This window comes from Falco punctatus (genome assembly GCF_963210335.1).
Source record: "Falco punctatus genome assembly, chromosome: 8".
Classification (NCBI taxonomy): domain Eukaryota; kingdom Metazoa; phylum Chordata; class Aves; order Falconiformes; family Falconidae; genus Falco; species Falco punctatus.
The window spans coordinates 4,887,290-5,009,185 of record NC_137588.1 but is presented as its reverse complement, the minus strand read 5'-3'; the positions used below and the strand labels follow the sequence as shown (position 1 = coordinate 5,009,185).

At 39.7% G+C, this 121,896-nt stretch overlaps 1 protein-coding gene across 1 annotated transcript; it reads right to left on the bottom strand.

The window, feature by feature from the left end:
• Nucleotides 1-5,301: 5,301 nt before the first annotated feature.
• Nucleotides 5,302-118,359, bottom strand: COL5A2 (collagen type V alpha 2 chain). The gene is made up of 54 exons (XM_080398778.1): nucleotides 117,861-118,359; nucleotides 60,386-60,610; nucleotides 58,968-58,981; nucleotides 57,614-57,646; nucleotides 56,959-56,991; nucleotides 56,226-56,279; nucleotides 52,180-52,290; nucleotides 50,368-50,445; nucleotides 48,306-48,350; nucleotides 47,736-47,789; nucleotides 47,015-47,068; nucleotides 45,555-45,608; nucleotides 43,112-43,165; nucleotides 42,317-42,370; nucleotides 41,060-41,104; nucleotides 39,766-39,819; nucleotides 38,849-38,893; nucleotides 35,756-35,809; nucleotides 34,019-34,117; nucleotides 33,527-33,571; nucleotides 33,322-33,420; nucleotides 32,830-32,883; nucleotides 31,622-31,729; nucleotides 31,075-31,128; nucleotides 30,281-30,379; nucleotides 29,499-29,552; nucleotides 28,896-28,994; nucleotides 28,733-28,786; nucleotides 28,582-28,635; nucleotides 28,031-28,084; nucleotides 27,380-27,433; nucleotides 27,010-27,054; nucleotides 26,459-26,557; nucleotides 24,682-24,789; nucleotides 24,504-24,557; nucleotides 22,664-22,717; nucleotides 22,483-22,536; nucleotides 21,406-21,459; nucleotides 20,464-20,571; nucleotides 20,303-20,356; nucleotides 20,056-20,109; nucleotides 18,794-18,955; nucleotides 18,566-18,673; nucleotides 17,500-17,607; nucleotides 17,279-17,332; nucleotides 16,840-16,947; nucleotides 16,696-16,749; nucleotides 15,303-15,410; nucleotides 14,366-14,419; nucleotides 13,553-13,660; nucleotides 11,266-11,557; nucleotides 10,155-10,342; nucleotides 8,013-8,237; nucleotides 5,302-7,131 (listed from the first exon to the last, which is right to left on the bottom strand). The coding sequence occupies exons 1-54, from the start codon at nucleotides 117,958-117,960 to the stop codon at nucleotides 6,985-6,987; spliced, it is 4,488 nt and encodes a 1,495-aa protein (XP_080254904.1). The 5' UTR covers nucleotides 117,961-118,359; the 3' UTR covers nucleotides 5,302-6,984.
• Between the last annotated feature and the right edge of the window lie 3,537 nt (nucleotides 118,360-121,896).

Sequence of the window (121,896 nt, the reverse complement as noted above, 5' to 3'; positions counted from 1 at the left end):
ACTCGTTCCTCCATTCTGTTTGGTAGCATCCACAAAGCAGAAGTTAATATTTCTGTCAGGAAATAGCTAAACTGATACAACAGCAGAAAACGCTGTTGACTGACTTATTTTTGTATGTGTGTAGAATCACACAGCATGTCCTTTAGAGGGCAGAGGCTCTGAAATTACAATGATGGCTCCTACAATTGTCACAATCTTCTGTCCATGTTGTGTTTTTGTCACAGGGAAGATTGCTCCCTACCAAACATGTAAAAATATTTTACTGAAGCTTCTGATACAAACTCAATCAACAAAAGAACATTATTACGATTCCAGATTTTTCACTTAATTGACTATGGCCAACAAGCAGTTCTGTGATGCTTGGTCACATGTGAACTTGCATGGGTTTTTGTTGGGTTTTTTTCCTACACAAACATTCCTAAATAATGCTTCAGAATTCCCTGGAGGATGGATAGTAATACCTCAGTTGAGGAACAAATTTTGCAATATAAAATTTCATAGTGCACAATTCTGATACTGAGAACACAAGAGATCATAATGATTATGAAGTATTACTTAGAAAACAACAAGCCAGAGCTTTACAGAAAGGTGGCTTCTTACTCTATCAGCAAGGAAATAACAAATGTGCAAGAAATTGATGTGGAAGATGGAGGAAAAAATTCTCTTCTAGCATCCTGTTCAGAGTGTTGCCTGATACCTTAATAGTTTTCCAGACTTTCTCCCAGCAAATGGTAAAACATATAATGCTGATAGCACAACAGACAGATTGGCAATCAACCTCTCTGAGTCTTCTATGTTGTATAAATCTATAAAGCATTTTGGGTTTAATCTTTGTATCATTGTGCCCAGGTCCTCCTGAACATTGTCCAGTCCAATGGCTCTACTATGGCACCTTTGTGTCTTTTCACAAAGAAAGTGTCCTTTCTTTGGCTGGCGGAAAAATCAGGTTTCTCTTACTATTCCTAAAGATATCGTCCAATAACCACCTCACAGGTAGGAGCAGCAACTTCACAAGAAAGCTGGTCTTCTGTACCGAGTTTCCCTCTGTGACCATATATATGTATGCTCTCTTGGGGTGGACAGGGTTCGATGCAGGTGATTCTCAATTGTAATTCATCGTATTCTTCACAGAGGTTCTCGCAGTCTCCATCTGACACATTAACAACCATTCCCTCTGATGTTAACACGAGCTAAGTGTCTGCATAGCATGACAGCAGGTGAAATAGGCTAGCTAGAAACATACCACCTTTTAAGAAACTGAATCTAATTCTCTGGTACGCATCTAGCAATTTTGCTTAAAAAGGCTCCTTTATGGATATTCTGAACTTTGCAGATTATGCTTGAAATCACACACTTCAACAAGATGTTTAGCCTCCTAGCAAGTGTACTGCGATCCACTGGACACAGTAATGCAAAATCAAATTGATGTATTTTTTTTCTAGCTCAAACACACAGTTTGGCCAACTGGGTTCTATGGGTCCACAGCTGTCTCGGCATTTCTATTCCAGCTATTGAACTGCCGATTTTTGTTTTGTCTTTTGTCAATATTCTTTACAAAACCAACATTGTCTAATACACTTTTACCTTGTGCTCTCTATGGTATTTGCCTACTTACAGGGAATCTTTTTTCTTCTATTAACATTTCTATAATTATATTTAGTTCTGCTTTTTGTTTTCCTTTTTTTTTTTTTTTTTTTTTTTCCAATTGTTTTACTCTGTCTTCCTGGAATCATATTCTTTTCATAAATACCTTTTCTCCGAGACCAATGGCCTAGCAAATATTAAACCTTCAGTATAGCCTTCATTTCCCGAAAAAATGTTAAAAATCCACAGATAATGTGAGCATTTACCAGCCCAATACCTACTTTGCTCAACCTCAGGCAGCTACAAGACAGAAAAGAAACCTAGGGGCTCTTACCCTACCATAATAAGGAAAATAATGCTTTTTGTCCTTCACCCACTTTTAGACTCTTTAATTTCCTTCATAGAGGGAAAAGAAAAAATAAATCTTTCTCATTCTCCTCTATTTGCTTGCTATGTCTTATAGACTTTGTTTGAATTGTTTGTAGCTATGCCATGACACTTTCTTTCCCACACTTCTGTGTTGTTTGATGCATGCTTCTACTGTGTGTAGCACTCCTGGTACTCTACAGCATCCTTTTAGTATTTAAAAACTTTGAGCTGAGTATTTATAATGGATTCAAGGAGGCTAACAGATAGGCAAGGAAGGAGTTTGGGCAGGAGAAGCCATGAGATTTGAACTTATGCTCTCATGCAGCCCAAGAGAAAAGAATAACCACTGAGCTAGAGCAGATGACCAAAGCAGAAGAGAAAGGAAAAGGTCTGTATGGAAGGAGGATGGAGGACCTGAATCTGGCGCTGTTCCACCAGCCTTTTAAAAGAGCAAGCTTCCAGCCAAAATACAAACTGCTCTTCACAGTCACCCTAAAACGCAGGTGTATAAATCCAAAACTGATTTGAAAAAACCCTCTTGCTCAGGGAGGACTTAAGCCATCAGTTCCTTGCTTGCCTTACATTTTAAGCATCCAGAAGTGCTCGGTATAGAGAGCTCTGTGCGAGGAGGCTCTGATGCAGTGGGGAGGCTACGATCACATTTGATGTACGCAGTCAGAGCTGGGCTCCTCTAGGAAGTACAGAAGGAACAGTTGGGGTTTTTTTTCCTTTTTACAATACTGATACTATTAATTATACAGTACATAAATCAATATTAATACTGCCCAGTCAAACCATTGGGCATTTGAGCTGATGTATCCAATGTACTATAGCAGTGTAATGAGTTCTGTCCTCTGCATCTCTTTCTGCTCAAAATAAATTAAGAGAAAATGTTGAGCAATAATAAGAGAAAAAGCCTTGGAAAAGGCATTATTAAACTCTTCAATACAATCTATATTTAATATAAAGGTGAAATATCACTAAAACCAGAATAAAAGCAAAAATAAGATATGCTCAGCAACACTTGAATCTCAGCTCTTTGTTCATAGTGCTTGCAGATATGCACGATTTTTCATTTTTGTGAACTTTTATCATAACCCCCAAGGTCCACTGAGCATATCCAAAAGATCTTTCACTTTTTTTCCTCCATCAAGATTGTATTCTTACAAAGTTTTAACCTGAAAGAAATCTAAAAGTAAAACACACTGTAAAAGGTGGTCTGTGTTAGGAGATGCTGCCTGGGGAAAGAAATCCAAAATGGATTCTACTCTGCAGCTGCACAAAATTGTAAGCTGTGAAGGTGAAATATTAGTATATAAAACCCACTCACAGCCCTATAGGCCAAAGCTGGGTTTTTTTGTGGTTGTTTTTTTTTTTTTTTTCATATTGGCTGCCTTTTTTGTTCTCAGTGAATTAGAAAGGAAAACCTCCCGTTCCACCGACGCAGCCCCTTGCGCTAGATAAAGCTCTGCTTGGTCCCAAGTCTGTAATCAGCTGTGTAATTACATACAAAGTCGGGTATTTTATATCTAGAGTTCAGTGGCACAGTGAAAAAAGCACGACAGTGATGATACAAGCACCTTCAGAACAAACATTGCAAATCCAGATGAGTTAAAATCAAATTATAAAAGAATCTACATAAGAAAACAAATTTCAAGATAAACTACTGCATCAACTCCACCACTGATGTAAACATAAAGTGAGTGCCAAATTATGAGCAGTGAGTAACAGAATTTTACCTTCTAGATGAGATTTTAGCAAATGATTGCTGCACGACCGTTGCACTACTGTTTTTCAGAAACCAAGAGATGCATCAGCTACTGGCAGTCCTGGGACTCATTTCTCGCTGAGCACAGGTCAGTTATGGAAAACAATAGCAATGACCAATTCTTATAACTCAAATTTAATTTAAATGCAATCTCTGATATTACCGTAACCACTTTAAATTACTTTTCTACCATTTCTGAGGCCATCTGTAACCAAGACAGAACTGCCCTAAATGTCATAGCTGATACTTAATGATACTTTATACGTTAATCAGCCTTCTGCAAATTATCAGCTCATTCATTCTAGGTTCATAAAATTAAAGTTGTATTTACATGAGGCTATGCCACATGGCCTAGATAAGGGGTAAAACAGTTGAAAGCAGTGAAATTCCCCCCACCCATTTTTATTTAATTTTTTTTGGTCTGCTTAAAAAGATTCTACAATGCTTTGAGGAATGTTTAAACAGGGAAAGAGATGTAATAGAATGTATGCTATAAACTTAGTTAGTCAAGAGAGGAACAAAAGTCCGACCACTTGTATTACAACTACTCCTCAGTTATCTGCTCAGATTTCCTGGGAGCTCACACTTCAAGGGACACTTTGCTTCAGTGACTCTCCAGCAATGTTTTTTTACAGAACATTACCTTAGACTGCTTTCCAGGTAAAGCTCTTTTTTCAGTGCTCAAGGCACCCAGCTGAGGAAATACTGCATGCTTCATACGAAAATAGAGCAGGAAAGAGAGACTTGAAAAGGAAAAAAAAAAGCAGTAAAAAGAGACTTGAGAAGGAAAAAACCAAAACAAAAAAAAAAACCAACTAGCATATCCTTCATAATTAAATGTTCTTCTCCTTCAACATAAAACATTTATACTAATCATGGATTATAATACTCTGGTGATGAAAATTAGAGATTAAAAAGCACTTTCAAACATGTATCTATGCTCCAAATGTTATTTATTCTTTGCATCTGGATAACTGTCCTGTAGAGATATGATCACAGCCACTGGATATCCACCTTTGCATGAACATGTTGGACCAATCCATTACACCTCAGATTATCCAGTGAAATTAATGTTGTCTAGAACTTCTCAAGGATCCACTAAGTTAACTCCTGAGTGACATATTTATAGAAATTATTTAATGGTAGTAAAAAACATCACAGACTTCCTGCTTAGGTGCTAAAAGCAAGCAGATAACGTCAGCATGACCCTGTCAACTCCCCTGTTCCCAGGCTTCTACCTGCCCTGTATGGACAACCTGGAAAATGTCGAAGTTCTTGCTCTTTCAGATGGAGGAAAGGAACATAAATTCTTGCCTGCCTCACTACAATGCAGTTTTGTGGCTTGTCCAGAAACTGTTTCCTACCAGCAATAACATACTTTGACACTGGGAATTAGCTAAGTCACATTTTATTCAGTCTTGAATAAAAATTCTCTTTCCCTGGAGTCTCAAACACTAGTTAGGTAGCTTTAATAGGACTGCTGGTGAATAATTCATACAAATTGATGCCTATCTTGTAAAAAATAAACAAACAAAAACCAAAAAAAAACAAACCAAACAAAAAAACTGACACAGAGGGCGTTGTTCAAACTACCCTTATATTCCATTGTGTAAAATACTTCAGGAGAATGCATTGCAAATGAGTTATTCAAATAGCAACAAAACAAAAGTTAAATATTTCTATTTTTAATTTCCTGGAAATGAACTGATATGGGGGACACTGGAAGGAATTCTACAAAAAGGAAACCACTTATAGCGAGAAGCATGTATTTAATTAAATGCTTTGCAAGGATACATGAATAAAGCTATGAGCATGACTTTCTTTAGGGATGGCTCCAGCTGTTTATTTTTTATTTTTTTGTAAGGAACAAACAGAAAACGTGGAGAGCACAGATGCAATAATGAAACAAAAAAACTAAGTAAGTTTGTACCCACATACTTTACAAAATAAAGCATGTTAGTGGTACAAAACATTCTATATACTGTATGACCAACAAATAAATGCACTGTAACATTGTTCTGTCAAACACCGTAAGCCTAACAGCTAAGCACTGAAAATGACACTGACAGTAGGCATCTTTATTTCATCAGCCTTCTAGAGTCACTTAGCACCATCACTATTTTGTCGTTTTTGCCCTGCCTATCTCCTCGCTCAAAGTAACAACAGAAGCATAGCACCTTTTAATATCTAAAATAAAATCAGGAATATTAAATGCATCCCAACTTCCAGAGATGAGGTAGCTCATGCTAAGAAACGATGGAACTTTCTTGCCTTGACAACTCAAGGCCAGTAAGTCAAATTACTGGTGATGCATGTCTGGATGTCAGCTAAAACCAATGAATTTCTAAACGTTCTTTCTCTTTATTAGCAATTGGTCTGGTATACATGTCAATGACTTGCAACATACATAAATTGGCACCACATATAAGACATCTGTATAATTTGATATGTAATGGCTTCTTAGATGGGCAAGTACTGGAAAATCAACAAGTATTGGGTTTAAGATGAGTTTTGAAGATTAAGGATAATTTGATGGATTTACACAAATACATTGTGAGAAGTGAAGTCTGGCCTTAAAATTTAAGATATGGGACACCCCTACTGAAAACTCGTATTTACTCCAGTAGTGTTTTTACTTCATAAATTAATCATGCCTAAATAGTCTTCTGAGCAGACTGTTACATAGGAAAGTGCAGGAAAGGCAATGCCAAATTAAGGTGATCTTGTTTGAAGAGATTTTCTTCTACTAAAGACACAGATTTCTGTGAATGGTTATCATACTGGCTACCACAGGAAGACAAATTGGGGCAGAGGGAGTAATTATGACTGCAATATAGCCAACGGGTCACAAAAGAAGTGCTCTGCTTTTCCGTTATTCAGTATGCAACCAAGCAAAAGAAATACTCTTTAGAGTTTTACAAAGTCCCACATTAAAACTATCTTTTTTGAATACCTGTAAATTTCAAAATAATTTGAAACAAAAGCGAGGAAAAAGAATCATATTACTTTTAAAAGGTGGTCATCGATCCTCTTAAAATTGTACTGTTGTAATAAAAAGTTGGTTTCAATCATTTAAAACGGAAGGTTTGTAAGCAAAATAAATATTCAAAAGGAGGCCGGGCATTTAAAAGGAACCGTATATACAATGCTGATCTAATATCAGCCATTACTTCAAGAGTCTCAGGATTAACTTCAATCAGTCTAAGTTCATGTGTTTAATTGGCTGCTGTTGCTGGGTAGTGTGTTAATTTCCCCCCTTCCTCTTACACAAAGCAAACTGGCCCAATTTCAATTCCAAATTCCTGGTCAGTACTGCCAATGTCCACCGGTGCGATATCTATGATAGGTAAGCGTGCCACGTTCTGTGTTCTGTACTCAAAAACAGTCTTGCCCACGTTCCCATTACGTTTCTGGAGGAGGAAAGAAAAAGAAAAAGAAAAAAGAAAAGCTTAGGCCAGAGCTCATGTTGGAAACATCCTGAATTCCAGCTGGTGAGTCAGTTGTCTGACAGTTCAGAAGGATCTCACTGTATCTTCACTGAGCAACACCTTGTACTGCATCTTGGTTATCTTAAAATATATGTGTGTGTGTGTGTGTGTGTATATATATATATAAATCTTGCTTTTACAGTGACAAACAGACCCACCAGGTTGACACAGCAGGACTTCTCCTTGAGCTGGACTGATTTTTCTTTCTGTTATAAAATTCTTCTCTAGGTGTTAATATGCACCTGCACATATAATCTTGGGCTGTATTACTTTAAAGCACAGAGTATTTTATTTCAGATGCAAAACTAATTTTAGAAATACTTTGCCAATATCTCGGACTTGGCTGAGAATGCTATTGAACGTTAAAAAAAATTAACTACTTGCTGGGTTTTATGCCCACAAAGAGTTTTGGGGAGGAACATTTTCCTTTCCAATGAGTTTTCTCCAGTGGGTTGTTGCAATAATCTTACCCAAGTGGCAGACAAATGCTCCAGGTTATCTGACCAATTCGTGTGATTACACACAGAAGTAAACAAATACTGGGAAATGTAAAATGGCAAGACATATCTTAGTACACTCCCTAAGAACTAGTAATTTGTAAATATCCTCTAAATAGGGCAGACTCCTACTATGTGAAGCTAAAATTGTAACAAAACACCTATTCAGTTACTTTGATAGTTCATAATAAAATTCTGTAGCATTTTAATTATTTCATTCTATGATTTTTTTCTAGATTCAGGAAGAACTGAAAAAGGACAAAAGTCCTTTTTCCCCATAAGAAAGGACCAAACCCTAAAACTTACAGAACAGCTGTCATGAAGAACAGTGTATCTGAACCGGCTGTTTCCCTCTGCTTTGATCTCCAGGTCATTGGCCCCTTTCAGAATTACAGCTTTTTTCAGGTTCTTTGTCTGGTCATCCATGTACCCAATGCTGTTTTTACAAAGGTAAGTGATATTCTGGGAAGCTTCCTTTGATAGGAGGCGCAGGAATGTCATCTGAGTGACAGCTGTATCCCCATACACAAACTGTGAAGACAAAGAAATAGATCAGCATAGATTACATGATATTTTATTATGAGTTCACGGATTTTAGAAACATCTGTCGTTATTGTAACCCTTTCCGGACATGACTAGCAGGAGCCCTATAACATAAAATCTAAGAATGGTTTCTTTTGTTATTTGCTGCTAGTTGAGGACAGCCTTTAACAGGGATGGTTCATTGTGGAGAATTTTGACCATAAAGCTCTGCAGCTGAACAACTCAAAGGCAGCTGGGCTTCCATAGACATACCAAAGTTTGGATTTAGTTCTGCCTTGTTTCAAAAAGGGATTCAGTAGGAGCTAGACTTTACACATGAAATAGTGCGCTAGAGCAACCTCAGAGTAGGTAAGAAACACCAAGTACAGAAAACCCTTTTACAGTGGTTGCTATATTATTTTTATTATATATAGCAATATATTTGCAACTTTAGCAACTTGTTTTCTGTAGGCTTTGTATTGTATTTAGAAGCATCACAAACAGCCAAAGTTTGACTACATAAATATAACTATACATTTGCCTATGGGCCTTATCAGCTAACTAATTTGCACAGAAGTTTGACAAAAGCTTTATGAAGTGCCACTGTTTCTATAAAAAACAGAAGCAATTTTTTTACCAATAACAAAAGTTCTAAAATTCCTGAGACTGGGTTTTTTCCCTATCTGTGCAGGTTCCATTTTATTCATGTTTTACAAATCATTGCAACATAAAACATAACAATCAAGAATGACTAAAATGTGTAAATTTTACCGAAACTGGTGAAGATAAAAATCTTATGCATCGACACTGTCATTTGTTACAAAATGTGTTATCTCTGTTTTGCAATCTCAGACATATTTATTATTTAGAATCCGTAAGGAGTGCATATGACTATCACACAGGTCATGCTATCAGTTATCAAATCTGACACTGTTTTCAAAAATGAAGTATGCTTTTATAGTATTTCTCAATAAAATTTCTACCTTCAAAGAGCATCTGACTTACAAAACCCCTATGTGTAGCTCTGCAGGCAGCTAAACATCAACTGTGACATCTTGGGTCAGCACAAGATCGCCTGAATTTAATAATAAGTGAAAGCATCTCACAAAAGCAATCAATATCACATCTGTTCTCAACACCACATCTGTTCTCAATTGTTGAAGTTCTGAACTGCTCTCAGGAATCCAGCTGATAATAGCATTATTCTTCACACACCAAATATTTATTTTAAAGATATTTAATTACTCCCTATGAAATAACAATTGAATGTATTTTCTGTACTTCTGATTTGATGAACTAGGAATAAAAATGGCAAAAGCTGTTCAATTAATTATCACTTTGCATAGCATAAACTTCTTGTATTTTGGCAGGATCAATAAGCCTACTTCTAGAAGTTACTACAGAGGGAAAATCCAACAGAAGGCTGAGTGGAATTTTTGTCTGCATGGAGGCTGATAGAGCATCCTTACATATATGATAACAATCATACTTTCTTTTAAAAGTAATTTATAAAGTAATTTTGTATTCTTTAGCAGTAAAGAGTTTTCAGAAAGTAAGTAGAATTTGATTAAAACAGCAGTGATTTAAATCATATATTAGGGTAAAAGTACCCTTTTTCAGGGATAGTGAGTTGCCAAGATAGATTGCAAGAGAAGCTGATGTTTGTGGGATCAAGAGAAATAAATCTTTTCCAGCAGTGGTCTACTTATAGCCAATCCTGCCTTAGATGCCCTTGCATTGTTTCTCCCAGCAATTTCCTATATTTACTCTTTGGTAATAATAGCTAACCGAATATAAGGTAGTCAACCAATAGTTAATAATGTTGTGACTGTAACAGAATCTGCTCAGAATAGCAGATGAAGTTCTAAACCAGAAGGATTTTTCTAAACCAGGTGTCAATTCTTGACATTAAATATTTTTAGTTACCTGTGATCCCCTGTTCATCTCAAGGCCATACCAAATGGGCTTTAAGTCAGACAATCTGCTGGCCCACCACGTTTTACGTGGTATAGTAGATGGGTTTGCAGAAATACAGGTCTCTCCAGTTTCCATGTTGCAGTATACTTTTATAGCATCTTCAACACATCCTTGGTTAGGATCAATCCAATATTCACCTACAAAGAACATAAAATGTGAGGGACATGGTAGCAAAAGTATGTTGCCACAGTACAGAACACAAGGCAAAACAGGCACATGTTTCATGTATCAGTTTGATGTATTTTGATGTGTGCTTCAACTATACACTAAAATGTTGCTTCAAGATACAAGCTGAGCAGTATTTCAAATATTTCAAAACTAGGGCATTCAAACTTGAAAGCTGTTGAAGGTTAAGGTGGTTTAAATCCATTGCAGAGCTCCTGAACACTCCAAGTGCACAAAGAACACACAGTGGCTAGAAGACAATTTTGTCTACATATGAGAAACTGACAGCAGCCCCTCCTAATATTGATGCTGGAAGCAAAGTTTCAGGCAACGGGGCAAAAGCTGTAAGGCCTGCCACAAATTATCTCTGCCTTCCAAATGGTTCTGATTTATCCACTGATAATCCATACAAATTAGGGAAACTCCTAAATGGCATGTTAGCACATCACCACCTAGAAATTGCCAGTATGGAGCTGCAGCAAAGAATTCTGGATGGAAAGCACTCATAGGTCATCAGCCCATAAGTAACATTTTGAGCTAATAGCAATTAAGCAAATATTCACAATTGGCATACCAAACTATATCTTCATCATCTAAGTGGTACTCCATGGTGATAACACTTTGATAACATGGTGATAAGTAGTGTTCCACAGAAGTCTAAAATGTTTCAGATTTTAACATACATCTGAATAAATAAATATGGGATACATCAGAATATATACTTCATTGGCAAGAAGAAATATTTTTTTGTGAGAAGGTTTCAAGCTCCTAGTGTGAATGTCAATTTAGGCCATCAAAATCTGTATTACTCATTGTTTTTCCAGTGACCAAGTATATACTGGAAACGTGACAGCATCATATGGCACCATACAGGAGATGGTGTGTTTATACGCACCGCTCTTCTTGGATGGGTGGCACAGCTTCAGGTCATCACAAGTCCGTGCTGGGTGTTTTTTTGAACCATCTGGGCTGCGCATAGTCTCAATCTGGCTGCTCAGTGACTTCAGCGTGGCATGGACTCCTGGGTCTGTTTTATTATGATCATCTGGGGCTGCTTCATCTTCAGTAAACTCTGGTAGTGGATCTGCCATAGCATCATCGTAGTGTCCCATAATGTCACCAATGGCAGCAGTGAGATGGCCTGGAGGTCCTGGAGGGCCAGGAGGGCCAGGATCACCTGGTGGACCCTAAGTTTAAAAAGAAAAAGGCAATACAGGCATAGCAGAGTAAATACTATGCAAAATGGTAGCAAAACCAGCCACTAAAAAAAAGCAAAACTTCAGGGCCTGTCACCCTAGTGCACAGGGAACGTCCAGGTACAGATAAACAAGCCACATTTCCAGGAACAGGGGTAAGAGATTAAAACTGCATGCGACTGCTTCATGCACTCTCTGCCTCTCTTAATACCTTGCTCAACAACTTCTTACTCTTGATTTCAGACTTAACAGCTGGAAAAAGTCACCAAGGAAGGGCCTCCTCATCCCAGTTTTTTAAGCCATCTGTCCCTCCTTGTTAAGATCCCTGCCTAATAACTTTATTTCTTAAAATTCCCAACAGCTGTAAGTGATCTTTAGAGCAATCTAAAATTCCTGCTTCCCCCGAGTCACCTCTGGCACATTTTCAATCAGTAAAGCCTGGATGGGAATATTGGCACTAGAAACGTCTTTACATTTATCCAGCACAGTGCTGAGCTTTTTGGCCACGGGTATGTACAGAATCTCCATCATCCTCACTTGGCAAAGGAGATGTTTTCCTAAGTCAACTTTCCCAAATGATGGGTTGCGAGGTCCTTCTGTCAACCTGAGTTGTGACACCTGGCCAAGTAACTAAGTCTTGACGCAGACCATATCTGTTAATAAACCCATCTCCACCTGCAAGCTCTGCCAGCTCTTCTTTGGCAGCAGAAAATCTGTAACATACCTTCATTTGAAGCTGGATGCTCTGGTGCATCAGAACTGGCATTTCCTTTGATAGTAATTACTTCAGAATTTACAAGTAGTGCTCCAAATGCTTACTACACAGCACACACCCAAATTAACACACACTGCATCTGACAAATGAAACCTTAACTTTTATTTCTTGCTTTTTGGTTCCAATTTATAGTTGCATGCAAGCCACCATGGAAAGCTAAACTAAAAATACTGGTCTTTAATATTTCTTGTACTGTCTCATTACACAGATGAAGTATCTGGAAACACATCACAATCTCATGCTGTACCATAGACTTCTTATTCAAGTCTTGGTGCCTTGGCAGAAGTGGAAATACTTATAATTGGCAGAAATTCAAACGAAATGGGGTGAATATTAGCACACAATAAACACAGGAAACATGTCTTATGAGACAAAAAAACAGCAGAAACCACCTTCTCTGTCTTGCTCATTATTTTATTCTACCTTTTCTACTTTTCCCCAAAAATTAGCAATACCAGTCTTTTAATCCCTCACACTATCATCCAAATCCCCCTTTTCTCCAACTCCTCTAATATTCTAACTTATCTTCCTTGGGATAGCATAACTTACACTTTATGGCTTAGGGTATCATGAATTGGTAAACGTGCAATACGCCTGGGGCATCTAGCAAAGGTTTAGAACTTCTTCCAAAACGGTCAAACTGTTAGTTGTGAATCAGCCCACGGTTGATGTCTGTAAACCCCAGGTCAGGCTGAGGGTCAGCTGGGCTGAGAAAGTTTGGGCCGTTCATTTGGACGGATGGATTTCCTTACCACAAGCAAGGGCTGATGGAATATGCCGCTGGCAATCAGTCACACGGCTGCTCTGATTCAGTGGCACATTTGTGGCAACGCTGACTGTGAACTGCTGCTGGTTCCAGCTACACTGACAGACCTGTGCTTATACCTGAGGTTTTAGGACTCAACCCACCAAACAGCCATGCTGAACTGCAGATCCAGCAGGACCCGGTGAGCTAACTGCAGAAGTAGCCCCAGGTTAGCCTAGGGAGAGCAGAGATGGATGAGCCTGGGATTGTCACAGGACAGGGAGATGAAAAGGAGTAAGAAGTGAGCCCTTTCAATACACAGCTACCCTGGCTATTTGTTGGAGAAATTATTAAATCTTGGCATTTGCCTTGAGCTCACGGATGTTTGAGAAAGTGATGCAATGGACTGTAAAAAAGCCTCATTACTTGAAGGTAACCTTTTCCCTCCATATTCCTGTCATCTTACCTCGGGTCCAGCTTCTCCTACACTCCCTCTAACACCAGGAGGCCCAATTGGCCCAAGTGGACCGGGACTTCCATCTTTGCCAGAAGGACCAACTGGACCTGGAGGACCCTAGAAAATACAAGAGCAAGAAGGAATGTATTTTAGCATCTAATAACAAGGTTATAAAACCCAGCTCTCTACAAGCACTATATTTTCAGGAAGCAATATAATTATTTGTGTCTATTACCAAACCTTTAAAAAACAGCCTTTTTTCTTCTTCAAAAATAAGAAGGCAGTTTCAAAGTTGTTCTTTGGAAGTGAATCACCTCAGCTAATACACCTCGGATCAGCTGTGTATTTTTCCTAAAGATAACTGGGTTCAATTCCAGGTGCTACACAGACTGGAGTAGCTGCTGGATGCCCACGTATGTTCATACTCAGAGATATATACACTATCACTTGGGTAGATCCAAGGGGGTCATATTTCTCCTTTACTTGCGGGTGACTGACATAGATGGGGGTACTAAAGGCAGAGTAGCAATTAGCAGAGCTGCTACATATATGGGTTTGCATCGGCTGCAGCAATGTGTCTGTAAAAAGGGACTGTAGCCCTGTAGTTATTCTGAACTGATTGCTTTACCCAGTTATAAACTACGCTCATGTCAAAGCTTTACTATATTAAACAAGGTAATGTCTCTCAGCAAAAGGTAGCAGGGTAATTCCCACATGATACTGAAGGCAATAAAAGCCAGTGAAATAAAAGTGAAGCAGCTATAAAAATCTGATTGTGGAAACAAACAAGCAAGAAAAACAAGCCTGAAACATTATACTCACCCGAGGACCAAATGGGCCCGGAATGCCAGGACTGCCCTGTTCACCAATAGGACCCTAAACAGAAGAAATTATCACACCGTTATGACATTCAAAGCATATTCCTTTAAAGAAATAGTGTGTGATATACACAGTTCTCTATGAATAGGATAATATACATGAACAATGTGTAGTACGTAGTACCTTTCCTTCTTACAATTAATTTTCATTCTATTGTTCTCTCTTGTCACAGAACAAAAAACATAATCACAATTTAGATTATAAAGAGTTTACTGGTGCTTGTCTATAAATAAATTGTTTCTGCAGAATAGCCTTGCTTTCACGGCATTTGGAATCAGATTGGCTTACAAAGACTAAGTGACAGTGCTATTATGAAGGGGGTTTTGTTGACTCTCTTACTGCATGCTGAAACTCCAGCTCTTGCACAGGATCAGTGAACAAATGGAAAACATTTTTTCCATGGCATTTCCATTCAGTAGGCACTGAAATAATGAAGTTCTCGCAAATATTAGTGAGAGAGATGATTGCAGTCCTTATGGGATGTTGTATTTGATTCCTTGACTGTAAAGAGTTCAAACACTGGCAAAAAGCATTTCATGGTCTAACATGCTCATCTGAAACTATCAACTTTTGTTATCATCTCGTGCTGGCAGATCATAAACTGTCAGTGATTGGTCACTACAGGACTGGCACAAATGGAACAAGAGTAAGAGAACACATACCTCGCAAAGTCCAGGTTTACCTCACCACACAATAGTATTGTAAAATTACATTAAATATATTAGCAAGTGCAGACAGCCAGGCCACTCACAAACACCTTGTGGGAATAAAATAACTAATTTGCTTTTTTGTTTGTTTGTTTTGTTTTAAATAACTATGTACCTGCTACATTATTTAATTACCAAGGAAATTAAATTATAGTAAGAATAGAACAACTTACAGGAGGACCAGGAAGACCTTGAAGCCCAGTGAAACCCCTGTGTCCTTTCTGGCCCCTATCACCTCGATCTCCATTGTCACCTTTGTCACCACGAGGTCCTTGGGGACCCTGTAAATACCAGCAATTACATGTAAAATTCTGAACTGAGAAAAAAAGCTCAACCTCAAAACACCCTCATTTGCTTTTAGACACTGCATTCAGACCTCCTTCACTTCTAAAGCTAGAAAGAAAGTAATGCTGGGGCACCTCCAAGAATCTTTATTTTTTAGCAAACAAAAAGTAAATAACTACAGAAAATGTTGTGCATTTAGCTTCATAATACAGTCAAATAAACTAAACCTGTAATAATAATACTAAATGATTTATGTAACAAGCTTTTTAAGAGTGATAAATTTCTTTGCCTTACTGGGTACAGTAAATTATTTTCTTAGAGGAGATTATTTCTCACAGAGTCATAGTGATAAAATGTATTTTCAGTATAAAATCCTCTGTGCTGCATCTTAACTTCTTACAGCTCCTTCTACCTTCACTACAATTAAAATACAGATGAAGATAAGATTCACCAACTACAGACAACAATATTCAGGCTCCCCAGTACAAATAGCTTGATTCTATTATTGCCGCAATTCCATTCTTGGTATTTTTGATAGTTTCAAATTTTTCACACTAATTCAAAAATCCCTGGAAAATATGGCTTCTGCTTTCAAGTCTATATTTCTCAGCCCGAACTGCATGCTAAATTTCTCAGTGCCAGATTCCAAATAGTTTATCAATGGCATCATTATCACAAACTGCTCAATAAATTTTCCTGTTTCTCGTGACATCTGCTTAGGGACAGGACAACATTCTTTTGAATTTCCCAAGTTTGCAATTAATTTTTTTGTTCCAAGCTTGGATTGTATAAGAGTTATGTAACACCAAAAGATGGGTTTTGTTTGTTTTTCCATTTGGACTAAAGTCAGAATCTCATACGCTGAATTACAGCAGTTTCATGAGAACAGGTGATTTTGTTATATTTCTGCCATTTTTACCTAAAAATGTGCCTTTTTGTTCAGCATTCATTTAAATACCCCTTACTTGAATTGTCAATCACAGGCTCCAGGCATTTGCCAGCTTGGGTCCTACCATCATTTGGACAGCAACACACTCCAAATGAAGAGTCTTCCAAAGCATTTGTTATTTCACTGCAGTCTTTTTAAAGAAAGGGTAGAAACGCTAGTGTATCCAAACAGATCAGTACAGATTTGCAGCTCAGAAGACTACCTAAATCGATTTGCAGTCAGGACACTAAAAGCTGAAGCCCTGCTTAGCATTCTAATTTGGGTTCAGTTTCTCGTACATTGTCCTGTATAAAGCAATTCAGACAAAACCACAGTGACTGTGGAGAACTTACAGGCAAACCTCTTTTTCCCACACGACCTGGGGGACCCATCGGACCTCGAGAACCCTACAAAGATTGCACATAGAAGATATGTGAAACAATGCACAAAAGCATACACATTTTTTTGATATACAAAATATTAAAAGTCTCACTTACAGTTTCACCTCTTTGACCTGCATCTCCTGGAGGGCCAACAGGACCCAGAGTTCCTGGACCCCCTGGGGAACCTGGTAAGCCTGCAGGGCCAGGTTCACCACGATCACCCTGTGAAACGTAATGTCAACATTATTTATCTAAAGAAGACTTGACTAGACCAAAGGAACAGGACTCTAGCATTGCTGATCTATTTTCTAGGTATTTCAATCTACAAAGATATTCCTTCTGTAAGAACTCAGGTCCGAATTTGTGGAAGCAGGTGTTTTTAGCTTCTTAGCCATGTTTCCTCAGCTTTGAAAGGTACTACGTATTGAAAGCTGTGATACGCTTTCAGAACAAGTTCTCCATTCAAGTTAACTGAATGAAGAGAAAATCTACAGTAAGTCAGTAATAAAATGGAGATCTTTAGAAGTGACTTAAGAAAACAATATATCCTTACACGTTCTCCAACAGCTCCATCTCGTCCAGGAGTACCGTCATTACCAGCAGGTCCCTAGAATTACGCAACAAAAAAACAGGGCTATTGATTAGCTCTGTAGTCTTGCATTTCTGTAAGAAGAAGTAGAAAGTTTTCTCCATCTCTAACTTCAACTCAAGGAGAATAACGACTTTTTTTTTTTTTTTTTTTTAATCCTCATGTTACAAGGCTCTAATACTTACTTCTGGACCAGCTTCACCCACAGGACCAGTGGCACCTGACTGACCAATAGGTCCTGAGGGACCTTTATCACCAGGTGGCCCTGTGGGACCTTGTTTTCCTGGTGTGCCCTAAAAAAGATGAGAAATATATCAAAATTTTAATCACAAAACAAAGAAAGCACACAAAAAATGCTGCCTGCAAAGCACTACTCATTAATCAGGTCTGAAATACCATCCACATCTGTAACTTCAAGAAAATGGTAATTAAGGAAAACATTCTTATAGATTTTGAATATAAATTTAATATACTGTGCACTTTAAAGAGTTTAGTTGTGTTAGTCGCTTTTGAATAGGCTTTTATTGACTAGAAGCTGCACTTGAAGTTGCTCTGTCTAGTAGTGACGCTTTCAAGCGCCACTCCCTTGATATGGTCAATAAGTCTGATGTCATTAACTGCAATAGGTATGGTCTTTTGGACTCTGAAAAAATAGAATGCTGTTTGAAATAAGTAACTTTTTTTTCCTCTGTCTCAACATCAACAAATCTTGTTAGCCTGGAATAACTTCTGGATAACTTTAACTATAAATTGATTTTATGGATCTAGTGGTAATGGCAGATCGTCCATACCATCCCTTTTAATGACTTGATCTCCTGGATCGTTAGGCTTTCCAAGAAATACTTGGAAATCCTACATGAAAGCAAAGAGAGCACAAAGATTGTAGTTCACAATTTTTGAAATAGCAGTCACAGAATATTTACATTCAGGTGACCTTTGGGCACCTGAATGAAAAGCCTGGGGTTGTTTTTTTTCAAGGATCTGGTTTTAAGTCAAATAGGAAGTTTTCAGGCAGAAGTCTTGTTATTACCCAGCTACTCTTCATTCAGGTTCAGATCTTCCATTATGGCAGATACAAAATATACCTCATGCACTTGCATGAGATTTAGTTATTTACTGTTCTCTCTCTATTCACTCCTGCAATTGGAGTTTTCCAACTTTGCCCTTGTGCTATGGGGCACTACGCTCAGAATCCCACAAAGACAATGAGAATGCCCAAGTTGATGGCATAGTGACTTGGTTGTTACTTACTGCAGGACCTGGCAGCCCTGGCATGCCCCTTTCCCCTCGCTGTCCTGGCATACCAACAATACCTCTTTGACCAGTAGTTCCTGCTGGACCAGGGGGGCCATCTGGGCCCTAAAATCCACAAAGAATAAAGCAAGGTTACTATCATTTCAGTAGCAATAAGTATAAGCGTCAATGAGACCAAGCCTAGCGTTGGCCTAGGGAGAAAAAGTAACATCAACCAGCACGTACCGGTTGACCATCATCCCCTGCATCACCCTTGTCTCCAGGACCACCAGGAGGCCCAGCTGGCCCTCGATCTCCCATACGGCCATGAGAACCAGGATCACCACGAAGACCTGGAGGACCTTCTTTTCCTGGCTCACCAATAGGTCCAGCAGGCCCTGGAGCTCCCTAAAGCAAGTTAAAACACCTTGTTACATTGGACCCTTTTCTGATCCGGACAATTACATTCTTAAGGACTGTGTTTTGATTAACTATAAATATGCATATTGTAAGGAAGGCCCAAAGTGTGAATGAGCTAAGAGCATTTATGATCTCATTTATGATCAAATAAATGAGATGAAATAAATATCTCATCAACTCATGTCTAATCTCTGCCCTCTCTCCCCTACAATTTGCAGTTTCAAACTCCCTCCTTTAAAAAGACATTCTTTTTTTCCTTTTTTTTTTTACCTCAGGTGTACAACTACTTCTAGAAAACTCACTTTTTCCCCTTCTTTCCAATATCATCAAGCAGAAATCCATAGTCAAAATTTTCATTCACACAGTACAAAATTAGTGTTTTAATGGACCTTTGTTCATTTCTCAAATACCTTTAAAAGACTTCACATGTATATTATGTTTTCCATAAACTTCACCTTTTGATAAACTCACAACAATGGCAAGTTATTTTTCTCATCAAAACATTTAGAGGCATATGAAAGGAGTAACACAATTCTCAGTGTGGAGCTGAACCCCCACTTGCTGATCCACAGCTAATTTTTTTTTTCAGTGATTCTGAAAATGTTTAGATGAGGGTTTTTTTTGTTTTGTTTCTCTCTTTTATATATATATGATTTATTTTAATGGATTTTATGAGTAACTCCACCAATGACATAGCCTAGCAGAGGTCTCTTCCTCTTCCAAAAACTCTCCTAACTCCAGTCACCATTGAAGGGACAAAAAAATAAAAAGTACAGGAAGGTACAGGTTGCTGCTTTGTTCCTGTAAGCAATTAAGTCATCAGAGCAGCTGGAACAGCTCAAAGCCTACTTAACCCAGTGAAAAGTCTTGCACTAATTTGGACACACTAACACTGGATCAAGCTCAAGACTAATGAGTGTTATTTCATGAAGTCTGGTGTCACAGAAGTCACAGAAGTCAGGCCAACAAGTATTCTCTTCTATAGAATCAGGCCATAAACACTGCTTCACCTTTCCTGCTTTATTTAATCTCTAGGTTTTCAATTACCATATAAAACAGACCTATTCAAAATATGACAATTGACTTACAGTAGGTCCTGGAGGCCCAACTCTTCCAGCAGAACCTGGGAATCCAGTAGCACCCTAAAGAACATTTTAATGCCAATTTTATTGAAAGAAATACAGCACTGGTTACCTCAAATGTTTCTCAGCTGAATTAATGAGCAAATGTTATATTACCAACTGTGAAAAACAAGCTGAGATGAGGAATGATACACATGCTACATAAAATCTCGGATTATCTGCTGTCAGGTCACACAAATTAAAATCTACTTACAGGTGGACCCTGGGTTCCTCTACCACCTTTCAGACCAGGAACACCTGGAGGACCCTAAGAGGAAAGGAGAAAGAAAGAGTTGATAGTGAACACCCAAAACATTTTAAATAAGCAAGATCAGCCTGTGCCATTGTTTCTCGGACCATGTTATTTATACTTACTGGTGGACCAGGAGACCCAGCTAGACCCTGTGGTCCTGGAGATCCAGCATCTCCTTTCTGTCCAGGTTCTCCAGGTTCACCTTTCACACCTGGCTGACCATCAGGGCCCTATAAGAAATAATATTTAGAAAGACATCAGGCCAGAGAATACCAAATCTTTCCAACCTAACAAAGTAATTTTGTAGGGAATTCTTAAAAGGTAAAAAATAGCAGGAGAACAGATCAGCCCAGAAAACACTGCATTTGCATAACGGTTCAGTTCAAGAGAACTGTAACAGCTCAGCACAGTCTTTAGAAGACCACGGATGAGATTTTCTGAGCAGTCTGTGAAGCCAGTATTTCCATTTTAAATACTTTCTTATCTAGCTCACATTTTTCTTTTCTTTAGATTCTCTATTTTCCTCAGCAGCTATTACATACCTAAAAGTAAAAGGGACTGAATAAGCATTGCCTTTTCTAGTAGTGGGTTTTTTTCTCCCCCATCAGGGGAAGCAGGTGCCTGACACTGTGTGAAAGGTCCGAAACAGAATATTTAGGCTGTGGGAAAGTTTAGGGTATTCACTGGAAAACTCACAGACCTTCCATTTGGTCCATCAACTCATTCCAGTCTTCACTGCTCATGGCACAAATCTTTGCTACCTTCAGTAGATGACACTTTATTACTTGCCTCATTTTAATCTCAAAGGAGCAACATAGCATATTCATAAAAATGTGAAATCTAATGAACAATTATATAATTTTATCAACACAACCACTTTTCAACTGTCCAGGGTATTTACTGGCCTTTTTCTTTACTTGATATACTGATGGGAAAAAGAAACAGCTTTTTGCAACAAAAATGTGACTCACGTTCCAGAACACTGCAGTATTACTCATAATGAAGGAAACTAAGTATGTCAAAGCACAACTAAAAGAAACTCATTAGTGTTACAAAACACATACCGGAGGACCAGCAAAACCAACAGCACCAGTTGGGCCATTTTCTCCTCGAGAGCCCTGGTCAAAAAAATTAACTGTATTTAACATTTGTCTTTCCATATACGGTACAATTTACAGTTACACATGCAAGAAAGGATGTTAACTATTTACTGTCACGCGTGATTATACTTTTACTCTATTAACCTGAGTCAAAATATCTTTTAAGCATAAAAGAAAGTTAACCACGATGTTAAGATCTGCCATATGTTCAAGACTATATTTACAGTTTCAGAATTTAAGAGATGGAAGGCATGAGCAAGAGCTAAAACTCCAGTAGGAGAAATTCTGCTCACAACCACTTCCAGAGAAAGCACAATTACCTGAAGAGCGCACACTTTATGCAACCTACCATTCCAATCAGACTGGGGAAAAAAAAAACAGTAGTTCAAAGATGTATTCTTCTACAAGGTCAGAATGGGCTATGAGCTGCTTCAACTCAGCTTTTCACACAACATTTGTTTGGAAAAGAAGGAGATGAAGGCTGCCAAGCTCCAGCACTCCCTAGAGGGGTGGAAGCTGTTCCAGTTTATACTGGAAATAAGATTGTTCTGATTTATGCGAGAGACATAATCAATTCCAAGCAACATGAAGGATCTAGAAGGGCGGAGCCTCTAATTCCCTAATCAAAGTCAACCCTTAAAATCTCAAATAGACAGAAGATAACAGGAGTTAACAGAACTAGATGAACTAAGGTATACCTCTGCACTTTGTCCATCTAAATATTTGTATTACAGTAGTATCTGGTATGGGCATGCTTTTAAAAACATTTAAACAATTAAAAGTGGTGGCATACTTTCAGGAGAGAGGTAAATGAGCATAACTGTGTGGAGTTTGCCCTAAAACAAGTATAGGACAGAAGAATAGAATCTGCTAATAGTTTTGCCTGTGCACAGCATCAAGACAGAACTACAGATTTTGGCTACAAAGAAAGCAGAAGAAAAAGAGGGAAATAGATCAGCAAATTTGACAAATGTGTGGAGTCTGGATCACTGTTAGATATTGTTAACTTATGCCAGGCTAAAGCTCAACATGTTTACTCACGGGGTTTCCACGGGAGCCAGGAGGACCAACTAGACCTCGAGGACCTGGTTCACCCTTAAAGTGAAATTAAAGGTTATTATTTCCCAAGTAACTTATTTGACAAATAGCAAAAGTGCCAATAAAGTGCCAAAAAAATAATATTAAGAAACTTCAGTAAGGAATGGAATAAAAATCTGTTTACCTTTTCACCAGTGGGACCTGCTGGACCCATTGGGCCTATAGGACCAGGGAGACCCTTTTGAACAAATTAAGATGAAAGGAAGTTAGGGAAGTGATGCTTCAAAACAGTTAGTTTAAAACTTTTCATGAACTACAATTTCCATATGCTTTTTCATTCCTTTAATTCTTCTTCTTTATCTCTGAAAACTTGTTGAATCTTCATTATCTAAAATTGTCTTGCATTTCCTCTCCCAGTGACCAAAATCCCACATCTCAAAAGACCTTCTTTCTTCTCTTTCTTTACTAATTTAATCCTCTCCTCTATACAGTGTTTATGAATAAGGCCAATAATAAAAAAAAACAAAAAACAAACAAACCAAAAAACCAACCCAACCCAAACACCTGGCTTTATTTTGCTCTTTCAGGAAAAATTAAGTCATTTTTCCCCACTTGCACAGAAGTTCTTTCGTTTATGCTAGTATATATTTGTTTAAATTAATTTTAAAGTGTCCATTATTACTTTTAAAGGTTCATTTATATCTTGCAAACTCCTCAGAAGTGTGTTTTTTCTCGTCATGAGGCAGCTAGGCAAACAGGTTGCAAATTCTGCACCCAAACCCATCAACTCCACATCATCTCACAGCACTAACTATACTACTTGAATACTTTGATCTCCCAATTACAGCTCCCTTTCAATAGAAGTGGAGTACCATGAACTTGTACCGAGTTTGCTTTGAACAAAATCCCCTCTCCCACAAAATAACTGCACTGGAACTTAGTTCAGACTGCAGAGAAATACAAATAAAGGAGGCATTAACAAAGAATACTGCAACGCCGTCAATGCTCCAGTGGTAGGTAGCAGAGATATCCGCAGATACCTGGCTCAGAACAGGGATGTACACTTAGCTCACTGTTACTTTACCTGTTCATTAGTTACTGTAAGCTATAAATGTGCCTTTACAATGAGTAAGAACTGTTCTATATCTTTCAATATCTGACTTACATAACTAATTTCAGCTCACAGCTGACAATTTTAAGTTAGTGCTCCTGTATACTAGGGTTTCTACAAAAATCTTTTTTTCTTTGACTATAAATTTAGTCCAGACAAGACCCTCATCTTTTGAACATGCCTCAGATTTCCAAATGCCTAGCAGCTGGTACTCCAGTTTGTTTACAAAACCCAAGAATGTCAGATATATGCAATTCAGGTAAAAAGCAAGTCAAATAACCAGGAAAACCTGGTCAATGCATACACAGCAAACCCAGTGCATTTGGGATTACTGGACAGTTGGTCTATGCAGAAGAGTGTGTCCAACATGTTTTGAACATGGCTTGAGTAAACTCACCATTTTGTTTATGCACAGGAGATTCAAAGCTTTCCAGACATGTCAGCAACTTACTGCCCATAAGGGCCTTAGCACATTTACAGGAACTTTCACCCGTGAAACACAGGACAGACTGTGGGCAACTGAATCCAAATAATAAGGAGGCACCTGACTTGGTCCAAGAGTCAGAGCTGGAAGGTCTGATTTTTGGCTGTTGAACTCCACCAGTCCCTTTTTTTCATGTTTTTGCTATAGTGAGCTTAGCTGTATCCCAAATCAACCCACCACTTCTGGGAATCCTTTCCTTTGACGTCTTAACTCTTAACTGATGATACAAAACAAGTGATTGGAACACAGACATCTGTGCATAGCAGTCTTGAAAAACTTGAAAATTTGGAGGGTAGGGGTAATGAGAACGACTATCAACTCATGATATCGCCAAGTTGAGCTCTATGAGCTGAAAGCTGAGTACCCCTAGCACAATAAACAATGTGGCGTGTAAAGAGTAGGTCTAAAGAGAGCAATAGATTTACTTACTCTCGCCCCGTCATTGCCAGCTGTACCTTCAGCACCTTTCTCGCCTATGCCACCCTATAGAAAATACCCAGAGAGTCTCAGTTATGACACTGAACGCTGGGTAATTCATACCCTGGAATAATTGCAGTATGAAAAGATAGGTGATTCTACTCAGGACAACAGAAATAAACAGACTTACTCTATCACCCTTGGGTCCAGGGGTTCCAGCGATCCCTCTTTCTCCAGGCATACCCTGAAGACCCGGTGGGCCTGGATCACCAGGCGTCCCACTAGGGCCTGGGCTTCCCTGAAGCAAATAAAGAACAAGTTGCTGTCTATTCATCTGAGAAGCATCTTTGTCTCTAGGCTGAAGAACACACTGTGTCTGTGCTGAAATCTCTGGGGTACAGTTTTAAGTAATAATTTTCTCTTAAATTTGGACTTTATTCACATCCAAATACTTTTCTTTTCCCATTGTGTTACTCAGGAAGTTCAGTTGTAATACCATAGTCCTTCCAAATATGTCAGTATTTACTCGGTGCATACTGGGGATAAGAACAGGCAAAAAAAGAAGCTCGAGCATCTTTCTACCTTGACCTTGATGCCACATGGGCTTATTGCACAAAGTAGCGTCTGGCAGAAGTAGCCAGGGGCAGACATGCTTTATTTATGCTTTCCTCCTCACAGCTTATTTCTATTACAGGTCCTACATTACTAGAGGTACTACCTACTTGCAGTGACCTTCCTAAGCCTAATTAAATCAATTGCAGGTGAAAGAAAGGCATGCCATTTTCAGCATTCTCTTTTCCTACCAAGTGTCTCTGTGTAAACTGACATGGCCCTTGAAACATTGCTAGAAGGTTTTCTGCAATTCAGAAATGGCTTTGCCAAGTTCTACTGAGAAAAACAAAACATTTTAAGCTTCAGACCTATATAAATTAATACAAAATGTGATTTCCCAACATTTAAGTATAGAATCATAGAATCTTTTAGGTTGAAACAGATCTTTGAGATCATCACGTGCAGCCGCTAACCCAGCACTGCCAAGGCCACCACTGAACCGTGGCCCTAAGGGCTGTGTCTGTGTGTTTTTTAAACCCCTCTGGGGATGGTGACCCCTCCACCTCCCTGGGCAGCCTGTCCCAGGGCTTCACCGCCCTTTCGGTGGAGAAATGTTCCCTCACACCCAGCCTAAACCTCCCCTGGCGCTACCTGGGGCTGTTTCCTCTCGTCCTGTCACTTGTTCCCTGGGAGAAGGGACCGACTCCCCCTGCCCACAGCCCCTAGCCCGCCACTCCCCATCAGCCTTGTGCCCCAGCCCCTTCCCCAGCCCCCAGCCCAGCTCCGGACACGCTCCAGCCCCTCCGCGTCCCCCCTGCCGTGAGGGGCCCGAAGCTGCCCCGGGGCTCGAGGGGTGGCCGCCCCGGTGCCCAGCGCAGGGCACGGTCCCTGCCCCGGCCCTGCCGGCCACGCCGCTCCGGACACCGGCCAGGGCGCTGCTGGCCGCCTCGGCCACCCGGGCAGGCCGGGGGCTCTGCCCAGCCGGCCCCAGCCGCCCCCCCGGGCCCTTTCCCCCCGGCCCTGCCCAGCCGCTGTGCCCCGGCCTGCGGCGCTGCCTGCGGCTGGTGTGACCCGCGGGCAGGGCCCGGCGCTGAGCCCTGGGGACCCTCACACGGTGGCCTCGGGCCCTGGGCCCGGCCTGCCCCCTGCCCCCTGCCCAGCCCCCTGCCCCGGGCAGCCCCGCGCTCCCCCGCACGGTGCCACCCCCAGACTGGCTGCGGGGGCCAGTCTTGCAAGTTATTAATACTGTTATACTGGAATAAGTTGTATGTTCTCCTAGAATTCCTACATAAATAAGAAAACTTTAATGAAAAGATACCCCTTTTTTAACAAAAAACCTGTCTCCTTTACGTTCGTGCAAATGAGCAGAATTACACATTACATCACTGAGCAACACAAACCTCCATTCCACTTACCTTTGGACCATCAGGGCCATGACCTCCAGCCATTCCCTTTTCACCCTGGAGTCCTGATGCACCTGGTTCTCCTCTTTCCCCTGGATTGCCACGTTCTCCCTACGAAGTGGAAAATTATTACTTATCTAGAAGTCAGGGCGTAGTTCTGGCAGACAAAATCCTACATACACCATAAGCGCAGCACTGCTCTTTGAACAAAGAGCCCATGAACAAATTCTAGGAGAACTGATGACATAAAAAGCCCCAGCTATTCACCTTTATTGTTAAAATTAGGGGAAACAGCATATTGCTCAGCAAACTAAAGACTGTCATTTCATATCAGTAAACCAAATCATTTAGCAGCTAGTGTTCAGCACCCCTTCATGAGCTATGAAATCATTGCAAGTGGTAGGTTTTACAGAAACCATCTTAAAACTTATCCACATGTATAACCATTTTGTTGGTGGGAAAAACTCAAATATTCACTTCAGCTGCTAAATTCCATAATAGATATTAACTTTCAACCTCAGAGAACTGTTACGAATGTTTAAACTCTGAAAGAAAACACTTACCCTAGGGCCCAATGGACCAACAGCTCCAGGATCTCCAGGCACACCCTAAGCAGGACAGAACTCACCATGAGACTGAAACCATTATTCATACCCTTACAGTCATGAAATTAGAGAGAAAAATTTTCATTTCCAAAGTACTGTGAATGTCGATGGCTAGCTCTGAATATTAGCTGTCCATGACATGAGATAGTCCAATTCAGTCCAAGAAGATGGTCAGATTCTAGTAATCATTTCATCTGACAGCAGTTCTCAGACAGTCTGCAGACTACATTACTACATATTTTGAAACAGTATGAGAAATTAAATTTAAAAGAGAAGAAAAGGTAAAACTACTTTATGAAGTGAATTCTTGTTAAATTACACAAATTACCTGATCACCTGGCTTTCCTCCCTCACCTGGAGGACCTGGTGGCCCAGGCAAGCCCTGTAAAAAAAGTAAATACAATGGTCACTAACATGACAGAAAGTTATGGAAATACAAATTTAACTAAGACACTGAGAACACGAATGTAGTAGTATACTCATATTATACATATATATATACACAATATACAAACAAGGGTATATATGCCCTCAGAGATCCTTGAGTGAAGCAGTTACATGAATATTGCACCAAAGTGTTTCCCCCCTCCATGGCAGCCCCTTTTTAACATTTGTAGGACATACGCATATAAATCCTAAAAATAAAGTTCTCTATAAACAGAGACTGACTTAATTAATACCTCATTATCAAAACAATTCTTTTGCTCCATATTTGAAGCATCTTTGGAAAATCTCCAAATTAAAACTGAAAACCAACAAAGGTTTTCTCAAGGAATACCACACTGGTATTTAAGCCTTTGCCAGCTCAGTTCAGTGCACACCCAATGTGAAAGCTAAGCATCACTAATTATCCTGAATATCATTGCCATAATTCTGAAGTTGTGTTTTGTTATACATCACTTGACTGAATTTCTCCAATTTCAGTTGATAAAGACATTGTTGTTTATTTTTTTCCTTTTAAAAATACGAATGCACATACCTGAAACCCTGTAGGACCTGGGGGGCCTTGTTCTCCTCTTTCTCCTGCCAGACCCTACACAAAAGAAAGGAATAAGTATACAGTAGAGGAACACAGGAAGGCTCCACAATTTTTCTTCTCTCTGAATATGTGTATTTTCAATTATGAATTTGTTTATTATAAATTTTTACTTACCCCAGGTCAAGATACACCCTATCTAAAAGATGTACTAAGTCAAATCTTATTTCTTTAAGATCCTCCCCCCCAAAAAATCTGCGCTGACAGGAAAACACTTGGTTCCATTGAAACGAAGGAAGCTAGGAAAATGAACTATGAGAAAATTTTGCTCCTTGCACTATTTTTTGTAACAATCAGTAGAAGGAATTACGGTACTAATACATATCTTTTTCAATACAAAGGTTCTCATTTTTATAGGAAATTTTTTTCTTTACATTTCCTGGGATTTTTGGTTTACAATCAGCAACTGTCACGAAGATATACAAACATAGAAGCAGAGAGTAATGAATGATGGAGCAACTGGCAGGCAGGGAGAGTGGTAAAAGTTGACTTACTGGTGGGCCAACGGGACCAGAAGGACCAACTTCACCATCTTTACCAGGGGCTCCCTAAATTAAAATGACACAGGAAGAAGTCTTGTATAGCCAACATATGTAACAGAATAGCATCATTTTCTGTCATCACTGCAAAAACAGCAGCACTCACTCTTTGTCCTGGGACACCTGCATTGCCTGCTTCTCCAGGTTTCCCAGGATCACCCTAATTTGCAGAAATAAAAATTACTGGGTTTAGATACTCTTTTTGTTCATTAAAATATACACAAAATTTTAAAGTTAAAGAGATCTTGGGTACCAGGTGCCATACTCACACTGCTACCCTTTGGGCCAGGAAGGCCCATGCTGCCTGGCTGACCCCTGATTCCTATTGAACCTGCTGGACCTGGGCGTCCGTCTTCTCCAGGAGCACCCTACAGAGGAAAAGCATATTCCGCATTAAATTATAAATATAGCTACCATATGAACCTATTTACCTCTGGAAAATGTTTGTGTATATAAAAAAATATATAAAAATTAAACTGGTCTGGTGCTACAGTTATCAGTCAAAATGTCTTTAAAGCAGACATAGCTTTAGCCATACTGCTGGATTTAACCAAATACTATGCAATTATTATCACAGAGCCATTATGGACAAATACTTTATCATTTCCTTAAAGAGACAGTTAGAAAAGATATTTAGTTCAAAATGGCTTAAAAATACCGCAGCAGCTGCTAAACAATAGACACTGCTACACAGATGAAACTAAAGGAACAGTATCTGCACTAACTTTGAAGTCAGGAATGTAAAGTGAATAGTTACAAGATGAACCTTCAAAAATCAAGAAAACTCAACATAAAAAAAAACTCACTTCAATGAGTTGGGACCTTTGAATTACAGTGGCATTAACTGAAAGGACTAATTTTGTGTGGCTTACCAAGGGGCCAAGTTTTCCTTCAGGACCTTGAACACCTGGATTTCCTGTCAAACCCTAAAAGAGGGAACAAGATCAGCATTAAGGTTGTGCCTATAATTTTAGAACAATAGAGAAATGTAAATAAACCCAAAAGATACGTGCAGTTACTACCACAGTACAAACTTCTCTGTGTCAAAGGTCTTCATCCTCTTCTTCACTTTACAGCTTCATTCCCTTGTTGCCTTTGATCTACCCTTCTCTTATTCTCCCTCTTCTTGCTTTTATACCTTTTGTGCTTCTCACAAGCTCATCTTTATTTCTGTCAACATTATCCAGTGATCTGTATCACATTTTATACTTGTTGCTCCCTTTCTCTCATTTTGTGATATTACAAAATCTCCTCCAATATATTTCCTGAAAAAATATCTAGATGACATGCACCACTCAGCTATGTAAATTATCAATCACCAATCTAATGAAGATTGACCTTCAGTTAATTTGGCCCTCAATTCATGTTATCTGTGGCAACGATGTGCTTTACAAGCATAATTCCTTCAATTGCATTAGATGGTCTCAATCGGGGCTATCTGTCATTTTTTGAAGACAAATGGAACCTGTGCTTCCCAACATCAGCAGGAAAAGAGACAGCTGTTTTGGCCTTTACCCTTTGAGTAGCCACACTCAACAAACAAAAGAAACAAGTCGGTCCTTGCGTAACAGCTTCTTAATTCTGCAAAGTTCATTGTTGCCTTTTGAAAATGAAAAACACCATGGTTTATAGTATACTGCTATTAGTTCCTTACCCTAGCACCTGGGAGGCCAGGTTCACCGGGTCGCCCAGGATCTCCCTGACCTCCTTTAGGACCAGAAGAACCTGCTGGACCACGCTCTCCTTGGGCACCCTAGAAAGATACCAATGGGCTACTAGTTAACCGGTAGAACAGCAGCAGTAAAGATAAGGTTAAATAAAACATCCTTCTATTAAGGGCTTATTTTTACAGAGTTTCAAATCATTAATACTACTATTATTAATAATAATATTTTCCCAAAATTATTATTTAAAAGTTGTCTCTTCCATAAAGCGAATTTATATGGGAATTTTAGAACCCCCGTATTTTTACCAAGAAGTTAGGAATTTACAGAAACACTACACATACATATGTGAGTCATTTCCCTGGAAGTGTAGTAGCAGTTAGGAAAGTCTAAGACAGATAAGCCCATCTGTTCAAGGGACAAGCCTAGAATAACTATACTACACACAAAGAAAAGGTGATTTTTCAAATAGTTATCTACTATTTGAGCAACAGAACAGATTAATGTCTCATCCATTCACACTTCAGCGCAAGGTAGCATTAAGCAAGCAAAGCTGATCATCACAGGAACTAAAAGTGACTTTTCCCCAACCAATTTTAGTCTCAAAAAATTCAGCCCCCTTTTTGGCATTTGTCAATTCCTTTTGATCCTACTTCCAGTGATTCTGAGGATCTACCTATCTGCCCAGAAGTTGACATTTTTAACGGAACACTTTCTATGTATCTGTATGTATGGAAATTTAACAGATGATGCAGCAAAAGACAGACACCTTAATTTCATTTACCTTTGGTCCAGGCAAGCCATCCGAACCTGGAAAACCACGGTTACCAGGAGCACCCTAGGAAAAGTCATAGGTACGAGATTATTATCTTAATTTTTATGTAACTTATTGAAAATCAAGTCCTAATTTATGCTTTAGGGGTTCAGTTTATTTCCTTGCCACTTTCTTACTTCAATACTTCAAACTTGGGGGGGGGGGGGGGGGGGTTACCACTTGGAGTAGTAAAAATAGCAGTGTTTCATTCCTGCATGCTGAACAGTTCCTTCTATGGGAACAGCCTCACTGAAAGCGAGGTAACCATTTGTACATGTACAAAAAATCCACAATATGATCATCATATCTCCATGATTTCTCATGTGCACTGAATCCACAAATGGAAATATTCAATGTAAAAAATAATGCACAGTATTAACTACTATTATGAAAACAAAGTTTGACTACACCCTCAATGAAACGGTAAGAAATATAAAGAAAATTCATGGTTAGTTCAAGAGGTTTTTCAGCTTAGCAGTGCATCTGTCAAGGCATATTATTCCTTTGGATGGCTTACCCTCTCTCCAACTGGACCTGGTGGACCTACTGATCCTGGATCACCTCGAGGACCTCTTTTCCCTTCTTCACCTATAGGGCCAATGGGACCCTGGGGACCTTGTGGGCCCTAGTGAAAGTAAAATGTTTTTTTAAAATATTACAAACATCGTTAAGCTCACCATTTCTCAGGTATATTGAAACAGACTGTCTTCTAAACATCGTAAATATTTTTCCAAATAAAGAAGAAAAAAAAAGCTAGGTTTTGAATCAGTTAAAAAAATACAGCTTTTCAGCACCAGCTTTTCTCTTGTACAATATTTGTAGGCTAATATATCAGTAAGAATTGCACTATGAATAAACTGTAATTCTGCAGTCTGGGTGTACAGTGCTTCTTATAATCACCTTTGTGCTCAGACACAACAATTTCTGTTTATTATTATCAATTATCCAAGCTGCAAAGGATTCAAAATTCATTGAGATTCTATTAGAAATTCTCAAAGGAGAAGACAGTCAGTGAGGGGTAAGGAAACTTACTTCATCTGTATTTGTCAGTTATAACCTGACCATTTAACTACTGCCAAAGGAAAACTAAAGATTCGTTGACAAGTCAGACTGACTCCAGCTCTGCAGAATCACTTTTCTTCCAAAATTCACATGCTTACATCATGGAATAAGCCATGTTCTCAAATAATTGTTCACAAATATTAGCTGTGGGCTAAACAGCTATTCATACCATAGATGTATAAATATGTATAATATTTTAATGTATAAGTACAATATAATCAATATATACATAATTGCATAAGTATAAAATGTATTAAATGTAAGCTCAAACCAAAAAGGACTTTTGAATTATGATGAGCACACACACCTGTGTGCTCTTAAATGTCCAGAATCACATGAATCCATTTCATATGAGATGAGGAAATCAAAATACACTCATTCCATGTGCTACAGAAACCTCGCTAGATGAACTAATTGATTTTTCTGTCCTTGAGTCCTGCAAGGCCTATACTGGGTAGGTCATTTACAACATGAAAGGATGTCGTCCTTCGCCATTCCTTGTAAGTACTGTCCAGCCAGGTTCACTGTGGTTTGTCTTCCACAATAATTACTCCCATGATCTCTGAGCACCAGAAGTGTCTTGAAAACTGTAAGAATCTATTCAACGTACTCATACAAGCCTTTGTGAATCCTTTTCATCTTACAAAGCTTATGGACACTTACAGGTTCACCTTTGGGTCCTGCTTCTCCCTTGAAACCTGGGACACCAGGGTCTCCCTGAAGACAAACACAAGAATAACATCCATAAAGTTAAAACTCTGCGTAAATCATTTGGCTATTTTGTATTATGCTATGAAACAGAAAAATATTTCCTAATTTAGTAACTTCTTGTAGGCAATATAATAGGATGCTTATAATTGTTTGTTTTCCCCCTTAGTGTGCTGTTTATTATGATGTTATGAAGACAAAAACTTAAATGAGACCATTTCAGGATAAAATTGTTACTGATTGTCCGAAGTTTATATAGACATTCTTCTTTCTTAGACCTTTAAGAAAGCAAACCCAGGATTTTGGACACACAGAAGATTCACAAGATCCACATCTCAGCATACTCACTAGCAGGCTACTATTTAAAGGAACCCCACTGCCAGTCAGTTTTAGTTTCATAAAGTGACACATTTGCAAAACATTACAAAGAGAGAAAGACACGGTTACCGGCTGGCCTCGAATGCCAGGTGGGCCAGTACTGCCCTGTGGTCCTGGGGAACCGGGGGGACCTGATAGACCCAGGGGACCTTCAGTGCCTGGAGAACCCTACAATCAGAAAAAACAGCAAGCACAGTAAGGAAACATAAATTTATTTTGTTTCTTTATTCTTATTACTTACACAATTTCTTCAGCAGGTGATACGATTACTTACAGTAGGGCCCTTCGCACCTGGGGAACCATCCGTCCCTTCGGTACCCTAAAGATAATGTACCAATCATTAACATTAATGTTCATGAGGAGCGTATTGATAACAAAAGCAGAAGATTGTTATTTTATCCACTTTACAAGACCAGACAATAAAGGCTATTAAATAAACACAGCAGCATATGGCTTACATGTGCAAATAACAAAGCACACAAGTTAATGTGATTTTCAGTCTTTAAGATCTTGTATTTATACTTGGTTTAAAGTACTTCTAGGATTGAGATTGTATCAAGCTTTGTAACTTCCAGTTTCCCAAGCTGTTTTAATTAAATAACAAAAAATTATTTTCAACAAAATAAGCGCAAAACAAATGAATGAGACCTTTCCTTTCCTGGGAAAAAAGTACTTTGAGTAAAATATCCAGTGGAGCATTAAAATCCCCTATAAAGAGGCACCATGCACAAGCTGAGCAGGGAGGAACTCAAGTTAACATACTTACAGGAAGACCTTGTGATCCAGCTGGGCCCTGTGGACCTGTTTCACCTCTTTGTCCTTGAGGACCTTCAGGACCACGAGGACCTGTTGGACCTGCTTCACCCTAAGATTTCACATGAGAAAACAACTGGAGATTATTTTGCTCAAAAAAGCAATTCTACAAACTAAGGAGGAATACTGAGTTTATAAAACAATCCAGATTTTGAAATCGTTTATTTTCCTTAAAATATATTATTGCTTACTTAATTCTGCTTCTACTACTTCCATGTGAATGTAAACTTTAAAAGGACCAACAGATTTTTTTTCTCAATGTATACAAGGACAAGAAAACTTCCCACAGAGAAGCAGCACTATAGCCAGTGGCTCAAATCAGATCAAACATTTCAGATAGACACCTCTCTCTAAAATGCCTGTATGGATCTGTAATTTGAAAACTATTTTTCGTTTCATTAACAGCCAAGGCCTAAGACTGAGAAATGATAACACATCTGGGTGGGGTTTTTTTGCATGGTACAGATTAGCTTACTGTTGCAGCACTATATTGAATATAAAATCCCTGTACAATTGGACTGGATGCTCCAATGAAAAAATTCCTCCTAGCATCTCCTTTGAATTTTATCTTTATATAGGAAAACTGCCTTTTGGAACTGATGGCTGTGAATACAACATCTTCGTAACTGAAGTCCACATCTTCATTGCATAGTCTGCTTAGCTTTTCTGAGTTCAAAACATCTATTCCAATTTTACATCATCTGATGATCAAACTTGAAGGTAGCTCCTCCTTTTCAAAAGCTTTCATTGATTCAGCATGTGACAGCTTCTCCAAACATTTGTTTAGGTATTAAGTCATGCTTAGCCACACCAAAACATTTTATAACATGGACTAAAAGTTCTATCATTTAATTGTATTCATCATGTTAATACTCTTAGTAAGACTTGTTTCCAAAAGACTGCTTCGTGAATGTTGCCAGCTTCACAACACCAAACATCTGCTGAACTTGGCTACCTGACTAATTGAGAGTTTCTTCTTATATAATTTTTTCCTATCACGTTTTAGGAGTGTAAAGGAACAAAGAGGAACAACTGGGTGGAGGGCAAGTATAAGAATTAAAAGCAAGCTGTACAAGTTGTCTTGCCGGTCTTTGTGGATGTATTCTCAAGGCTGAGGTGAGGGAAAATGGAGCACTTCCTTAAAAAACGAGAGGAAAGTCCCACGGTGACAGCACTGTGCCAGTGTAAGGTTTCCATTTCAGCCCAATCACACAGAGCCACAAAACGTGACATCTTAGTTTACTCTATCGTGATGAGCTGTGGCACATCTCAGCTGGGGTTCAGGTGTCTTCCTTACCACTCTAGGTCATCTCAAATGTGTTCTCAGCCAAAACTAGACATTTCAGCACTAGGAGGTACTGCTTCCATACTATCTTATGCTAGTCTTTACAACTTGTAATAATGCATCTTGTTATTCCTTGACTATACGGGACAAGATTTCTGAGGCACAGCTTCTAATCACCCCTTAGCTCAAGCAAGAGAGAAAGCAAAGTCTCCTAACTGTGGTGAACTGCAACTGCTTCATTTGGTTTCTGATTTCTGTCTTCTCTCTCAAGGTCTTGACTAAGACTGATTTCAGTGCAGCTCTTAGGGACCTGTGAACGTCAGTCTGATCAATGTGTAGTCCAGTACACTTTTTTAATTCCGTGCTGTTAGATATAATAAAAAATATTTAATTTTTTTTTTTTACCTTTACACCGGGAGCACCTGGAAAACCTGGAGAACCTGTTATGCCAAGTGGGCCCTATAAAAGACAGACAGACAATGTTGTTTAGATCACACAGATTAATATCCAGGTAAATATGGTTCTGGGATTAAATGTATTTGTTATAAAACTTTTGTTCCAAAATAACAATAAATATATTTTTTCTAAGTGATATACATACGTTTTACGGAATTGTGGTGCAGTATTTTAACCAAGTCTTTACTGACTTCAGCAAAGTTACAGCTCTTGATTCATCTGTTAATGCACAAATTGCAATGTACACAGCTGATAATTAATGTAGCAATTGTTTTTCAATTTTAGTTTTTAACAACATATCCTCTTTTTATATCTACACTACTGTGGTATGGTAATGAAAAGATCAGATATTTGTTAAGTCATCACAATTCGCTCTACAGAATGTAGCAAAGGAGAGTTTCAATTATTTAAAATCTGAAATAGTAATCCAGAAAAAAAAAAGATAAATACAAGCCACATCGTCACTGAAACAACTGGGCTGCTAAACATGATTTTTGAGGCATGACAAGTGAAAATATAATTAAAGACCATGCAACTACATGCCCTACTTCCTACTCTTCTGTCCCATAGAGTTTCCCAGCCAAAATCATTTGCAAGCACGAAAACATGGGGTTTGTATCAAATTTTCAAAGCTGTATAGACAAAGATGTAGAGCAGAGACAGTTTACTGCTTGGATCCTTGTTCAGAGATCAGCAGGTATTTCTGGAAAATGTAGAGGAAAGGCTGGGTTATGCCAGGGGTACATCTCCAGCTCCCAAAATGGGTATAGCTCTTCCCAAACAGCCTTGTACCTTGAGGTGGGTGATGCTGTATCTAAGAAGGGCTGACAGCTTGAGCAGACCAAAGTATTGATGTGACTAAACTATTTCTGGTTCTAGAGCAAAATTCTTGGTGCACTGCACTTCAGAGGCACACCTTATGTGGCTGTGAGGATCTGAAATTCCAGCAGGGATGCAAACAGCTGGGACTACATTACATGGCAGACTGTCCAAACCCAGGGAAAGTGAAGTTTGAGGGTATACACTTGAATATACCTGTATGGGATGATGCAAGTCTTTTGTTTTGTTAAATAAGACTTTCAGTTAAGGCCTTTATGGGTAAATTTGTAAATTGTTTCCTTAACACCTCCTGTGCTGAATAAGACATCCAACAGATCTTTCTACTGCATTATAAACCCTCTGGATGGCGGCACACAGTGGTTATAAATATTCACTACAACGTGGCTCCCAGATGATTCCTCTTTATCCTTTCTGATTTTCTGTCTTTTCATAAAATATGATGCATACTGTAAAAAATGTTCTACGCAATAAAGCTTTGCTGACAAACTTAATAAGAACAATATGTCCCACTAAGCATTAATTACAGACAACGTTTCTGCCATGACCTTGCACTGGATTTCTACAGAACTGAGGTAACAGCCTACTAAGTATATTTTTTGAAAAACCTATGTTCCATTTTATTGGATCACAAATACGTGTCAGCCAAATCTCTTGTTGCAGGAAGAAATCCAGCATTACGGTGTGCCACTGCACTGACCCAAAGAATAATGCATTTCATCGACACTTCCCCCAATGAGAAACACATGCATTAAGTACCAGCATCTCCCTTGTGACACTACATGGGATTTTACCAAAAATGGTAGCCAACCATTATCTGGTCTAACTGAAGCTGAGCTCATATTTTATGCCAAAGAAAAATTTCAACCCTTATGTAGAATTTCATAGCTCGGCACCCACCTTTTTTTAACTTCTTAATTTGTTCTCAATACTGAAAAATCTTCTCATTGATTGAAAGCTTCTTCTGACAAGTTACCCTTCTTTCATGAGATACTAAATAATTCAGCTTTGCAGCTTTTAAACACACTCATTTTTGAGCTTTATTACAGTTAATTATTTCTTAATGAAGTTTTTAATGAAACAGTCTGTTTATTAAGATGACACAGGTAAATGAATTTCTCTTAGGATTTATATCAGTATTAAATAAAAAGTACGCACAAAAATGAAATTTTAATTGCAGGCAGGTGTGTTTGGGGGGTGGGGGGGTTGGGATTTGTTTTTTTCTTTTTAAGTCTATCGGCACAAAGTAGTAAAGGTTAAAGTTAGCTACATCAACAGGCAGAAACTGTCCACCACATCCTGGAATTCATTCTTTCAAAAAAGGCAAATAAAAAAGAATACAACATTTTTCAAGTGGAAGCTGGCCTTGCACAGATAGCACAAAATAATCACAAGCTTTCATTTGCAAAAGCAACACATAATCAGCTGTATATATGTGAATAATTCTGCTGGCTTCCTAATACTCACACGAATTCACGCAAATGCATTTTGCAAATGCACTGTGAGATTGGATTGTAGGATTGAAACCATCACCCTTTGATACACCAACATCCACATTTTAAAAACCACCACAATCACCTTCAGCCCTATTGCAATCATGTGAGGACTTCCATAGTCACGCATGCCAGGCATTCCCAGTTTGGCAGACACTGACACATAGGCTTCTGGTTCTTCAGTTCAACGTGTCCACAATTAAATTGTCCATATTTAGGTCCATAATTAAAAGGTTATCTTTTACACATTTTGTAATGGATCAATTGCAGGTAGCAGGTTCTGCTATCAGTGAGTGACATTTCTTACTGAGAATGGGTACAATCTCACTTGCCAACTTTGTATGTGAAGGCAGATATAATAAGCAATTGTAAACTGTTTTATATGACAGTGCATATCTTTAAGGCATTTATCTCCCTACAATATGGACCTCACTTCATAAAAGCAGCAAAGCATCACCCCTCCAGGGAAGATGCTACTGCCTCCTCCTCTGCAAATTAAAATCTTTAGATGAAGCCAACCACAGCGTATCATTTCTCAGAGGACAGCACTAAAGCTGAAATGAGTAGAAGTAGGATTCGCTTACAGATAATTCCAGGTGCACTTAACTGTTACCAGCAACTGCCAACAATATTTCGTGCTTCTTTTGGTAGTGTCAAAAGGCATGTAGGAAATACACGGTGAAAAAAATAGGTGATGAAGAAAGAATCTTACCATTGGCCCTGGCTTCCCAGGCATACCATGCTGGCCACGTCCACCCTAGACAGGAAAATAGCCAAGACAGAATATTTACAAAAAGTCTAATTAATTTTTTTTATTATTTATGTATTGTTTTATAGCATTTTTGATAACAGCCTTACATACTAAAGCAATCACAGACATGCTGGATTGCAGAGCCCTCCAAACACTGGCATGGAAAACTTCTGGAAGAAATTATGCTCCCCTTCAAGTTAATGGATTTTTTTCGGGTTTCAGGGAGGCCAGTATTTTGACAGTGTCATTGTAAGGAGCACATAATGTAAACGGAGCGCATAAAAGTCATGGGGAGAAATGCTAGAAAAAACAATACTTGACACTGGACGTAAAGCAACAGAAAGAAATGTCTACTCAAAAATGACCTCATGTCAAGACTAATCTCTCTTTTTGCTAAAAATCAAAATATTTTTTTAAGATGACAGCTTTATCACCTGGAATTAAATTATAAGACTTAAATTGAATGCGTAAACTTTAATTTTAAACCTTTTTCCAGAAAAAAATCAATACATATTATTTCTAGTTCAGTATATTTTGGTGAAAATACCCTCTCACAAGAAATTTTGCAGAAGCAAAGATTACATTTCTGTATCACAGAAAAAAGTGTTGTGAGGGTATTTGCTCTCGTGGGCAGCTCTGGTATGAGAAATTACCACACAGCTAGCATTTGCATTTTAAAACTGTTTTTCACTTTTGAAATTTATAGTAAAGGTCTCACACCACAAAACTTTGCTCAGTCCTAACTTTCTTAAGCTACAGCAGAACTCATCACGGAAGTGACTAGCGCGTCACATGAATAAATTAGTCAGGCTCAAGGATCTAAATTTAAGTAAAACAAGGGAAGAATTACAAGGAGAGAGAAGGAAGATCCTACTTACAGGGGCACCCTGTGGTCCAATTCGACCTCTTTCTCCTGGCATTCCTCTGGGTCCCTTAAGAAAGGACAAAAAGTGCACCATTCAGGAGCTCATCACAGCAGAATAACAGAAAGGGGAAAATATAGTTCACTTCATTTTTTTCCCCCGATAGTGAAGAGAGTATGTCACCTCCTCTTATTTTTATTTATTCCTTTGTCTTTGCTTCTTACTTTTTTTTTTTTTTTTAACATACTTGACTTTTCCTTTGCTTCAAATAAGTTTTGCACTGCGTCGCTCTTCAGCGGTCTGCTTAGTCTTCTTTATTTGCTTTTAATAAGAATGTGATGAGGTTCACTGAGACTACAGGCATGATAAGGACAGATGATGCGAACAACAGTTACAGAACCAAATTATTTTTTTCCCTCCTGCAGATGTAGCTTATCTTGTCCCATAGGAGGAAAGAAGCAGCAGCTTACATAAATCCCTGCAGCCTCACAGGCTTGCCTAGTGGAAATTTAATAGACTGTAATTTCTCTTTTCCTGTTCCAACAGTATTTCCAGGTTTTTAAACACATTAGAATAAATTCTATATGTGCTCACCAGGGTCAATAATGCAATCTCATTTAGTATGTGCCATTCACAAACTAGGTTCCACTGTAGGGATAAGTTACATTCTGCATGACACAAGATAGTGCTTCACTCGGAGATGTCATTATCTGATATCAGAAAGGTTCTTTGCTTCCAGAAGTGCTGCTGAGAGTTGATTTTTGGCGTGTTATGCTGATCACAAGTATTCAGATGGCCAAAACCACATTTGAATGAATACTACTCGGAGAACAATTTTCTCCATTTCACTTCTATGTCATGCATGCTTATCCTCACTATAACCTCCCAAATCTGCTGTCCGTGGTGTTCTTAGCTAGTGGCTTTCTGACCTAAATTATTCCATTTCTACCTCAGTAACCTAAACTTTTTCTCATATTAAAATCACTCCATATGAAGCATCAACATGTTTTAAAAAAAAAAAAAAAGTCATCTTACATTTACATGAGTAAGTCAACAGTCACATAACCTACATTCAGGTTTCTGTTGAGCCCTCTCATTTATTGTTATTATCTATGTCTCTGAACTGAGAAGAGTAACAGCTTAAGTGGACCAAATTTACTGTTAGAGTAATAGAAATCAAAGCCCTAATTAAGAGAAAGTTCAGCTTCATGACATCAAGTACAGATACCAAACCCCAAAAATTCCTATTGGCAATAACATTTACAGACGTAAAGCCACTTCTGTAATATCCCATGCACATGACACTCACTAGAGGACCCGTTGCACCCATGGCACCTGTTGGTCCGGATTCTCCCTAGAAATGGAAATGAAATGACAAAATTAGAGGAAACGGGTTAGTGGGAAATGAAGTCACATGTATCCTCTGTGCTTATGTTAGACCTAAGAGACAGATCTGCATGGTCACCTGTGTGCATCACACACGTCAGGGGCACTGCTCCCCAGGCAGGTGGGAAATGCCATATTTACATGTTCCCAGTGAAGCAGATTTAACTCCTACCTGTTCCTACCGCACTGCCCGCACCACCTATGGCACTGTCTCTACCAAGCCTGCCACTGTTGTTGCCTCCACAGAAAGGAGTAGGCAATCTCAAGAAAGAAGTCTTTTTTCTTACACCAACTCTCCTTAACAACCCATTTCACATCTAAATTTAGATTTTGGAAGATTCACTTCATTTACTACGTTTATAACCTAAAGGAATAGTTCTGTTCCACCTATGGTTACCACCAAAAATTTTTTAGCATCAGCGCTGATCACTGTGGAAAAGCCAAAAAAAGTGTGTTCTATGCTCCTTTAAAATAACTTTTAATCCCTGTTGTAAGGATTGATTCCAGCTGGCTATCCTGTGTTATCACTGCCTTGACTGAAGTTGTAAGGGTGGTGCCATTACCAGTGAGGGTCAAAAATTCTAAGAGAAGGAAATTGTTAGGTGAAAACTAGTCAGCTTGATAAAATACTTGCTCTGTCCTTTCCAATACCAGTTTCTTTTAAGCCAACCTCTAGTTTGGTAACCCACAAGAGAGGAGTCAGGTTTTAGTTATGAATTTATTTTATTTTAATATGTTAAAAGAAAGTCAGGAAACTGGTTTTCTTCTCGCAGCTTGGTCACATCAAGCCAACAAGAACCACAGACTGCCCGAGTGGAAAACTCCAAGACGTGCATGAGCTCTCTGTTAACAGATTTGTTGCCCTGGGTATTCTGTAGGTGTCACAGACAGGCTGCAGTCAGTTCACCCCGTGCTACCAGAACCGAGCCCCAGCTGAAACTGTGGCTGGTGCTGTTGAACTCTCTTACTGTCTAAAGCCCAGACACGTCACTGTGTGGCAGTTTTTACGTGCATCAAATGCACAGTAAAGATGGACAATCCCATGTAGCCTCCCCACCCCACACAACCCATGCTGACAGGAGAGGGTACAAAGCCACGTTCAAAAGATCTACCAGCTTCCATTGTTTTGGCATTACAGGACACAAGCTGAAGCATTTAGTTCTTTGGGCTGTGAAAATACCTTTGCTCCAGCTGCTCCAATTTCACCTTTTGGACCGTCAAGTCCTTTCAATCCCTGTAAGTTATAAAAACATGGAGAAATTACATTTATATACATACACGCAGAGAGCATTCCAACTACTATTGTTAAAATACCTCAATACTAAAGTGTTAAGGATGGATCTGAGGTGGCAACAGTAAGAAAGGAAAAAATAAAGAAAAAAAAAAACCACAGATGGAATAAAATTTTTAAACATTTCCTAAATGGAAACCATTTGTACAAGGTACATTTCCTTGGATTTGGTTTCCTTTTTAAAACAAGAATGTTTGAAAAAAAAATATCCTAAAACAACAAGGAGGAGGCTCTGAGCCACAGGAAACCTATTTATTCCTCCCCAAAGTAAAATTCTGGCCAGAAAACTTGGTAATTTGTGATCACTCCATGTCGCAAACATATCCACCTCTCAAGCTCCCCACCCTAATGCAAGACTTGCCAAAAAGCAAGAGAACTGTCAGGTTTGTGCCTCCTGAAGCTTGGCAGGGCTCATGCAAGCTCCTTCCAGATTCCCAGAACATTTGAAAATAGAGTGAAGAAAGCACTAGAGAATATTTTACAGAGGTCAGCTTAAAGGGGAACAGAGCGCATTTTCTGCAAAGCCCTCCTCTCACATGCCAGTAATTGTGCTACAATTGGCAGGTCTACTGTGTAGTCAAATTGACCATAAAAGAAAAAAAATAATAAATAAAATTCAGTATCTTTACACTGAAACTGCCTGGAAACATCGTCTATAAGGAGAGGGGAAACCTTGTCTCTTACCCTGTGACCCTTGAGACCCGGGAGACCAGGAGCACCAGGAAAGCCTCGAGGCCCCTAAGTAGGAAGAAAGCAAAACCCATTACATTTTGATTTCTGCAGCTAAACCTAGCAATAACGCTGCTAACAGGGAAGAGGGTAGCAGCATTAATACCAACACTCCTAGCCCTCCCTCCCCTTGGTGACATAATACAGCGAGGCATAGCCTTTGAGCGCCTCACGGATGATATAGCCTAACAAGCTATAAAGGATTCATTTTTTTGAGTCTTTGAGACTAAGACAGTCTCAGCATTATGCACATTTTCACTGACATGAAAAACTTTACCATTTACATCCGTGTACATTCAAACCTCAAATGTTAATAGAAGTAATAAAATAAAACCAGTGCTAGAACAAGAGTTGAGGCTTAATATGGAGAAACCTTAATTAAACAGAGATCAAAACTCAGAGGTATGACTTAAAATAAAATAGAAAGTGAGATCGAACTGCACACTGTACATGTTCTTTCAAAGCATGTCAGTCAAGCAGCACGATAAATAACTGCTACTAAAGCGCATTTAGCAATTAAACCACAGCTGCCTTGCACTGTTTCCTACCAAATTTCCCAATTTCTCTCAGGAAAGACTAAGTAACGGAAGGGAACCTCATGTCAGAATACGGGTCACATGAATTTATAATAGAAATCGCATTAACACCTTCTCAGATAACAATTCAGCAAACTGCTTCAGCATATCATTTCCTCCTTGATGGTATCTCTGAATCACAGTTCTCAAAAAGGTTACACTTCATACATTTTAGAATAGCAAAAAATCACAAAGCTATATTATAGAAAATGAAGCATCATGAAGCAACACTGATATTCAGAAGAGCAAAAAAGAGCATCTGAGATCTCAGCATTAGAGAACTTCAGACACAGACAAGCTGCTCCCTTATTAGCATCAAGGAATGTGCGAAAGGTCTTTGTCTTCCCACAGCCAACTATACGCATAATGTTTGATCATGAAGTTCAGTGGGAAATTACTCCACAGTGTGCAGACACCTAAAGGGAAAATGACTTTATAAAGGTATGAAATTTCTGGAATTAATTGATTAGAGTTCTTGAAATTATTTATACTCCGTGAGTTTCTCAGTGAAGAACGAGCTCTGTTGTCATACGAGGTCTTGCATGTAAATTATGCTTGTTAAGCCTGAATGTAGCCCATAAAAAGCATTTATTTGGCCCACACTCCGTGGTATATGTATAGCAGCTTACAGAACTCGGGCAATTGAATGATGAAGCGCACACATGGGACAAGTCACATGGCAAGGAGGCAAATCATGCACAAGGGGAAAGAACCATTGGGTGTCTCTAGCACTCTGTGAGCCTTGCCATTGATTAAGAGATGGCAACTGTCATGATAAACTATCAGGGACTTCAGTGCTATTCTCTAGAGTGCTCTGCAATTGCAACAAACTCTTAAAGATTATTTTTTTTTGTGTCGGTGTGCAGTTGCAGTACATCTTTCCTTCATTAGAAAGCCTCCTAAAAGATGTTTTTATCAAGCAAAACAGCTTGATCTGAACAGAACAATACTCCACAGAGTACACCTGCCTCAAACAGCTTAGAAAGCATTGTCTTTGATCCATCAAACTTAGGAGGAAAGCTTAGGAAACAACAATTCCTTGTTAAAAACTCAGATCTCTCTCCAAGAGATCGTAGCTCCAGATGCTAACAAAATTGCCAGGTAAGAACTGGACACTTTAAAAGAAAAAGAGGCAGCTCAAGAGGTGATGTGAGTCAGGTGGCTTCAACTCTGGGGTTTATCTGTCCCCTTTTCAGCCACACTACAGCTCCTTTCCAGGTACAGAAACTTGACTAATGAAGGCAGAACTCTTAACAGGGGCCAAAATGGTTTTCTTTTATTTCTAGAGTGACCAATGGCAATTATCCTCTGGAATACAAGTACATATTATTTGGAAACCCTTTAATTACATTTGCATATTGAAAAAATAAATAAAACCAAATTAAATATGTCTATGATAAAACTGCCTTTCTCCTTGCCCTCGGACTGCTTGTTATAAAGGTAAACACTGAACATAAAACCGAGGTAAAGGTAAACAGTGCCACTCCAATCTGACATCATTTTAACGACCTCTGAGCACTTCCTGCACATGGCTCTGAGTGACCATGTGAAATACTGGGAAATGGAGTGTAATTGGTGTGTGCTATCATCTGTTTGGTGCATATTTCATCTATAGAACAGCTGAAACATACACATGCAAAATGCCTCTCAGGATTAACTCAAGGACCTGTCTGGTTCTGAGCTATCACTCATCTGGATCACGAGAGTAAGCTAACACAAGTACTTCTGAAATTGAATGGGAGAGCTTTGCACTCATTATTAGAAGAGAGAGTGATGGCATGAGTATGATTATTTTGCTAAAATGTAAATTATCTTTCTCTTACTGGAGATCCTGGAAATCCAGGCTCACCGGATTGTCCTGGTCTACCAGGTTCACCCTAAGAAAAGAAAAAAAAAAAAAAAAAGAAAAAAAAAAAAAAAAAAAAGAACACATGAAAATAGCAAATATGAAAATTAACTACTCTTATCACTCTTCCATTCAAACATATGCAGACATTCACACCAGTATTATATATTTTTTCTTTACCATAATGATTTGAGTGATATAAATCCACTGCACATGACCAGCAACGTGCATTAGACACACTATCTTAAAAAAAAGGGTTTTAACAATGAATTGTGAGAACTCCAAACTGCATCTCAGCATCACAAGATGGCACTGCAATGTAGTTTGCCTGTGAATTAACGAGGCAACCTTTAGACATCCTCACACAGAGTCAAATTGCTTTACTTTTCCATAGGAAAAGCAACCTAAAACTGTATAATTTCATTCCAGGTTAGCGACTGTTTTTTGTGTGATGCAATAGGAAAGAAAATATGGTAGAACCAAATGAGCATGTTTCAAGGATTACTCTAAGTCCTCCAGAGTCACAACCAAACATCCCTGCAGGCCACAGGAATATGAAAGGTTTCAGGAGAGTATTTTCTGGACAGAGAGGAGGTAAAGTGCTTCCTTCACGAGTGCAATCAAATAAAATCCACACATACATTGGAAACAGAGGACATTCTTAGAGCAGTATGGAGATTTGGCTTCATTACACTGCGAGTTAACTCTTTCCAAAGGTTCTTATAACTCCTTGTATGGTTTAATGGGAAAGTTGCTGTTACACAAGCTATGGTAATTTTTATACTACAACGTCTGTCTGGCATCTGCAGTCTTCAACTCACTTCCAAGTTACAAATTACAATTCAGATGGATTTAGTGTGCTTTGCAAATAAATAATATACATCTACAGGTAAATTCTTATGCTATTTTGTGCAGTACGTATATACTTTGGTAACATAATACATACATTTTACATATATGTGTATATACATGGATAGAGTCATAAAATCAGTTACAACATATTACTAAGAAGTTAAACAAAATGAAATACTAAAATGTTATTATCCTGATCCAAGCGTATGTTATCATTACAGTTCTTCTATGTCATCATGCAATCCCAAAGAGAGGAGATGCCTCCAGTTGCCCCCTCGCAACTGTGGTATATTATTATGTCTAATTTCAAGAAAGTCATCTCAGCTGAAGAACTGGTTGCGGCAAGAAATAATAAAGAGCCAGTGCTTAAACCTTAGGTATAATGGTGACATGTAAGGAAAAGCAAGTAGGGTTTTGAAAAGGCTTGCTAAGATTTATAGTTATGACGCTGCACTTAATGAGGAGTAAGATTACAAAGAAAGATAAGTAGTTACAACAGGCACATCTGCTGATTAGGCAGTCTCAAAGATGCCAATTGTTTGTCTTATTAAAAGTAAAACAAGATACAAAGAATAACAAACTTACATCTTCACCAGGTTTGCCTGGAGGTCCCTCTGGTCCACGAGAACCAACTGGACCCTAAGAAATAAACATATTTGTAGAGAATACAATTTAGCCATCACTAAAATATTTATTTGCTCCATTTCAAAGTCTGGTTTTATAAAAGGAGATGTAGCAAAAGGATGATTTTATGCCTAAGCACAATGTCTTGATTTTGTGGTGTTCTTTCTAACCATCCTCTCCCTAAGAAACTTGCACTGTGTTATTTAAAACCATAGGACAGATTCTTTAGGAGAAAAAAAAAAAAAAAAAACATCCAAAAATCACAATTGCTATTGTTCCAAATCTCTAGCTCTTACTTTTACTTTTGAATCATTTTATTGCCTCCAAAACTTAAATATTCTTATCATCCTTTGTGTAAGTTACACTACCAGGTACAGTTTCACCGATGTTTAGCCATCCTTAGTCTGCATAGTATATTATACTATAGCATAAACAATATAGTACATTATAGTATAAACATTTTAAAAAATTATTGTCTATACTATAGCCATTATTATGCATATTCAAAACAATTCAAATTTTCTGATTCAGGAAAACATGCTTTTAACATCACAACTCTTGACTGAAGTTATTTAACAGCTTTGGCTGAGACAATGCGAAGAAAATACCCGTTCAGAAGTAAGGAGGTATAACATATCGCTTGCAATTTTGTTGTAGAAATGTTTGTATTTAGTGGTCTTACCATAGGTCCTGGATCCCCAGGTTCACCAGGTGGGCCTGTGGGGCCAGCGCCACCCTAAAATTAATGAAAGATGAATACAGTTACAAATTTAAAAAAAAAAAAAAAAAAAGTAAGGATATATATATTAAAATCACAATCAGGGAAATCACAGCCCACAGGACAATCTGGATTCTAGTTCAGAATCAGCTCACACTTTAAAATGAGTGAAAGCTGGATACTAGAATCCCTCTGACTTTAGATAAGCCCTGTGCCATACACAAATACCATGGGAAACACCACCATGCCAGTACTGAAATCAGAAGAGTCACCATTTTCATTGCTGTCCCCTCATTAAAAAATGTGTGTTGGGTTAAAACCTTGTTAGAGGTCTAATGAATTGTTCTTTTTAATCTCTGTGCACAGAGTACATCTGGAGCAGAGCCCCTGAGAGTGGTATGATTAGATTCTCCTCTCGACGATGCGTCATTGAAGATGGACATTGCCTCAGAGGTGGACACACATGCTGGTTACTCTGTGCTTGACCTTCACCTCTGGCCAATTTTCTTAAATCCCCTGAGGTGAAGCACTTACTTGTTTTCCTTGGAGACCTTGAGGACCTCTTGGACCCACTGGACCCTATTGAAAACATAACTTGTTACACACTGGAAAACACCCTTGCCCAAGTAGTTCCCCAAGTAGTTCCCCAAGCTGCTCCAAAGACAGCAAAATGGCTTGATAGTGATCTCCCAGGTAACATTTCTATGGTCAAACCCTCAGAAAGGCTTTTACTCAGGAGACTGGCGAGATGAAATACAGAAGCAGACAGAATGGAAATCTTCAAACTCAAAAAGCCACAGGAGTGTAAATCCATTAGCAGCTGAAAATATGGCCTTGCTTCCTTTCTGGAAGTCTACAGAATCAGCCAGAATAACAAGGTTGCCTGCGCAGCTCCACTGAAAAAAATGTAATAACAGAATAGACTTGGGGGGAATAGTCTTGCCTTGAAGGGAGCCCCATCACTCAGATTAATCTTATAACGGATCAATTACAAAATAAATTAATGCTGCTGTTCTCAGCCACGAGCTGAGAAGCAGCGATGGAAGGACCTATTTTCATGAATCACAGAAACCACCAAAACAGCTTCCAAATTACTGTGGTTTGTTACAGAAAATTCAGATTTCCCCTTAATAAGTTTCATAGGGTTTTTAGGAAAAATAGTATGCTTAATTGTAACTTATGAAGTAAACACAACCTTGTTTGAAATTAATTCTCTTGCTTCTAGCAATACAAAAATATCTACAGCAGCCAACAACTTAAATTTTGAAAGAGGCTCCAGGTTTATGTCTTTTACACACAATTCATTAATTTTTACTGATTTTTACAAAACAGCTGTAGAAGGGTTAGTAATAGGTCATTTAAAAATTCTAATTGACATCAAAACAAAACAAAAATCAATGGTTCAGCTGTCAGTTACTCAGTTCACAAGGAAAGGAAAAAAGGGTTTTGCAGAACACAAGGAATCAACCCAGACAGTGAGTGCCAAACAGCTTCAGTAGACTTTGTGTAAGGCCTTAGAGAGACCTAGATACACTAATATCAAAACGAACCATACTCAAGAATGACAAAAGAAGAGGCAGTATAAGAGATGAAATGCCTCAAGACAAATTGGGTGAAAGGATTAAGCAAAACGACGGAGGGCAACAGAGTAAGACTTGTGGAACAAATCGTTGTACGTGCACACAACAAATTCACTGAAGAGAGACAGTTGTAAAAAGGGAAAGCAAAGAAATCACCACAAAAGTCAACCCTAAGGCAAAACATCAGATTAACTGTAGAATCTTTCAAACGTGACTAAAACCAAGATTCAGATGGACAAACTCATGGACAGTACAGTTCCTAAGGGATGGTTTCCTTAAGAACGAATATTCAAAGTAACAGCAAAGAGGGTAACAGTATTTTCAAGATATCACAATGTGATAAACACATGTAGTGAGAAGAGATGCTATTCAAAAACAACCCCTCAAGTTCTAGCAGACAGCTTAGGGTGGTGAAACTGCTTTCACATATGGTAAAAAAATTCCGTGTTCCCATTAAGTCAGCAATGCACTAAAAGTAAAGGGCATATCAGGACAGTGAGAGATGCCAGTGATAAAACTGGACCTACTGGAGAAGCAGAATGTCTGCCTTAAAATAATAAAGCACAGCTTTCAGGTAAGAGCTGGTTTCAGAATTTTTGTAATTACTACCAAAACTAGCTGTCTTTGATGTTACAATGTGACAAGAAGCCTTCAAAGTTACTTGTTTATTCTGCTTTGTGTTATACCTCGCACTTTTCAGTTACTCTGCAGTGACTCAAGATACGGGAAAAACAGGAGCTGGTTTTCTTTCTTGTACCTTACGGTTAGCAGCTGTTATATTTCAGGAGGGAAGGAAGACAACAAGAAGCTAGAAGTGCTGGGGAGGGGAAATTTTTCATTTAATAGAAGCATATTTTTCCACTTTTTTCCAGGTACTGTACAAAACTGCACTAGAATCCAATGTACATCCAGGTTCCAGAGGCATAGGAAGTTGAAGAGGATGAATTCCCCTCTGGGTTTTTGCATATGTACTCCACTGCCACCCTGTCCTAAGCATGGGGCTAATCTGGTCTTACCACTGCACCAGGCATCAGTCCCATCTGACTGCCGAGCCCAGATTTCTCATCCAGTCCTGCCATCTGAGCTGAAAATGGCTGAAAAAGATAAGAAGAGTGATTTTAGCTGTCAGTCATTTTGATGGTTCATAAGGCAGAAATCTATGCGACCGCATCTTCATTATTTTCATTGGCTTTGCAGCACTAACAACTAAATTCTCGTTTTAATCATTAAAATAGAACTTTTCTTTCCTTAAGTTTGAGGTGGTTTAAGGCTTCAAAGGCTGCTCGAATGCATCATATTATCTGCTTACTATTCTGACTCTATATCCACTTTAATATTAAAAAATGGGAAAATTACCTAAAAAGAGGAAAACCTCTCATGAAATTAACTAGATTCCTTTTACCACCACCTAATTTAAATCACACCTTAACTTCACCTGCAATATCCCTTTAAGCCTTCTAAGCCTTTCATTTTTTCCACTCACCCTCCTTCAAATTTAGAAATATCTTCAGCTAAATGGAAATTTAGCTGATTTCATGATTGCAAATGAGAATTTTTAAGCCTGTTGCCCTTATCCAGCAAAACCGAAGGCCACTGCTGTTCACGCCAATTCACAGAGACAAATGCGTCGGAGCAGGGAGAACCCTCAGTGCCCTCCTTGTTCCGCAAACACACAGTTGAAATCAACAGTTTTATTTTGCTTCATTCAAAGCCAAATCTTCACTCATGGCAACCCAGAGCTTACAGTGGCTGAGAAGCAACAGCACAAATGGCATTCAAGTCTTCCAAGAGTTTGTTCCACATCAGAATGGTCCCCAAACACATTTTCTGCAAGGCTGGAGAGTGCCTAACTTCAGAGACAGGAGTACAAACCAAAAATGTCTTTGATCTCTGGCCACACCTATTCCTTCACATTTTCTGTGGACGCCTACGAAGGATGGTGGTCCAACACCCACCCTGGTGCTTCTGTGACTCTAAGGGATTCCTCTGTGCTGAAGATATTTACTTGGGCTGAATCTGCTGGATTCAGGACTATTTGGAAAAGTGGTTAAGTGAAGAAATGCTGCCCAAACTTGCAACCATTGGCCTAACATGAATATTTCAGATTATTGCCAGTATAACTCTACTGTTTTCAGTAACGTTGCAGGAACAATGGAGTGAGAAATCAAACCAGATATCTTTGAAACGGTAATAAATGTGTAACTGAGTATTCTTGAGAAACTCAAATATTTGTTTAATTATCAATCATAATTAGTGTTACATGGAATTTGGGAGGTGGGGTGGTAGTGGAGGAAAAAGTCTTGCAGAACACCTGGTCTGTATGGCTGGTTAGCCCTGCTTTTCACAAACAATTCCTTACTTAATCTTCTCAGTGTTGGTCACAGCGATTCCAGCAAGAAGCATACGTAACCACATTTTAGTTTCTCTCATCAGTCATTCTGTTATTTATAGTTCATCTCTTTTTTTTTTTTTTTTTCTCTCCTGTATTCCTAAATTGGTACACCTGTTTCCCTGTACCCAGATCCCTTGGGTTTAAGTCAGGTGGAAGTAACAGAACCCTACGGAGGGTTTTAGATTTGGGCACCTTGCCTTTTCTAGATGCTAAAACCCATTGCAAAAGGTGTGTCCTTTCCAAGGTTTCTCACATTCAACTTGTCCTGGTTTTTGGCAGGACTTTGCACTGCCACTAGCTGCTGCGCCTCATGACTGGGAGACAGAAACTGTGGACACTGCCCTCCATGGTGAAGCAAAGAGAAGTTGTTCTTTATATCACGTGGATCTGGCCCAACACTCACTTCACTTTCTGCTAAAGCAAGTGTAAAACTCACCCTGCTTAGTCCATCTGGTCCTGGGTGGGTAGGATGCCCTGGAGGACCAGGGTCACCAGGCTGGCCAGGGATACCAGGTTCACCATCAATCCCTTGAGGACCACGAGGGCCCTAGAAAAGAAATCAGAAATGCCAATAGTGTGTCAAGGCTTTCATTAATATCATTGAAACTGCCAAACAACTGCCTCATTTTTAATAAATCTGTATCTCTACAAAAATACCTTCAAACAAACAACATCCCTCAAGACCAGTTCTTACCTTCAGATCAGCAACACTGGGAAAAATTAGTTATACATCCAACACACAAGTAAATTGCAGCAATTTCTGTCACAGGCTTTTTTAGAAACTCTGGCTTCCTATCATTCCTTACTACAGCATACTCTTCCTGAAAAACTATTGGGCTTTGTACAAGATACAGAATACCACAAATTTACTTCTAAAGTACATATAGCTCACATTAGTATACACACATACACATAATCCAGCATTAGGCTGGTTTTTTACAGCCTCCTGACATCATGGGTGGTTCAGACAGCTCATAATATTGCTGAATTCTCAATGCAGTTACACTCCAAACGTGCAGAGTAAATCCCCCGGTGTCGATGTTCTCTCTAGCTACTACTCGCAGGACAGGCTGGAAGGCCATCCCACTGCTCCTGTTTCGATCCACCTACTTTTGATTCCTAAACTGCATTCATCTTACCTTGTGTCAGAACAAAAATTAAATACGGAAGCAGCTAATAAAACATTAGTGGAACAAAACCAATAGCAATAGAGCCAATAAAGATATACTTCAATCATAAATACAAGCTTCAAAGTCCTTGTCACTACCGTTTCCTTCGTTAGAATAAAATGCTTGGCTACAGCGAGGAAAAATTTTATACTGTATAATGAGCTCTTCTTTTTAAAGGATCTTTAAACATAAAACTTTGGAAGCCTGGCTCAGTGAGTCATCTTTACAAACACAATTATAAACTGACAGATTGCTTGTATTTTCATGAGATGAGGACTGTGTTTCCTTGCAGTCTGCAAGACGTTTCAGTGGAATTTGTGTCTGAATTAGTACAATGTGAACTAGTATGGTTCACACATTAAGGAAAAAGCATTCCCTTGGGAAAGGGCTCCACTGAGATAGCACTGACAGCAGGATTCCTGAAAACTCCCAGTGAATGAGCTAAGCCTCTTAAATCTCAATCTGTCTTTATGGTCTGAAATTCCTCCAAGCCTAGCAATCGGGGAGGGGGGCGGAAATTTTTTCTTATAGCCATGCACGTAACACGCACACACCCTGCTTGCTACTTGCAGAATGAGTTCTGAGCAGACGGTGTTCTGAAGTACACGATAATGAGAAGATCTGTGCGTGTTGGATGGAAGCGGAAGGTTCTAGCAGAAAACTTTATTATGTAGCATTTTTATATAAACAGAAGTACGCTGCCAAACCTAAAACTGCATACAAAGGAGGAAAAGAGTTCTCTTCTGTTGTTTGTTCACAAAAAGAAAGCACAGCTAAGCCTTAGAGAAAAAAACACAGCTGCTTTTAAAGAATTAAGCAACTTCTATACTAATTTTCAATATCCAAACAAGAGACCTTAACAAAATCTGATATAGAAAATGGTCTTTTTTCCACTTCTTCTTAGAAAAAGACCTATTTTCCAGTCACCAGAAATCAAACTGCCTCAAGAGTAACACTGCAACCCCTCACCTCAACACCCCAAAACTCAAAAAAAGGACCTATTTTTTAGTCACCAAAAATCGGCCTACTTAGAATAACTCCCACCAAAAACCCCAAAGCATGTTTGTATTTGTAGGTGGCAACTAACCAGCTGTATACAACCAATCTTTGGGGGGAGGGTTGTAATAAAATATTTATTTATTTATTATCATTTATCTATTTATATGTATATGAAAAGAAGTCCTTTCATTTTCTTTCAACAGCTCAAGGTGGGGGGGGAGGTGTAAAAAATAAGGGAAAAGGAAAAAAAAAATTCATATAAGCCACGAGGTGGCACCAATTAAACACTCAATTTACTCATTCCTGCTCACCGCTGCTCTACTCGGGAACTACTACAGCTTTTGCCTGTAATGGACTAAGAGGAAATGTAGATTAAGGTAGAATACTCTCAAACTACTATTTTAACTGCTACTGCAATTGCAACTGAGTGTAAATGCCATATGGAAAACAAAAAAATATCAGTGGTTCCATGGATGCTCGAGCTTATTTTCTGTCTTCAAAAGATCATTTGTAAAAGACCTAAAATTTTATCATGCTCCAAAATTCTCCCTCCCTAGATGCATTTTGCAAATGCAGACATGCTATTCCCAAGCTGTTGCTCTCTCATTGTTACACAGACAAATAATCTGAAGTAAAAAAAATATGCTAATCTTCCTGAATTCATTTTACACCCCAGGGTCCTGCTTTTGTAAAAGTCAGAGATCCACAGCACAGCTGAGTTCCCTCTGCTCACTAGTCAGGAGGAGTCCATTTAAAGAATAAAAATAGATTGTAAAAAAATCCAGAGAAAGAAACAAATGACTTGGAAATATGCTCAGTGGTTTTGTAATATCACCAGTCAGTAACATATTTTTTATAAAGGGTGTCTGTACACAGTTACCTGCTCCCTAAAGTATTTTAAACAAGTTGCAAACAATGTGCAGAGTTGTTTCCATAATATATACTGCAGGTGTGAGCTAACATATTATTTTTTTTGCCACAAGTATAAATAAAAAGTCCTGCACTGGCAGTCACTCTGTATCTAAAAGCAGTACTCTTTGGTCTCAGACCTACACTCTGACCTACACACAGCTCACCAGAACCTTTGACCTAACATTTTCGAAGGAGCTGACTGCTTCCTAATCCACCGATATTCCCAGAAAGCACTGTAATAGCCTGTGTCAAGGGAACTCACACCTATTTACAGCCTTTTGGCATTTTAAGTGCTTCTAGATGCCCCTCTGTAGAAACAAAGGGTACATGGCACAGAATCAGAAATTATTTAGCATCTCATTGATAATACTGCACATTAGGAAAGCGCTTCAGATGCCTCTATAAATACAGTCAAGATTCCTCCACACACCAAAAGATTTCACAATTACTCCCAGAATTTTTTAAGCATCTTGGTACTCATCCATCAGGCAAATGTCTTACGGTGATCCCGGGAGCAACAGTGGCTTGGCATCCACCTCTAAGAGGAGACACGCTTACTCCAGCCGCCCGAGAAGAAGTGTCACCACCAGCTACGGACAACAGGTATGCACTGCAGGAACAGCACAAAGCAGCCAGCTTTACACCTATCCCTACACTCAGATTTGGCTTGCTCCCTATATATGTATAGGAAAATATCCACATAGAAATTACCACGATACAACTCTTTAAATCTACTTTTAGCAGCTTCTACTCTTTGACCTAGCTTTTTCAGCAGGAACGTGTCGCCTTTGGTATTTTCAGCACTCCCTTTTGGCCTTTCTGTGGTTCTCCACATGCAGACGCTGAAATTTCCTTATGAAGTCTTTATTTCCACTGAGCAATCTTGATTATATTATTCACCAGCATACCAACATATGTAGTCACATATTAACTCCTGCAAACTTCCCGAGCTTTGCCTTTCCTGAAACACCCTGAGCCACACAGCTCACACTGCTTCCGAGGCACCAGCAAAGAGTCAGCAACTTGTTAAACGGGCAAGCGTGATGTTCCAGGTTTGTTTTGTTGGTTTTTCTTGTTTCTTTGGGGTTTCGGGGTTGGTTTTTTTATTAAAAAAGAAAAATCCTGAAGAAAGCCATACTCTCAGACACTACTTTGAGAAAGCCTGTTGAGAAAGTACAGCTTTTAGTGGAAATACTGCTACACCTCTGTCGATTATCTCAAAACATTCAGGTTTCAGCCTACCCAGATAATGGTGAAATATAAATGTTTTTTGGTTTGTTACCTGATTCTTGGAAAATATGAGGAAAGTTCTGGTAACTCTAGAAGACACAGAGACAGTTTAAGCCACCTAACCTTTTGAGGTTAGTCCAGTACTTGATTTCTGAGATGCTCAATAACTTACAGGTCTTCCCTTTGGTCCTCGTTCTCCTCGTGGTCCTTGTGAGCCCGGAGGTCCCTTAAAAGAGAGATCAGAAATATTAAGTACCTTTTAAACTAGCTAACAATTAATAAAGCTCTCAAAATATGAAATGCCATGCTTATTTGGAAATTAATTTGTGGGTTTTCCTTTGTCACATCATCCTTAAGAAACAGCTACAATCACAGAGGATTTAGCATCTCTTCGCAGTTGTACATGCCCTGAAGGGAGCAGAACCAGGATGCAGACATCTACAGGATGGTTTCCTCCCTCATGTGCTCCACAGCTTAATTTAGCAAAGGTTTACTCAGTGCTGGAGGCTCTTAATGCGGAGATGTGCAGGTCTGAGACAGCCCTCCAGCCAGCACAGAGCTGCTCTCTGCTTCGCCGCAGCTGGGGACCGCGCTGCAGCTCCTTCTGCTCCTGCTAAATCCCTGCTAGAAATGCACTCCCCGGCATCGACCCTGCACGAAGGTCCTCAGGCACGCCCGTACCGCAAGCACACATCCCTTCGCTTTGGGTGCGTGGGCTCACCTAAGACTAGTAAAAAACCCCATCATTTTCTTGTCCTTTCAAATCGAACAGCTTTGCAGACACCCCCATACCCACTGCAGACACGGGAGGGTCCTCCTTCCCATCACCCTCGCAACACAAAAAGAAATGGCAGAAAGCGGAAAACACTACCACGAGAGAAACGCAAGATTCAAAAAACACTCACAGCTGGTCCTGGTCGGCCTCGTATTCCTGAAACCTAAAGGCAGCAATATAAATTAAAGTTACCACATAAGATCATGGCTGTATTTGTCATAACTACCCTACAGAAAATTAGTTATTGAAAAGTAAATAGCAAGAGAGAAAACTGAAGTATCAGGCAAGTTGTAAGGCTTTTTAGAAAAAAAAAAAATATATATATAAATTCCACTGGTTAGCTCTTTCCAGTTTGGAGTCTTTTCATAAGCAATATGAACAAAATCTCTGAAGTATCATTGTTCTTCTAAAAAAGATTAAGTAAGTGATTTACAATTATTTACTCCCCACTTATTGATTCTTTTGTTTGTCTTCATGCTAGAAAGGGATAATAAAGACAGAAAGTGACAATTTATTTCATCAGTTTTCTCAAGCATCTCTACACCTTCAAAATACTTAATTTGCCATTATACCTCTATAAAATATTAACTATGAGAATAACAATATGCAATTAACAGGAATTCCTCATGTTACGTATGTGAAATAGCACAATTAATCCCCTTCCTCTCATTCCTAGGCTGTACATTTTTGTTTTATTTCCTTAATTACTGCAATTCTGCTGTACAGCACCAAAATATACACTTCTAGGGCATGCTGATAAATGAAGACAAAACCCCCAGACTTACAGGTGGCACTATTCCAGGTTCTCCTTTTTGTCCCTGTAAGAAAAATATACAAAAAAAATCAGATGGCAGAAAACACGTGAAAGTCCAATTAATAGTAACAGTTTCACCACTACCATCCCTGGGACTGTGACAGATGTTAAGACTTCTCTAAGGATACATCTGCTACTAAATTAAAGTACCTGTGATAGCTAATCCATACCATTTTTAGTGGACACTGATTAAATGAAGGCTATAAATTAACAGACTTTCTCTAACTGCATAATATACTGGCTGAAGGAAGCCTCAAACTAAAAAAATGGTATTTAATTAAAGATATTTAAGTACTAGAAAACATATTGTAGTTCTGTTATTGGATTATTTACTTCAGATGAAATTCAGAGCCCACAGAAGACTTCACATTCCATTTCTTCAAGGTATTAAATTAAAATTCCTGTCATTAAATCTACAGCCATAAAAAGGCTGCGTGTCCTCCTGCAGTGTAGGGACAGAACACAAAGTGATACCGCAGAGCTTCAGCATGAAGGACACAGCATTTGCCAATTTACTTTTCTTTGAGCTGAATGCGTTGATGATGATTATATGTTACATAAAATACCTGGGTTTAGACCGATTGGTGGCAACCATTTCATTAAGGAAAAAAAAAAAATATGTAAAGATAAAAAACTTCCTGCCTTGCTTATCAAGTAATAACAGGTTGGTTACAGTCCATTTAATTCCATGAACTGCCTCTGCACAGAGAGCTACTCACTTTCAGTCAGTGTGTCTACTTGATCACCTAAAAATTATTTCAATTATTTCTTGTAGTTGCTTACTGAGAAGCTCATTTATCAGCAGATCATTTAATTTCTTTCATAAGAATAGATCTTCTCTTTGTTTAATTGCATATGGTGAGAGCTGCTGCCCACAGAACCACGGCTCTGTGCAAGAACGCATCGTCCCGCTCCTGCCTGCTGCACATGGAGCAGATGAGTCTCAGCAAAAAAAAACAAGCTGGAAGTTTTAATAGTTTGGCTTCTGATGATCTAGTGGTCCCTTCCCTCATTTTGTGGCATTGGTAGAGATGAAACAACCAAACTACTGAAACTGGAATGCCTTTGATGTAGACAGCAGGGATTTTCAGCCAGGGGATTCTCTATATTATAGACCAGGATTTTTGCCTGCATCCCAGAATATTTTGCATGGGGACTGCAATCTCCATAGCTGCTGAGGAAGACCAAGAGGAAAAATTAGGTGAGTTTAACAGAGATTATATTTAATATCTGTGAAATGCTCCAAGAAGATGCAAATGATTCTTTTGACAGTTGTAATATGAGAGAGAGAAAAAAAAAAAAAAAAAAAAAAAAGGAAGTCTTACCTTTCTTCCTCTACCTATTAAAAAGGACAAAAGAAGAAAAGAGAGGAAATTAATGTTTTTATTCTAAAAGGTAAGAGTTGAGTGAAGGTGTTGCTGCAGCTAGAGCCACCCCTGCTCCTGGATGCAGGGAGGATGGTGTATCACCTACAGGGAGCTGGGGCAGTCCCCAGGGGTACACATACTCCCGTGTTCAGGGTGAGGAACAGGAAAGGTTGGCAGTGATGGCCCCTGATTCTCAGCCTCTTTCATCATGGCACAGAATCAGAAAAAGCACTTCAGGCAAGCCATTTTGGGAGAATTGCCTGAAGCTGGCCTGATGGTTGTCAGCGCAGTCAAAGGATGCTTTATTACTGACTTCAATACAAGCAGCATTGCTGGACCCCCAACACATAACGTGGTATTTTTTAAAAGATAGGGCTGACCGAGCAATTTCTGACCTTTCCTTGTTTGAAAAGCACCTGCAATATCACATGCCTGCATTCAGAGCCACACTCATACCCACAAAAGTCCTTCAGAGGAATGTTTTATTAATACCTTGAATAACAGTAAGGAATTCTGGAATGATTCCATACTGCTTTGATTACTCACTACGTGTACCTCGTGGCCTTGACCTAATGCCTCCCAAAACACAGCAGGATGCACCATCTGTTTATTAATGCTGGTCATATCTTGCTCCATTGGTCCATTACACAGGTCCCACGCTCTTTATCACTGCTTTACTCTACATTAAGCTCATCATCAGCAATTATTTCTCCTGAAGAAATAGCTTTAACTATTATATATAGAACGTAGTTTGAATAATTCAATACGCAGTATTAATGAGCATTAATTACAAGTTAAGAGATTTTCTTGTAGGAAAGTTGAGGGGGATTGCTTCATCCAAGTCTCTCTAGGAAGGAGAAATGGACTGGTATTCTTATGTCTCACAAAAGGATCACATGTCCATGTTTCCCCTTTGGGGAAACACTTTATACTGCTTACATTTTAGTGTTTATATTTATGCACCTATTGGAGGGACCTTGTATCGCATATTTTATTATATAAATTATGTAGTAAACATATATTTATCTTAACATGCTTATTATATATACTTATCTTACTATATTTGTCTTTCAGTTCCAGATAAACCACAAAAAGCAGCCAGAATTCAACTTCTCTGAAATACCAAGCTGGAATCCAAATCAGCCTTTTATTATAAAACCATTTGGGCTTATACCAGATTCATAGCCAGAAGAAAACTGTTTCCAGAGCCAGCTCAGGTGCAACCCAAGATGGAAGATAACTGCCAAGTATCTACTATTTTCATATTTAAATCTTCGCCATGGAAATACTATTAGAAATTGAAGTATTAGGAGGTTCCTGACCCTCTGGGCTGTCTCTCTTTTCAAAAAAAAAAGCAAACTGGAAAGCAATCTTACCGATGGTGGTGTCAAAGTCACGTGTTGTGTGGGGACACACAGGACAGCACTCTCCCGGGGGCACCTGCGGGTTCTCACACTCCAGCACGTCTTGACACTGGATTTCATCGCAAAGAATAGCTCCATTGTCACAGACGCAAATTTGGCATGGTGAGGGCTTCCAAATATCCCTGTTCAAGTACATCTGGCCATTCTGAGTGCAGGCTATTTCTTCAACATCTTCTCCTGAGATAGGAGAGAGAATATACAACATGTTTTCCAACTGTGAAATCAAAGGAGGAGTAGGTCTGGACAAGGGAAAAGCACAGCTGGAGACGAGAAGCAGCACCACATACACGAAGAAAACAGTCCACTAGCATAGCTGAAGTTGATGTTAAGGATTTTTAAATATCAGTCATGTTAAATGTCTTTCTTACTTTACCACCTTAGCTCTTAATCAGAAAGGAGTAAAACAGAGTCGTCATGGAGCGCACAAACCCACCGCAGTATCAAAGGAACATTGCTCCCCAAGCCTCGGGATGGCGTTCTGCTCAGCGGAGTGCTAACTCCATGCTGAGGAATTCCTGCCACCTGCCTGCTCTTTACAACTGTTGTGCATTAGAGATGCCTGGGGAGGAGAACTGTGAGACTTCTGTACCAAACAGCATGCCCTACCTGCTGCAGGTAGCCTGCACAGCCAGCCCTGCCACAGTGTGGAACAGGCACAGCAGTGCTTGTTGAAAAGAAAAGAAAAAAACCCAACAAAACCTCATTTACCGGGGTCTTGGTGTAAGGGAATACCAACATGGAGAATCACATTTTCCAAACGGGACAGTCAGTCACTGAGCAGTGGCAACAGCGGTCTCTATCGCAAGGGCACTTGCAGCAGTGCCTCCAGCTGAGCACAGAGATGCTCCTCGAACTACTTCTTGTGCTCAGGTTTTATAATCCAGCTGGTCATAGCCCTATACATTGCCCCAGCAATAAACCATTGCTATGGATATACATCAACTATATACAAAACGCTTCTTATATATATTAACTATATATGAAAGACCGTTGTTGTGTGGCCATTCACATAGGAACAGCACTGACTGACTAGCTGCACACGTCCTATCTATGCATATATTCATAAATTTGTAACGAGGTCATTCTATTTTATTCAAATTACACATGTAATTTTTAACCTAATCCACTCTGTTTACAGAATGTTTGTTTCTTGTCTTAATGCTATTCCTTTTCTTTCTTTTCCTTGAATTCCAGTTTAGAATCAATTTCTTACTAATTATTTAGAAAGCCATTCAATATAATTTTTGCTCTCTGCTCTCCAACAAATCTACAGTCATCAAGGTGGAACAAATTCTCTGTGTTGAATTTATAACTTAGAAATTTTAAAAATTTCCCCGTTGGACCGATGGCAGCATTTAAGAGGACATAACCACCTGTTTAGGTACTGTTCTATCCATACTTAAGTCTATGCCTTTGGTTTCTTCCTACAATGTAGGCAAATGCTCCAAATACCTGGACTAGTTTTTTAATCATGAGGTGAGTATGTCTCAGTTTTTCCCCCTGAAAATAAACCAAGTCTGATAAAGAATTAAAAAAATCAAGTGAAGTGGAAACTTTTCTTGGGGTATCCAACATTTTACAAAATGCTCTATCAGAAAAAAAAAAAAAAAAAAAAAAAAAGCAGCAACACACAAACAAAAAAAAACCCCACAACAATCACTCTGGCCCAATAAATATTTCAGCCCCTAAAGGAATACCAGCTCCTGCAAAAGCAATAACTGTCCCTGGGCTGTCCCTAGACAGGTCACCAACCTGCAAACCAAGAACTCGGTGCCAAGGTGCCCTGAGTCACACTCAGGGAAGCTGTCACATGAAGTCCCCAAATTATTCTTCTGACCTCTGGCATGCTGCAGAGATTATTTTTACCTGGGTGGGAGCTCCATCTGACAACAACAACGTTCCTATCAACAATGTGTTTGGAACTGTACAATCCAGTTAAAACCATTATTTGAAAATTCCCAAACAGCACTACAGCCCTAAAATTTCTGATACAAGACTGGGAATAGGGGCTATTTATATATATATATATAAAAAATATTATATTTATAAATATACGCACACGGGTACTATACATACATGACACATCCTGCTAGTCAAAGATCACGACCATTATTTTCAAGGAAAACCTGTAATTAGCGTACAAATTAGCAGCTCCAAGCACAAGGCCAGTTTCACTGTTCTATGCATTTCTGTCCTAATTTAAACCAGATGTAAACAGAAAATCACAAAGTAATAAATACGAACAGATTTGGAATTTCAGTTTCATGCCTCAACTCAAGCCCAGTCACTCCATCAATGTCAAAGCTCAGAGAAACGAAGCAGATGTCTCATTGAACTGTTGCCTGCCATCCCTAACTTCTGCAGCTCGCTAACAGAGACCGAAATCAAACTCCCACCGCGTCAGGGCTCCCCTCGTGGGTTGGGTCAGCGCACCAGCTGCAGGGGTGCTGCAGACCTCGGCCGAGTGCGCCGGACAGTCCGTTTCTGACAGGGTGAGAATCACCTCCTGACGCACAGGCCATGTTTTGGACAGCACTGCCCTCGCCGCTCCCTTGGGTGCCTGACATAGCGCGCTGTCTGACACAGTTCGCCTTCCCCCCCAGGTGGCTGCCATATGGGCTGTGTCTTCCCTAACGTCTCGCCCGCAGAACTCCTCTCGCTGCTCAGAAGAGCAGCAGTTTGCATAAAGGAAATTTCATAAGTTCCCGAGCCCCAAGTCAGCATTCTGTCAGAACTTCAAAGAAACCACGTAGCAACTGCTTCGGCAAACCGGCGCTGAGCCAGGTGGTGCCCAGCTCCTGCCGGGGGGCTGCTCGGTGGGGGGAGGTCGGACAAAGGTGGGGGGAGGTCGGACAAAGGCGGGGGGAGGTCGGACAAAGGCGGGGGGAGGTCGGACAAAGGCGGGGGGAGGTCGGACAAAGGCGGGGGGAAGGAGGACAAAGGTGGGGGGAAGGAGGACAAAGGTGGGGGGAAGGAGGACAAAGGTGGAGGGAAAGTGCAGACCAACTCCTGGAAGCATACAAAGCCGTCCGTTTTCCAATCAGGTTGCTGACCATTAAAAAGATAACCAAAAAAACCCCAAACCCACCCCACAATACTGCCAGAAAACAGTAATTATTTTAACAGTAATCTTTTCTTTTTTCATTTTAAAACTTTTGATTACTTTTGTGCTTATTGTTCTCCTTTTTGCTACGATGGCATCGCACAGAGAGTAACCTGCGAAGAGCAGCTATTTCAGAGCCATCTCCTTCCACAAACACAGTTTGACATTTTACTCTCGGACCTGAACCACAGGCACGTTATTCACCTACACCCAGACCAGGAAAGACACACAGGAATTGTTCTGTCATTTCCACTCTGGTTTGGAAATCTGCAAGTTGTTTTTTTTAATTACAGCAACCAGTTCCCAAACTCTTCACGTCACCTCTTCTTGCTGCCCCTGCAGTTGTAACACAAGGTGAGGAAGGGTTTGAGAAGCGGCTTTGGGAATTCTGCATATGGCAAAAGGCTCCGCCAGCCCAGTACCTCATGCCTTTCTCACCAACAAAAAGTACAACTCTGGTACTGGACCCGACTAGAGAATCCACAGGGCTGCGAATCCATTGAAGTCGGTGAAAATGAGTTTCAAAGCAGCCTGCAAATATAAAAGGCAAGGCAGAAGAAATGCCTGACGATATATTTAAGGCCTCATTCATCCACGAGCTTGCACAACCAACCTTCGTGAAGGAGGATTTCCATGAAAAGCGCAGTGAGAACAACGCCGTTACTTTTCTGCTATACATTGATCTGTCAGCGTCTCAGTTTCGCTCTGTGGAACTATTTGACCAGAAGTCAAATAGCCAGTTCAGCCAACACACGAAGCCATCATACCCCGAGGCTACACATCAACAGGTTGGAACTAAAAATCACATCGTGCACTGACATACCCAGGCCTGGTTTTGAGACCACACTGAAATTTTAGGGGGGGGTGGGGGAGGGGGAGAACCCCCATGCCAGCCACTAGATGGCTGTCAAAGCCCATCAATCACCACAAGCATGCGTCAAGTCAAAGAAGTTCAGGCCCAGTAGAGGTGTGCAAGGCACACCTTGCTTTGGGCATGTTACGCTGAGCTTGTTTTCCTTTCCATTAAATGTCTCTCCAAGTTAATTCAACTCCTCAAGAAGCCAACAACAGGCCAGTGTTTTAAAAGCCAGCATATGAATCCGTTTCAGTCCTCCACTACCAGATACACAGCGTTTTTAAAGCAACACCTGCAAATTCAGTGTTGCTTGCTTTGCCGTTTAAAGTCGCTCCACACGATTGTACCCTTATTGCCTTCATCAACTTCTGGTTTGCGTCTGCATGTGAAACAGAAAAGGCCTGGGCATGGAACCAGACAGAACAAAGAGGAAAAAAAGAAGGAAAATAACACCACAAGAAAATTAAGCGTGGTGGGAGAGGGAGGTAGAAAACCACAGTGTCTTGAGCAAAAATATTTTAAAAGCAAAGGGTAAGAAGGGGGAGAAAAGACACTATTCCACATGTACAAACAGCTTGGTGAAGCTGACAACCTAAGGTCTTATTTTTCCTTGCAGAAACGTCTGCAAAACTGCAAACTTCAGTCCCATTACCTGTCTCTGCTTTCAGACAACCTGATATGGAAGCAGCTGTCGGCCGGCGCCCAGCCGAGGAGATGGTGGGTGTACCATTGGAAGGGAATACACTCTCAGTGCTTGGGGGAAAAATGGCTGGAGCAAAACCTGCAGATATATAGGTTTTCTGCACACATTAACAACTTTATCAATGAAATGGTAAGGGGAAAAAGGGGATTTGACAGCAAAGCAGGCTCCATTTCATTGCATTTTTACTAGTCCTACCAATGCAATAATTAAAGGAGCCTAAAGGCTGACAAACCTACAGCAGCAGAGAACATAGCCCAACAGAGGCAGAAAGATGATGACTGGTATTGAAAGCACAGGCAGCCAGTTTCACATTTTCTTCTGCTAAGAGTGACTTCTTGATGCATACTGTAACCAAATCCCAACGTTTTTATGCTGCTTAATATAAAAAGACTGGAACAGAAGAGGTATGGTTATTTAATGAAAAAAGGGCTGGAAATAAAACAGCTTGCGCAGGTAGCTTCTCATCCTCTCTTTGTCATACAGATTCTAGTTTCTACAAAGTGCAAGGAAACATAAGATTACATAGATACAGCATTTTTTAAGTTTGGGGAAAAAAAAAAATCCTAGCACTTGAAAAGCTAAGTTTCAAGTTATGAATTACAAAATTTAATCCTGCTAACTCACATATTAGAGGTGCAGAAATAAATCAAAGTGAAAGGTGATACGTGCCAACAACCATATTGCAGATGTACTGTCATGCACGGGTACCAACTGCCAAGAGAGGGACAAGAGGCACTGGGCATTAAATAATCTTTTGTTGTCAGCCTGTTGCAACAGTAATGTAAAGCTTGATCCCGTTCCCGTTAAATGAATGGAAAAAAACCCCTCTAATTTACTCCAATAAGAATCGGACCACCTGTTTTGTTTATCTTTGATAACTCTTTTTGAGTGGTAATAAAATACTATCCAAATTACCACACCATGCAAATTATAAGGTAAACACCAATTATTTTGAAAATCAAGTGATTTTCAGGAGCGCTGACAAATACAAAACCTATTTTGCATCTGTTGTACGGAAGCAATTATTGTTAACAATTATCAATGCTCACATTGTACGCATGTACTTTACACTTACATACACGAGGATGAACCTGGAATCCCTTACTAATAAAAGGCTGAACCAATTCACAATTCACTTAATAGGAAACCTTCGACTGTCAAAATTAAATCAAATTTGCATTCAGCCATTTCCATTCGGGATACATCGTACGTCTCTATGAGCTTCAGGTAACAGCTACAGTACAACAATGCACTTAAATCCAAATAACCCAGCATTCTCTTGGAAACACTAACCACTAACAAGGTCTGTAACACATTGCTAATTCACTGAGGGTTACAATAAGATGAATGTTCACTCCGTGGCTTCAAAGTCATTTTAAGGCTCCCTACATAGCCAGGAGAGCAAGCAATGAATGACACACACAGATTCATCGAAAGTATCATGCAGAGGATTTATTCATTACAGGGCTGTCTAATAGAATAACTAGCACAGACATTCACTGGTCTAAAATAAGATGGCTTGCTCAAAGTCTGTGGCTCTGTGGTGTTGTACACCCACTGAAGGTCGGGGTGAACATGTCTTCATGCATTTCCCCTATGGTTTCCTAAGCCATAGGACTAGAGGAAACAGCCCCAAGTTGCACCAGGGGAGGTTTAGATTGGGTGTGAGGGAACATTTCTTCACCAAAAGGACGGTGAAGTCCTGGGACAGGCTGCCCAGGGAGGTGGTGGGGTCACCATCCCTGGTGGGGTTTAAAAGACATGTAGATGTGGAGCTTAGGGCCACGGTTCAGTGGTGGGCTGGGCAGTCCTCAGTTAACGGCTGGACTTGGTGATCTTAAAGATCTTTTCCAATCTAAATCATTCTATGAAATTAGACTTGTGCGACCCCACTGGCTGCCCCGTGACAGTCACAGCCCCAAGCCCATTTGATTCCAGTGGCTGATTTTGGCCAGGTTTGACAGAGACCTTGAAAGACCAGGTCACTAAGGCAACTGTGCTCCTGCAAATGTTGCGAACACGCACAGTTAGGAAGAGAAGGGAGCTCCAGGTTAGTGCCCCACCAAGACTCCCTCATAGAACAAGTGGATAACAACAAACCCCTCTCAATATACTTTTGGAAATGGGCACAGGAACACAGTTTAAAACACAAGCCTGTAGGAAACCAGGTTTACACCAGAACTGTTTCTTAGGAAAGAGAGGTGGGGTTCTTCAATCCATTCTGCAGAGTTCCTGCTTTAAAAAAATCCTAGAGGATAATTTGCAAAGTTGACAATAATGGTTTAAAAGCATTCCACAGATTAATGGACACTGAATGGCCTTAATTCCAAATGAGTTTCCAATGTGACTGGGGGGTTCAGCCCTCTAGACAAGGAGCCGCAACCCTTTGTGCCTCGTTTCAGAAGCAGAAAAGTCCCAGGGTGTTCTCCTAAATGATGCAGATAATTTTAAAACATGTATTTTAGGAGTGGAAAATTACAGACTCGACTGTTTTTCCTGAAAAGTCCACAAATAATGTCATGATAAATACTGCCAAGTATCAAGGTACAAGTCAGTTCCCAAGCAGAGACTTAATTAACTGTTGAAATTGCTACAGTAGTTAACTAAAGCCTTACTAAAGATATACACTTTGCAGCTGGCCAGTCTCTTCTGGATGGCACTAAGGGGAGGAAGGTCACTTCTGAGATTCATCAGCCAAGAAAGTCCAACCTCCAAGCTCTACACGACAGCCCAGAGGCAGAAAGCAACAGCAAACCCATGTACCCTGACTCGGGAGGGAAGGACATCTTCCAGGTAAAGGGCTCTCAGAGTGTGATCTGGCAACTGGGTTTTGTCTCTTCCAGAAAATTGTGCCAAAATAAATGATTCTGGTTTTCACTCAGCATTGTGATTCCAGATTGGGCTGAATAAGGAAAACTGAAATGGAAAAACTACACTTAGGATACAGTTAGACTCCTCTGAATGAATTTTAAATTAACATCCCAAGTACACAGCTGCTTCTCCACCGCTTCCTTTACTGGCTGGAAACAACACTACCCTACATTTGGTTTGGAGGTCCTTATTTCCCCAACTCACAGGGTCAGGTATTTATGTCTCCATCAGTGTGAATAGTTTTTCTTGCCTTTTGATGGATAAAGTTAATTTTCAACACAGAATGATCAAAGACTTTTTTTTTTATTACAAGATTCAACACACACTAGATAAAAAGGCAGAATATATTGGGATCCCTTCCTGTAAGAAGGATTTCTCTTGCCAGTCCCACAGCATTATTCAATGTTTATTATACTATTCAATTCCCTAAGATCATCTGATGATTTTGTATCTGCATATTTACCTCACTGTTCCTGAGCTACTGTACCAGACTCAACCTTTCTAAACATCTTACGCTACCGGCAGGGAACTGTGCAGCAGTGACACGTTGCTGAAAGATGGGTCAGGCGGGTCCTTTTCTGTTGGGTACGGCAGTGTCTTAGATCTGCATACCTTGAGAGCACTTAAACCAACTCACTAGTTATGCCATGAATACAATTAGATGTTTTTACTTTGTTTTTCATTGGGTTTACTTTGGTTCACAATTAGGATGGCTGGACACATTGCTTGGTGCCTGTAGGAGAGCAGGGTGAAGGAGGGAGCTTGAAGAGCCTGCGGTGCTTATGCAAATGTTCTCAGATGACAGCAGTCAAGCCTCAAGCATACAGTGGGAAATAAAATTACTTCCAAATGTCTAAGGCTGTGCACAGTTTGTAATGGGGAGGCATTCAGGGCAAACCTGAAAAAACACTGCCGCAATTTCAGCAGTTGGAGCAAATCAGTCAAAAGCTGAAGTCAGGAGCAGCGTGCCCGGTCTCTGCCCGAGCCCATGCGGCCACAAGCGCCCAGCTTGGACTTCGTCATGCAGCGTAGTTACAGTGAAGTCAGCTCAGCTACAGCCGCCTGTACCACAGTTTTCTTCCTGACTCATTGCAGTAAAAGCCTAAAAGGAAGGAGTGCTTATCACTGTCAATTATTATGTTTTATTATTTCAAAAGAGGCTTGAGGCAACAGAGATCGTTTGTTTTTCTAAGCAAAGTGTTGGAGCACATTCTTGACTCTGGGATGACATTTTAAGCAGAATCACTCTCATTTGCATGAAGACAGGCCGGTCCCACAGAAACAGCAGAATCTTTTGGCCAGGAGCTTACAAGCAGCAAGAGCATTGCCATCAGTGGAGGCAGAACAGGGCCAGGGCTCGGCGCTGCTGAACACACAAGTTCAGCAATATAGGCACTGTCTTTAAAATTAAAACAGAATTAAAACTGCAATTAGCATGTTTTCTAAAACGTAAGAGGCTCAATTCTGGAATCAAACATGCCCCGTTGGTGGTAATTTTGCCCAGCCTGCTGCTATGGCAAATTGAAGCAAATTTTACCAGGACATGAGGAACTGTCTCTAATGTATTTAAACCTAAGTCTAAAATAGCAAGATTATAATGAAAATGTAATATTCCTCTACTGTCTACTTTGGCTCATGGTTCTGGAATCCATGAACGGTTCATTTTGATCTTTCCAAAATCCAATCTCGGACTGCTGCGCATCAGTTAAAAATAATGCATTTTGGCTGTGAAGAAAATTCTCTTAACTGCTTCCTGTGCCAGTATTAGCACGACACAGTTTCCACTCACAGGACGCTTGGATTCCTGTAGCAAATCTATCGGAAACCCACAAGAAGCCATCTTGGTTGTCCAGTCAGCCAGCAACAGATTGCCCAAGCAACAAGCCATGCAGGGTAAGATTGTGCTGTCAGCCAAGTTCTGCAATAACCATTTCTTGATGGTCCCAGCACTGAGCCTTGAGTGGTTTAGTGGTGGACTTGGCAGTGCTAAATTAATGGTTGGACTTGATCTTCAAGGTCTTTTTCGACCTAAACGATTCTGTGATTTTGGACTTTGAACTGCCAGCCATTCCTCTTTGAACTTGATAGCCCCACCAGGTGTTCATTATTCACCTTGTCCACTCCTTCAGTCCCATACCAAATACAGGACCGAATATTTCACCAGTTTGCCTATGGATGCTGCCGGAGATGCCATCAAAAGCCTTGCTAACTAAAGGTAAACAGCATCCACTGCTCTTCCTTCACGCACCAAGCCAATTATCTCCTTGTAGAAGGCAATCAGATCTAACAAACGGCAAAGGGAAAATTCATTAAATAGCCCCAAACTCCAGTCTGGTCTTCTCTGCACCCATCTATCCAAACTCTTACAAATGCCACTGTTTTAGTTTCACATATGTTATAAAACCCAAAGCCTAACTGATAAAATAACCATGCACTGCAAAAGAACTGGTTTGCCTTCCTTGTTTTGTAGGATTTAGATCCTTTGAAGTCAGACAAAATGTGTATGGATGTCTTTTCTTATTACATCTAAGAGAAACACACTTGCTGCTGCCCAAACATCCTCACTCTTTGAAGCTCTACACTTCAAAGTTCAATAGAAACCTATCATTACACATTGCCTTTTCCACAAAGCTTTTCTACATTGCGGTTTGCAAAGTGGACTCATGTAATCCCCTAAATGTATCCTTGCTGGCTAATATCACCCTCTATTTCCACTAAAAATAAAGATTTGTAATTAGTAAGAAAATTCAATTCCATAATTAAAAATCTTTGCATTCCAACAGGCTCAGCATTTCAAACTGCAGCAAAAACTACCCAGTGTTTGGGTGGAGTAGGAAGGTATTGCTGGAAAGCTATACTCGTAATATGCTGTTTGTACAGCAAAGCTACTCATTTGCTGAAACACTGGGCCTCTGAAAAATGAAAAAAAAAGAATGGTAAGCAAGAAAGTCTGCTAAAATTCCAGGAACAGCGCCTCTGTTTCTGTTCTGCTACCATTACCTTTACCACACTTCAGACAGCTCAGTCAGCAACTTCTGGTTTCAAGATGACATTGAAAGGCTTTGGCAGCCCTCAGGGCATCCTAGCTGCCTTCTACAGGGCAGCAGGGATGAAGGTTTTAAAGGAGCAGCCTGGTTTTAAGTGTAATCTGAAGTCCAGCACACACATGTGCATGAGAAAGAGACAGTGGTTCAGGTGCATCTCATGTCCAAGACAGAGTTTAACTTCTACACAAGTTAAACTTATTTATTACTTATACAGAAGCAACAGCAGTTTCCTTCTTTCAGTGTGCAGAAGTAACAATGTCAGTAACATGTGAGTATAGCCCAGTTCATTTCTATAAAGGTTAGGGATGAGAAAATCCTCCAGACTGAATATAAAAGCAAGCCAATTAGCCAATCAGGAATTTTTCTACAATTTTTTATTGTTGTTGTTGTTGGAAAGCACTGGATTACTGGAATACCAAGGAAGGTGCTTTTATTAGATACATCCACTCGAAAGCCTTTCCTTTCATCTTCAGGATGTTTGAAATGACCTATTTCAGTCAAGAAAACATCGAGGTTTGCTAGAGCAAACTTTATACCAAAAAAGCCTTGTTAAAAAACATCCAAGTCAAGCTGAGAAAAAATATTTTTGTTGACCTGACCTGATTCTATCTTTTTCGTTACTACTGAGTCATGACACCTCTTCAAGGTTGCCTCAATTCATCCAGCCTGGCTAGGGAAAACCCAGAAGCAGCTTCCTCTCTAGCACAGGCTGGCAGCTTCCAGGATGGTTCAAGTCAACTCTCATGTCTGCAGACCAACATACTTTAATTTAAATCCTACTAGAGGAAGAATAGAGCTAGGTCAGGGAAAGAATATCCTTACTCCACTTTCATAAGTGTTGCATAACTTCTTAAAGTTTAAGAAGGAAGTTGAAACAAACCCATTTCCTATTTTGCCTTTATGCAACAGTGGGAAATGGCAACGTTACCCTTGTTACTGTTAATAAGGCATTGTAAGAAAAATCCAGTGTGAAAAAAAAAAAAAAAATAGAGGTATCTTTACCTATCTGAGACTGTTCCTGCATTATGCATTTGAATAAAGTCACATATTTTTATTTCAATTTCATTTTTAACTTGACTTTGGTACTGTCCCAGTTCTTGCTCCATACATAACGAAAATGAGCATTTAAAAAAATATATCTGTATGTAAAAAAAAAAAAAAAAAAGTCAGTAAAGAAGAAATCCTACCCACCCCCGCAGTTAGATGCAAAACATTGATAAATGTTCTTTGAAAAGATACATACCAGCCATTACTTTGCCCTCCTGCAGGATTATGGTTTCTGGGACAGAGGAAATGAAAGGCTTTCCTGCAGGCTCTCCTGCTCTTATTTGTTGGATATCCTTCCATACTTCAGGGATGAAGCATTATGAACTTTTGTCAGGCAAATAGTCCATACTAAAAAGGTTTTGAATGAATTAAAATTCAAGTAGGGATGCACAGTTTAAAACAAACCAGCCGTCATCACCTCCAGCTACTGTTTGCTTTGAACTTAATCTACTTTCTATTTCCCGTAGTTCCTCCTTTCAAAACTACTTTATCATTTTTCAGATCTTTTTAATTTTATCCTACTATTGTTTCTTTGATATGAGCCTTTAAAAGCCCAAGAAAGCAGCATCCAAGTTACAAGACCAATTTTTTTCCAAAGCAAAGCTCTATGAATACTGACATCTTTTTGCACCAGTTAACTGGTTAGAGTTAGGAGCTGCAATCAGGTGCATGTGAATGCATAAAAATACAGAAATGCTGTTCATTTTCTCTTTTGAAAAAGAATAAAAATCTGTGAAGCATCCATGGGTAAGGGATGCAACTTAGATATTAGACTCAACTTTTAGGGAACAATTCAGGCTATGTGGGCACCCTGTGACCGTGCCCCTCTGCTGGTGTATACTCCGTCTTTTGTTGCACTCAGAAATCTGTATGAACATGGGGAACCCTGACTTACAATTGCGGTTTTATGTGACCAGACCTGGTTTGGGCTTTGAAGTGGAAATCACCAGCAGGAAGCCAGGAATCCTGCACATCACCTTGGACTCAGTTTAACAGTGAAAATACGCAACCTAGCTTATCTATCTCCAAAATTACATGATGGTAATGCATAGACAGCTGAAAAAAATAAAAATACTCTCTTTTGTATTATTACTTAGCCTTCAATGCTATTAAATGATAACCCTTGGGGGACAGAGCCACTTGCATCAATCAAAAGACACCCATTAATTTCAGTGGGCTTTAGTACCATGAAAAGCATTATTGTGTTACATTTAGAGGCACTGAAATCTCATCATGCATGAACACCTTTCAGTGTGCCATTTTTTCCTCTCTAATGCAGTAGATCATTAGCAGTGACTATTTGTGTACATGAAACGCATCACCAACCACATCTTTCACACAGTGTTAAAAGACTGCAATACAAGCAACAAGAACAGTCCCTTTACTTCTTTCAACCTCAGCATCCAGGACCTTTCACGAAGGACCTAAAGGTCCCCTCTAGGGCCCTGGGCACTCTACATGAGTAAGGAATTATCACAGGTTTTGCATTTAAACAGCATTCTGTGATTGAAGCAGCAGCCTGGCATACAAACATGGTACCATCCACAAGCTCTCTTCGATATTTTTTGAGCGACTCCCTGGAGAAGCTCAAATAACATTTTGCTTGGTTCAGACAAACTCCAGCTTACCACAGGATCACCCGAGCTTCAAGGTCTGTCTCATCCTCCAAGAGTGCCTTCATTTCCTACCTTTTATGCTTCCACATAATTTCATTTTCTGAACCACAAAACCCTTCCACTTCACCTTTTTCCTCCAAACCCAAAATTCCTCCCCTGAAACTCTTTCCCCAAGGAAAAAGAAAAAAAAAAAAAAAAACCAACAAAAAACTAACAAACCAAAGTATCTCTCCTTTATTTCACCACCTTACATATCTGTCAGTGTTGTATCAAGAAGATGTCTTAACACTACAATTTCCCACTCCAGAACTGCTCAATAAAGTTTTGTAAGCATCAGTAACTCCATAGGGAGAAGTCATCCACAACACCTCATTCATTAGAAAAGAAACTAACGATTTAGGAGTAAACAACCATTTGTTTTGTTTGTTGGTTTTTTTACCATCAGTTTAGAAGTAGGAGTCCAGTTCAGCAAAGTACTAAATACATTGGAACATGCTCTTGACAACAACAGTAAAGTCCAATGCTCATTATGATCATAAGGACAGAAATGGGATCATTATCTCGGTTCTTCAAAGCCTGTAAGATACTTACGTTCAAGTCCTTTAAGAGATGACTTTTATTGCCTGAGTCACTACTCTTCTTTCTGCGTGAAGCAAGACTAAAACACCTCGGTGCGAATTAACATGTTTTGTTCTACCCACCTACCGAAATCCAGCTGAGCAATTAGGGCCATCATACTTCAGATTTACCACAGCTTTTGAATGAACTCTAATCTTTTAGCTCCTTCAGAATATTACAGTCATCAAGAGCATCACCAAAGGTACTCGGATTTCTTACACTTGAAAAAGTCTGGAAATACAGTGTTGCATTTTCAGCTGATTCAGAGTCACAGCTCTGAAAAATCATTAGCTATCAGTAGACTGGATCTTCCCCACTTCACACCAGTTACAGATTTTCACTTTCAGTCCCTTGATCAGCATCTGTTTTTCCCATAGATACCTATCACTCTGTTCTAAGCAAGCTCCCAGAGGATGAGAAATACCTGGCATCTATCCCCAAAGTGCACTAGAGGTTCATGGTAATTTCTAGATCACAGGGTCCTGTTGTATCTCATACCAGGCAGAACTGGCATGCACGTGTGCTGCACTCAGACCTTCCAAACCTCCATGAACGGCCAAAAGCAGCTATCTGTCTTTTATGTACATACATTTATATATATACTATATAGTATATACTATTTAGTGTGCATGTGCACGCTATATAGTATATTATATACATATGCGCAAACACATATTAAAAAGTATAACATAACTCCTGCCCTAAAGAAAAGGGTGATCTAAAAAGGAGCCGCTACCACACCAACGTACATCTCCTTGGCAGAGTACTGTGCTGCCTGGCTCTTTTCAGAAATTCCTGTCAGAGTTCAGACTTCCAGTAATGTTGCAATGTATACTAGATGCACGTAATAAATTCACTTTCTACTCCTAGACCACCCACAATTCTCCTCTATTTTCATTCACCAGGACCTTATTCAAAGTTTAAAGCAAAATACTTCGAGGCTTACAGTCCCTCCCCAGCATCCACCTGTTGTCACAAATCTGATGATTACACGGGACAAGGGCAGAACTGCATTAAATGAGCAAAAGACTGATCGGCACAGACCGGACACCCAGACCCTCACCCTCAGTCTGCGTGAACACTTGCAGTTGCGCTGAAGTTAAGGGATCAGCACCATCACTGACGGATTCTCTCACTGTTTGCAACCCCTCTTCAGCACAGTCATCTGCACCATTCTTTAAACAAGAGGATATGTAGCAATTTTAAGGGCTGCAGAATGAGATGCATGTCTAAGCGTGGTCTTCTGTGTTGTATCCCTGAGGAACTACCAAAACTGCTGAACTGGGAGAATATAAAAAAGAATATAGCTTTTTGCCTCTGGCAGGGAAATATACATAAATTGATATATCAACGGCAACGGTGTCAAAAGGGAAAACTACCCCTCACAAAGCTCCTTCTTATCATGTCTGCAACCGTGCTGCTGCATGTTACAGGCATGGAAGAAGAGAGCAAACTATTTTCGTAGTGATAAGTCTGACAAGGGAAGATGATAACCACCTCATTGGAAACAGATGGTCTACATTGCTATGCTATAGATAAAAGTTGTGTCAGCGTTTCCATAGAAAGCTGCCCTGTTTCCAGCAGTTTTCAAGCTGGCAGGCGACGTTTCTACATCAACAAACAAGATACAATCGCAGGAGTAACCTGGAAAAAATTGGGGAAATAGTCACTCCTGAGCCAACGTTGGGAAAGAGAGAAGGAGGGGTGTTTCTCGCCGCAGACTGACAAAGTGACAGTATCTCAGCAGTCACTGACCTCTACCCAGAAACGAGTCACTATGCAAGGTCACCTCTTGGGCTGCTTGTGTGTATGTTCACGGCACAACTGCCGTGCCTTCACTGATGCAGGGTCAGAATGCACATCATCTGTCATATACTGTCATCTATGTGCAAATAGTGTGTCACCTATGTACAAATATACAATGCAATATGTATTTTTTATGAATAGCTGTAAACCAAGCATAAGACGTGTTAGAAACTGAAAATAACACAGATAAAATGGCGGTGATAGATGGAAATCGCTAGGTCCTAAAAAAATTCTGAAATCTTTTCTCTAATGTATGAGCCCATACAGGTTTCATTACTGCTGAAACAAATCCCAAATTAACAAACAACATTCAGTTACATTTCAGAAAACCTCAGTTCAGCTTTATCCTTCCCAAAAGCTTTTAGCTGCTTTGATCTAGAGCTGATGATTATCTGGGATAATTTAATGCACATACACGAACTGCATCTATTGAAAATGAATGTTTTTTTAAGACCTATGTAAAAAGTAAATATAGCAATGCTTCTCTTAACACTCAGTTCTGGATGCAATGCAGAATTTAACTTTATAGTTTAAACCCCACTAGTTTAACAATCACAAAAACATCTTTTAACTTCATTACATTTGGATGAGGCTCTCCTTTGTGCACTTACACAGCTCACTTCACACTGACTAGCTCTCAGTTCTTCTTGTGCTATAAACTGCAGGGTATTCGAATTCCCTCCAATGTTCAGACCACAAATCCTTTCTTGACAAGGAATTTGCTCACTGCTTGACAGGAGACTTTGGGGCAGGGTTTATTTGTGGTTGGTGGGTTGAGGTTTTTTACTGCTGTGGAAGGCTGTATTGTATCAGATGCTGTGAGCTACTGCAGTTGCTCTCGTACATGAAACGTGACAATGTACAAAGGTTACACCCACCTAAAGCTTGGTGATAGCTTTATATATATATTAAAATATAAATATAAAAATATTAAATAAGTATAATTAATTATGTGTGTGTGTGCATATTAAAAAAATCTACATATTAAAAAACCTAAATAGATCAACTGTTTGGGAAATCCCCCGAAGAGGCAATTTTCAGGAACTTGAAGACCGCTGCTTTGTTTCTCAGTGGATGACTCATGAAGCTGGGCATTGAACTCTGTGATATTTTGGCAGGGGTGTAGCCTTCTGCACAACGCTGTACTAGTAAGTGTGAACACAAGAAACTGATATAAATTTGGGTTTACTTTGTTAATCTTCCCTGTTGATGTACTGTTGGACAAATGGGGAGAAACCCACTTCCCACTGTGCACACCTGATAAACTGCAGTATTGCATAGCAACCGCCATGATTTGATTTTAATATTAAAACTAATCAATTTGGAAATCCAGTAATTTAAAACTACTATGGAGTATATTTTGCAGTTTTTCTGATTTAATTTTCTTCTACCTGGAGCAAATATGTGAGCTGAAATATATCCATCATCAGGACTAAGTCTGACTTAATGCTAAAATTATATTATGCCAAAACAGAGACTACTCCTTGAGCACTACAAAGTAAACTTTGGTTGTTGGGTTTTTTTTTTTTAAATTATCTAGTCATCTTTCAGAAGACTTGGATTTAATGGGGCTGTATCAACGAGGTCTGGGGATGCAAAGCATCCTTTAGACATACGAGAAGAACAATATAAGTTATACAGTTGCAAGACCGACCCACATAGCATGGTCCCGTGTGTCAGGCAGCACCGTTTTAACAAACACAAAGTTATAAATACACTGCATTCAAAAGTAAACCTTACTTTGAGGCATTCCTTGGACATCAACACTTGAGGAATATAAATAGCCATGTTGTTTCAGGGGCCATTACACTTGATATTAAGCAGAGCAGCATAGTTTACACTCAGTACAGTCTATAATTCAAATATAACAACTTACAAAAGACATAGTGCAGAGATTACTTGCTGTACCTTATAGAATCTTCCCAACAAATCAGAAAGGTGACTGCCAAGTGAGATACAGTTATGGCATTAATAAAGGAGTAGTAATAAATGAATGAATAATAAAAGTCAATTCTAAAAAAATTATCCTGCACAGCTGCTGAGCATCTGGCCATTGAAACCAGTTAAAAATCTTAATATTCTTCCATTTTTAATACAAAACCCAGAAATGCCTCCACACATTACTTTCTATTTGTTTATCAGGAGAATACACAATCCCTAAATATTAAAAAATATTATTTCATGCAAATGGGTGCACGTGGTCAAACTGAAATTATTACACTGTAAAAGCATTCTTAGCCACTGCCATTTATTGATTCTGCTATACAACCTGCCACATGGATTAAAAGCTTTGGTTTGCTGTATATCAGCTCTGTACACAATTAGAAATATCCGTAGAAAGCACATTCTCCAGAGTAACTATACAGCATTCTGTAATAACATTTCAAGATCTGATTCAAACAATATTTCAGTTAATGGCACTAATCTTATCTTTTCTTAATTATGTAAGTAGGCTCATTTTTAAAGAAACAGTATTAAAAACGTAATTAAAACTAAGCTTATTGATTAGATTCTGAACATATTTAATTATTTGTCTTATAAATAATTTCAATCCTCTACAATTTCTTAGCCAGCTTGCTTACTAAATTTAAGTAAATACTTTTGTGTATTGCATCTATAATTTAATGTAGTTTACTTGAGATGTGGAACCCTTCCACAAATCTGCATGAGGACTTGTTTGCCCTGTTGGAAGTTATCTTTATCTTCATTACATGCAATTAGAGTGAAGGAACAAGTTAGAAGAATGACAGAAGGCAGGAGCAGAGGAAGATCCCTGGAGCTACTCGTGCGACGCTTGCACGCTCGTGCCTCGTTGCACTTGGATTAGCAGCAGTTCTGGGATTCCACAGCCCTTTCCCCACACCCAGCTACATAACACCCAAGGACAGCCACTAGATCTCATTGAAATTAACTGGAATCTTCTCACCCTCTGTAAAAAGCATTGCAACCTGCTAAGTTGTAATAGGGCTCCAGCTCCCTGGCCAGTTTCATGCAATAACCACATCATAGGCTTCAAAAAAACCCCAAACACCACTAGGACAGTATTTCTAGTACATCTGAATACTGATATAATGAACCAATTTTCAAACTCTAAGTAACAGAAATCACTGTTGAGCTTTAATGCTTTTACTGAAGCACAAAATATGTCATGTTAGGAATGGAACAGTGGGTAACAAGAGATGACACATTTCAATATACATCTCTTTAAATACTAAGCAAATGCTGGGGGCTTCCAAAACCATGCAAACAGACAAGACGTTAGACCCCACAAGACGTACAAGACCCCACTGACATTAGCAATAAGCACAGATGAGAACCAAACATCCAACAAGAACTTCACCTGTGTGTCTGAGAGACTGCATTTTCCAATTAAATAGATGAGGAACCATCAAAAAAACTAAAAGGTACCTTAACAATTCTTTAGAAACTAGAAGAATGAGGCACACTATGTTTTCAATAGTGATGTAATCAATAAAAACACAGTTTGGTCAAACACAGAATACTGGGCTCAAGGGCAAAGTGGTGAGAATGAATGAAGTGTGAGATACAAAGGGCCAGAGAACAGATGGTCTAACAGTCACCTTCACCTCCAAATACAAGAATCCAGTGAATAATCTTTCACAAACTTAACAAGGTGCTACAGAAATTATTATTTTATATATATCCATATTTACATTTGGACAACATGATTTATTTTTTTTATTCCAAACTATATAATTTTACGGGGACTTGTATTGGTGCTATGGAATAAGTAGTTCACTTAAATACTTTGGAGGAATTATTCTTTAAATACTGGAGAAAAGTTCTGGGGTGAAATCCATGGCTTGCAGACGAACACCATACTGCCTTCTTCATAGCAGTGAAATTCCCTTTTCAAGACAGGCCAACCATTTAAGTTTAAAAGCAGTAAACACACAAATAGTCCCAATTTTTTGCATTTGGTGTGTACACCTTATGTACTTACACATAGTAGCGAGCAAGGTTTATTCCGTGCTTGCCTTCTGACACCCCTGCTTCACCCTGAGCTCAGTGCATATAGCACAGTCTTTGACGTTAAGCAGTTCATAGTCGACTCAAGTTGTGTAAGATTCAGCCTTAACACATCTGCGTTATAATGGTCCTTCCAACATGTGGGAGCTTTCCCATCTCCACAAAGGGGGAAATTATTTTAACTTGGCACCAGACATTCCACCTCAAATACTAACAGAGGGAAGCAAAACTTCACTAAATCACAACAGACCATGAGCAGGCATCCTCCAAGATCTGAAAACGAGGTAAGGTTTGGGGATGTTACAGGATGTCAAAAAAGCCACCAATGACACTCCTATGCATTTTCATAACTTGGGATTTCTATTAATTTCTTAGCACACAGGACACCATGGGATGCCTAATGAACTTAATTCACAGTGGCTAACAAAGTGGTCCTAAACAGTAAATTCTCTTCTCCTGATGAGTTAATAGGGAGCAGCAGAGGAGGGTGCTTTAAGGACCGCAGCAGAAGGTTCTGCCTGCCCAGGCAGATGGACTTTCTCCGTGGGCATCTTCACACAGACCTGCGCTATGCTCACAGGGTGAGCTCTGGAGCCTGGGCGCAGCTCAAGTGCTGCTCCTACAACAAGGTGAGGATGGCACAGAGCCAGAGGGATGACAACAAGCCACCAGGAGCTGCTGAAACCAGCAGTCACCCCAGGAACTGCCTGGATGCCTGCACCAATGGAGCACTTTGAAGACTCAACTCATTGAGCTTTATGAATTAACTAGTCTTTGATCACCAAATCAGACCGATTACTTCCCCCCCACTACAGATGCTTATTGCCACTTTGGTATGTAAAAGCTTCCTTACATGCAAACTGGTTATTTTAAAGAAAAGCTACATTTATTAGACTGTCACCACATGCTTTGTGGGCATCCTCAGCTCAAAAGCATGAGTTACTGTAACTCTGAAACACAGAGGTACACAGAAACCTAGTCTCAAAAAATGCAGAAAGCGAAACATTGTCCAGTGGTTACTAAGGCTCATTGGAAACTGCAGATCTCACAAAGCAGTCTGACAGAAATTTGACAAGAATGAGACACAGATAACCAATGCTTTTTCCAATTAAAAACAAAGCCACATCTTGTTCCCTAAATTGCTCTGCTGATGCCTGTGCTGAAATAACAGATGAATCCATTTCCAAACCAAACCCTAAAATCTAGCTTAAATACTCTTCAATGATTCTCTCACACTTCACGGAGATCTGTTCGAAAAGCTTTAAAATTAAAACTGAATCCTCTCACAAAGTATTTCTGCGAACTAAGCTTTGTTTAAAATACCATAACTGTGTGTGTTTAAGGTAAGGTTAGCTCAATTTACAGCATGATTAAACTTCAGTTATTGCAGACGTATTTTTTGGTTCCCCAATCCCCACTGGTTCAAAAGCCACTGTATGGGTATTGTTTCGTTTTCCTTCAGTGAATGACTAGCAAACCTCTCATCAATACCTCCAATAAGCATTTTCACATGAATTTCCACCCTCACAGAAAGTTTGCTGGTCTCAAGAGACAAAAGAGCTTCTGTGCCACGTTTTATATCTATTTTTGCATCATAGGAGCTCATTTTTCTAAGCTGCAACTGGTCTTTTCCTGCCAGATCCACCCACTCATACTACAGCTTCTCATGGTGAACACTTCAAAACAGCCAGAGGATGATTCATGGTTTAACAAAGATCAAAAGCTCTCTACCTTGGAAAACCACTGATTGCAACCTAAAGTTCTAGAACATGACCCATTTTCTACTTCTACATCAGCTGTTCATATCAAGGTACACGAAACTACACCTCTGCGGACCCTTGCTGACGCTTAGTCTTGGATTTTCTCTTGGAAAAAAAAGATAAGTCCTTGTAACGGCATATTGCCAGGAGCTGACAGTTAAGAAACCAAACTATTAACATTGATTTTAGTCTCCATCTTCCTTGCTCTGCCTATAGGTTTAGACTGCTTCAGTTACATCATCACTAAGTGTAATAAACACATCTAGTAAAACTCGCCCACCATTACCAAAATATTTAAAGCGAAATCCAAGAAGTTGACTATAGCAAGTGACACTTAACCTCTTTCTGCATGAAGGAGTTGAAATACCACTTTGAAAAATGCTTACTCCAAGACATCACTGACTTCTACGTTAGAGGAATCCTTCACCAGAAGTAACCCATAGCTTAGGGTCAAAAAGGAAGCAACATCTATCAGCTTGTTTGTACTGCAAGCAGGTGGCGAGTGCTTAAAATTTACATGCATTCCTCAAAATTCCCCTCTACAGTGCACAACATATTTTTAAATGGTTTATTTCAATTTACTTGCAATCTTCATGTCTGTTAGAAAGCATAATGAACACACACTGAGACACCGAACGCCAACAACACAATTATCGCTTGCCAGAACAACTTCAAAGCTCTTAGACGCATAGCAAAAATCAAAACGATGCTGCAGAAATTTATCTTCCAGCCTCGTCTATTTACAGCTTACTAGCAGCACTGCCTTGCAGGTGTTCTCTTTCATATGGTGAGTAGAAATAAGTCCTGCTGCTATTTACTATCACTGGCACTAGCTGCTAATCACAGCTAGGCTACAGACACACACTTGCACTTAACAAGCGCATTGCTCAAGATCCATAGTACTTTAGACATCTGTCTTTAATGGCAGACAGCAGAAACACAGGATTCCTTCTTCTCTTCTTAAGTGAAACCAAGTATCACCTCAAATTTACCAAGAAATTCTGAAAATATGGATCTGAGCCTAACCCAGGATTTTTTAATGACCCAACACAACTTCTGTTGACAAGACAAATACTAATGAATCTAAATTACTGACACAGTACATTATTTAACTGTTTACCAAAAGATAGAAGCATGGACAGGGTGTAAAAAGCTGCAAAATCTCTTATAGAAACTTACTCACTTGGAGTAGCACTTTACCACGAACACTGCTGTTCCAATTGTCCTCAAGTGAGGATTCAGTTTCTTTGCATGTTCAGGAGTCCGTGACTTCGAGGAATGCGAGCCACAGTCTGATCTACTAGTTTCCCTATTTCTTTCCATTAATAAAATCTCCCACAAAATTTTAGTTTATGACTTACACATTACATTTTTTTATAATATCCTGCTCTGTGCTGGATAGCATATACAGTAAATGGAAAACAGACACAAACACTCTCGGATTTCATTCATTCTGAATTTTTGATGGATTTATATGCATGGAATTTCTTTCTGTCTTTCTAATAGTCCACTCTGGAAATGCACCAGGTTCAACATACTATACTTAACAGACATGGAGTAATAGTCTTACCAGTTAAAAATGGACATTGAAACAAAAGAGCAGGCCAGTACCAGCTTAGGATGGTAGGTTTACATTTTAAAAAAAATTAAAACTCATTTGAGAGCAGGGATCAGAATGTCTGTATTAGCAGTATACAATATTATTGATAATCATTCTGTCCTATATATCTTTTATTTATCAAAGTCAAGCAATACAAAGAGGCATTAAAGACAGCAGCTTAGCTGTGTGAAACCAGCTGTTTGTACTTCATAAAGATAAAACAAATTTGAGACTGCTGTAACAAGGAAAAAAAATGTGGAATATATCATGATCAATGTATAGCAGACTGGAGCCTTCCTGCCAAGAAGGAGAAAAGTAAGCATGTTGAGGAAGATTCATAGAAAAGATTTTCTTTTCCTGGGTTTGGATGGTGTTGCTGTCATGGCCAGTGACTTCTAGCAATACTCAATTCAAACAGATTTAATTTAATCATGCAAATCTCCTTCCAGTTTCCCATTGTAACCTTTGCAGCCATTGCAAACGTGTCTACCAAACCTGAATTCACAAAATCCTCCATATAGCACTGCAAGCTATCAGCAAATGAAATAACTGCATATCAATCATGGTGCATATTAAATATATGCGATAAATTACATATAAGTCAATATGAAGATATTTAAACCCAAATTATTTACATTGTTCCTTTTATTTCCAAATGGGATTTCATGTAATCGGTGTTAATGTACAGAGCGCAGAAATAATATACAGCCACTCACAGTAACATTACTACATTGCACAGTAATCACAGAGTATCTCTATATAACTAGCAATGGTAAATATTATCTTCTAAAAGTCTCCATTTCTACTGTGCCTCAGTATCAATTTTCTCAGCAAGGTAGGTTCAGCTTGTAAGAACAGGTATATTTTGAACTATTACCTTCATGCCAGGTGGTCTCCATCCATACATCTGAAACATGGGCAAATACTTGGTTCTACTCTCTCAATGAGGCATGAGGTATAAGGCTCTAACGCTCAAAATGTGTTTGCTCGAGCTATCTGCAGTTATCTAGGCACCTACAGAAGAGCTCAGCAACAAACAGCTTGTGAGGATGCAAGAAGTACTAGGGAAAAAAATGAATTCCATATAGAAGACTAAGCACCCTACCCAAACTTAGATTTTATTCTAATTCAAGTACAGTTTCAGCCACTCTCCTCCAATATTTGCCTTTCTCTGCATATAAATCTCTTTTAATGACAAATAGGTTATAGGCTTTCTCCCAGTTTATTTGGAGGAGACGCTGGCAATTCTCTCAAAGCAGCATCCCTAGCACAGTCCAGTGAAGTGGTTTTGAACCTGTGGTCTCTGGGTTTAAAATAAAAATTAAAGAAAGGTCCATGAAGATACCTGCACCTACGTATGAAGTGCATGAAATGCAGACGCAGCAGTATGCCCCAGTATTCCAAACCTGAGCCCTGACCAGCAGCATCAGAGCCCCCTTCCAAGGCATCCCCCAATGTTAATGGGCAAGCCAAGATTGCGGAAATTGGCCTTTTTCTCCCAACACGGAGCTGGGATGTGGGTAGGAGATGTACCTCAACCCCTTGGCTTAAAGAAAGTTGGAAGAAAAGCAGATATGTTGTTTGTAGACTTATATTGCTCTACAGAACTCCGCACTTCCAATATTTTTAAGGGCCCACACATTAAAAGCTGCTGAAAAGCCACTATCCCAGGGATCTTAGCAAATCTCTCTGGGTTTCCTTTCCTGCAGTCACTGCACCCCTGCATTTCCCATGTATTTGGTACCTTAGATATATTTTGTACCCAGAGAAACAGATAAATATGAGAGATTTATAAGACAAAACTCCTGACAGTGATAGTTACTAACCCAAGCATGGAAAAGAAATGAAAATAAAGTCTACATTTCATATGCCTTTATAATTGATTACATCCCACCATAGTACAAAAGAACAAAAGCACAGTTTCCAGTATTTTAATACATATGGGAACCTGAGACATAGCCAGGAAAGCTATTTCATACAGAAATAGCTTCAGTCTTCCAGAGTTCAGAAAACTATTCCATTTCTTTAAAAATATCTCCCAAATCCCAAGGCAGATTAAATCCAAAAAATGTGGAATAAAAATCAGTCTGAAGGCCCCAGGTTAGCGCAAAACTCGATGAGATTCATTTTCAGGCCTTGGCCGGAGTTTATTTTCCTTCCCATTTACACTCAACAAATCACTGCTCGTGCATTTTCTTCCCTTCTGTTTCACGTTATTACCTCGACCTACTCAAAATAAAGAAAAAGTTCTGATCTAGGCTATGGCACCTGAAACGGTGCCATTCATCACAAGAGAAAAGCATCATCCAGCGGAGATGCATCATTCAGCTCAGCAGTACTTCAGCTGCTTGGCACCACTCCTGTTTTTAATCTCAACTGTATGGCCAAAGGGGAGCCTGGGGGGAGCAGAGTTGATGGCTAGCAAGCACTGCCAGACAGTGAGGGACATCGTTTTCACAGGCACACAGAGCACATTAACCGACACCTATTTTATAAAGGAAATTAAACGTGCATCACAGGAAAATGCAGAGAAATGCAATGATATCTGTAGAAACCCATGCTGGGGTACAAAAAAACCATCAGCTGGTTCTGTAGGAGGGAGCTCCAAAGAGCCTTCAATAGAGTATACTCCAGAGTTTCCTAAGCGTGGTATCTGCATGCTCACCACGCAGCGCGTTTGGAAAATTAAAAGCAGCCACATATGGAGCATTTTCTTCTCAGTAAAGCAATGCCCCCAGTTTACTGCCTGTTAAATTTCAACTAATTCAAGTTTTCAATTTAAAAAAAACGTTTAAAATTTGATCTTCACATATTGAGTCTTCCAGCATCACTGACCACCATAGAGCATATGTAAAACGCTCACAAGTTTATCGACATATGTGGCACTTACACAGAATCATCCACATTACAAGTCGGTGGGTCATGAGTGGCAAAATTCACAAAAAAGGTCCCTTGCAAATGGACTAGGCCTTTCTGAAGAGCATTTTTCTATACAAGTAATTCCACTGGAGATGAAATAGCACAACTAAAGGTCACATCAGTTCTCACTCCTTCCTTCAGCTTACAACAATAAAACATATTATATTTGGAGCTAGGAACAACCAGCTTACATTTGCAACTAGCTTGCATTAAAGCACAAATCAATATATTTGGAGCAGTGTCAATAAAAGGAGTTGGATTCAGAGAGTTCAAACAACCGTGAGTCTTTACACTGTTTGAGAGACCACTACGTTTTTTCCTGTGAAGACACATTATTTGACGAGTGAACCAGAAGAGTGTCCAAGAAACCCAACACCACCACCCAGCGCTCAGCCCACGAGCAGAAAAATAAGCCCACTGGGGCAAATCAGTATTAATACTGTTCCCTTATTGATTTAGTTCATATATAAAGGGTGGCATATTATATAAAATACTATCAGAAATCACCATTCCAATGCTTATGGTTCTACCCCTTCCTATCTGCGTTAGCTTTACAAAGGAGAAGCTATCTCATTATTCAGCATCTCTGTACCACACACCAGTGCTCCAAGCTCTGATACCAGCTTTCAGCAGCCAGCACATCACCAAAAAGGAAAAGGCAGCCAAATCGTTTTAACTAATGCGCTCTGAGTGCACAAGCAAGAAATAGCTTGGGGGAAGAAGTCTTTCATCCGACCTGTGAGTGTAGCCAGGAACAGCAGAGAAGCTCACTTCTGAAACAGAAGCCATAGACTGGAGAATAGTTCCCTAGAATTCATTTAGACAAATATCCATTACATAGCTTCTCTTTCTTTCTCACACACACACGAAAAAATTATGGTATAGTGCAACCCCAAATACCAAAAAAAAAAAAAAAAAAATAATCACCTTTTCTTACAGAAACAGCATACATAAATTAATAGATTTGGAAATTTTGAAGAGCAATAGTACCAAAAAAGCATTTAGAAAACATATTACTCTGTGTTGTATTTTGGTTTAGCCTGGGTGGACCTTTCCAGGTATAGCAAATGCACGTTATATGCTCTAAATCCTTCCTATTTTGAGTAATTATGTATATTGTGTAATTCAAAACATCGAATAAAGTGAATACATTACAAATAAAAGGCAAAAGTTTTAAAATCTTCATTTAGAATTGAAGTTTGATGTATATGGAATTAATAAATGACTATACTTCAACTACTATAACATTCGTGGCTTTCACCATGAATCAAGAAATCATCTATTTCTCCTGCTATTCATGAGTAAAACACATTTATCAGAACTATAATAATAAAACTCCTTCCAAAGATTATCATTAAGCATAATTATTATTCCATTATTAAACGGAATACTAATTTGAAGTATAATTCTACTTCACATCTAACCCAAACAACCACATCTGTCAGCACCAAGGAATGATGTACAGGGGACGCATTACCCCATCTGTTCCCAAGATTTCATGATGACCCAGAAGATGGATGGTATTTTTTAAAAAAACTACAGATTTTGGGTCATATAATTTATGAGGATTTAAGCTGTCATGAAAAGAAAGAGAGAATTCTAGCCCCAAACCTGCGGAAGAGACCTTGAGAACAGAAACTAACTTGTTAAAAAAAAAAAAAAAAAGGAAGGGGGAGCCCAAAAAACTAAGCAACTGCAAAATGCAACTAAAAAACTAAGCTTACGAATATTTTGATTTTTTAAACATGACTCAAGATTTTATAAGGTTTTGGATTGGAAATACCGATACATTTTTGTTTCAGTAATTCTTTCGGAAGTGCATATTCAGGAGCACATGACTTTCTTAGCAAAGCTCAGCATGTACTTCTGTCTCTTGAATTTCAGCCCCATTCATTCCCCAAAATATTTCTTCACCGTGCCCTAAAATTCTATATTCTCCTTTCAGAAAAGAAATAATCAGCTCAAGCCCTGACACTCTCTCGGTCTAGGCTACCATGTTTCAAACTAGTCCTGTCTTATTCATGTTCCTGAACTTAATCATGTTCCTGAATAGAATTGTGTTTGGTTAGGAAAAGAAAAACTATAGATTAAGAGTTAATTCTTAAAAAATAATAAAAAAAACCTATATAAATAAAAATTTGGTTTCTTTGACTGGGAGCAGAAGAGTTATTTTTATTTTTTTGTTTTGGTGGGATTTTTTGTTTGTTTTTTTACAGTGGGAAAACTAGTATTAAAAACGTACTGTAAAACCCCAGTGGAGATGAGATCAGCCATAACTGTAGTAACACTATCTCACAGTTACTTTACAGTAAAATCCAGGCTGTTTTTCTACACTGTCATGAGTAAATGCATATTAATTATCTAGTGGTGAAAACACATCTTCTTGGCACTGAGGACACAGCTATCTTTTTGTTCACTTTGGCACAAAATCAGGTTCCAAATTTACTTCATCTCATATTACTGAAGCAGTTCATAGATTCACTTAGAATACACAAACTCATTTTGATGGCTGATAATAATCCAAAATTACCTTTGGTGTTTATTACTTAATTGGCACTTAATTATTTAATTATCAATACACCTGCTAACCACTAAAACACTGCAGTTTTAAGCAGCTGAAACTAAATAGACAAAGGGCATCTATAAAAAAATGCCTCATTACCATTATACACAGTTTTATTCATTAATACCCTGTTGTAGAACTTCATTTTATGCCAAAGACTGAATCAGAGAAGATCAACCTAAAAATCTATACGTTAAGGAAAGGTAAGAGTGCAATTGTTCATGGACAAGTACATATTTGCCTTTTACCATAAACTAAATGGAGTTCCATCCCAGTCTGAAGTCTAGAAAAAGGTCATCTCAAGTTTAAAACTTTCAGTTGAATTTATAGAAAAGTTCTGATAATGTTGAAATACCCTACCAAGGTGTTCCTGATGTGTATGTTGTCCCTTGCTAGAAGTGTGTCCTGAACTCTTTATTTCCTCATTTCCTACCATTTAGGAAGACTTTGCTTTGGTTTATCCTCTCAACTTTCCAAAAAAAAGAGACCCTGTCATGTTCCCACCACTGCAGCCCAACTCATTGGCATCTTTCATGCAAGGGTAAAAAAAAAAAAATGAAATGCATGAAGCAAACTGTAACCTATATATTCTACACTTTATTACTGTAGTAAAAAACACGCAGTACCCAGAACCTGTGCACTAGCACTGCAGTAGCTGAGTGCATATGCTAACAAGCCATAACGAAGACCAAAGACACTGGCCTGCTGCAGGAGCCATGTGGAGCAGAAGAACGAATGTAAAACTCTGAATTCCTCCTCCCTACCTTCACATGAGCATTTCCTTGCGCAAGAGGCTTTTTTACGCTGTCTACCTTGAATCTTCCTTGCTTTAAATCTTGCAGCTTTTCAGGTTGTGGTGGCTGGATCACACCTCCCAGCAAGGTCTGAGTCACTGAGTGTGAGGCTTACATCTGAAAAAGGCATGATGTGGCTAGATACCCTCTCTCAGCAGATCCAGGTCCCCACCACAGCTTGCAGGGGAGGAAAAGTCACATCACCAAGACTCCACTGTTCCCACGGAGTTTTGCTTGCTGGAAAGTGCAATGAAACCACTGCAACACCATTTCATTTGTGACCCTAGTACGTACAGGATGACTCTACTTTAGTGACAGGTTTCACAGTGTCTACAGAACCACAGCCTCCTTGCAAGCATTCCGCACAGAGTACCAAGTAAACCTTACAACAAAATGAATAAGATGCAAGTGGAGGCATCACAAGCTATTAGATTTTCCTACATCAAACACATACAAAAAAAAGCCCAGCTAATTAACTCTGCACGTGTAAACAAGACTTGCAGAACAGTTTTTCATATGAGCTGGTATTCTTTTCCTCTGTAAAGCTGCACATGCACCCCATTTGGGCATGTAGACTTGATTGTTCAAACAGGACCTACAGGACCTCTCTACAACTGCCTGACGGGGGCCGTAGGTGTGGGGGTGTGTGGGTGTGAGTCACTTCTCCCAAGTAACAAGCAACAGGACAAGAGGGAACAGCCGCAAGTAATGCCAGGGGAGGTTTAAATGGGATATTAGGAAACATTTCCTCACCAAAAGGGTTGTCAAGCATTGGAACAGGCTCCGGGGGCATGGTGGAGTCACCATCCCTGAAGATGTTCAAAACCCATGTAGCTGTGGTGCTTAAGGACATGGTTTAGCGATGGGCTTGGCAGTGCTGGGTTAACAGTTGGACCTGATGATGATCTCAGAGATCTTTTCCAACCTAAATGATTCTATGACCAAATATGTATAAACCATGGAGCTGAGGGAAGGTCTTGGCTGTGCGCTCAAACATGGGTCTTGCAGAGAGCAGTGAGGGGTCAATGCAATAACCGTACACGCGTGCTTATAAGCCAACCTGCTCATTTGCTCCGCACAGAAACAGAAAACATCCTCCCACATTTTGGCTGCATTTAATCTATTGGTTTTGGGAGGTTATGGTCTTCTACATATAAAATATGGGCTTAACAGCAGTCAACCTTAGGAGCATGTGTCCTATGCAGTCATGGTTTAGATTTGTAACAGCTAACTTTTCATAAAACTAAATGAGATCTTTATGAGCAACACAGCATTAACCATATTTCAGTTTCATGACATTAACCTCATCTAATATTGTCAGCATCAGATTGTTCCTTGTGTTTAGTTCTAGTTTTCCATTTCAAAATGCTTTATTAGTAACCAAGCTTTAATTAACTGCATATGAGTTTCCCCAGTTTCCAAGAAAAGCCTGACATCAGCATTAGATGTGTAAGAAGCATGTAAACATGTTCCAGATCCTAACTTTGCTCCTACATCCTCCTCCCACAAAACATCTACATACTCACACAAAACAACATAAAAGCCTTCCACGGCTAATAAATTCACATTTACTCAACTTCAGGTGTACCAAGCACTCATTGTATTCATTGATCCAAACATGTCAAACGGAACACTCCTTTTTTGCATTTTCAAGCAATCTGAACTTAGTTTACTTTCCCACCTTGTGGAAAACAACTCGATTATAAATAAAAGGGACCTCAGGTATTTAGTTGTAAAATCCTTTCCAAGTCACGAGAACAGAAAAAGCTTAATGATGAGTCCTGGCCTGCCACTGGTCGCATGTTTACTGTCAGGTTCTGGCAGGTCTGCACTACTCACAGTCAATTTTCCTCAAACTGAAATCCTGACATGTCGGAGATGCTATTTATGTAAGGCAAGGCTGTTGGGTTTATTTTCTGCCTGACATACATCCTGCTACAGCTGAATTTGATTCCTGAGCCCTCGTTCCTGCTCTAGCTTCTGGCTCTCCTGCTCTACACATCTCCCTTGTAACCTGGGCTCCTCTTACTTGGTCCTTTGGGCTGATACATCCTCAACTTCCTTCAAGGACTGATGTTCAGTCTCAGGAACCGTGGCGCCTTGCTCTGGGCTGCGTTCCTCATGACACGTTATACAGCTTTCTATTGGTTCTGTTAGCCTTTCAATATAGATTTAGCATATGCAAGTATTAATGTGCTTGGTTTTACTCTGTAGTTGCACTACCTTTATTAGTTGTCTAATTCTCTAATGAACTCTTCACACTCTAATTAAAATTTCAGGTAAAATAGATGCTTCAGTCAAGGAATGTCTTGGCATTTTGTAAGATTCAAAATACTGCTCTATAATGTGTTAGTAACTTAAATGAGTCTGTGAATTACCTTCAAAAAAAAACAGTTGCGGGATTGCACATGACAAAAATAAAGTCTGAATATTACTTCAAGTGCAAAGCAGGCACAAAACCACATACACATAGTGCAGAAGAAAAACTTAGCACAGGGACACATTCATCAATATACTGGACTCAATTCAGTTGCTTACATATAGGTCATCTAGTAATATTTTACATGCCAAAGCACGCAAAACCTCTGAGTAAGGCTAGCAGACACAACACAGGGCATGCAGAGGGACCCACGGTCTTCCAGGCTAGCAGCTGAAGGCAAAGCAGGACATGCTACAGCTGCACAAGTGGCCCTAGATGCCTGCATCTAGGCAAGCATTTCATCCCGGATCCAGCACAGCATGGTAGTGTCACCCTGAAGTAAACCATAAAATAGAATATTTGGCTGGATGGAATAAAAACAAGTAGGTTGTGCTGACTGGGAAAACCGATTCAGCGCTCCTGTGAGGGAGTCCATACAGCAATTTATCTGCGTCCATAGCCCCAGCGTATCTAAAGCAGGTAACGGCCCCATTTAATTTTACATAGTTATCCCCGGCTCACAAAATAATCCTCAAAATAATAAGCTGTTGAGAATGAAATTTATTTGCCATTTATTATTTTTATTTTTGTAACTGTTCAGTAGATTTATTAAAGTGAGATAAACCCACTGTCAATAGATAAAGGCATACTGTCTGCATAACCACTTTGACTAAGGTAAGCATAGGAGGAATTCACTTGTGGCTGTATTCATTGACCCTGAGTTTATTAACAATATTTAGGGTCCTCTCTTGACTTAGAGAAAAACATCTTTTCTAAGGAGTGCAAACGCCTGTCCACATCCAACAGGCTGTCACACAGTTTCACTGGCAGGTTCGGTCATGCTGTTCTACTCAGGATCCCAGTTGGCACCAGCCCGCATGCTTCATGCTACTTTTGAAAAACCTACACACGGGGCTGGGAGGTGTTTTTTTCTATCTGTAGAATAAGTTGTGCTTTGGTTTGACTCAACTCCAGTTTCAGCTTGCACATGTCTGGCTTTGCAAAAACCTGATGTCTGAATTCAAATCAAATTATTAGGTAATCTTCCAGTTGTAAAATTATTTAGAGCCCTAAGCCATTCTTTGTCTTTTGTTGTATTAGGAACATGAAAATCATTTACCAGGAATTTAGTTTGCATAATTAACACAAACCATTTACTGCAAATTTTAATGAAATTGGAAATATTTTGCTGATATGTAGTGCCTTCAGGAGAAAGGGCAGAGTCTGGTAGCTAATCCCTAGGTACTTCAAATCTCTGATGTAGCACCACACATAATGGAATCAGGGACAGCATTCGCAGATACCGTGCCTAAAAATTACTAATGCTAAAAACATTCAGATACCTCTTTAGAAATTCAGGTTTTCCTGCTGATTTCTTTTTCTGTTCATTGAATGAATTCTGAGAAGACAGACTCTGCTAAGGTTCCTGCACAATACCTTCCTAAAGAGATTAGGATGCTTACCTTTGCATTACATAAATTCTATACTAGACATATATTATGTATATATTCTTAGAGTATTTCAAATGTGTAAATATTATTTCAGCATGCTATATTTTAGTTATGATTAATATTCTGCAAGAAAAATATTTGTGAAATTCATAATTTAAGGAGACCTTTTTCTATTGTACCACGAAACAGCAATAATCTAAGATGGCATTTAATTTACATAAAATATTTTCAAGACATAATTAATCCCATCAAAAGATATTAAGCACCTTGAAGTTTCAAAAAAACCCCTAGGTTATATAATATTACTTTGTTCCTCTTTTAGAGTAGCGGAATGTGTAATATTTGAAAGTTGTCCCTTGTTTCTGGTTGCTCAGCTGGAAAGATTTCTTTTATTGTTGTTTTCTAATGAAATGATGTACAACTACCACTCAACCTGAAGTAAAAAGGGCAAATAAATTGCTCCTTTCAAATTCAGGCCTAAAAGTCTCCCAATTTAGAACACTGAAATCTTTACCTCTCTGAAATAGTAGGCCTATTCATCTTGAGATACTTTGAGGACAGCTCAGCTACTCATCAAGTACATTCCTTCCTTTTTTTTTTTTTTTTTTTTTTTTTGTGGCTGGCCAACCAGAGGTCACTTTTCAGAAAGCTGACCTTAGTCTGCACTGTTGGAAATAACCTTTTTTGGTTTTTTTAGCTAGATTCTATTTAACATCTAATTTGTGTAATTTAATAGCTTTTATAAAGTTGGCAAGCATTTTCAATATCAAACTGAAATCTATTGTGTTGCTCAGTTTCTTCTCAACAGCAATGCTGATTTGGGTGTTAACATGGAACATTTAACATAGGAGTTGGACTCAACAATCCTTATGGGTCCCTTAACTTGAGACATTCTATGACTGTTTCACCATTGCTTGTTTTATCATATATTGTAACAAGTCATGCAGTTCCGTTCCACGTGAAGAAATTTGTTCCTAAAGTTTGCCAAGGGTAATGTTGTATTTCATCTGCCTCTCTGGCCATGTCCTAAAAACATCTGAAGGAACTGGGCTTACCTTCCTCCGATTTTGAAGTAAGGTGAGTCCCTCTGAGTTAGCAAGCTGACTAAAGCGCATCACTACAAATAATATCACCAGAAGACCAAGCTCACTTTTTAGGTTTACATCATCTGGCCATCTCCTAGTCACCATTTTAGTTCCAGTTTCTCTCTCACACACCTCACTTCTTGTCACTTTTGCTTAAAAAGTCATGAAATAAATGAAATGGTCTATAATGAGATTAATTATACTGCAAGAATGGAGTTATATTTCTCAAGCAAGTTATATTTCTCTAGCGCATTTTGCTAATAATTTTTAAAAGCACCTTAGAGATTTTTGAGTGAGATATCCATTACCTGCAAATACAGCTACGTCACATGCAATACCACCAGTAGTGAAAGAACGCATCCAAGCACCTACTTTTTCATCCACTGAGTAAAAAAAAAAAATCCATCAGTTTTTATCAGACACTCCACAAGTATGTGGGTTTTGTTTTTTTTCAGTTTAACTTGAAAATGACCAAACTATGCACTTCACAGCCAGAAGTCTCTGTAACACACTGCATGTCATATTTTGTCACGCTCAACGAACTAAAGCTGAGAGAGCCAGAAGACAACAACCAAGCAAATGTACTGCTTCAGTCTGATTTCTTCTCGTGAGCTGGCAAAGCCATTATCAAGTCCAAACAATGGATGTTCAGTACCCAAGTTTTTGTACTTTTTTTCCTCAAAGCAGTTCTGCTGCGAGGATCTCATCCTTTGGTGTGGCTGTTTCAGTGGAAAAAATGGCTTCTGGTTGCCTCCAACTTGCTTAGTTCCAGTCTAGGTGGATGCCACTGGTTTCCTATCTACACACATACTCCACAGCCATTTTTTTAAACTTGCTATGCACACTTTTTGAACAGATGTTACTCTTAAATACTACACAGTAAGTTTTGCTTGTTTCTTCTGCTCTATAAACTTCTGTCTGATTATCGTCAGTCCCCTCCATATCTCTAAAAGAAATGTAATTTCTCCACACTAAAGCTTTATCAGCACAGTCATGAAAAGAGCATCAGCTGCTACACAGTTACTTACACTGCCTTAAACACAACCAGAGATCGCTCACAATGGGAAAGCACAACTTTTTTTTTTTTTTTTTTTTTTTTTTTGAATGAACTGTGTATCTTGACTCCCCAGCAATACCAGCCAGAACCTGCGGTCTTTTTCCTTACACTGCAGTGACAAACATACCTCAACTCAGAAATGTTTCCAAACGAAAAGCTACACTCCTGACATTCAGATTTAGAACTCTCACGCTTCTAGCACTGGAGGCAAAGAATGTCCCAATTAGGTAAAACAATAAATAAACAAATAAATTAAACTTTTTACTTTGAATTAATTTATAAATAGAGCAAAAGTGAAATTTATTTATTTATTTTTCTTTTGAAAGGGCTTTGCCATCTTTACATTCACAGTAGAGATATTAATACAGTGAGACAGTTCCATCTCCTCAGGTAACTGCCAGTGTGATATCTGGTTCACTGGAAAAGAAAAAGCAGCAGCATAGTATAATGAAAAGGCAATTATGGAAACCGATGTGATGCCAAGATATTAAGTACTATCAAATATATGTCTTCTCAGCTTCAACATACCAACCATATGAGACTGCTTTAATCCATAGCTATAAAAATAAATACCACAGACCACAAAGATTAACAGCATTTCCTGCCTCTCCGTACTGGCTACAAAATATTTTGATTGCACTTGTGTCCAGATCTAACGTAACTAAAGAAAATACTTGTCAGAATGGAATTTTAGAAAGCTGATGTCAGTGTCACACTTCATACTTCCTTTTTCCCAAACTACTACAGCCTTTTTCATTTATGTTATCAACTGGAAAAAAAATATGAATTAAAGAAAAAAAATCATATGCTAATCAGAATGGAATTTTAGAAAGCTGATGTCAGTGTCATACTCTGTATTTCTATTTTCCCAAACTACTACAGCCCTTTTCTGTTATGTTATTAAAGGGGGTGGGGGCGGTGGGGGGGAACGAAGAGAGTCATTTAAGAGGGGGGGGAAAAATCACATCTCAAGATGTGATACTCAGCTGCAAGAGTAGGTCATGCCATTAATATACTTTGTTTATGTACATTTCGTTGGTTATTTTTGTTCTGGAACACAAGGTGTATTATTAACAAATAAATAATATTTAACAATAACTTACATCCACCCACATGACTTAGCTTTGGGCCAGTTCTAGAGAACACTAAAAATAGCACAGAAATTGAGGCTCTTTAAAAGAAAACAAAAAAACCCTTAAGCTTTAATGGAAATGTGTGCTGACTTAGAGCAAGGCTAAAAGAAAGATATAGTTCCCTTTTCCCTTCCTCACCCCTCACCCTCCCCATTTCAGTCCTGGCCTAGGATCCTGCAAAGCAAGGAACCAGCAAAGCAACAAATCTCCCAACACAGGACCCGACTCTTCCCCTGCTCCAGTTTCATGGTTTGTGAATTCTTTGGCCCTGTGTCCATTTTCACCCATTTACATAAATTTTGAATCAAGTCAGCAACACCGGAAACATCCATGGCAGCACTGTAGTGGGGACAATGATCGATGGTATGAGCTGGCACTGGGCGGTGATCTTCCCAGCTTTGGAGAAAAGCAGCTACAGACTGTGAAAGAGCCAGGGGTTGTTTATCTCATCGCTTTAAGGAATACTTAGGCATGGAAATCAGTTCAGAAAGTTCCCAATGGTAAAAAGCCTGATGTTTAAGTATATTTTTTTCTAGTAAAGTTTGATGAAATTAAAAGCTTAATTTTTCAAAACAAGTTAAATTTATTTTATACAGTTTTCTGCTTCTTCTTCTTTGGAAACACAGCAATTTGACCACAAAAGAAAGAATCTTTAAAGCGGAAATTGTTCCTAAATGTTCCCATAAAAGTTGGGAAAGAAAAGAAATAACACCTCACTATGCCAACATTCACAATGTCTTGTTTTCTTTGTAAATGATTTACACTAATATTCATTCAGCAGCAATGTAATAAACATTTTTTTTTACTTTTATCTCACATAAGCATACACAGATTCCTTTATATGTGCTTTATAGCTTGCCCCATGCTATTAAGTGTCACATAGCAATCAGGGAATTTCTATATGGATATGACGTGATCTCAAGCTAATTGTATTTACCTGAACTTCTTATCTGTATGTTAATCTTATCAGCTGCTTTTCTGCTTAACATAAAATATGTGAAAGAATGACATGGTTATTCATGGACATAAATAATCTGTTTAATTTTATTCATTTTACTGGACCATAAGCTTGATGATATCCTAATACTTTATTTAAATAATAAAACATTTCAGTCAGGAGGAGACAGCCCAGCTTCCTATGGCTACTATTATTAGTAGTTTTATTAGTACCATCAGCATCTATTTTATGGCAACACTTGGAAGCCCCAGTGAGGACTTTGCGATCAGGCAAAAAGATCTGGTCCTCTCTCCAAAAGCTTACAGTGGTGTCAGTGAAAATACTAGATAATCTGCTACAGATTAGGAATTAATGCACCGAAACCTGCCTGTATCATTGCCCACATTCGGACCTGATGCAAGCTTCACCAGGCTCTACATCCAGCCATTTTCACCCGTAACATTACGTGGCTTCTGAAACGCATCAACTGAGCACTCGTGTGAGGTCAAAGCTGGGCCTGGCTTCTCACCCCACAGGGGAGAGCACGTCTCTCTCACGTTCTCTAATTAGGACATAGCAAACTGTGGAACTGCCCAGTAACGGCATCCCAACAACAGGACGAGGCCCTAATCCAAGCGTTAATTCAGGCATTTCAGGGCTGCATTGGAGGAAGGCCCAAAAAATAGCAAACAATGAACTGTTACATTTTTATTTGGTTTTTTTCTTGTTGTTGGTTTTGGTTTTTTGTGTGTGTGGTTTTTGTTGGGTTTGTTGTTTGGTTTTTTTCACTTTAAATGTGTGTGCATTATGGGAGTTTCTCCTATCCCCAAATTACAGCCTGGAGGTAAGGGAATACTTCCAAATTTACGGATGTACTTTATATGCAAGGTAAGCATTAGCAAGGATAATATTTTCATTGCATGATTGCTAACTGTGATTAACATTAGCTACACACACCACAACGAACAGATCAGCACCACGCTAGAAAGCCTGCAGTCATTAATACATACACTGCAGTTTTACAGACAATGGGGAGAAAAACCCAAAACATGTGGCACACCTGGTCTCTGGATAATGTTGCAGACCTTTGGCTTGTGTAAGTTATTCCGCTGAAGTAATGGAAGCACTGTAATTCACACCAGATGAAGATCCATTCCCAGATCTGCCTCTTCCAAACAGAAGTGTCATGACAGTAAGTCAAATAATCTGACTTGACAGTGCATTTTTTCATGCATTAGTTACCCAAGTATGACATTGCAATCAAAGGAAGAACATACTGCAAAATTGTTTGGTGTTGAAAAATAACCCCAAAGAATCCACACTACAGATGCAGGCAGTTTCAGCACTGCTCAGCCAAGCCTTTCGGAAAAGTGCTGGGTGGGAGCTGGCTTCAAACACAGCATCCAGAAAACCGGGAAGCCCAGACTGCTGATGGGTCTTTCTGGGGGTGCTGGAGGGGTGTGGGTGTTGCGCTTTTAGTGTGAGGTTTTGGGGTGGGTTTTTTTTAAGGCCAATAGGGTCAGGAGACAATTCGTCTCCACTGGGGGCATCTTGTTCAAATCTCCCCAATCAACATCTACCAAAAGTCCCATTTGTACATCTCCATCCACCCTAGCCTGTCAGTGGCCAACAATTCTTGCATTAATCTGGTGCAAAGAATAATGTTACTGTGTTTTCTCTTAGCAAAGTCAGAAGAACAGTAGTCTAGAAAGAACCAGGGAGACAGAACCAGGACAGATATTAGACATCACACCATCTTCTCCACAAAATTAAAAATCTACCATTAATCCCATTATAACTTCATATTATCACAATTCAAGTATGGCCTTTGACAGAAGTTTAATTACTGGAAAATTTCTACCAAGAGACAGTGGCTGAGAACAAACATTTTAAACAATATTTTCTAACTAAACCAAAATAATCCTAAACTGCCAGTTTAATTCTGGTCTCAAGAAGTTAAACATAGCCTATTTCCCTTGTTCGTTGCACAGATGAATGAAAGAAAACCCCTCTGTTAATTGAGTTTTTAATGTTAGTTCTGCTGGGAGAAGTTTTTGTACTTGAGGTCTGAGACTCAGAGCAGACAGGGAAATGTCCACAGCGTGCATCGATGACCTTTTGCAACAGAGTTCTGGTTTTGAAAAAGGACTTTTCAAACGTCCCAGTGTGTTCAGTTCTGGGGTTTGGTCCAGATCCAAAACTCTGGGCTTGTTTAATAAGAAGATTCCAGGCAGTCCACAGCTGACCCTGGCCAGTCACACTGGAGCTCCAGCTTGCTGACGTGGAGGAGGAATACTGCACTGGGGACTGAGTAGGTCCAGATGCTTCTTCTCTCTTCAGAAAGGAAATTATAGTCTATAGAAGAGGAGCTTGGCACTGCCGGCTTTCTAAGCTAGGAAATTTCATGATCTGTTGCAATATATTAAGATGTACATTTTTAACTCCAACAGAGACATAGCTTGTTTTTGGAACAAATGTTTGATAGGGGCAGAGTTGCAGGCCCTAAGGGAACATAAGGGGCTGGATGATTTCATTTCCCCTAAGCCAAGGCAGTTGGCAAATGTGGGTATGGTTTGCTGCTTTTTTGCTTTCATTGTTATGAATTGTGTGGATAATTGATGGCAGGTTGCCTAGGGCTTGGGATAGGCCTGCTTCATGAAAGCTGAAGTAAATAAACGGTGGCTTGCCTTTATTTCACTGGTTCTGTGCTGATTTCAGAAATAACAAAGACTGGCTTAAGCATTTAAAGGTGCCAGCCTAGAAGAAGGGAGAGCAGGCTCACTGCACACAGCAGCAGCCTGGATGTCACCCTGGGATCAGCAACTGCTCCTGGGTCTCAGCACCGGCTCCAGGGATTTTGATTTCCAAGCAGTTTTCCTACGGCCATACCCAAGCTCTGAACTTATATTACATACTGCAGACCAAAGGGAAAAATAAATAAAATACATGAACCTCCCGAGAGCTGCATTAAAAAAACCCCAAAAAACCCCACACCTCACAAAAACACAAACCCAACAAAATTGTTAATAACACATTCAAATAAAGTGTTTATTATCTTTGTTACACACAAAATCTGCACAGGTGTCTCTCCCTCAAGCTATTTCAATGCCTACTGCATGAGAAATATTTCTACTACATGTAAAATACCTAGAGTTGCTAGTTCAGTGCCAAGTCGAACAAGAATCAAATGCGTAGTTAAGTTTCCACTCCACAATCAGCTTAGTTGTGAGAATAAAACGCCACTGTTAGAAACATTCATGTGAAATTAATCCTTTTGTTTACTTTCATGCTAGTCTATCAAGGACAACAAGAAAAATGGGCATGTTTTTTCAACTTTTTCAATGAAGAGGTCAGCTCAGTATCATAATTAGGATCATCAATCAATCATCAGTTTACTAATTGTTTCTTTCACAAATGGGAATCCGTATATAGGAGACAAACCAATTCTTCATTTTTACCCTCAAAGTAATTCACCTACAATGAAAAGAACTTTCATTTGGTCACTATTCAGCTTGCTCAGAGCAAGGAAAACTGGCATGCAAAATGAAGAAATTCAACATCTTAGTCAAATAAAAGCAAATTCCCTGCCCAAAACACGTTTCTCACCCTAAGAAGGGGGCAGCTCAGCAGCAGGGATGTCCAGTCACATGCAAGCCCAAATCCTGCTCCGCTGCCTTAAGTAAATGTCACATTGCCAGACTGAAGTTCCCTCCAGCATCCCACTCATACTTTGGAGAGAAACTTCACCTTCTTAAGAGTCCTAATGCCCTGGCCCTTAACTGTGGGCTGAGCAACAGGCTCACCAATCAAGCCTGGGGCGGGCAGGAGATGTTTACGAATACAGAGCAATGACTCTCTTGATTGACTGCACTAAAAATGTCAAAGAATAAATTCATTTTATGTTAAACTTGCTCTCATTGGGAAATGAGCATTATTGCAAAGGTATTAAAGAATGACATAAAGGCATTCCTATTGTTCAATAATATCGTTTCCAGCCAAAATACGGCAGCAGCCAACCTCACAGCAGTGCTGATACAGCCGATGTGTTTCTTTTGTGGCGTGGAACTGAGGGAAGGCGCAGCAGAGGGCATAACTAACCATACATTTCCCATAAATAGCTATGTAATTTCAACTTAACTGCATTGCAAGCTCTATAAAATGCCTCTATGAAGCGTATTTTCTATGCGCACCTCATTGTTATGGTTGGCTGGATTTAGGTAATTATGTACAGTTTGAGGTCAATATGGAAAACAGGCCTCGTTCGTTACTGGCAGGCTCTCCTCAAAAACAATACACCCTGAGGAGCCCAGCGACCAGCACAGAGGCAGAGCAGCCAGCTTGTAAGGTACAAAGCCTGCGATTGCTCCATTCAGAACATAATTACTCTTCAGAATATCTGAAGGGCAATAAATTAAATCCCAGATGTTCATCTATTAATAAACAGTCAAAGAACAGAATAGCATGCAGGTAAATCATCTCTCTGGTAAGAGAGGTGTCTTCCAAGAGCATAAGCAAATGTGTGACAGCCTTTTGCAAGACATCCTCTTGCCACTGAGCTATACGTTCAAACATTCCTGACGTAAAGCAGATGTCTAGAGCTCACTGTGAAAGACCCTTACCTAGAAGGTGGTCACTATATGAATATACCTGTAGGGAGGGCCTTCCCTGCTGCATGCTCCCCATCAGCATCCAAAGGGAATATTCAGAATCAGCAGCCAGCTGGAGATAGACATCTCATCACTCTACATTTCCATTCCCCTATTTACGAGCAGTGCAACATCCTTACACCCGAACTTAGGCACAAGGCATTGGTATGTAGACTGTTTTGGAAGGGGTTGTCATTTTACTATGACAGAGAAATACGATACTTTCAAAATAATCCAGAAATAAAATCCATTTCAAACTCTCCTTAAGACAGGAATATTAAAATATGATCAACGAGGCATGTTAATAGATCTTGAGAAAAATTTATCTTCCACTTTCTACTTCCTGTTTTAAAACTACCAGTGCTTGAAGAACAAAATCATTGTGGGAGTTTGAGCGCCAAGATGCACGGATCAGAGAAGCCTGTAGTGCTGGCTCAGAGGCGCGTTCTGCTGAACTAGACTATGCTGCACACAGGCTTCACAACTTGCTTTAGAAACTCAGTCCCTTAAAATCAGACCTCAAGCACCTGAGGTCCTGGCACCATAATTTTTAATATTAATTTCTTATGAATACAGGTAACACTTTAAACTGAGTAGAAAACTCCTACACAACAAACAGCTTACTAATTTCAGGTAATTGCTGCACTATTCATGTTATAAAAACAGAGAACTCAAACACACAGCAACTCAGGGAGAATACTCCTTAAACAAAAATGGAAAGTCGGTTTGGATCAATGGAAGTTGTAATATGTTTACATTTTTTCTACTCTCTATTCTTTTCTTCTTAACGTTCTTACAGAGCCTAAATAACACATACACCAGCCTATTCAAGGCTTCACCTTTTCAGTAGATAAGGGATGTTCCATGACACCAGTCACATTTCTTGCTGCAGAAAGTTTCTCTGAGTAAGCACCACCTAAAGCACTGGTGCACCATATAACTTGAGCTTTAATCGCATACAACATAGCAGAGATTTCACAGGCTACAAAACCCTGTATTTTGCAAGCATGTCAGACTCGTCAAAGTACGGCAGTGAGTGCATTTAGTTGTACTGAAAGAAAAACAATGCCTGTCGGGCAATTTGCATGAAGACAATTCCATTTCCAAAACCAGAGCTGTCTGGTAGCAGGCTCCCACGTGTCTCCCACAGGATAGGAACAGGAAAACAAAGAAGGAAAAAAAAACCCCAAGAAAACTAGTGTAAGGTAGAACAGAGGGAAAAGGCATTTTGAAGAAATATTTTGTGTTCTTCAGTAGTACATCTATCAGTAGGGATAATGACTAGATCTGCAACTTCTCCCAGCCCCAAATCTACTACTGGGCTACAAAAATGTATAGCACAGCTATACATGAAGAATGGCACACGCCTATATCACCCTTTAGGAACAGGGAATATATTTAGTCGATTTAAGACTTAAAAGAAACATTTCAGATGCCCAAAGAGATTGTGCTGCATTGCATAAAAAAACCCACTCTAATTGCTGTAATGGTATAGCGTCTGTAATGACCTACAGGTTACACAGCTGTTGCTTTTTCTTTTTAATACCTGTATTCCTGAAAAATTGATTCTGCTATTCCTAAACAAACCAAAGATATTAGCTCTGTTTTTCAATGTGACAGAGGCTACTGTCAGCAACAACTGATGCAATTTCTTTTATTAAACTTGCCTTAACCAGAGTTGTGGGATACCATTTGTCGTTGTCATCTCAGAGCAAGGCTAGCAGTACTCGAAGGATTGCTTTTATGGGACACACAAAGGGGCAAGAAAAGTTTCTCCTGCGTTAGCTCTGAAACCATTTGCCAGATCCCCTTATTTATACTAGGTAACTCCAGGGGGAAGATAAAATAAAAAGGAAAACGGCAACCAAATCAAACTAAACCAACCAAAACAAAACACCAACAAGCAAAACCAACAAAAAAAAAAAAAACAACCCACCCCACACATACCACCACACAAAAAACAAAAAAAAAACAACAAAACTCCCCACCCCCAAAAAACCAAGAAAACTTATACCACCATCACCACCCCTGGAAAAAACCTCACCTTCTACCTACTGAGACAAGGACTAAGGGAACCAGGTCTAAGCAAGATCTAGCCTCAAACATCACAGTTTGTTAGATATCAAAAGGGCTTATAATAATTACCTATTTGTCTTGCCTGACTGTGACAAAATGACCTAAAGCTCATTCTGCCATTTTAATAAACAGATTTAAATCAATGCTAGCTGCAAAAGCAGGAGCATCAGAGTCCTGGTATTTACATTTCATTGTGAACTGCATCACACTGTATAAATAAATGACTTCGAGAATTCTAAGTCTTGCATACTTCAAGGAGGAATTTCAGTCTTTCAGCCTGCATGAGGGAGGAGATTAGAATAAAAAAAATTAAAAAAAGAATGCAGACACACACACCCTTCCAAGAATAAGATAAGTTAATTTAGCCATTTTATGAAGAAACAAAATCCAACTCAGGGAAAAAATTAAAAATCATTCTGATTCCTATTTTTTGTGACCAGAAGTATAAGCCAATAGTTCTAACAAACAGCCCCTAGAAACTACTTTTAGTAAAAGTCTACCCTTTTGCTAAACCAGCCTCAAACCTATGGTTTCAAAGTAAACAACTGAAAGCCAGAAGATGAACCACTCTATTAATCCTACCCAAGTTCAGTTTTATACCATTACACTGGGAGAGAGTAGGGATCCATTCAAACCTTTTTTCTTGCTTGGGGGTGGAAACACTGGACAAACTGGAGAATGGCCTTTACACACGGACCCAAGACGGCCTATACTCGCCCTGTAGTTCACTGCAGTAACTGCTGCACAGTGCCTCACAGCTTTCTCCAAGAACAAAGCCCTTAAGTAACTATTTGAGGAAGCTACACACTCCTGGATCCTAGGACTGTCCCAGCTAATCTGAGTATCGGTGGCTAGTAAGTCTGGGCAACAATACTACCTACCTAACAGCGTATGCTTTCCCTTCAACTCATCATCCTTCAGGGCATAGACCAGCTTTACCTCAAAAGCAGTGATGTGTTTTAGCTATGTTTTCAGACTTTTTTTTCAGAAGTTGAAACATTTAAGCTACGGGATAAGTAGACTAAAATATAAATAACATTTTAAAAAGTCTTACTCCTTTTCTCAAGGGACCCCTACTCACCAAGTAGTACCAATGAAGTAATCGGGGGTTTGAAAGCAGGGACATTTGATGCAGACACGAAGCAGAGCAGCAGGATCTTGCTCTCTCACATGGCATTTTGAAACCCTGTGTGCCATGAATTTCTCAGTTGATTCCTGTCCCAGTAGGAGAAAGGCAGGGAACTATCACACCAGAAAGTTTCTTCTCATGGCATTGAGGCAACACTCGCTGACATTTATAAGACAGCCTAAGCCACAGCTATGTCCTGTTAGCAAGCGGGACGGCAGGAGCCTCCCCTTCCCAGGCACAGTCACATTTCCTCCTCCTGCCATCGCTCAGCGGCTTTCTCCCAGGCAGAGCTACAGATTAGGATGTTACACACACCAAATGTCAAGTCACTATCCAGATCAGGCATGCTTAATTCTGTCCCAATTTTAAGTCTTTACTGAACATCCTGTAGCTTCATGTAAAATTTAACAGATGTTCATCTGTCATACTAAGCACGTGGACCATCTTTAGAACCCTGAAAGCCTTAACTTGCTTTTCTGTACTGAGATGATGCAAAGATTTTTTCTGTGTCAGACCTGAGCATGGAGAAAACTCAAAGCAAAGCCCCTGAGATTCCCTTGGGTCCCCCTGAAACCAGAAACCAGGCTGTGTTTGTGTAATGACATTTGCTCACAACTGAAAGCAATCTTCGGTCAAAATCACATGAATCTGTGCAAAAGGATAGCAAAACTCAGCACGACTTCATCTGGGGGGGTTATTACAGAAAGCCTGCATAGCTCTAATACTCCAGGGATAACAGATTTTAAAAACACTGCTTATACGAAAATCATCTCTATGTGCACTTAACATTTTTCAGTGTAATTGATAAAAGATTTCTAACTACTCTTTTATTGCAAGTAACTCACTGCTGTCAATTTTCCTAATTCATACTTACTTCAGACAAATAGATGCTGATGTCTGTTGCCCTCTTTGACATGAAAAATTGAAATAATGAAAGTTTTAATTCATTAAGGGGCAAACAAACTACGCAGAAGTCACCTCACTACAAGAAATAAGGCTATTCATGTGCTTCAAGTCAGATTTCCAAATTACTCTCCTGAATGGCAGATTTAGATCACCAAATATTTACTTTCTGTATTCATTACATTCAAACACAAACAAAATAAACTGCCTATCTTGCACAGTGCCTATAAAATAGACAAATTCTGTCCTGCAAAGGTTTCCTAGGAAACCAGGGAAGGCTCAAAGAGACAGAGAACAGCTGGAAAAAGAAAGAAAGAAAAAAAAAATACCCACAACCAAAAAAAACCCTAAGTGCTCTATAGCCTCAATTCTAAAACTGTTACAAAGATATTAGTAATAAAAATTAGAGCACTGGCTGGCCCTAGCATTCTTCATAAGGGCAACCATGCACAGCTTGAGGAGAACAAGGTTTAACTCTTCTCTCCCCACCATCGCACCCTGCCCCCCCAAAAAAATTAAAAAAAAAAAAAAACAAGGAGTGGGAACATTTTGATACAACATGGTACGGCTACAGAGGTGTGATTCACTGTCTAGAGATTTCTTTGCTGAGGAGCCAGATTCCACTTCTGAAACTAGTCAGCTATTCAACACGAAAATCCATGCAATTGAAGAAATATATTATTAGCATGGTGACTCAGTACATATATTACAGTAGTACCCTCAGGCTTCATTTGAGATGAAGGATGCTTTGTGCTCAGCACCGCACAAATTCATAGGAGGGTCCTGCACTTTACGGCACCATGAAATCAAAGCATGCTCAAGCTACTCAATCTCAGCGTTCAGGTTTAGATAAAATTTTCTATCACTACAGCAAAAGTTTTAAAAGGTAAAGGACAATTTCCCTAATCTCAGTTCTAATTTCTGAAGCAGGCTTCCGAAGGCACTCTGCCAATCATCAGCACAATTCCAAGATTCAGTGCTGCCCCTGCAGCCATACAGTTGTGTTGGCTCTTCCTTCTCCGCATAGCTCCATTTTCCGTGTTCTGCCTTGCTTGTCATCACGCTTGGTGCCTCTTACATCAAGCTCTTCTCTTCCTTTGTTGCCAATGCGTGTTCCAGTATTTTCTGACTCTTGCCAAAGCAAGCATTTAAACATCTGGAAATCATCCTCCATTACTTTCACCAGCGAGATGCATCTGCCTTGCAATGTAGTTCCCATACAGTGGGAATGTCTGATGTCTTAAGACATCACGCTTTATATATATGTGTGTGTATATATATATGTGTGTATATATAAAATGCATTCCCTATTACACTACTCTAAAATTTAACGCACATTAAGTTACAAATATGTATGATTTTATTTTTAGAGTTTTAGCATGTATACTGGTAGCCCCAAACATTCCTAATTTGAGAGAGTTCTACATTACAGATATTTAAAATAAATATGAAGCAATAAGCTACATTCAGAATTGTGTTCTTTACCTACTGCATGCAATTTGAAATTGAAATATTTTTTTACTAAGATTTAGGGGGGGGGGGCGCGGCGCTAATGGACAAAATGAGATTTCACATATAAAACCTAGAGTCTTTTGTATGATATGCTTGGAATGACGACATCAAAAGTGCTATGATTTGAACACAAAGTCTGTAAAAGTCTTAACGGTGTCTTCAGAAGTTGTTGCCACATGGATTCCTTTTCGGGACTCAGTTCGAGCAATCATTAAAATATAGGATAGCTAACATGTCAGATGCTGTGTGCCATAAGATACAAAGCAGGCATAATGCAACAATTCTGACTTGTAAGCCCTTTGTTAAAAACATTGTTTTAATGTCTCACAGGCCTGAAGAAACACTGTCAATTTGGATATATAGCATGTGAAAAGCTCTTGTATGGTCTGCGTGAGTTAAAGAAAATACAACTTCAACATTGCAGGTTCTTTAACTGCATCATGAAGTTGATTACCTTTGCTTTCAGAAACCACTAGATTTTCAATGCATGCATTAGAGTGTGTTGGGTTTGGGGATTTTGTAATGAAAGAAGCCATTCCTTCAATGGAAAATTAATACAAAGGAAGAGAGATACTACTTCCTGTCTATGCCTCTGAAGGAGTGGAAAATGCAAACTATTTCCACTCCTTTTCCTCAGCCTGAGGTCACAATAGGGCAATAACACCTCAGTCGCGCAGAGCCAAGGGCTCCTCAAGAGGCACGAGCCGCACCTGGCACCCCATGCCTCTCTGGAAGCTCCTGCTTCTTTTGCTTCCCTTCATCTTCCCTTCTCAAAGCTTTGGACACACTGAGGATTACTCAGTCTGGCAGGTGTGCACATGGCAAAAACCTCGAATAAAAGACATTCAGTCCTCAGAACATCTGTCTTATTCAAGTCTGGGTCACCTAAATTTCTATTTTATCACCTTTTCCCCCCCCCCCCCATAAATTACCACATAAGCTGACATTGGACTTGATTACTGAAGGATGAAAAAAAGCCTCTCATTCTTTTCCTTGTGTTTTTCTGCCTACTGGATCCTAAGAACCACATTTCTCTTCACCGATTCCTACTACGTGCCAAAGAAGAGCCTCCTTAGTTTTAGCCTGCTCTGATTACAGAGCACAACGCAAACTCTGTCGTTTTCATCACTCCAGCTTACACGTTTTAAAGATAATTCTCTTCTTTGTATTTCTTACCCGTATTTTTGCACGGATGGCAAGTATTTCATTACTCATTATCATCTGTGAATTTTGTTAACATCCTGTTTCTTTCCTGGTCCAGATTACAGAAGACTGTCTGTGAAACCATGAGGTTCCATCCACAATGAAGATACATTACTCTTAATCACACACCTTTATTTAATTCTCCCACCACTCACCACAGCAACATTCAAGCCAATACTAACTTTAAGATTTCCTAAGACAGTGAGCCAAATGCTTTACTAGCAATCAAACATTTTTACATCAACACAGCATAAAGCCTTTTAAAATTATTGGGGGGAGGGGGGGAGTGGGGGCAGGAACAGGAACTCTGCAATGTCCTTGCCCTGTAACAACAACCAAGTTAGTTATAATTCAACAGGGCACACAATGAATGATGCTCAAGTCCTCCCTTAGGGATGCTACAGTCCCATCTGCAAGTCTGACTTCTAAACTATTTTGGAAAGATCTGTTCCTATCTCCAGAGACCTGAAGTCTAACTGATTTTCAAAGTTCCTGTTGAATAAATCAGGATTTTTCCAGAACTGTAATAAATGAGCTTGCCTTGTAGCAATAATACATTACTAAATAAAGACACCTTCAGCCAGTTTGGGATCAGCAGCCATGCTGTTAGGTAACATTAAGCCAGGACAACCCCAGAACCACAAGGTGGTTTGCTAGCTGGAGCCCTCAGCGGTTAATCGCTGTCTCGGTTCATCTAGTTGGCAGGTTTCTATGGGTCTGGTCACAGCTGCCACAGAGAATGCTCTCCTTTCTTGACCTTAACCTCTTGTGCAAAGCATCACTACCATTGGGTCTGGGACACACGTGAAGATAAGTGACATTAAAGTATGTTCTCCTTTTGTGATGGGAAGAGGAATTTCAGAAAACAGCCAGGAGTTTTAGAGGAGGAGTGAGATGATCCGGCCACTCAGTGGTATCTTTCCTACTAAGAGGCTCATCATTAATGTGAGAAAGCCAAATATAGATCATACTGTATTAAAAAAAAATACATTTTTATTTATTGTATTACTTGTTACTGATAATTAAAATTCATAATTTGGGTCAACTGAATGTTCATCATTCAAGGTAACTTGATTTACCTAAAATAGCACTGATGGCTTAAAGATGGCTAAATCATCCTTATATGTCTAACAAAACTAATCATATATCCTAGTCTGAAGTAAGTTCTTCTTGCCAGTGAGATTTCAATTATTTATCTCAACAATGCGCCACGGAATGCTGTTATCCAACCATCGAGCATGCGAGACTCAGTATTTGGAATGCTTAAGGCACTGCAGCTGACAAAAATAACACTTTAAAACAGACAGAAAATTAGACAAAAATAATTATCATAAGATAGCAATCAGTACGTCATTACATCACATTTTCATCAGATCAAGAGATTTGGTAGAAGCCTGTAAAGGAAATATTTGTGAAAAGCTGGGTGGAAAACAGGCAATCAATCAAGCAAGCACAGCTTCTGTTCACTGCTTCCGCTTTATTTTTTTCCTTAAAATTTTTTTCTTGACCTACTGGGATATTTAACAGGACAAGAGACATAAGACTTCAGACCAGAAAGTGATTAAATATCAGTCAAGGTCTTCTATGGTTTCTTGGAAGAGAGAGGACGGCTTTAAACAAAACCCTCAGCATAACCTCTGAGGTTACCTGTAGTAACACAACTAACTATCCAGGGACAGGCCTTCTTAAATGAGGAACAGTTTCCTCCTGGCTTTTAGCTTCTATTTTTGTTACCATCTAATGTGCAGTATTCACCTTGGAGCAACTGGCCCAGGAAAGACTCAGGACGATACCTTTTATCTCCCTTAATCCCTCGCCGCACCATGCTGCCATTGTGCCGTTAATGCCTCCCTTCAGGCGGGCAGCCTGCCGAAGGACGCTGGCAGGCAGCTCCTGACCAAAGAGCAGTTGGAGAAGATACTGTACGGACCTTCTCAGCCAGACATCTACCGCACAGCGGGGAACAGGCCTCCGAGAGACAGTTTACTCTTCTGTTCCTACTCTAAGCGAGTTCATGTCCAAAACTCTGAATTCCTGCCAGCAGTATCAGTCGCTGCTTGTGTTTCTGCTCAGTCACATTATCCAAAAAAACAGGGGCACAGAGATTCAAATTAATTCTTTAGTCCCCCCATGCTACCGTTACATAATCCAAAGGCTATAAATGAAAACTAGCAAAGACACAAAACACCATGGAATTTTTTCAGTATAAAACCAACCCCATTACGTCATTCTCCCAACTGTACTATTTACACAAAGCTGCAGAAAAAACACAAATTCTCCAGAACTCCAATCAAGTTTGAGCTGGCAGCAGCATGGCCAAGGAACAACGCTTAGACCAGCCCTCCAAAGACAAGACCTATCTTCAGCAGCTAATAAACAAGGAATCCCAAGGGTGTGCATGAATAGAGGTTCCCCGTACAGGGAGCATCCCACCGCTGGCCCTCTGACAACCATTCTTAGTCTTCATGCTTATATAACACATGACCTTTCCGCAGCAAACGCGGGTGGGATAGTGGAATAATGGAATTGTTTCTCACTACATGAATAAAAGACAGCACAGCAGGCTATGAAAAATGTACGTTGCTTACTAAGAAAAGATAATTGTAAGTAATGGTTTGGATATTTTAATTGCCATAGCACTGGGGGCTTATCAGCATCCAAAGCCTACTGCATGCTATTGTTTTTGTAACTATAAATCAACCTATAAAAAAAGAATTTATATGAACAAATTGTTGTGTCACTTCTATAGACAGTATCACTGGTTTATCCTTTCTGGTAGCTCAGCAACAGCACTAACTCTTCATGTTTCTCAGAATTTAAGTCAGGAAAAGCATAAATCACAGAATAATCTGTGACACAACGTATTGATTACATTAAAGATGTAAACAGTACACAGCATCGCCTCTGAGGTACCTCTCATCCTCAAGGTGTTATGTGACTTAGAAGCCATTTTTCTCCAGCTTGAAAGTACCTGATTTCTTAACACTTATTTTTGACGACAGAAACAAACACATTTTCCTCATTCCTTTCTCATTACCCTTTGAATCAATGCATCAGACATTGCAGTTCAAATCGTATCTGACCTCCTGCACGTTACAGTCTCACCAGGGCTTCAAAGGGCGGTTTAACAAGGCGGATCTGTTGCAGTTTGAGATTTCAGGCTGCCAGTACAACAATCTTTCCTCGTGCTCTAAAAGTTCAAACTCCAAGAAGCCTTTGTTGAAAACTGAAATTCTGAGTTAATCTGATTAACTTACTCATTTTACACTCAAGGATACTTGGTTTTGGCCTGTGTATTAGATTAAGAATCGGTTCTTTTGTCTATAAAATAAGTTCAAGTGCAAGCCCAGACTCTCTTCCTTGACCCAACTGAGAATCCACTGGATTGGCACCTTCATTTATTCTTTCGAAGAAGAATTTCTGAGAAAAAAATATTATATCACCAGGAATTTACACACAAAAATGTGCGGGGTCACAAAGATAAACATGGGTGAAACAATCAGTGTACATATAAGGATAGATCACATGCCTCTGGCTGGAATTTCGACTATTTTTTTATTATTACTTTATTATTTTTTGGCACTGAGTTCATTGCCTTTCTCTGTATATGGAAAAATAGTTGCACACAGGCCATGAACATCTGCTCGGTTTTTTTTAAAGGATCATTGTCTTGCATGAAGGTCTGCCTTCAGAGTTTCTGCTCCCCCACACGTACACACAAGAATCCCTGTGCTGCTTGTCTCACAAAACACCAAAACCCAAGTAATGTGATGAGTTGACCAGTTCTAATTCTAACCACAGAAAAATGATATAACTTCTAGTTAACTCAGAGAGAAATACTAAATACTACTCATATACCAGGAGCTGCTCCTAAGCAGGGTTTCCTGGGTAAATCTTATTACAAATTGAGGGGTTTAGTGGACATTTATTTTTTCTGGAAACTTCTAAAGAGTTAACAAATTGAAAAGGGCTTATTTTTATATTTATATATACACGATTGTTAAACAGAACCAATCCTGCAATGTTTTACATTAACAAAAAACCTAAATAAAGCGTTATCATATTGAAACAAATTACAAAAATGAAAGGACTTCACTAAGAAATGAAGCGTGAGCATGCCAAAATGCAAACGAGAGCATGAAATGACCATTTGGCAATAATCTCTATGGCAATAATCTGTATCTGTAAACACTGTGGCAAAAAAATATGCCTGCACTAACGACCACAGCACACAATTATTCTTCAACCACAAAGTACTTTCTAAAAAAACCAAGCTAATATGGAGAGCGTAACATGACCCTCAGTTTTACGTATTCCATATTTTTGAGCACAAGTTTGCTTAGTCTGAGCAGGAAGAATATTCTTGAAGACTCTTCTTGGGGAAATTTCTCTGTAGAATCTCCTTCCCACACTTTTACAGGCAGGGAACACAACCACAAATATTCTGGAGTCATAAGTCAGACCCCAAAGAACTGTGAATTCCCAGTAAACCTCCCTGCGCCAGGGGAGGTTTAGGTTGGGTGTGAGGGAACATTTCTCCACCAAAAGGGCGGTGAAGCCCTGGGACAGGCTGCCCAGGGAGGCGGTGGGGTCACCATCCCTGGAGGGGTTTAAAAAACACACAGATGCAGCCCTTAAGGACATGGTTCAGTGGTGGCCTTGGCACTGCTGTGTTAACAGGTGGACTCAGTGATCTTAAACATCTTAAACATGTTTCTTTTCTTAAACATCTAAACATAGAATCTAAACAATTCTATGATTCCAAGTATCATAAGATCCTTGCTAAAACTGTAAGAATTAGCAAGACCGATTTCATCCCCACATCTTTCATATAAAATCATTATCCTTCTCCTTAGGAGCGCTGAGGACTATTTACAAAGATGAAAGACCCATAAAAACCAACGAACCATCTGGCATGAACGCTCAGTTACTCGCTTACCTCCTCCCAGCTACAGCTGAATTTCCCTTGCCATCATATACCCAACACTTGCCCCAGCGAGGAGACTGTGCAACAGAGACATGATCTTTAGGGAGAAAAGAGGCTACTAATATCAGTGAGGGAATAATGGACATATTTAATAGCCCCTATTCAGCCAACTGAGCTGTTTCTGTCTCCATTAAGGCCAGACCATCCCTCCTCTCTCCTTTGCCTTGTTTCCAGGCAAAGTGAAAGACCTGGAGAATTCAGAGAAGGCAAAGAGAAACATGAACTCAAATGGAATGGCCACTGTTTGTCTTTGCTAGCTCACACTGTTGAACCAGGCAAATTAGATACTTTTAAATCCATACCAGGGCTCACATGGATCTCAGCTGAAGTGGGGCTGACACTACAGGAGTGGGACAGGGAAGGATAAATCGCCCCAAAATTCACAGACAAGGCTGTGTTGTAGAAACTGATGAGAACCTAAAGGCAAGTGGAGGACTGCAGTGAGAAATACAGGGGATGGCAGCAACAGACCATCGCTGCCATGCCCATGTGCAATTTGGCACAGACAAATCCTTTTGAAGGAGCTGATTCCCCCAATTTCAGCCCTGATTCAAGTTAACAGATTTTCCACTGAAGGTGTGTTCCTAGTTTTCTTAAACAACTTGTCTGAAGAAAGCAATCACATTTACCCTCACAGGTAGAGGGAAAAGGGTCAAACCAGCATGCACTGCTAGTAGTTTCCTCTATCCTGAGTCCTAAGGAAAGAGGAATCATACAGCATGTGGATATCCCTACATCAAATATTCAGGGCTTCCAAATATTCAGGGCTTCCAAGTGTTCAGGGCTTAAATGGCACATAATTTCAGCCATCTCCTAGGCAGTTTTTAGCCCTACTGCATTTCTCAACTAGTCTGGGCCCCTACACAGGAATTAAACCCAGGATCTTCCAGTCTTTCTAGGATTTTGCAATGCCGACTTTATTCCTAAATAACTTTTAAATAGGCACATTTAAAACAGGCCATCTCAAAATGACCGATTTTGTTGCACTAGGTTTGAAAGTGCCTGTTTTCCAGGGTTTTACCTGCCTTTTAAGTGTGTGTACTATCTAGCACTACCAGCCAAGTGTTCCTGAACAAAACAGATCGATCTGCAATGGTTCCAAGAGAAAAAAAATAATATAGAAACTGGCGTTACTTAAAAGCACAGCAATGGTAAGTGCCAAAAAAAGAAAATGTTAAGCAGTATACTTGTCCTGAGGTAGTATTATGGCGCTTACATTAAACTGGTTTTCAACCATTTTACCTGCTTTACTATAATCAACTTATCTGTCAATATCACACCCTTATCATGATAAATTCTGTAACATAGATCTGCCAAAACTATTTCTTTCTACTGTGGTTGAGGTTGGTAACTGGTGTTTAGTCCTTCATGTTTTTTTCTCAGATTTGGCATGAAAAATGACCAGTAAAACACTAGTATATGTACTTTCTGGAAGTCTGACAGTTTTTTTGTAACATAAGCTTCCTGAAGCACCTTCCCTGCTTCCACAGATGCCTCCAATATTTGTCTACCACAACACTTGTATTCAGGTGACACACTGGACCAACTGAATGTGGAGAAGTGAAGCAGGTACAGCACAATACAATGTACACTAATGTCAGACCTCTGCACAACTATCAAACCCAAGACAAACTAAGGGTAAAAACCTGCCCATTCTGCAGCTTCTGCGGGCTTCAATCAGGAGCTAAATAAAAATTTAAACCCCTTGTTTATACAGTTAAACCAGACCAATGTGTAGGATGTACCGCCCCCTCTTCTTCCTCACTGTGCACCATCCCACACAACACACTCAAATAGCTTTTTTTTTAATAAAATGAACACTGTTGAATGGTAGACGGGCTATTACATTCTCAAACAGGAAGACGAATAAGTGAAGTAAGTGCAAACAGATGTCACTAATTCATTACAACATGTTTTGCTCTCTGACTTACCACGTACCTCTCCGTTTTGTCAGCCATCAGCGTACGGGAAGTACATCCCAGAAGGTGTTGCTACATTACTGGCTCATCCCCTAATTTCCATAACAGCAACAAACCAGTGAATGACCCATAATAACCCCACAGAAATCTCACATAAAACCTGTCTTTTTTTCTTTTTAAGCAGCAAAAAAGCTATCATTTTTACAAAACAGATACCAAAAAATGAAGCCAATATTTTCACAAGTGTTTTCTTGGGCGTTATATGTAACCGAAACACGCATAATATTCGCCTCCCTTTATGGCAAGTACATGAATTATACTTCCAAAATTATACAAAGTGCCCCCTCTATGGGACTTCTTCCACAGCTGTGCAGAGTCAGGACAGTCTCATTTTGCTTTGTAGAACAAAAGTTTCAGAATTACTGTGTTGTTTTATTCATCGGGCTTTGATTCCTCCTCACTTGTGCAATGCCGCGTATTACCAGAAAAGTTCAGTTACGAGAAAAATGAAAAACTCTTGAAAACACACAATAAAATAACTGTGAGTTCTATTGTAGGGGAATGTATTCATCCCTTTGTTAGGTATTATTTGGAATAGAAGCCGGTGTTATGTATGAGAAGCCTAGCAAGTATGTTCAGGAGTACAACAGCTACAGAGTGTCCTGTAACCAGCCTGCTCACATTTCAGGAAATCAACGTACAGCAGGACATCCAGCCGGAGTGATGGAAGGGCGCTGGCACAGCGCGTTCCCCTGACCAACAGTCTCCCTTTCTCAGGCACTGGACCAATATTACATCCAGACAGCCAGAAAGCAGCCCAAGGGAGCGCAGGTTACACAGGACAGGTAGGCAGCTTGCCAGCCCTCCTGCACCCACAGAGCTTGCTAAGGACCGGACCCAGTGTGGCTCTGCCAAGGTGGGGAGCAGGCAGCCCCGCCAGCGACGGCAGGGGAAGGAGGCAAAGGGGGAAAGAGAGGGAGAGGAAAAGGTGGCAGGGGAGAAAGAAAGGAAAAAAAAAAAAAAAAAAAAAAAAGAGAACAACAAAAAAAAGTTTTTTTAAAAAAGGAAAAAAAGATTAAAAGAAGGAAAGAGATTTAAAAAGGAAGAAAAAAGGAGGAAAAAAGAAGAGGAAAAAAAGAAAAGAAAAAAGAAGAAAAATAAAGAAAGGAGGAAAAAGGAGGGGGGAGTTAAGGAAAAAAGGAAATCCACGTTTCTCTATTTCCCTAAAACAAAGAATGTGAGAATGCAGATGTAGCTCAGCGCAAACGACTCCGCCCTGCGCGAGGCTTCTGTGTTTACTTCTCCCAGCTCAGCTTGCTCTCCCTTCAGCCCCGTCCCCGGCACTTTCTTTTGTTGCAACAGTCCCCAGGGCCGCAGCCCCGGGTGGGCAGCAGGACCCAGCCCCCCCAGCCGGGACAGCGGGGCTCAGCCCCCCGCAACCCCACCGCCTGCCGCCCGCGGAGCCCCGGCTCCAAGCTCCCTCCGTCTCCTGGCCAGAAGCTGGAGACGCAAACCTCTCAGCCCCCTTCCCTTACGTCTATAAAAGCAAAACTCCTGTTACCCTTCCACCCCAGAGGTTTTCCAGTCCGCTTACCACCCAGATCACACGGCGAGCCCACTGCGTGCAGAGAGCAGGGAATTACTATAATCATTCTAGAGGGAGAGCGAGAAACTCACCAGCGTCATATTCTTCCTCCTCTTGCGCTTTTATGGTTACAAATCGGCCTAATAAAGCAACAAGGATGAAAAAAGTTCTCGTTTGTACCCAGATTGCCATCACGCCTAGCTATTAGGCATGTATCCTCCTGGGCAGCAAAAAGCGCAGAAACATAAGGTTATTTTAGCACCATGAAGCCAGCTGGGGAGTCTCGCTGCCTTTCAGCATCAGTTCCAGCACAAAGTCTGCGAGCCCTTTTTTTTCAGCACCAGCTCCAGCGCAGTCTGCAAACACTCCTTTCAGGGGATGCAGCTTTAAATAGGAAGAATGCTGCCTCCACTTCTCTTCCTGCCCCTTTTCAGCTCATTCAAGCTCCTAATCATCCACTCCCTGCCAAGCAACAGCCTGATTGATGGTAAATAACCGAATCAGAGCTGGCTTCACTCTTCCTTGAACTTTTCTCTTTACGACTACACTTGCAGGATATTTTCCTGCTGCTGTGCAGCGTATATGCTGGGTCAGGACCATTTATTATGAAAGCAAAAGCATAGCTCAGGATGAAGCTGTCAGGGAGGGAAAGCTCTGCTTTTAACACACCCAGCCCAGGCTTTCTGGGAACAGAGGGCATAGCCCCTTTCGGAGCAGATTCCCATACTAGGAACTTGATCCCTTCCAGCTTGCCGAGAGGAGGATTTCCTCCTCTCCCTTGATAACTGCCCCCCGCCTTGCTGTAGCTGCATTATCAAACATGAGACCAGTCCCTCAGAGGGGCCACCGAGCTATCAAGACAGCTTGTTTTGGGAACCTGTAAATAACCACCCTTTCCCCCCAAAGGGGAATCATCTCTCCCAGTTTTCCAAATAATCTTTCCTCAGATGCTTGCCATGTTCTCTATTTACTGTCTATCAGCTGGGAAGTCTCTTGCAAACCTCTGGAAGGCACTCGGTACTTCTAACAGCAGAATGACAACCCGAACTATCCAACTGCCTGCTGTTCTCCGAGGCTCTCCACTCCTATTCCCTGAACACTGGAAACTTACCTGAGCCCCAGCCTAACATTTAGCCCTCAACAATGTGCCTGAATCAGCATTCTAGCTCAGGCACTGAGAAAATCTCTCCTTTTGGATCACTTGCAACTGGGAGTAGGATGCTAGGTTTTCTTCTTCCCACAGTGCTAATGGTCTGTGTAAAGGAAGTTCCATCACTAATCCCCTCATTTGCTAAGAATGCTACCTGCTGCAGGGAAACACAGATTCATCTGTTGGAAGGTTTTCCATCTTCAGCCATTTCAGCTTGAGAACAATGCCATACAAAGTGGATATGGCGAGAAGTAAACCTCTCCACTTGCATTCGTGCGGATTGGAAGCACTCTGGTTATCCCAGCATGATTTAGCACTTCCCAGTGATGCAGAATCCTAAAGCCCATCAAGCCTTCTCCTGTCTCTTCAAAAGAGCAGCATGCCCAGAGGAAGAAAGGTAACTCAGAAAATGGTATAGCACTGCCATACTACGTTCAACCCACTAACTAAAAAAACCAGAGATTGATGTAAAAATATGCTGAAAGAGAACAAAATCAAAATTCACTGCTCCCTTGCACCAAGCAGTCTTGACTCAGCAGTCTTAAACCCATACAAGGTTTGATTGCAGGAGGGTAGTCTCCTCCCTGTTGTTCAAGAGTGGCAACCAGGAGAAAGAATAGAAATACTGAAGCTGTGCAAGCCACTGCAATTTTATTTTGAAAAATCAAACCATCACTGAGTATCAGCTGAGAAACTCAGAACTGGAAAACCAAAAGGTAACATTGTTAACCTGCCCAGCTGTAGGTGAAATTCTGTTTTGACAGCTTCATGAGTACTTGCACTGGGTCACTAGTGTCAAAAGTCCTATGTTTTAGATGTAATACTTCAGCAGAACCCCAGGAAATCTCCCTCGGAAAGCTGATGTTATATGGTGCTGGCTGGAAACATCAGGTGTTTGAGATGATGCATCTGGTCTAGAACCAGATCTGACCTTTGCCATTTGCACTGTTCTATATGCACATTAGTTATGAGAAAGCAGCAAATGAGAGAGCTTTCAGCCATAACAGCACACTGCCATCGCTAAAGCACTACGTGACATCACACGATGCAAAATCACTATATACATTAGAAAAGGAAAATAACACATGGTAAAAGCCACACAACTCAAGGTTTTGCACAGTTAGAGGTAACCTGTCTCTTGCAGTATTAAGTGCAGAAATTTCAATATTAATAATTTAAGAGGAGAAAGGCTGAGACTATGGACAGCATTTTGAAAAGTCTCCTGTGCCTGTTGATGAAAAACCATTAAGACAACCACATAGGTGTTTCTGAACTATATGCTACTAACTGGAAGGGATTTATGTGAGACCTCTTATAATAAAGCTGACAACTGCTCAGAGTCATCTCAGCTGAAAGTCCTCCATGCAGCCTGGGGAAGGCTGCAGTGAAACCACAGGGAATTCAGACTCTACCACAGTATCACAGACGCAGCCACACAGTGGTAAACCTTGCCTTAATAGTTGCTAACTTTTTCCTCAAAATTAAATAGCAATCACTCACACTTATTTCCCCAAGTCTCAAGGCTGCAAAAAGTTGGTAAATTCTCAGTGTATTCACAGCAAGAATAAGCCTTACAATCTTTCTTTCTTATAGCCTGAAGCAAACCCCAGAACAAAACCAGTATAGAATTATGGTGACATATTTCCCCCCTACAACAGCTCACTGAGGGGGAGGGAAAGAAAAAAAAATATCAAAAGAACCCCTTTTGCCATTTTTAATGGAACTCTTTTCTGAGGACACAGAGATTTTCAAAGGTACCTTCTGTCATTTCAAGCCTAGACTCTCCTTTGGAGAGATTCCTACAGCAATATCTGAAAGTTGCCCTTCGAATCTATTTCTGCCTTTGTCTCACCAACAAATTATGCCACGTAACTAAAACAGATGAACACAGAATAGAAAAGGATGTAAATTACTTAGTGAATCCGTCCCCTTAATTCCTCCTTAAAACCCTTCCTTTCATCATGAATCTGCATTTGAAGAGGTTTTCAATTTTATTCCAAGCGTCATAAGTAGTCATTAAGCCTATCATTCTTCATTTAAACAAATTCACTTCTAAGCCTAAGTTATTTGATAGCATCACATTGGATACAAGTGAGAGAAATTCTTTCGTTAGCACCACTGCATACAGAGTCAAACTAGGCAATTAAGAGTGGGCAGATAAATAATTCCAAGTATGCTCAGTGTCACCTCCCCCCTCCTCCTCTCCATAGGGGAGAAACCAACATTGCATAGAATAATACTGTATATTTATGCAGCAACTTCTCTCCAACCACTTTTCACTTTTTCCATCAATTATTAGGATTCTGTAAGAACAGAGGAATGAATTTAGCAAACTAGCCTAAGGTCAAACATTGAGTAGAAGTAAAGCCAGATACAGACTTTTTGGAGCTCATTTCTCTTCTGTGCCAATGAAAACTTATACAAGATGAAAATTCCTTGGGAGGAGAATCCAGAGCCCCAGCTCCAGGAGCTGGTTCCCTTCCAACACACCTTCACTCTACTCATTGTTATACATTAAGCTTACAGTATGTACCAAACCCAGATTTAGTAGACAGACCCACTGCAGGAGTGGTAAGACTAAAAATCTTTTTGTCTAGTCCATCGCAGTAGATTTGGAAACAGAGGACACAAAGCCAGGCTCTTTCTACCAGCAGGAGACATTTTGAAATTGAAATGGTCTCAGATACTAATTTGTGGCTGCTTTTCGACTCCCAGAAGAAGAAAAAGTGTTATGACATAATTAAAAGATCACTTTCTAATGGAATCATAGAATAGTTAGGGTCGGAAGGGATATTTAAAGATCATTTAGCCCAAGTTCCTGCAATGAGCAGACATCTTCAACTAGATCAAGTTGTTCAGAGCCCCTCCAACCTGACCTTGAGTGTTTCCAGGGATGGGGCATCTACCACCTCTCTGGGACACTGGTGCCAGTGTTTCACCACCTTCATCGTAACAAATTTCCTCCTTACATCTAGTCT

Coding starts and splice junctions, on each gene's coding strand:
- COL5A2 (XM_080398778.1), bottom strand. CDS start 117,960: ATGGCAATCTGGGTACAAACGAGAACTTTTTTCATCCTTGTTGCTTTA. Junction 45,609..47,014: donor CAGGCAAACCTGGTGAAGAT/GTAAGTTTGTTA, acceptor TTCTTTTCTTAG/GGTGAACCTGGTAGACCAGG. Junction 20,572..21,405: donor TTGGTTTTGCTGGTCCTCCG/GTATGTGTTTTG, acceptor TATTTCTTATAG/GGCCCTGATGGTCAGCCAGG.